Here is a 144,179-nt window from a genome sequence, read left to right as displayed (position 1 = left end):
TAGTTTGAGAATTACTACATTTTCACAGTCATTTCATCAGTTAATTTTCTGCGTACTATGTCCACCTTCGGACGTTGTCATACACCTAAAGAAGACAACGAAGCCAATATCAAGACATTCAGCTCTATAACTTAGTAAGTGGATATGCCCTTCGAGGCAACTCATTTCAGAAAATAAGTAACGTTCACTCTGAGCACAAGTCATAGAATATGCAGCATTGAAGGGACATATTACAACTCCCTCTTCATATTCGAGAGTGCGCCACGTCCGTGGAGCACCACATTGAACCCTCCTAGTTGTGAACATAACAGTTTCCCGCAAAGAAAATGGTACGCGATGTCATAATTACAACAGGGATTGACGACGGCGCTCTCCTATTAGTTTATGTGTGTTCCGTGAAGCGGGAGATTTGAAAGTGATCTGATCTTCAAACTTTCTTCATACCCAAACAATAAATTTGCAAACATGGGTCCCTTATCAAAACTTTATCTACGAAGCCACCTCTATAGCCCCTACAAGCCTGTAATAGGAATTCTGAAATATTTTCTGTATCTATACTCATGAATCTTCTGTGTGGTGCGCAGCAGTGGATACTGTTTGCTCTACCAAGTGTTAAATTTGCTTTATGTGCTACTGACGTAGAGATTGACGGACGAATGGTTCCTTGAATGCATCTGTAAGACCCGATAGAACTTTAATGCTATCTACACAGTCTGTATAGGAACCTATGCTGAAGATTAAATAACATTCGGAACATTGCCTGAAAACCAGTTAATGCAATTTTCTAAATACTGTTTCGGGCATCTAGTTTCTGCTAGTTCAGAATATATTAATATTGGTATGACATTTACTTCTCGAGCCTGACAAACTTCCGATCATTAGCTTTACATTTCTTTGTATGTAAAATCCACACAGATATAACGTCATAAATTCTAGCAGTGTTACAGTACATTTTGCACAAGCCATTTAAAAGGAAGTCTCTTTCGTAGATGCCTTGCGCTTTCTCATTATCCTTTCAATGAAACAAATCCTGCCGCCTTTTTCTTGACGAGAGAACCTTACATTCTTTTGTTCTGTTTTAGAGTTCCTCCGAATTTATTCACTTGTATTTGTTTCATGACTGGCTATAGCTGTGACTTACTTATCCCGTAGTCAAAGACTAACATAGATTTTTATTTTTCCTACGGTATCCAGTTATGGTAGTACAACCACTTAATACCTTTCTTTCATACCGTTTCTGTAATGTTTTAGCCATTACCTACTCTGTCAGAATAACAAATTGCTTCTTGCTGGCGCTCAACGACGGCCCTCCTTTCCTCAAAGCACCATTGATTTATTGAGACGGCGACTTGAATTTGCAAAGGCTCTGCGTCTAATGACCTTTTACTGTTGGCAGAGAAAGATGACGCCAGTTAGATCTTCACAACTGACAATTTGTTGCAACATGCATTTCTTTCCCATTATTCTGGTACATAACAAGTAACATCTCTTTCCTTTAAAAAGGGCCCTACGCTGGCTCAAGTTTTTCAGGGCAGGTCATACACCACCAAATGAAAACAACGATGACTATTTGACAGTTGATACATATCGAATTTGCTCACTTATTGGTGAAAAGTAATTTGTCCCATGACACAGCGGCGTATCTAATAGAGCTGGCCCCAGTATGATGCTTAATCTTGATTACGTCTTCACAGTGTGTTAGTGTGTTCCGACATACTGAACGAGGAAATTCTTTCCATTCTTCCTGAAGCATCAGTTGTTGTCGTGTTTCCATGTAAATTGATCTGGCACGTAAATGCCTCTCTAGTTCATCCGGAAAAAAGACAGGATGTTACAGGTCGGATCATTCAGCATGCCAGTGTGCAACACTCCCGTGATTACATGAAATCTCGATGCAATGACCCTTATCTTTGAACACTAGCTGTGTACTGTTGATGAAGAAAACTTCTGTCAAAATGCAAGAAAAATGATATTGTCTAAAATGTTTTCGTGAAGACTTGCATTCTTTTAACATTTACCAAAACTAATGGTCCGAGCTCAAATCAGATAAAATAGTACCACACCGTGAATCACCTCCATAAAAAAACACTGTCCCTTCAATACACTCACGTAAATACCATTCTGAAGGTATTTACTAGGTCTACACATACTTTTCGGAGTGTTACACTATATACAACGTTCTTTCACCGATCCATAAACTAATGATGGAGTTATTCGAACCACTAAAACCGTCAAAATGTATTTTTCTTGCAGTCAGGCACTTCTAGGAAACAGTACGTGGCAGACAAAGCTTCATACCAGTATTAGCAATTTTCTGTCCTATTACATAAATGATCTGTGAGCGGGAAAAATAATTTCTGTACGCCTCTGTACGCGCCCTAATATCTCATGCCTCATTCTTGTAACACACACGCGAGACATCCGATGGTTGCACCACAACTGTCGCACAGTCTTCCTTGAAAACCAATGCTGTTAATTTATCGAATACAGTTTCACGAGAAAAAGGCAATCTTCATTCAGAAGAGTCCTACTTGAGTTCCCCGACCATTTCTGTTAACCTTTCGAGTGAGTAATATCGACTAGCTACGATCCTAACAACGCGTTGCTGAATTCGTTCGTGGTCTGTAGTCATGCCTATTTGACAAGAATTCCAAATCCTTAAATAGTAGTCTAAAATTGATTGGACTATTGTTACGCATGTGAGTCTCTTTACAAATGTTCTCTACTTACACAGAATCTTTCCAACAAATCTAAGTCCCTATTCACCTTACCTAAAATTAGTTTTACGAATTTGTCCCGTTTTATATGACCATTACCTCTAAATATTTATGTTATGTGACACGCTCGAATTATGTTATGTGACACGCTCGAAATCTTCGCCACTAATCTGGTAACGGATTTTTTTTTATCCTCGTATAGAGCAACTAGGATCACGTAATGACTCCAGTTCTTCTTCTTGCTCTGTTGTTTCGTTTTCTTCCAGCACCCCTTCATCTTCTCCTCATCTTGTCTTTGCCTTACTTCTGTCTACATTGTTCCCGATTTCTTGTTTCTTTCGCCTTGAAAACCTTATAATTTTAGTATTCAATACTTAAAATGGTTTCTTTCCGTTATTTCTGATTCTTTTGATGTTGTTTCTTTCCAATTTTTTCTTATTTCTGTAATTCATTCTACTGTCGATTCCTTTTTTCAGAAATACGGGAGTATTTGTTTTGTTAGCCTGTTCTCATTCATTCGGTACATATGTTCAAGGAAGTTAGGTGTTTGCTTTGCCATTATTTCTGATTTTTTTCATATTTCCGTTTATCTTCTCGTTAATTCTCATTTTTAAACAATCTGTATTTTCTATTGCACCCATTAATTTCGTAACAGTCCATCTTTCAAGTACCAGTACATCTATTCTGTCCACGTTGCAGTTCATCGTTAGCATCCCATTGCATATAAACAGTCCGGTCTTACCACAGAGATGTTAGAGTTCTACATTTGTTTATTTGTTTTTCCATGTTTAAGTTTCTTCTCGTAGCTATTTTTGTCAAATGATATGCTCTTTTCATTTTATTAACTTTTACATGCATTGCAAATTTTTCTTGCCCATTCAGTTATAAGGAATCTCCAAGATGCTTAAATTCACTAACTTCTTCTATTTCATCTACTCCCGTTTCTATGTATTTCTCTGTATTTTTATATTTGTCATGTATTTTATTTTTTAACAGAAATCTGAAGAGCAGTTCTATTTGCTATTTTTTCAAGAAGATTTATTTGAATAACTGCTTCGGTCATATTTTCTGAAAGTATTGCAAAATCGCTTACAAAATTCGGGCATCTTACTTTACATTCATTTTATTTCCTACCTTATTAGTACCATTCTGTGACTTTCAGCTCCAACTTTCAAATCTTGACAGTTTGTTTCTAAAAAACCGTCCCACTGTGTAACATCAGTTTTTCCTCTTTTTCTTCTTCTTTTTCTTCTTCCTCTCTCTTCACATGTTTCTCATGTTTCGGCCCCTCGTGGTTTGTAGACAAGAATTAGGTTTGGAAGTCTACTTTCAGGCATTCTATCTACATGTTTCCACCACCTGTTTCTGTTTAGATCTGTAATCTTGTGCATTGAATCAACTTCTAATTTATTCCTAATGTCTTTATTTCTGAAGAGATCAGCTCTGTGGTATCCTTTAACGCTACGAAGAAATCTCATTTCCGCAGCCTGAATCCCCTTGTATGTGAGAACCCTAGTTTCAGAACCCTAGATCATAGCAATTTTTCCCTTGACTGCCATACCTTTTGTTTTATGAATGCACAAATTAAGATGGTAGAAGGCAGTTTGAAGATTATCTTCATTTCTTGGATTATTATTCGATCATCTGCATGTAGAAGAGTATTAAAACATTTCTTTATGTTGATCTTTATGCCGTAGGCGATATTTCGTTTCCATGCTCTTGACTAGGAAATCTATGTATATGCTGAAACGAATTGTAGGTAGCCCACATCCTTGTCTAATTCCCTGTATTGTTAACTGTTTAGGAAAGCTATCTTCATCTTCGATTATAATTTTAGTCTCCTTGTAAAAAGCTTTAACAGAGTTAATTACATGCGTTGGGAAGCCTGTTTTTTCCATAATCTGCAACAGTAGCTGTCTGTTGACTTTATGAAAAGGTTTTTCATAATCCACGAACCCTATGTGCGTCTCTAAGTTAAATTATTTCCTTTTCTCTGGAATTTGTTTTTTATTAAAAATAACATCAGTGCAGGATCGTTATTTTCTAAAACCCATTTTTCTTCTAATAAAATTGTATCAGAGATGGTGCGTAGTCTATTGTTTATGATAGTGCTATAGATTTTATACCCGTGTTAATGAGGCTAATTTCTCTGTTGTTGCTTGGGTCGCTTCTGTTGCCTTTCTGGAATGTGGAGAAATTTTTTGCCACATTCCATTCCTCAGATACCTTAACCGCAGTCCAACATAAGGAGATGTAGCGTTCCTTCAGTGAAATAGCTTAGCATTCAAACAATTCCGTGTTTATTCCGTCTGTCCCCGTTAATTTCCTGTTCTTCGATTTTTGCACTGCGAGATCTAACTGATTCATTTCGATGAGGTCTTTGTTTCTGTTAGTTGTAGAATTTTGAAAGTACTCTTCGGCGGCTGAATCATCTACCCAGAGATTTTTGTAATGCTGTTCACGTCGTTCTAAAGTTATTACATTTATTTTGACTCTATCCTTGTCTTCTGGTACATGTGTCCCATTAATTTGTATCCTATTGACTTTCGCCTATGAATGTCATTTTAAATTTCGTTAAAGAAACGTTCCCATTATTTCTGTTGCTTTTTCCTGGTTTTATTTATAGCTATGTATATTTATTTTCCTACGATATATCAGGAGATTTCTTGAGAGTGTTATTGTTGGTATATATTATTTGCTTGTCGCTTTTCTTTCACTGCTTGCTCTATCTCTTCGTCACAGATTTTGAAACCGTTTTTGCTAATAACTTCGCTAGCTGATTTCAAAATTGCATTTTTATGATTTTCCATTCTTCTTCAATCGAATCTCTTGCATTTACGATATCCAATTTGTCAGCTAGTCTTTTCTGAATCCAATACTCTCCATTTGCAAGAGATGAATATTATATTTTCTACACGTTATGGCTATTTTTCTGTCTCGTTTTCCTTCAGGTAGCCAAATTTGAATTTTTGAGCATACCACGAAGTGAACTGGACCAATGCCAAATCCGCTAAAAACATGTATGTCACTCACTTGTGAGACTATTCGGCAATTGCGTAATCAATAAGGGGTCTAGTTCCCTTTGCGCTCCATGTATACTTATTAATATCTTTCTTCAGAAAGAAGGTATTGGTTAACTTATGGGAGATAAAAGCGGAAAAGTCTCGAAGCTTTTGCCGATTTTTGATGGTGTTGGTTTCACCGTATATGGTAAGCACACAGGTCTTGCATTCGGACAGACGACGCCTCAAACCCGCGTCCAGCCATCCAGATTTAGGTTTTCCGTGATTTCCCTCAATCGCTCCAGACAAATGCCGGGGTGGTTCCTTTGAAAGGGCACGGCCAATTTCCTTCCATAGTCTTGACACAATACGAGCTTGTGCTCCGTCTCTAATGGTCTCGATGTAGACGGGACGTTAAACTCAATCTCCTACTCCGTACATTCCCACTATTTGTTGGGTTGGTGTTTTCCCAACTTTAGCATTTAGATCTCCAGCTATTAAAAGCTGGCCTCATTTATTGTGTTCATTGACGAGTTGTTGCAATTGTTCGAAGTTCTTCCCCCGTAGCCTCTTTCAGAGCATAAACACATATTACACACATACTTCCTGTGTCAATCTTAAAACGGACTAGTTTATGTGTAATAACCTATTTTATCCTTCCATTTATTATCAGTTATTAAAGCAACACCTGTAGTTGCTCGTTTCTCTCTTTTAAATTCGCTATATAACATGGTGAAAGGGCCTGGATCCTTGGTACCTTTCAATTTCTTTTTTGTTTCTGTAATGACACTGGTGTTGGCATGTTTTTTGGCAGTATACGGATGAGTTCTGTTTATTTAAAACATAGTCCTCATGTTATGTTCCGTGATATCATCTGAAGCGTGTCCCTTATTCCATTTCGATGTCCTTTTCGATTGCCTGTTCGTCGACATTTTGATCCATCCGCTTTTTCCTTATTTGAGTTGCAGTAATTTAAGCGTCCACTGGTCGTGTTAAGGAGCACTGCGAGCAGTAGGGGTGGTGACCATGTCTATCACCAGACTATTTCAGATGGCTGAGATATTTCTCCCATTGACTTAACTTCAGATATCGTATTTGTTAGAGTTGCATCAATTATGTTTGGTAATTTTGCTTTAACGCCAAATTCTTTAATGACTTTATTTATTGTATCTTTGTCCATAGAATCAAATGCTTTTGTGAAATCAATAAATGATACTGTTATAGTTTGTTAGTTAACGGTCCGTGCCGAGTTATTGATTTTAAGTTAAATGTCTGTTTTCTGCAGGAAACTAATCCTGCTATTCTCCTAGTTGTCAATATAAAGTTTCTTCAACTGGAATTTTTGATAATATTTTGTATTCCACTTCCAGAAGTCACACTAGTGTGTAACTGTTGCCAGTTCGTTCGTTTCTCTTTTTACGTAGTGGGTGGATTAATGTTATTTTCCACTATTGTGGAATCATTCCTGTTTTCGAAATGTTCTCTGAAAGTAAATATAAATCATTTATAATTTTTTTCAGACAGGTTTAATAATTGTATTGTCATGGGTTTTTCACCACTTATTTTGGTGTTTTTGAATGTTTTTAAAGCTTCATGAATTTCTAACTCTGTTGGTAGAAATTCTTCCTCAATATTTTCTGATATTGCTGAAACTTATAATTTAATTATTGGAACCGAACAGCTTAAGAGCCTGTCCAAAACTTTGCTAATATTTTACAATTTTCTTTTTTAAGTACGTGTTAAGAGTTGGGTAAAAATTAATGGTATTATTTTTGGTAAATTTTTCTTGTACTTCTATTAGGTGAGATTTTTCAAAAGTTCTTTTGGTTTCTGAGGTTCCTGTTCTTTGTTTCTGAGCTCTTTGTTCTAGATCTCTTTCACCCAGTCTTCTTTTTATTCTTGGCTAATCCTTATGTTATCTCTGTCGCTTAAGTAATTTGTACCTGGAGTTTATGCCAGTCATCTTTTATACTTGTTCCAGTTTATTCTCCAAATTTTAACTGTGTTTTCTTTTCCTTCTATTTATTGGGTCTACTGGAGTTTTGCCTGATTACTTTTTGGCTTTCATTTTTCTATTATATTGGAGAAATCTTATTTTAACCCTAGAGAGATAATGATCTGAATCAAATCCATCATTATTTATCACCGTAAGATTAAAAATTTCCAACATATTTCTTTTGTATATGGCTATGTCATACAATTTAAATTATTTTAGATTTGGAATTGCAGATTTTAAAGCTTTGGATTCCTTGGTAGTTTGCGAAAACTTATGGACATCAGTTTTACCTGGAACGTTTTACACACACTTATCAGTTGTTCCCTATTTCTGTGTGTTCCTAGTTGTGCTGTATATTGGCCCACATTATTCCTATATTTCTTTTCCTTTCCAAGTTGCGCACCGAAGTCGCCTATGAGTATTTTAACACTGCTTTTAGATATTTTTGAGGTTTCAAATTCTAGTAATTTCTTTCGTTTCTGCAGATTTCTTCTGCTGCCTTCACTTATACGTTATTGAAAATTTATTACTGTAGTTTTTTTCTTGCGACTTTTGGGAATGTCTTTCTTATTTTTATTTTTTATACAGTACTATCTATAATTTTTGTTTTCGTCCATTTTGCGATTTTAAGTTGTTTATTTTGACATTGTAGTAACAATGGACTTCCATTCGCGAGCAGCGTGACTCTAATTCCCGTCCGGTTCTCATACTGCGTGAACCTCAACGCAACCCACAAAATTGCGGAGGTTACTCAGGGATATTTTATGAATCTTTAGTCACAACGGCCCGTAGCCTCCGGTGAGTCATTACAGAGTAATTGCATTTCATTTATTTTCTTATCACATATATATTTTTATCTGTACTGTACTGGACATATCAGCATGTCGGCAGTGTGCGATTTGCGTCTTGTTGGAAAATAAAGATGTTCACTTCGCTCACGGTACTCGCTATTGACAACGGCAACGCTCACTTTATTCTTCGTCTTCTACTGCGCATACTGTGTCTCGGTATTCACCACTGTCTTAGTTGTACGTTAACAACGATGTTTGATGATGAATAGTTACAAAAGTTGCCGTTACAAAATTACTATGATTTTGTTGCCGTCGCTGCGGGAGCGGCTCAGCATTGCGTCGTTGTTGCGTTCTTCCATTGCTTTCAATCAACTGACACACGAGGTGTATATCGGTCTGCTCTTCGTCAGTAAAGCTATCCAGAGTAATATTGTGTATCATTGTCAACGAACAGCTAACACTGCGGGAAAGCAAACCCGAGACAGAACCGAACGACAGTGAATGCAAACTTCAGGGCGAAGAGGAAGGTGGGCATTAGTGTTGTCAACACCAAGTACCGCACAACATACCAAAAATCCTGAGCGGTGGGGAGGAGAGGGGGGGGTTTCAAAGCAACTTTTCCACGTTTCTCATAAACAACTAGAAAATCACAATCTCTAGCTAAAACGTACCCCAGCACAAAATTAAACCACATTAAATTTCCTACAAAAAACGTCAAATTCAATTTTGCTCTCGCAGCAATTGTTCGCGCGAAGAAAGCAAGAAAATACCGAAAATCTCGCAGTGACGTGCATATGTTGTAGCATAGATGGTTTTGTTAGGCTGTTTGAGGCTGTTTCCCGACTCGATAGACCACAAGTGCCCTGTATAAACATTATACCACTGTGGTAAGTAAACATTTATCATTTGTACTCTATATAGCGAGACATTGGTGGAAATATTTTATTTCTTGAGCCCACAACTCGCATTCCTGGTGAATGTGTAACGATTATGTTCCACTACGTTTGATGGAATATATGATGAAGGAAAGGAAGATGTCTTACCTAGGCACAATAACACTCATAACATCTAGGCCCAGTAATAATGGCTGCGATCATTTCTCTGAACCATTATACTGAGCATGGAAGTGTCATGGATACAGAAGAAGATAGTTCAGTTCACTCCTGAAAAGAAGGTAAGAACATAAAAAATAGCAAAAACGAAGCAATAGAAGAATTTTAACATCACCTACAAGAAGTGTCAGGTGAAAAAATGAACCTGTAATCTCACAGCAGGAAATCTTATTTGCAATCACGAAGAGATTCGAACAGCTCTGTTGCTCAAACAACAACAAATCTTCACGGCTCTGCATCACTCCCCCGGATGATGGCGGAAGGCTACGTTCAATAGCGGGCCAGTCGAGTGTCTCCCCGCTGCCAACGAGTGATCTTCCGTGGTATCCAGGAACATCGACGCAGAGTAAGTCATCTCAACAACAAAATCTACCAATACCTGCAATCTAACTGGTCTATGGCTCTTACTATGTGTATTTTGAAAGTAATTATAAGAATACTGGAAAACTACACCCTATGAGTCTTGGGAGAATTCTTTATACACGTATCCCAGGTCAGAGAAGCCATAACGTACAATTTTTGTCGGTAGGTAAGGATAGAATCATAAATGAAGTGGACAGCGAGTCACAGCAAAACTTATGTCATCCTCTGTGCTTGAAGAGCTTGAGTTAGAAACTTATACGCCTACATATATGGTAAGAAAACAAGGTGTACTTAGAGGAGTGGAAGCATCATTAGAAGAATGTGAAATAGCAACAACCGTCAAGTCACCAACTGACATAGTAGAAGTTAAACGCTGACTACAACGCCTAAGTCAGGACAACGGTACATCTGTTGTGAATTTGTAGATGTGTCCTTACATTCAACAGTCAGCCACTGCCTCTGTATGTTTATTTGTATGGATTAAGATGTGAGGTTGTCACTTGTGATCCAAATGTTAGACAATTCTACAACTGTCCAAGATATGGCCATTGTAGTAAGCAATGTAGGAGTGAATACCTATGGGAGAGGTGTGGAGGCGCCCAACCCTCATTATACTATCTGACAAATCAGTCTTTGCATACATTTTGGAAGAGTCCTTTTGGCTACAGACGGACAGTGGCAAACTGATATTTTTAAAAGCCAAGTCAATAAATTTGAAGCATACAATACTACATTGAGTAGCAGCGCGGTCTCAGACGCCTTGCCACGGTTCTGGCGGCTCCCTCGGTCTGAGGTTCGAGTCCTCCCTCGGGCATGGGCATCTGTGTTGTCCTTAGCGTAAGTTCGTTTAAGTTAGATTAAGTAATGTGTAAGCCTAGGGACCGATGACCTCAGCAGTTTGGTCCGATAGGAACTTACCACAAATTTCAAAATTCCAATTCATTGAGATGATAAAAGCCATGGGATAGTGATATGCACATATACAGATAGCGATAGCATCACGTACACAAGTTATAAAAGGGCAGTTCAGTGGCGGAACTGTTTTTGTACTCAAGTGAGTCATATGGAAACTTTTCAAATGTGATTATGGCCGCACGACGGGAATTAACACACTTTGAACAAGGAATGCTCGTTGAGCTAGACGCATGGGACATTCCGTTTCGGAAATCGTTACGGAATTCTGTATTTCGAGATCCACAGTGTCAAGAGTGTGCCGAGAATACCGAATTTCAGGCATTACCTCTCGCCACGGACAACGCAGTAGCCAATGGCCTTCGCTTAACGACCGAGAGCAGCGAAGTTCGCATAGAGTTGTCAGTGCTAACAGACCAACAACACTGCGTGAAATAACAGCACAAATCAATGTCGGACGTCCGACGGACGCATCTGTTAGGACAGTGTGGGGAAATTTGATGTTAATGGGTTATGGCAGCTGACGACCGACTTGAGTGCCTTTACTAACGGCACGTCGTCATCTGCAGCGCCTCTTCTAGGTTCGTGACCATATCGGTTGGACTCTAGACGTCTGGAAAATCGTGGCCTGCTCAGATGACTCCCAATTTCAGATGGTAAGAGCTGATGGAGCCAAGTCATCAACAAGCCACTGTGCAAGCTGTGGTGGTTCCAGAATGGTGTGGGCTGTGTTTACATGAAATAGACTGGGTCCTCTCGTCCAACGGAACCGATTATTAATTGAAAGTGGTTATGTTAGACTACTTGGAGACAATTTGCAGCCATTCGTGGACTTCATGATTCCAAACAACGATGGAATTTTTATGGATGACAATGTGGCATCTCATTTTCGCAATCATGGACGACTATAGAGGCAGCACGGCTCAATATCTCCGCAGGGGACTTCCAACGACTTGTTGAGCCCATGCTACGTCACGCTGCTGCACTACGCCGGGAAAAAGGATGTCCGACACGATGTTAAGTGGTATCCCATGTGTTTTGTCACCTCAGTCTAATACTTACACTACTGGCCATTAAAATTGCTACACCACGAAAATGACGTGCTACGGACGCGAAATTTAGCCGACGGGAAGAAGATGCTGTGGTATGCAAATGATAAGCTTTTTAAAGCATTCACACAAGGTTGGCGCCGGTAACGACACCTACAACGTGATGACATGAGGAAAGTTTCCAACCGATTTCTCATAAACAAACAGCAGTTGACCGGCGTTGCCTGGCGAAACGTAGTTGTGATGTCTCGTACAAGGAGGAGAAATGCGTACCATAACGTTTCCGACTTTGATAAGGGTCGGATTGTAGCCTATCGCGATTGCGGTTTATCGCATCGTGACATTGCTGCTCACGTTGGTCTAGATCCAATGACTGTTAGCAGAATATGGAATCGGTGGGTTCAGCAGGGTAATACGGAACGCCGTGCTAGATCCCAACGGCCTCGTATCACTAGCAGTCGAGATGACAGGCATCTTATCCGCATGGTTGTAACGGGTCGTGCAGCTACGTCTCGATCCCTGAGTCAACAGATGGGGACGTTTGCAAGACAACAACCATCTGCAAGAACAGTTCGACGACGTTTGCAGCAGCATGGACTATCAGCTCGGAGACCATGGCTGCGGTTACCCTTGACGCTGCATCACAGACAGGAGCGCCTGCGATGGTGTACTCAACGACGAACCTGGGAGCACGAATGGGAAAACGTCATTTTTTCGGATGAGTCCAGGTTCTGTTTACAGCATCATGATGGTCGCATCCGTGTTTGGCGACATCGCGGTGAACGCACATTGGAAGCGTGTATTTGTCATCGCCATACTGGCGTATCACCCGGCGTGATGGTTACATGTCTCGGTCGCCTCTTGTCCGCATTGACGGCACTTTGAACAGTGGACGTTACATTTCAGATGTGTTACGACCCGTGGCTCTACCCTTGCGAAACACTACATTTCAGCAGGATAATGGACGAGCGCATGTTGCAGGTCCTGTACAGGCCTTTCTGGATACAGAAAATGTTCGACTGCTGCCCTGGCCAGCACGTTCTCCAGATCTCTCACCAATTGAAAAGTCTGGTCAATGGTGGCCGAGCATCTGGCTCGTCACAATACGCCAGTCACTACTCTTGATGAACTGTGGTGTCGTGTTGAAGCTGCATGGGCATCTGTACCTATACATGTCATCCAAGCTCTGTTTGACAGGCGTATCAAGGCCGTTATTACGGCCAGAGGTGGTTGTTCTGGATAGTGATTTCTCAGGAGCTATGCACCCAAATTGCGTGAAAATGTAATCACATGTCAGTTCTAGTATAATAAATTTGTCCAATGAATACCCGTTTATCATCTGCATTTCTTCTTGGTGTAGCAGTTTTAATGGCCAGTAGTGTATTTTAAAAGATTTTGAAAAGTTCCTTAAGTGCAGGACGTACTCACTGAGTCGAGCCCTCTGTACGATTGCGTTGTTCTTCGGTTTTACAGTGTTTCATTGGTGTTGGATTATTTGCTATGGACTTTTACCTGCAGTGACACTCGCACCGTGCTTGTGTTCTTATTTTGTGCTACCGTATTCGCTTCTCCTCAGCCTGTGTTCGACTTTTACTTTGAAGTACAGTTTGGTACAACTCAAAACCCGCTACCCAAATTTGAGTACACCGTGTTTTCCCTATATATGGCCCAGCGCGAGTGCCGAGATGGTTCTTTTGAAAAGGACACGGCCGTTTTCCTTTTCTGTGTTTATCACCCGAGCTCGCGCTCTGTTCGTAACAACATCTCCGACGGGATGGTTATCCCCAAGCTCCTTTTATTCCTTCTTCTTGTGTTCACATTTCTGTGACAACTAGAAGTCTATGGTAGTAATTCTAGTGCTCCAATATATCTTACAAGAGGACCATACGGCATTTTTTTTAAATTTTTTGCACTTATGGTACGTGAAGTTCAGAAATGAAATATTAATCTCACAAAAAAGTTCGATACAACTCTCAAAAATTCTAGAGAAAATGGAAGTTTTTGCTAAAACTAGTTCGATTTTTCTTGACAAGCCGGGTGGCTGTGTAATCGAATGCTCTTCTGTCACGTAGAGTTTTTAGGTTCAATTCCCGGTTAATGGAAATTTTTAAGCTGTTATTGATGACTGCTATTTGAGTTCTGAACTTCACACGCCGTAAACATAAAAAAATACAAAAACCCGCGTGGCATGTGTTAGTAGTATTTTCCTTTGCTAGTTTCTTACAGCAAAATCAAGTTTATCCATACAATTTCCCTTACAAGGGACTAGATCCACAGTACACTATGTTTTCCAATAGAGCAATGGTGGTGTATTTCCTATATAAGCACATACATTCTTCAGATTAGTATAAAGTACGTGCCAAGGGGTACTTCCCAGTGCAACGAGTGTTAATGTTCCTTTCACCGAAGGATCGTTGTGAGAATGTTTACTTTTAGACTCTGCAAACTGCCGCTAGTCTTATTTTATCTTCACAATCATTTTCGTTAACTTGCAGCGTAGACAGAATCGTCTATGCCCATACTAGTTAGATGGTAATTATCTTCGTCTACTTGCAGCATATGGACTGTAGAATCCATAGATATCCTTGGTTTCGTATCAAATATTGCTGTTGCTTAGTTTCAGTGGCAAGAAGTCACCCTCTTCAGCAGAAGTGCTGCGGATAAGAGCACACCCTTCAAAAGATTCATTTTATTCAAAGAAAAGGAGTATCTTCATCACTGAAGAATTTTGGTTGTTACTATATTCACAATCTTTCCATATGCTTATAATTATTATCTTTAACGAGAGTGCTCAGCTCTACTGCCCTGGCGATGAGGGCAGCTCTGGGCCGTGCTGTGCTTCGCAATGAAAACGCTCGAGCTGGTCATGAATGCAGCGCAAGAGAACTATGTGACACCAAGTTTAGCCGTCCGCTGAAGCCGAGCGGTTGTAGGCGCTTTAGTCCGGAACCACGTGCTAGGTTCGAATCCTGCCTCGGACATGTGTGTGACGTCCTTAGGTTAGTTAGGATTAAGTAGTTCTAAGTCTAGGGGACTGATGACCTCAGATGTTTAGTCTCATAGTACTTAGAGCCTTTTCAACCATTTGACACTAAGTTTTACACGGCATGTTTGCACACAAAGAACACATAAGTATAAGGAACAAGGATGTGCAGATCACACTGCTTCTCAAATGCGGCAGCAGTGCATCATTGTTTTTCCAAATACACAATTGTGCAGAAAACGTTGTCAATAAGTGCACCATCGTCCTAATAATATCAGCAAGGCAACACAAGCTATTACTCGTGTAATCATAAATTGTTCTTCCAACAATATTTTTGCAGTGTTTTTGAAAATACTATAATAGAAATGACTCGCAGGAGGGTAAGTGTCGTTATAAATGCTGTGTCCCTGTGCGGTAGTCATTTTTCATTCTACAAATTCAACGCTTCCGTCTGGACTCAGGGTGACATCAGCTTTGAGGATATGAACAAAAACAATTGCACAATTCATTTAACAAATTACGAGGCCATGCTAAAAAGGAATTCCTTCGAATTTTTGTATGTGAAAGCTGTTAACACTTTTTACATAAAAGAAACGTTATTAACATTCTACATCTTTATTCTTCATGTCCACATATTTATTTCTCAACATAATCACCCTGGGGACGATCACATTTCTGCCAGCGAGAGACGAGTTTGTTGATGCCGTCATGTAGAATGTTTTGTAACGTCCCCTTAGAAAAATTAATGAATTACTGTACTGATAAACATCTTATTTTATTTTATTTTCAAACAACTGAGCAAAACTGAACGTACTCAGACATTCACTAAAGTGACACACAATATTTTTAGCGCAACGCAATCTCACTTTCAGTAATCCCTACAAAAGAATGGCCCTAACAATAACCTATACCTTTCATGAATTCTTACCTAACAAAAATCTTCGTTACTCGAACTACTGCAATACAGCGAGCGCCACTACTGCCAGCTAAATAAAAGATTCTAACTACTGAAGGCACTAACTCCTGATAGGCATAGTTAGCAAATGAAAGATTTTGATGGAGAACAAACAATGTATTTACCTTAATAGTGTTCAAAAGTCATAATATATATATATATATCAGTTCATGACATCCAGTCTTACAAATTTACTGTCTCTGTCTAGATCATCCGCTCTCTAAACTCCGCCATCTCACTCCCCACATCCACCACTGCTGGCGGCTCACCTCCAACTGCACAACGCTACGCGCTGTTAACATCCAGCTACCCAACACTACAATAGCAAACAACAATGCAAACCAGCCACAGACTGCACACAGCACAGCCAGTGATTTTCATACAGAGCGCTACGTGGCGTTGCCAATAAAATAAAACTAAACAGCCTACTTACAGTTTGACTTTCTTGACGGAGTCACAACCTCACCTCTGCTTGCACTGTATCGTCACTATCAAAGTAAAGTCCTCGTAGATGTTCTTTAAGTTTAGGATACAGGTGAAAATCGGATAGGGCCAAGTCGGGTTGTATAGAGGATGATCGATGACAGTGAACCCAAGACTTCGGATCATTGCAGATGTCTCAGAGGTTATCTGTGGGCTGGCATTGTCATGCTGAAGGTGAGGGTGCTAGATGTGTGTACGAATTCTTCGAATTCGAAACTAGATTACTGGGATATTGAATGGTGTATCCACCAAATAAACTCTGTATCATCAAAGAGACAATGAATGTGTGGCGGTCATCCATGCGAGCCACTCGCAGGGACTTTGCCGGCTCCGCATCGGCCATACTTGGCTAACACACGGTCACCTCCTCCGTCGCGAGGACCCACCTCGGTGTCGCTGTGGCTCACAAATGACTGTCGTCCGAATTTTGTTGGACTGCCCAATTTTAGCCGCTCTGCGACGAACTTTTAACCTTCCCAGCACCCTACGTACGGTGTTGAGCGCTGATGCCTCAACGGATGGTTTAGTTTTAAGTTTTATTCGTGAGGGAGTTTCTTTTATCACACTGTCTAAGGGTAGTCGTCTGGACTTATCTCCCAGGCCTCCAATGTCCCTCCATTTTATCTCTTCGTCACTCTTTCTGTGCATTTTGTTTGCCTGGCTCATCCTTTTTAATTGTGCGATCACTCAGTCCAGGCCATCTGCTATATTATTTTAATACCTACCACTACCTTTCTTTTAGTGTACATTTTCCCCTTTGTGTTAGCATCTGCCGTTTTGTCTTTCAGTGTATTTTGAAGTTAGTTTTATGCCTTTTACCTTCCGTGACTCCTTTCGGGATTGTTTTCAACTCGAGGCCTGTTTGAATGAGGAAAAGGGACTGTGACCCCGTAGACTGGTCCCTTTACTCCCAAAAACAACCAACCAAACTCGATTACAGCACCTTGTTTCTCATGCACTGACATAGTTACGTTACACACGCCATGTTATATGCTCTAATTCGGAGCCCTCTAGCGACAGAGGGCTGCAAATATGTAGACATGAAGAATAGAGATGTAGTACGTCAATAACGTTTGGTTTATTTAAAAAAGCTTTAAGAACTTTCACATAAAATATTCGGAGGCATTACTCTTCAGCACACCCTCGTATTTCGTAAACGATGCAGGTGGCCAACTATCATATGTACTTTTTATTTGAAGTAGTAAGTTTTATTGTGAGACTGGTAAAAGTATATGTCTGTTGGTGCCTTATTATTTATACTGGCATATTTCTGGCAGTTCGGTTTCAAGCTCCAGACCTATGGTCTCCCTATCAATTTCATCCATCTCGTTGCTTCCTTCTCCCGTCGTCCCACCTAAGTCACTGTCCACAATTCCAACTCCTGTACCTTCTATCCCTTTGCCAGTGTGCCCCAAGGCTCCGTCTTTTACCCTCTCCTCTATCTCCTGTACACTGCTGATATGCCCAAAGCTCCTCTGCATGTTCATCACCTGAATTTTCTGATGACACCGCCTTCCTAACCCTTTATCCAACCCTTCAACGGTCCCATTGTACCCTCCAAACCCATCTTGACCCGTTCACCACTTGGTGCAACCAGTGGTTCCTTCATATCAACCCTTCCAAGACCCAGGCGATTATCATAGGCCACACCACCTCCTCCTTCCCTCTCCATGATTCCTACCTAACCCTACCCTGAAATACCTTGGCCTCACCCTCGACCACCACCTCACCTGGACTCCTCATCTCCTTCCAATCCAATACAAAGCCCACAACAGACTTCGCCTCCTGAAGCACCTGTCTGGCTGGACATGGGGACTTCATCCACCCACCATTCTTCACACCTACAAATCCTTGATCAGCCCCATCCTTTGTTATGCCAGCGTCACTTGAATTTCCGCCCCTCCCAGGTTCTATAAGGCCCTCCAAATCCTAGAACGCCATGCACTCTGCCTCTCCTTCCGTATCCACCTTCCTTCCCCCACACGCATCCTCTATGACTTCATCCCCTTCCCCCATCTCCTCCTTTTCCTTGAACACTTCTACACCCTGTATATTGTCCACTGAGTTGACCCCCCCTGGTGTCCCCCTTTGTCCCCACCCCCAGCCCATTGCTGCACCTTTACTGTTGTTTCCCACCCTCTCTCCATCTCCACACCCTACACCACCTTTCCCAGTGCAACTTCCAGCACCTACCCCTCCCGGATGATGAGCTTTGCCCTGACATCTAGCCTTCCTACCAACTCTAATCCCACTTTCCTCCCCCCCCTCCCTTCCCCTGAGTGGCTTTGCCCCTCCTACACCCCTTTCCTCTCCCGTACTCCCCTTCTGTGTCTCTGCTGTCCTTCCTGCCTTGTCTTCCCTCTTCATCTCCATCCCTGCCCGTCTCCTGCCTCTTGGTGCATCCCCTGCCCCCCCCCCCCATTTTCCTCTTCCTCCTGCCCCCCATCCTCACTCCCCTCTCCTCTCTGACCTCCAGTCCCTCAGTAGGTCGCAGCCAGCGGTTTTTATTCCTTGTGAGTGTTCTGTTGTTTCCAGTGGTTTTGTTTTTTTAAGTATCTTGCTCTGTGTCATTTTTATACTGTGGCCAACTTTTAACTTGTGAGTCACTCCTGTGATTTTAAGTGCCCAACGAACTGCCAGCTGTGTTCTTTTAACTTCATGTCGACTTTTTAACTGTCCCTCTGTGCATGTCCTCGTATTAGTGTATATTTTAACCCACATTATCTCCATTTGCTATGTTTTTATGTCCCTCTTTTATCACCCCCTTTTTTTGTATGCATTCCCCTTTCATGTATGTTGTACAGCCGTTTGGCTGAAGAGTGGTGGACTGTGCCACTGCCAGCCCTCCTCTGCCCATGGGGCAGGGGAATGAAGTTACAATAAAGGAAAAAAATGGCAGTTCGGTGACTCAGACTCAAAATACCGATTTGGTGGCCCTACTGCAGCTCGTTATTCGTGTTTTTTTCCCCCGCTCACAATTCGTCCCCACTTCGGCCAACTCGGTCAGTGGCCATGTCGAGGTGGATACACCGGTTCCCGGCAGTTTATACGAAGTTAAGCATTGGGAGCGGTTGGCACTTGGATGGGTGACCCTCTGGATCGCCAGCGCTGTTGACCTGCCAGGGTGCACTCAGCCTAGTGATACCAATTGAAGAGTTACTTGACCGAGAAGTGGCAGTTCCAGGTCTCGGAAACTGACAACGGCCGGGAGTTTGATGTGCTGACCCCACGCCACTATACATCAGCATCCGATGACGCCACTCGGTTGAGAATGACATGGCGGGCGGTCGGTACGGTTGGGCCTTCCAAGCCCTGTTCAGACGGAGCTAATTTTAGTTTAGTTTCGCCAATTTTGTACTGCCACTCGTTACTGTAAGATACGCTTCCTTACGCTCTTTATGTGTTGGGTTTGGTGGTCTGTTGGCAAAGTGAGTGCATTTAAATAGAGAGATTGAGGAATGGAACCGCGGTAGGACCACGGAAATTTTCAGTTGTTTTTAAACTAGCTTTCATCTCTCAAAGATGTGAAGAGCCGCCAAGAAATATACATGGGACGGATTTCACGTTCAAGTGCAGGTCCCCTTTCCCAGTTGAATAACTGAGGTGGATTAAGGATATGGAAGTGGTGAAAGGGGCGTCCGATCGAAAGTCTTGCACCCAGCCACTGAGACACACGAAATCATTATTAGTCTTTTGAAGTACTCTGGGTACGCGAACTCAGCGACCGATCACAGAGGTCGTAATATACACTCCTGGAAATGGAAAAAAGAACACATTGACACCGGTCTGTCAGACCCACCATACTTGCTCCGGACACTGCGAGACGGCTGTACAAGCAATGATCACACGCATGGCACAGCGGACACACCAGGAACCGCGGTGTTGGCCGTCGAATGGCGCTAGCTGCGCAGCATTTGTGCACCGCCGCCGTCAGTGTCAGCCAGTTTGCCGTGGCATACGGAGCTCCATCGCAGTCTTTAACACTGGTAGCATGCCGCGACAGCGTGGACGTGAACCGTATGTGCAGTTGACGGACTTTGAGCGAGGGCGTATAGTGGGCATGCGGGAGGCTGGGTGGACGTACCGCCGAATTGCTCAACACGTGGGGCGTGAGGTCTCCACAGTACATCGATGTTGTCGCCAGTGGTCGGCGGAAGGTGCACATGCCCGTCGACCTGGGACCGGACCGCAGCGACACACGGATGCACGCCAAGACCGTAGGATCCTACGCAGTGCCGTAGGGGACCGCACCGCCACTTCCCAGCAAATTAGGGACACTGTTGCTCCTGGGGTATCGGCGAGGACCATTCGCAACCGTCTCCATGAAGCTGGGCTACGGTCCAGCACACCGTTAGGCCGTCTTCCGCTCACGCCCCAACATCGTGCAGCCCGCCTCCAGTGGTGTCGCGACAGGCGTGAATGGAGGGACGAATGGAGACGTGTCGTCTTCAGCGATGAGAGTCGCTTCTGCCTTGGTGCCAATGATGGTCGTATGCGTGTTTGGCGCCGTGCAGGTGAGCGCCACAATCAGGACTGCATACGACCGAGGCACACAGGGCCAACACCCGGCATCATGGTGTGGGGAGCGATCTCCTACACTGGCCGTACACCACTGGTGATCGTCGAGGGGACACTGAATAGTGCACGGTACATCCAAACCGTCATCGAACCCATCGTTCTACCATTCCTAGACCGGCAAGGGAACTTGCTGTTCCAACAGGACAATGCACGTCCGCATGTATCCCGTGCCACCCAACGTGCTCTAGAAGGTGTAAGTCAACTACCCTGGCCAGCAAGATCTCCGGATCTGTCCCCCATTGAGCATGTTTGGGACTGGATGAAGCGTCGTCTCACGCGGTCTGCACGTCCAGCACGAACGCTGGTCCAACTGAGGCGCCAGGTGGAAATGGCATGGCAAGCCGTTCCACAGGACTACATCCAGCATCTCTACGATCGTCTCCATGGGAGAATAGCAGCCTGCATTGCTGCGAAAGGTGGATATACACTGTACTAGTGCCGACATTGTGCATGCTCTGTTGCCTGTGTCTATGTGCCTGTGGTTCTGTCAGTGTGATCATGTGATGTATCTGACCCCAGGAATGTGTCAATAAAGTTTCCCCTTCCTGTGACAATGAATTCACGGTGTTCTTATTTCAATTTCCAGGAGTGTAGGTTAATGTCGGCATCTGTTATGGCAACAGTTGTTCGAGGCTTGTATACAATCTCTTACTTGCACTATGAGTAGCAAAATATTGATAAAGTTGTTGTAGTGGAGGTTTATTAGTGCGTTTAATTTATTTGTTTATTTTCTTCAAATAATAGTTACACCGTACACAAACAATGACAGGCGTGAATGGAGGGACGAATGGAGACGTGTCGTCTTCAGCGATGAGAGTCGCTTCTGCCTTGGTGCCAATGATGGTCGTATGCGTGTTTGGCGCCGTGCAGGTGAGCGCCACAATCAGGACTGCATACGACCGAGGCACACAGGGCCAACACCCGGCATCATGGTGTGGGGAGTGATCTCCTACACTGGCCGTACACCACTGGTGATCGTCGAGGGGACACTGAATAGTGCACGGTACATCCAAACCGTCATCGAACCCATCGTTCTACCATTCCTAGACCGGCAAGGGAACTTGCTGTTCCAACAGGACAATGCACGTCCGCATGTATCCCGCGCCACCCAACGTGCTCTAGAAGGTGTAAGTCAGTGCTCTAGAAGGTGTAAGTCAACTACCCTGGCCAGCAAGATCTCCGGATCTGTCCCCCATTGAGCATGTTTGGGACTGGATGAAGCGTCGTCTCACGCGGTCTGCACGTCCAGCACGAACGCTGGTTCCACACGACTACATCCAGCATCTCTACGATCGTCTCCATGGGAGAATAGCAGCCTGCATTGCTGCGAAAGGTGGATATACACTGTACTAGTGCCGACATTGTGCATGCTCTGTTGCCTGTGTCTATGTGCCTGTGGTTCTGTCAGTGTGATCATGTGATGTATCTGACCCCAGGAATGTGTCAATAAAGTTTCCCCTTCCTGGGACAATGAAATCACGGTGTTCTTATTTCAATTTCCAGGAGTGTAGGTTAATGTCGGCATCTGTTATGGCAACAGTTGTTCGAGGCTTGTATACAATCTCTTACTTGCACTATGAGTAGCAAAATATTGATAAAGTTGTTGTAGTGGAGGTTTATTAGTGCGTTTAATTTATTTGTTTATTTTCTTCAAATAATAGTTACACCGTACACAAACAATGACAGGTGTTTTATCTCAAATTTTTTACAAGTTTCCGGGGCCGTTTTAACGTTAGTGACAGTAGTAGTTAACAGCGGGGGTCTGTGAAAATCAAAAGACAATGGTCATGATGACAAGATGACCTCAAGATAGGAAGTGAAAAGCGTGAGTTGAAGAAAAGTCGAGTATACAAAAACATGACGTCAGAAAAAGACGACGAGCGTTTGTTTAGCTGTTGTACTAGACAATTCATGTATAATGACTACGAGTTTGAGTATTATTATTATTATTATTATTATTATTATTATTATTATTATTATATTCAATGTTCAGTTGAAAATCTGAACGTCTGTTGCAACACTCCTACAGTCAGGTAGAAATTGGTATTACATAAGCTGTACCATTAAATATTTTGCAATAAATTCTTTAAGGCCGTGCTAAAACATCTTATCCAGGAAGCCTTCATAGACTAGCAACGCTTTACAGGCAAGGACATAAAAAGAAGGCTTACGATCAGAAAAATTAGCTTGTGTTACACAAAAGGAGCTTCTCGAACTGATTCTCGGAAACGTTGCCCTTACTGCTCTGGGTCTGGGCTCAGCGTGATTGCTTTTCTCGGAACTGGCAGCTGGATTACTGGCTTACAAGGTGACCGCACCGACTTCGGGTAAGTTCCCAATCAATTCGAGTTCTTAAAACCTCCTGACGTACGCTGAGGTGGCAACCACACAGCTTCTCATGTTAGATAAGGCTTAGTTTGTACCCCCGACGCGAGCATCACTGTGCTTACTCATGACATCGATGTATCCTCCCTGATGCCACCTAAATATACAGCCTCATGTCATCTGCACGTGAACTTCTAGGAAAATACTGTAACGTTCCGCTTTGTGGTCGTCGGGTATTTTCAACATAAAGTGCCTAAAACTCCAATGAAGTGGAAGAAGATGAAGAGGGGATAAAATAGTGTCATCCCATGTCATCTGTTATTTAAATCCACATTTACGCTTTTCATTCTTAAAAGAGGAGTAACTTAGTTTTATTATATGTTAACATTTTCTGTATATTTACAAGTATAACAAAGCACAAGAAGACAAAGACAAGTAGATCATTTAATTTAATCTTTCAAAAAGAAAAACAAAATTAACAGAAGATATCGTTTACGAAGCAGGCGAAAGGGAATGCATACGTGTTAAATGTGCAAAATGTGGAAGTGGGAATAGTTAGAGGGAAAATGTAAGGCTGAGAAAGTATGCATGACTAGGGAAAAGATAGAGGCAGCCTACAGGAAAATTAAAGAGGCCTTTGGAGAAAAGTGAATTAGCTGTACGGGTATCAGGAGCTCAGATGGAAAACCAGTTCGAAGCAAAGAAGGGAGAGCTGAAAGGAGGAAGGAATATATAGAGGGTCTATACAATCGAAATGAGCTTGAAGGCAACATTACGGAAAGGGGAGAGGAAGTAGATGAATATGACATGGGAGATATGACACTGCAGGAAGAATTTTACAGAGCAGGGAGTGCAAAATGTATCATGCGGGAAAAATACCCTCAGACGACAAGATGAATGAATTTCTTGCAGTTCCAAAGAAAATAAGGGATCTGTTTAATAAGTAGTGGTTGCAAAATATTACCACTAATTATTTGTAGAAGACTGAAAAAACTCGAAAAGGCCATCACCGGACAATACTAACCCTATGACTTATCTTAGAGGATAGGCTGAAGAAAAGAAAATCTACGTTTATATAATTTGTAGATTTAAAAGAAGCTGTTGGCGGTCCCAACTGAACTACACTTTTCGAAATTCTGAAGGTAGCAGGAATAAAATACAGTAAGTGGTAAGTTAATCACAATCTGTACAGGAAACCGCTTGCAGTTATAATGGTCTAAGGACATGAAAGGGAAGCAGTAGTTGAGAAGAAAGTGAGACAGAGTCGTAGTCCATCCGCGATATTCTTCGATTTATACATTGAGCAAGCAGTAAAGGAAACCAAGGAGAAATTTCAGGAGGGCATTAAAATTCAGGAAGAAGAAATAAAGACTGATGTTCGCCGACAACATTTTAATTGTGTCAGAGACGGTAAGGATTCGGAAGAGCAGTTGAACCGAATGAATAGCGTCTTGAACAGGGGCTATAACATGAACATCAACGAATGTAAAATAAAGGTAATGGACTGCAGTCATACCAAATCAGGCGATGCTGAGGGAAATGGATTAGGAAAAGAGACACTTAAAGCAGTACATGATTTTTGTTATTCTGGCAGCAGAATAACTGAAGATGGCCGAACTAGAGATGATATGAAATGCAGGTTCGCAACAGTAAGAAAATTATCTGAAAACGGAGGAACTTATTAATATCGAACGTAAATTTGAGTGTCAGGAAATATCCGAAAGTATTTGCCTGAAACGTAGCCTTATATGGAAGTGAGACGTGGACTGTAAACAATTCAGACAAGAAGAGAATAGAAGATTTTGAAATGCGATGCTACAAAAGAATGTTGAAGATTACATGTGTATATCGAATAACCAATGAGAACCAAATTTAGGAGAAAAGAAGTTTTCGTCTAACGTAAGTTACTTTTTTTTTTAATTGAATGAAAACATTTGTAGTGTTTCAGCTCTACGTCCAAATGTATTTTATGTCATTATGGAAAGGTCTTTTTGCTACGTAATTTACTACCTTATTCTTCTTTACTAAACAAATCTAAAGGATATTTATAAATTCATAAGAGAGGCAATACGAATAAGGGAAAGTTTGGAATACATATCAACTTTCTCAACACTAAAGTAATGAAAACAGCGAGGAAACACGGCCCAGTCAGTTAACACCAGAGAGAAAGGAACTGGAGCAAGTGAGTTCTTTCCCTTGCTAGGGAAGCATGCTTACTACAAACGGAAGTTGTACTGAAGCTACAAAAAGTAATCACCTGCGAGAAAGAAGCTTCCAGAAGAATACTAGTTTACTAGCATGCGCGCCGACCGTGCGGGTGCACTGGGGCTCAAGTACCCATATAAACAATCTTGTGTGCGCACCACACCCACAAAATGTTTAGAGTGATAAAAACAAAATAAAATAAATATTTCTCACTTGCTTTTATCAAAAAGTAACGAACTATTGAAACAATGAGGTGTAAGTTAAAGTTTCTGACCTCTAAAATATATCTGTTTGTTTCAGAAGTCTTTATGCAAAGGCAGCCAAGAACAAACACCCCCGTTGTTTGCCTTTCTCTGGACAAGTCCAAGGCACTCCTCAAAATAACAGTCGCACAGTACTGTGAAAGGAATCCTATCTTTTCAGCTTGCGTTCATGTTTCCTTACAAGTAAAATGCTACAATATGCCCACTTCATTCGTCAACAATCGCTTTAAAATATCTGCTTGGCGATACTGAGCAGTAATAAAGAATAATCCGAGATACAAGGAAGCCGATTGTAACAGACTACCTCAAAGCTTCTTTTTAATAATAATTAAAAAAACATAACAGACGGTGTGGTTTAAGATTTCAATGAAACTGTTAACACGTAATCTGGATTGATATCGTTTTGTTTGTTGAGACAGTGTCTTTGAAGGACGCGGGAGCTTATGCTGAAGACTGAAGGGGAGCTGCGGCGGGGTGGGGTTTAATTTCTGTTTGTGCAGGCTGCAAATTAAAATTCACCTACCTCAGAACGGCGTCTGCTCGCTGTCCCTTCACTCGGCAACGTAGATACTTAAAAGATGATGTAAAAGCAGTGTCGATAAAAAACAGCACCTAATATCTATAATTACTGAGGCCGCGCAATTTCAGTTATGAGAGAAAGTTCTGTAGAAAAACTGTCATTCAATTTTATCGGGCAGTAAGAAAATGGATTGGCTTCTGGAAAATAATGTCCGAAATTTCCACACAAAAATGTTTATTTTGTCCTTATAGCCAAAGAAACGGTACTATTCAGTCCACATTTAAACTGTTGGCTATTTTCTTCAAGTTCACGATTCATACAAACATTTTACATGCACAACAGCCAGAAATTTGTCCAAACTCAACCCGAATTAAACAACGTTTTCACACTAATTTGAATTATTACATTTGGTCATTCTTGTGGATTTCTAAAAAAGAAACTGCTCGCCAAAAATGCTCAGAGGTTGAATACTGAAACATGCTCAGCTATGCGGATACTATGAAGGCCAAATTTTCACACGCGAATATCTTTCCAACAAAACAATTCCAAAACTTCCAAACTTCACAGAACTGTCCGTAACGACATCGGCGTTAGTTACGACACGTATCAAACGCGAGGAACTCAATATTCCTTCATTTTAGACATAATGAGAAACATCACATTTAACATGTCCATCCGCGAACGAAGATGGCGAGCGACTCCCTTCTTGCAGCCTCACTCCCAGTATAACTATTAGGTAATGAGCGGGAACTGTCTCAATTCTGATTGGCTGATCATACTCGCTGCCAATCAGAATGCTCACTCATGATCATCCTCGCGCCAAACTTGCCTGCACCAATTCTTATAGACAGACGCGTTTACGTCATTCTGACATACAAATATTAAAGTAATGTTTAATAAACGAAATCGAAAAGGCAATAATTCTGTAAATATTCTTTAGATACTGATTTTACTCCAGCTGACTTTCTGGCTACTCTGTTACAATAGCAGTAACACCTAGACATACATCATCAGCAAAGTAGGTAAATCCCCTAGGATCATTTTCCCACGACAGGTTTGTGTAACTCTTGCAGGTTACTTAAGACGGTATATCATGCAACATTTAAATCTGATGAATGTCCCACGTACACACTCTCATTTACTCACATTTATTCCCACAACAATGTTAGACACAAATAATAATTTTGTCTAATTTTTATATTACGAAAACGAAAAATAATGAAAGTTATAATATGAAAATCTCAGCTAAATAATTCTACACACTGAGAGTTCTGTTTATGTTTTCCAATTATACCAAAAGATAAACTATTATATTTCCTAACTGAATTTAGTTCCCTAAGTGTCTGGTTTTGACGTTTTTAGCAATCTCCGAAACTGTTATAGTTACAATGTTGAAATTTTTATACAATCTTCACCTGAATAACGAAAGGTAGTGTGTCGATTATGAAAATGATTGAATAACATTTAATATCATTTATTTAGATTCATGGGTGGCATGAATATACAGTCGTTCAAAGTGACACAGGAGCCGTTCTCACGCTGCAGTAGCAGCAGGTGTATATGACTCATAGGTAGGACACAACTTGCGGTCTCCTTCACAGCCTCCGGCTCCAATACTACTGGCTGTGCTGCAATGTAGCTTACTGAAATAATTTTTATCGCGCATTAACTCGTGACGTCACAGTACTATCGCATTAACTACAAAGAAGAAGCTCTACTGATGGGATCCGTGGATCAAAAGCTCTTCGGCGTGCAAAAATTTTCGCAGTTTTCAAACGCTGTGCGTTTACTGGACGCGTGTGGAAAGCTGGAAAACAAGATTGAGTACTACACACGCAAAGTTGACATCCGGCGCGGTGACTGATGGCACCGACCTCAAAGGCATTTCCCATTTACTGTCGCTCCCATCAGCCACCGCGCCGAGTCTTAATTTTCTTTGCGTGAATATTATTGCTTCGATACAAACTTTCGAATTCTAACAGTTACCTAGTCGCTATGGATAAATTCGTCATACGTTCGTCGCCATCATCACAGGTGGATATTACTAACACCGACAATAGTGAAAAGCATGTCCAACCCAAATAAGGAACCCGAGAATGTGTCTTCTGAGCTAGGGTAGTATTAACGTATGCTTATAGTAGTGGTACATCACAGTACATAGATTTATGGCACAGGAAGTGTTCATAAAAGATTATAAAAGAAAGGAATGGAAATGAAGTCCCATGCTTCTTTACAGAGCGTAGGACAACGATGCGGAGACCCGCACCGCCGTACTAGGCAATGTCCTAATGGAGGTGGTTTGCCGTTGCCTTCCTCCGACCGTAATGGGGATGTGCTAAATGGAGGTGGTTTGCCGTTGCCTTCCCTCAACCCTAATGGGGATGAATGATGATTACGAAGACGACACAACAACACCCAGTCATTTCGGGGCAAGTGAAAATCCGTGACCCCGCCAGGAATCGACCCCGGCCCACTTGCTCGGGACGCAAGAACGCTACCGCAAGACCACGAACGGCGGACATTAAGGATAGGTAATCTTTTCGAAAATGTCGAGACTCGCCAGCGAACGTACTACATTCCGCCACTGATTTGCAACCACAGAAATTTTGGAAAGTTGGTGCTCTTGGTTACTAGAGCAGTAGGAATTTCATCTAAGAAAATTATGCAGTTGTACTCTGAAGAGCCAAAGAAACTGTTACACCTGCCTAATATCGTGTAGAGCCCCCGCGAGCACACAGAAGTGCCGCAACACGATATGGCATGGACTCGACTAATGTCTGAAGTAGAGCTGGAGGGAACTGACACCATCAATCCTCCAGGGCTGTCCATAAATCCGAAAGAGTACGAGTGGTTGGGGATCTCTTCTGACCAGCACGTTGCAAGGCATCCCTGATTTGCTCAATAATGTCCATGTCTGGGGAGTTTGGAGACCAGCGGAAGTGTTTAAACTCAGAATAGAGTTCCTGGAGCCACTCTGTAACAATTATGGATATGTGGGGTGTCGCATTATCCTGCCGGAATTTCCCAAGTCCGTCGGAATGAACAATGGACATGAATGGATGCAGGTGATAAGATAGGATGCTTATGTGCGTGTCATCTGTCAGAGTCGTATCTAGTCGTATCAAGGGCCCATATCACTCCAACTACACACGCCCCACGCCATTGTAGAGCCTCCAACAGCTTGAACAGTCCCCTGCTGACATGCAGGGTCCATTGATTATGAGGTTGTGTCCATACCCGTACACGCCCCTCCGCTCGGTGTGAAATGAGACTCGTCCGACTAGGCAACATGTTTCCAGTCATCAACAGTCCAACGTCGGTGTTGACGGGTCCAAGCGAGGCATAAAGCTATGTGTCGTTCAGTTGTCAAGGGCAGACGAGTGGGCCTTCAGTTACGAAAGCCCATATCGATGATATTTCGTTGACTGCTTCGCACTCTGACACTTTTTGATGGCCCAGCATTGAAATCTGCAGCAATTTGCGGAAGGATGGCACTTCTGTCACTTTGAACGTTTCTCTTCTTTCATCTTTGGTCCCGTTCTTGCAGGATCGTTTTCCGGCCACAGCGATGTCGCGGATTTGATGTTTTACCGGATTTCTGATATTCACGGTGCACTCGTGAAATTGTGGTACGGGAAAATCCCCACTTCATCGCTGTCTCGGAGATGACGTGCCCCATCACTCTTGCGCCGACTATAACACCACGTTCAGACTCACTTAAATCTTGATAACCTGCCATTGTAGCAGCAGTAACAGATGTAACAACTGCCCCGACTGGTCCTTCTACAGCCAGACACGGAACCTAACCTTACTTAATCTTAGACAGAGTGAGAGAGGATATGTGATGCCAGAAAGAGAGAAAGAAACAAGAACTACCACGAAGTATATAACAAAGAAAAGATTAAACTAGAATAAACACAGTCCAAACTATATCCAGAAAACTGTCAGTGAAGAAAAACTAGGGAAGGTAGAACGACATATGGCACGGTAACAGATTTGAGAGACGTAGTGTCTTACTAAGAACTGAAAGACACAGCAACGAATAGGACATCCCGGAGAACAAATTTCAGCTGAGATTTTTCTTTGGGTATAGGAATGATTTTCGCTGTCGAGGCAATCGACATAGAGGTACATAAATGCTAAGACGAGAAGTAAAATGCCACTTGGTAACAAAATTCTGTAGAAATCACGGCACCAAATAAAAGCGATGCCAGGAAAGAGTATTTCAAAAGCTTTCAACGCATTTAAATTTGTAAAAGTGAGACAATGTACCAAACTTTTGTTGAATTTGAACTACTTGGTAGAATTCATATCATCTAATCCATATACAACTAACACCTGCGATAAATTTCGAAACTACGCACGTGTAATAGCAGTTCCTGCCCATAATGTAGGATTCAGCAGTTGTATGACGTGTCCTGGTTTCATAATCGTAGCACCGAACTCGTAAGCCCTTAATATACCTCCACTTCCGGAAATTTCCGAACAGAGGAAGACATCTACTAAGCAAATGTTTTGCTCCTTAATGCGCATTAGCGGCTTACAGAATGTCAGGGAAGTCTGCTTTTGTTTCTTCGAGGTGTGGAACAATTCAGCGGGATGAACAATTGAGAGAACGCAGTGGAAGGAATAAAAATAGCGAGTCTGCATTTCTCAAGCTGCGCTGCTTCCCACGGTATCTTGGATTACAGAGGATTTGCACCCCACCACAGCTGTATAAGCGACAAACTTTTACAGATTTTTCGGGAATGGGTGCTAACTAGGAGGGGAGACGGATGAGAATCTGTCTTCATCACAGGCAGACTGAGCAAACTGAGTTGCTGGTCCACGCGAAACAGTCGCATTGCACGACGTACGGTGTTACAGATAAGCAGTATCTTTACTTAAATGATGTTACTGACAAGCCCTGCAGTTCGCTGTTATGCCAAAAGTGCCTTATACAGTGAAGTGAGACAGCCTTTAGATAAAACGCTTAGCTCCTAAGCTCTGAAACTGATCCGGCATCCTAATTTAGGTTTCTACAACTTTCACTAAACTGCACTCACTTTTTAGGAAGCCCGTCTCCGAAGTTCCTTTTGTCAAGCTGATTCTGAGGAAGAACTCCGTCTGAAATAAATTCGTCGTCACTGAAAAATTAATTTTTCTGCAAACAAAATTAATGTACTTGTGTGTGTTTTTTATCATAACTGACACACAGGCACACGTTGCTAAACCGAGTTTCATCTACTAAATTGCTATAGAACACAAAATATAACTTAGTCTGCCGTAAAAGGTAAGACGTGGACTGAGAATAATATGCTAAACTGAAATAAAAGTTAATGATATGAAACGGAACATCATTAGAATGTGAGACGCACAAAGAGAAAAAACAAAACCAGAGTTGCTATCAATACACGTGTTTAAGGAGTACATTTTATAATTAACTATATAATTAAAAATTCATGTTGTGTCACTGAAGGAATTACAGATAAAATAGCAAAATAATACTAACAACGAGGCGAAGATACTCGAAAGTAAACTCACTGTACAAAATATTAGTCTACATTTATAGTCACATACATACTCCGAAAGCCACCGTACGGTGCGTGGCGGAGGGTAACCTGTACCACTACAAGCCACTTTCTCTTTTGTTCCATTGGCAAATACAGCGAGGAAAAAATGACTGACTATGTGCCTCCTTCATGGCCCTTAGGCGAAATGTACGGTGGTGGCAGTAGAATCGTTCTACAGTCAACCTCAAAGGTCGGTTCTCTAAATTTTATCAATAATGCTCCTCGAAAAGAGCGTCCCCCATTTCAGTTCCCTAAGCGTCTCCGTAATACTTGCGTGGTGTTCGAACCTACCTGTCAGAAACCTAACAGCCCGCCTTTGAATTGCTACGACGTTTCCCTTTAAACCGACCAGGTGCCGATCACAAACACTCGTTCAGCACTAAAGAATGTGACGCACTAGTGTCCTGTATGCGGTATCATTTACAGATGAACAACACTTTCTTAAAATTCTCCCAATAAACCGAAGTCGATTATTTGCCTTACCTGTTACAGTCCTTACATGACCATTTCATTTCATATTGCTTTCCAGCGTTATGCCCATGTATTTAATTTACATGACTGTGAAAAGCAGCACATTACTGATACTGTATTCGAATATTACAGGTTTGCTTTTACTATTCATCTACACTGGAAATGGAAATGAGCGTTTGGCGTCATTGGCCGGGAGGCCCCTCGCGGGGCAGGGCCGGCCGCCTTGGCGCAGGTCTTATTACATTCGGCGCCACATTGGGCGACCTGCACGCCGGATGGGGATGAAATGATGATGAACACAACACAACACCCAGTCCCTGAGCGGAGAAAATCTCCGACCCAGCCGGGAATCGAACCCGGGCCCGGAGGACGGCAATCCGTCACGCTGACCACTCAGCTACTGGGGCGGACTTCATCTACACTACTGGCCATTAAAATTGCTACACCAAGAAGAAATGCAGATGATAAACGGGTATTCATTGGACAAATTTATTATACTAGAACTGACATGTGATTACATTTTCACGCAATTTGGGTGCATAGATCCTGAGAAATCAGTACCCAGAACAACCACCTCTGGCCATAATAACGGCCTTGATACGCCTGGGCATTGAGTCAAACAGAGCTTGGATGGTGGTACAGGTACAGCTGCCCATGCAGCTTCAACACGATACCACAGTTCATCAAGAGTAGTGACTGGCTTATTGTGACGAGCCAGTTGCTCGGCCACCATTGACCAGACGTTTTTAGTTGGTGAGAGATCTGGAGAATGTGCTGTCCAGGGCAGCAGTCGAACATTTTCTGTATCCAGAAAGGCCCGTACAGGACCTGCAACATGCGGTCGTGCATTATCCTGCTGAAATTTAGGGTTTCGCAGGGATCGAATGAAGGGTAGAGCGACGGGTCGTAACGCATATGAAATGTAACGTCCACTGTTCAAAGTGCCGTCAATGCGAACAAGAGGCGACCGAGACGTGTAACCAATGGCACCCAATACCATCACGCCTGGTGATAGGCCAGTATCACGCTTCCAATGTGCGTTCACCGCGACCGTCATGATGCTGTAAACAGAACCTGGATTCATCAGAAAAAAATGACGTTTTGCCATTCGTGCACCCAGGTTCTTCGTTGAGTACACCATCACAGGCGCTCCTGTCTGTGATGCAGCGTCAAGGATAACCGCAGCCATGGTCTCCGAGCTGATAATCCATGGTGCTGCAGACGTCGTCGAACTGTTCGTGCAGATGGTTGTTGTCTTGTAAACGTCCCCATCTGTTAACTCAGGGATCGAGACGTGGTTGCACGATCCGTTACAGTCATGCGGATAAGATTCCTCTCATCTCGACTGCTAGTCATACGAGGCCGTTGGGATCCAGCACGGCGTTCCGTGTTACGCTTCAGAACCCACCGATTCCATATTTTTCTAACAGTCATTGGATCTCGACCAACGCGAGCAGCAATGTCACGATACAATAAACCGCAATCGCGATAGGCTACAATCCGACCTTTATCAAAGTCGGAAACGTGATGGTACGCATTTCTCCTCCTTACACGAGGCATCACAACAACGTTTCACCAGGCAACGCCGGTCAAAAGCTGTTTGTGTATGTGAAATCGGTTGGAAAGTTTCCTGATGTCAGCACGTTGTAGGTGCCGCCACCGGCGCCACCGGCCGGCCGCGGTGGTCTAGCGGTTCTGGCGCTGCAGTCCGGAACCGCGGGACTGCTACGGTCGCAGGTTCGAATCCTGCCTCGGGCATGGGTGTGTGTGATGTCCTTAGGTTAGTTAGGTTTAAGTAGTTCTAAGTTCTAGGGGACTTATGACCTAAGATGTTGAGTCCCATAGTGCTCAGAGCCATTTGAACCATTTTGAACCGGCGCCACCCTAGTGTGAATGCTCTGAAAAGCTAATCAGTTTCATATCACAGCATCTTCTTCCTGTCGGTTAAATTTCGCGTCTGTAGCACGTCATCTTCGTGGTGTAGCAATTTTAATGGCCAGTAGTGTATTTTAACTTACATTTTTCTAGATTTACAGCTGGCTGCCGTTCGTCACACCCCCCTTAGACGAAAACACTTGTCGCTTTGGAGCGATGTTGAACAGATACTGGCCTGTCATGTGAAATTCCAAGACTGACGTAAGTCGTGTCACTGTAGTGGCGTGTATAAGCCAGTCGGTTGTATGCAAAGAGTGGGATTTTGTAGGGAATGACAGATTGACAGAAGGAAGCTATCGTGTTTTTGCGTGTCCAAGACAGCACCGTAAATGAAGTTGGCGAGGTTTTTGATGTGACAACGTGGACAGTGCAGAGTGTGCACAAGGAATAATATACCAGTCGCACCCATATAGCGCGGTGTGAGAACAGTGGTCGTAAAAAAATATTAACCATCTTGACCGAAGACAAGTATCACGCCTTGTCAAGACAGTCGGCATCACACCCACAAAAAAAGCTGTTTTCAGAGAATTTAGGTTCATCTGTATCGGTTTCCGAACGAATGCAATAAACATGTCGAGTGGGATACCTCGCAAAGGGACACTGGTCACAGAAGTACATAAAGCAGCACTTTTTTAATGGGACAAAGTTTACAGAAACTACACAGTAGCTTACTTGAAGCGTCTAGTGTAGTCCGACGAGTCGCGATTTAGTCTCTTTTCAAGTATTGAAAGGAGTCAAGTGCGTCGGCGACCCAGTGAGGTATTTGACGCGCAGTACAGGATGGTTATGACGAAACTTCTGCTACTTGTGAGAGCCCACATGAAACACGAGTAAACTTAGGACAATGAAACTTTTTGAAAATGTTTTGTGAGGACATGCAGAAGAGAGTTAACGAATACCATTGAAAGAAACACTTCTCATTTTCCACATGAGTGAGTAACATTTGTTAACTGCTTATTGTGTTTACGTTCCAAATTAGAAACGCTGCTCAATGTGACGACCATCTGCATCCACGACAGCATGGGAGTTCGTACAGATAGCATTCCACAACTGTTCGCAGCACTTTACAAACGGTGGACCATGGAATGTTCAGCTAACGTGACACAGCTCATGCACTGCCTGAAGACAGCACATTGCGTCCAGCATCTCAGCCATGGCTAAAGTAGCTTCTTCAACAATTTATTGCACAACTGGGGGTTCACCTCTCCCTAGAGCAATTTACAAATCGCCAGTTAATTCGAACTTCCGAATCATGTTCTTCAACTCTGTTACGGAAAAGAAGACCTCTCCGTATCCCTTTAATGAATCGATACTCACGAAGAACAGAATCACAATTGCTGCTGTTTTGATAAAAAAGCTTTGGGAGTAAAGCCCTGTTCACCATGTCCAGAGCCATGTTAACTGTCTGCAACTGTAATGCACACTAATGCTTGCCCTACCTCGCCGTACGAGTACCGGCGCCTAAAGGCAAGTCATGAGACTAACACTACAGGAATATCATTCCTGTACAGTTGGGTACTCGTAGGGTAAATAGTTTTCCGTCCACACTGGCTCAAGTAAGGAGAGTGTATATATAACCTCCCTTTATTTGGAGGATCTACACTGAAGAGCCAAAGAAACTGGTACACCCGCCTAATATCGTGTATGGGTGGCGCGAGCACGCAGAACTGCTGCAACACGACGTGGCATAGACTCAACTAACGTCTGAAGTAGTGCTGGAGGGAATTGACACCATAAGAGGGGATGGAGATCCCTTCTGAAGAGCACGTTTGCAAGGCATCCCAGATATGCTCAAAAAGGTTCATGTCTGCGGAGACTGGTGGCCAGCGGAAGTGTTTAAACTCAGAAGAGTGTTCCTGGAGCCACTCTGTAGCAATTCTAGACCTGTGGGGTGTCACATTGTCATGCTGGAATTGCCCAAGTCAGTCGGAATGCACAGTGGACATGAATGGATGCAGATGATCAGACAGGATGCTTATGTACGTGTCACCTATCAAGAGTCGTATCTAGTCGCATCAAGGGTCCCATATCACTCCAACTACACGTGCCTCGCACCATTGCAGAGCCTCCACCAGCTTGAACAGCCCCCTAATGACATGCAGGGTCTACGAATTCATGAGGTTGTCTCCATACCCGTACACGTCCATCCGCTCGATACGATGTGAAATGAGACTCGTCCGACCAGGCATCGTGTTTCCAGTCATCAACAGTCCAATGTCGGTGTTGACGGGCAAAGGCGACGCGTATAGCTTTGTGTAGTGCAGTCATCAAGGCTACACGATTGGGCCTTCGGCTCTGAAAGCCCATGTCGATGATGTTTCGTTGAATGGTTCGCACAATGACATTGATGGCCCAGCACTGAAATCTGCGGCAATTTGCGGAAAGGTTGCACTTGTCACGTTGAACGATTCTCCTCACTTGTCGTTGGTCCCGTTCTTGCAGGATCTTTCTCCAGTAGCAGCGATGTCGGAGACGATGTTTTACCGTATTTCTGATATACACAGTACTCGTGAAATGGTCGTACGGAAAAATCCTCACTTCATCGTTACCTCGGAGATGCTGTGACCTATCGCTCGTGCACACCATGTTCAAACTCACTTAAATCTTGATAACCTACCATTGTAGCAGCAGTAACCGATCTAACAACTGCACCAGACACTTGTTGTCTTATTTAGGCGTTGCCAACCGCAGCGCCGTATTCTGCTTGTTTACATATCTCTGTATTTGAATACGCAGGCCTGTATCGGTTTCTATGGCGCTTCAGTGTATTTCTGGCAAGAGGTGGTACTGTGACTTTTTGGGAGTGTTTTCCGTACGAGGCCTTCATTCTATTCATTCAGGTTACCATGAACGGGATCTAGGTTGTTCAGTTAAATATTCTCGGTTACCAAATGTTGCCTTTACTTCCGCATCTTCACGATGAGTATGGTTTGTACACTTCCGCCTTCCAAGCTGACAACACTCATGTTCATAGAGCTACACGCGTATGTCCCTACCACACCACGACTGGCCCGCTAAATCACTGCCCTGGCAAAAACATGTGGGGCCGTTTTCATCAGTAGTGAAACGCAGCGTTCAACATCCCCGAAGTATGGTAGCTCTACGAGATATAATCATCAATGAATGGCTTCAGCTGGATATCTCATACATGAAGAAAGTGGCGAGCTTTCTTCCTTGCCGAACCGAGGTCATTACCAAGGCTAGAGGCGGTATTACACGGTGTTAGCCAGATATCTCTCGAAGGCGACTAATTTTTTGTCCAGTGTGCTTATTATACACTCTGAGACAAAAAAAGACGCACCACGAAAGTATTGTGCGGATGGGACGGAAATCGGTAGATGTGGTGTACATGTACAGAAAACAAATGATCACATTTTGAAAAAGATTGGATGATTTATTGAACAGAAAGAGCTTCACGAGCTGAGCAAGTCAATAGCACGTTGTTCCACCTCTGATCCTTATGCAAGCAGTTATTCGGCTTGACACAAATTGATAGACCTGTTGGATGTCCTCCTGAGGGATATACATAGTGCGTTCCATAAGTAATGCGGCCAATTTTTTTCTGACGCAACTGTACAGCGTGTTGTAACCCGCTGGGCTAGGTGGAGGGGGGTGTTAGCTTCAAAACGCTCTTTGTCTCATTCGGCTGCGAGCTGCCGGAGAGTCAGGACGTGCGTTTCCGTCAACCCTGTTTTGAGTTTATGTAACACGGCACAATTGATCATTCTGTAAGAGCAACGGTACGCTATCAAATTTTGCGTTAAACTTGGGAAGTCCGCCACCGAAAAGTTTCCATTACTTCAGCATGCCTTTGGGACTCATTGCTTGTCCAAATCACAAGTTTTCTGATGGCACAAGTCGTTCATGGAGGGCTGAGAGGAGATCACCGACGAACCTGGCAGTGGATTGTCATCAACTGCACGAGTCGATGAAAATGTGACGCGTGTGCGCGATTGTTTGAGCTCTGACACACGGCTGAGTCTTCAATTGATAGCACAAACTTTAAACATGTAAAAAAACAACCGTTTTTCTCATTGTGACCGAAGATTTGAACATGAGAAAGGTGTGTGCCAAACTCGTCCCAAAAGTGTTGACCGACGAACACAAGTATATGCGAGTGCTTCGGTGCCGAGAAATGTTGGAAATGTATGAAAATGATCCTCATTTTTTAAATTCAATTATCACTGGTGATGAGTTGTGGATTTTTGAGTACGACCCTCAGACAGAAAGGCAGAGTTCAGAGTGGCACAAGCCATCGTCGCCCCATCCCAAGAAGGCACGCATGAGCAAGTCCAGGATCAAAACCATGCTCATTGTCTTCTTTGACGTCAGAAGCATTGTCCACCACGAATTCGTACCTACCGAGACTACAGTGAACTCAGCTTTCTACTTGGAAGCGCTCAAAAGACTGAAAAGGAGGGTCGCGCGCTGCCGAAGCGACATCAAGGACACGTGGAAAGTTCACCACGACAACGTGCCGAGTCACAGCGCCTTCACTGTCAACGACTTCCTAGCCAGGACCAAGACCACATTGGTTCCCCAGCCTCCCTACAGTCCTGCCCTGGCTCCTGCTGACTTTTCTTTGTTTCCTCAGCCAGCCGCGGTGGTCTCGCGGTTCTAGGCGCTCAGTCCGGAACCGCGCGACTGCTACGGTCGCAGGTTCGAATCCTGCCTCGAGCATGGATGTTAGTGATGTCCTTATGTTAGTTAGGTTTAAGTAGTTCTAAGTTCTAGGGGACTGATGACCACAGATGTTAAGTCCCATAGCGCTCAGAGCCATTTGTTTCCTCGGTTAAAAGGAGTCGTGAAAGGAAAACATTGGGACACGATTGAAAGCATCCAGGCGCATTTTACATCAGCTCTAAAGGACATTCCGGAAAAGGCATTCCAGGATGCCTTCCAGGCATGGGAACACAGCCTCCAGAAGTGTATCGACAAAAGAGGGTGCTGATTTGAAAATTTTTGATTATTTGTACGAATATATTCAATAAACGATTGTTTATGAATTTGCTCGCCTTGTTTATGGAACGCACCTTGAGTGCCAAGTTCTGTCTAATCGATGCGTTACACCGTCAAAATCCTGGTCGAGTTCGACGACCCAGACCGATGATGTCAACCTGTCTGTCGCTCGCCATCCGGCCTGACAACAATGAGTGTTGACTTGGGGTGCCATTTCTTTTCATACCAGCACGACTTTGGTTGTCAATTGCGGCACCCTTACAGCATAGCTGTTCGTCGACGGCCGGCCGGAGTGGCCGAGCGGTTCCACGCGCTACAGTTTGGAACCGCGCGATCGCTACGGTCGCAGGTTCGAATCCTGCCTCGGGCATGGATGTGTGATGTCCTTAGGTTACTTAGGTTTAAGTAGTTCTAAGTTCTAGGGGACTGATGACCACAGCAGTTAAGTCCCATAGTGCTCAGAGCCATTTCTTTTGTTCGTAGACGATATTCTGCGCCCCGTTTTGTTGCCCAGAATGGCAAGCCATCCTGAGCTTATTTTTCAGAAAGACAATGCTCGTCCGCACCCGTGGAGTGTTCCTACTGCTTGTCTTCGTGCTTGCCTATACCGTGGACTCTACCCAACTGAGACCGTTTGGAGCATTATAGGCAGGGCCCTCAAACCAGGTGGGGATTTTGACGATCTAATGTGCAAGTTCTACATAAAGCACTCCGTATTCTGGCCACAAGTTGAAGTGGCCCATCGGGACCATCCGACCGCCTATCATCCTCAGATGAGGATGCGGATAGGAGGGGCGTGTGGTCAGCACACCGCTCTCGCGGTCGTTATGATGGTTTTCTTTGACCGGAGCCGTTACTATTCGGTCGAGTAGCTCCTCAATTGGCATCACGAGGCTGAGTGCACCCCGAAAAATGGCAACAGCACATGGCGGCCCGGATGGTCACCCATCCAAATGGCGGCCACGCCCGACAGCGCTTAACTTCGGTGATCTGACGGGAACCGGTGTATCCACTGCGGCAAGGCCGTTGCCCCTAGTTCTACATAACGTGTCACAATATTCCTCAGGAGGTCATCCAACAACTGTACCAATCAATATCAAGCGCAATAACTGGTTGCATAACGTCCAGCGGTTGACTTGCTAAATTGTAAAGCTCTTTCCCATCTATAAACCATCCAACTTTTCTGAAATTTTACCGTCCCATTCGGATAATTCATTAGTGGTGTGACGTTTGATTTTTCGTCTTAGAGTGTAAATGAGTACTGAAATATTATTTCGTCTATATGAAGTTAAGTCTTCTGTAACAAGCCGGGACTTTACATTAAAAATGACAGAGGAAATACACCACTGGATTTCTCAAGCAGGAAGAGATTATGAACATAACATTCAACAAAAAGTTAAACATACAATGGACAAGGGAAGAGATTAAAAATTGAATTCATTGTATTCTGCGGAATAATACGAAAATTATGCAAAATTTGCCACTTTAGAATCTCCAGTGAAAACAAGTTAGTAAAATTCTCTCTAAAACTAGAAATTAACTTAGAACGTTTCATACCTGCTAAGAACACGTACAGATTTACTCGTTCAGAGAATTTTACGATATACCAGGAACAATAATTAACAGACTTAAGGGTCCGATGAACAAAGAAACATTAGGCTTCAGTTTAAGAAACGACAGCAGAGTGAAATATTGTTTTCCGGCCGCTAGACATATCACAGATACCTAGAAAAACTAACGATATATAATTTAGGAAGGACCCTGGCGACTGGTATAGAAGGAAAAAGAGTGTGGTGTGCGTACTGTAAGACCTTCGGTACACACACCATCAGATTATTTGACTTGTCGCTCTAACGAAGTAGGCGAGCGTCAGCAATATGTCTCGTGGTCTTATCGTGGCGTGTTTATCTTCTGCCGTTCGTACGAATCGTTCGGCGAGTCCATTAGCCTCAGGGTGAAATGGTGCCGTCCTGTAATGAGCAATTCCGTTCATCTGACAGAATAACTGGAATTCTTGCGACGTAAATTGTGTGCCGTTATCGGTCACTATGGTTTCTACATCTACATGACTACTCTGCAATTCACATTTAAGTGCTTGGCAGAGGGTTCATCGAACCACAATCATACTATCTCTCTACTATTCCACTCCCGAAGAGCCCGCGGGAAAAACGAACACCTAAACCTTTCTGTTCGAACTCTGATTTCTCTTATTTTATTTTGATGATCATTTCTACCTATGTAGGTTGGACTCAACAAAATATTTTCGCATTCGGAAGAGAAAATTGGTGACTGAAATTTCGTAAATAGATCTCGCCGCGACGAAAAACATCTTTGCTTTAATGACTTCCATCCCAACTCGAGTATCATATCTGCCACACTCTCTCCCCTATTACGCGATAATACAAAACGAGCTGCCCTTTTTTGCACCCTTTCGATGTCCTCCGTCAATCCCACCTGGTAACGATCCCACACCGCGCAGCAATATTCTAACAGAGGACGAACGAGTGTAGTGTAAGCTGTCTCTTTAGTGGACTTGTTGCATCTTCTAAGTGTCCTGCCTATGAAACGCAACCTTTGGCTCGCCTTCCCCACAATATTATCTATGTGGTCTTTCCAACTGAAGTTGTCAAAAATGGTTCAAATGGCTCTGAGCACTATGAGACTCAACTGCTGTGGTCATCAGTCCCCTAGAACTTAGAACTACTTAAACCTATCTAACCTAAGGGCATCACACATACCCATGCCCGAGGCAGGATTCGAACCTGCGACCGTAGCAGCAGCGCGGCTCCGGACTGGAGCGCCTAGAACCGCACGGCCAGCGCGGCCGGCACTAAAGTTGTCCCTGATTTTAACAGCCAGGTACTTAGTTGAATTGACAGCCTTGAGAATTGTTCTATTTATCAAGTAATCGAATTCCAACGGATTTCTTTTGGAACTCATGTGGATCACCTCACACTTTTCGTTATTTAGCGTCAACTACCACCTGTCACACCATACAGCAATCTTTTCTAAATCGCTTTGCAACTGATACTGGCCTTCGGATGACCTTACTAGACGGTAAATACAGCATCATCTGCGAACAACCTAAGAGAACTGCTCAGATTGTCACACAGGTCATTTATATAGATCAGGAACAGCGGAGGTCCCAAGACGCTTCCCTGGGGAACGCCTGATATCACTTCAGTTTTACTCGATGATTTGCCGTCTATTACTACGAACTGCGACCTTCCTGACAGGAAATCACGAATCCAGTCGCGCAACTGATACGATACCCCATACGCCCGCAGCTTGATTAGAAGTCGCTTGTGAGGAACGGTGTCAAAAGCTTTCCGGAAATCCAGAAATACGGAATCAACCTAAGATCCCCTGTCGATAGCGGCCATTACTTCGTGCGAATAAAGAGCTAGCTGCGTTGCACAAGAACGATGTTTTCTGAAACCATGCTGATTACGTATCAATAGATCGTTCCCTTCGAGGTGATTCATAATGTTTGAATACAGTACATGTTCCAAAACCCTACTGCAAACCGACGTCAGTGATATAGGTCTGTAGTTCGATGGATTACTCCTACTACCCGTCTTAAACACTGGTGCGACCTGCGCAATTTTCCAATCTGTAGCTACAGATCTATCGGTGAGCGAGCGGTTGTATATGATTGCTAAGTAGGGAGCTATTGTATCAGCGTAATATGAAAGGAACCCAATCGGTATACAATCTGAACCTGAAGACTTGCCCGTATCAAGCGATTTGAGTTGCTTCGCAACCCCTAAGGTATCTACTTCTAAGAAACTCATGCTAGCAGCTGTTCGTGTTTCAAATTCTGGAATATTCCATTCGTCTTCCCTGGTGAAGGCATTTCGGAAAACTGCGTTCAATAACTCCGCTTTAGCGGCACAGTCGTCGGTAACAGTAGCATCGGCACTGCGCAGCAAAGGTATTGACTGCGTCTTGCCGCTTGTGTACTTTACATACGACCGGAATTTCTTCGGATTTTCTACCAAATTTCGAGACAATGTTCCGTTGTGGAACCTATTAAAGGCATCTCGCATTGAAGTCCGTGCCAAATTTCGCGCGTCTGTAAATTTGAGCCAATCTTCGGGATTTCGCGTTCTTCTGAACTTCGCATGCTTTTTCCGTTGTCTGTGCAACAGCGTTCGGACCTGTACCATGGGGGATCAGTTCAATCTCTTACCAATTTATGAGGTATGAATCTCTCAATTGCTGTTGCTACTATAGCTTTGAATTTGAGCCACATCTCGTCTACATTTGCATAGTCAGTTCGGAAGGAATGGGGATTGTCTCTTAGGAAGGCTTCAAGTGACACTTTATCCGCTTTTTTAAATAAAATTATTTTGCGTTTCTTTCTGGTGGATTTGGAAGAAATGGTATTGAGCCTAGCTACAACGACCTTGTGATCACTAATCCCTGTATCAGTCATGATGCTCTCTATTACCTCTGGATTGTTTGTGGCTAAGAGGTCAAGTGTGTTTTCGCAACCATTTACAGTTCGCATGGGTTCGTGGACTAACTGCTCGAAATAATTTTCGGAGAAAGCATTTAGGACAATCTCGGAAGATGTTTTCTGCCTACCACCGGTTTTGAACAAGTATTTTTGCCAACATATCCAGGGAAGGTTGAAGTCCCCACCAACTATAACCGTATGAGTGGGGTATTTATTTGTTACGAGACTCAAATTTTCTCTGAACTGTTTAGCAACTATATCATCGGTGTCTGAGGGTCGGTAGAAGGAGCCAATTATTAACTTAGTTCGGCTCTTAAGTATAACCTCCACCCACACCAATTCGCACGGAGTATCTACTTCGGCTTCAGTACAAGATAAACCACTATTGACAGACACAAACGCTCCACCACCAATTCTGCCTAATCTACCTTTCCTGAACACCGTCTGAGACTTCGTAAAAATTTCTGCAGAACTTATTTCAGGCTTTAGCCAACTTTCTGTACCTATAAAGATTTCAGCTTCTGTGCTTTCTATTAGCGCTTGTAGCTCAGGGACTTTCCCAGCACAACTACAACAATTTACAACAACAATTCCGACTGTTCCTTGATCCAAGCACATCCTGTATTTGCCATGCACACTTTGAGATTGCAGCCCACCCCGTACTTTCCCGAGGCCTTCTAACCTAAAAAACCGCCCAGTCCACGCCACACAGCCTCCGCTACCCGTGTAGCCGCCAGCCATTTGACGCAATCCTTCAATGGAAACGATCTTTGACAACGCTTGAATCGTCGTCGCGGAAGAAGTTGTACGCATTTGTAGTACAAAAGGGAATTTTGAAAATGCATCAATGACAATTAACCAAGAAGTTCCAAGAAAAGGACCTGCATAGTGATTCAATCTTGACCAAGGTTCTGTTGCCTGTGGCCACGGAAAATATTGTCTTGGCGGAGCTGATTTATGCGTCTGACATAATTTACAGTTAGAACGCATTGTTTCAATATCTTTATCAATGTTGTTCCAGTAGCAATGTTCTCTGGCCATGCGTTTCGTGCGTACTATGCCCCAATGGCATTGGTGTAACATTTTTAACACTTTATTCCTGAGAGCTTTGGGTATAACTACTCTTGTTTTTCCCGTTTCACTGTGGACTAATATGACGCCTTTGTGCACTGTGAGAGCATGTCTCATGTTCCAATAAGATTTCACTTCTATCTGAGTTATGGGACTTAACATCTGAGGTCATCAGTCCCCTAGAACTTAGGGCAACTTAAACCTAACTAACCTAAGGACATCACACACATCCATGCCCGAGGCAGGATTCGAACCTGCGACCGGAACCGCGCGACTGCTACGGTCGCAGGTTCGAAGCCTGCCTCGGGCATGGATGTGTGTGATGTCCTTAGGTTAGTTAGGTTTAAGTAGTTCTAAGTTCTAGGGGACTGATGACCTCAGATGTTAAGTCCCATAGTGCTCAGAGCCATTTGAACCATAGAACCGTAGCAGTCGCGCGGTTCTGGACTAAAGCGCCTAGAACCGCTCGGCCACAAAGGACGGCCCGATAGCACTTGCTTGTATACAAACGGTGTAACGTCATCTCCATCACTTCCTGCTGTGCAACCGTTTGTCGTTAATCATTGTGTAGGGCAGTCTCCCTCTGCTGAAAGTTTTGCTATTTGGACGGTACTGAACTTGCTGTGTGCAGCTGCCTCAATAAAAACATCCATTTGCAAATGTTTAGAATGCCGAAACAACCGCATATGTCAGAGGAGGAATTGTTGGCTTAGTTTCTTGTGGATTGTGTTTTGAGCCTGACTCGAACTATACCATACAAAACAAAATTTTTAAACTGTTCAGAATCATCAATGTAGAATTATAAAACGTAATCCAGTCAATCAGAGATTTTATTCCTTCCTTCTTTCGTGTCCTCGTTTTCTGAACGTCTGTTCTGAGTGAAATAACATAAAAACAGACCTTACTTGAAACGATCAGTTACGATCATAAAAAACTCCGTCCTAACAAGCCTTGAAGGCACGACGGGACCGACCGACCGCCGTGTCATCCTCAGACCACGGGCGTCACTGGATGCGGATATGGAGGGGCATGTGGTTAGCACACTGCTCACCAGGCCGTTGTCAGCTTTGCTGGCAGGCGCCGCTACCTTCCTACCAAGTAGCTCGTCAATTGTTCTCACAAGGGCTGAGTGCACCCCGTTTGCCAAGAGCACTCGGTGGACCGGACTGTCACCTATGGAAGTGCTACCCAAGCCCGACAGAGCTTAACTTCGGTAATGTAACGGGAACCATTGTTACCACTGCGGCTAGGCCGTTGGCCAGCTATTTTTTTCTTCTGGCTCTAGACTGACGATCGATAATGAAAACAAGTAATGCAATTGTAACTACAACAGGTCAAAGAATAGCGTGATTGCATACACAGGTTGGAGAAAAATTGTGTCACGAAATTTTAACTCTGGATAGCTGATGCCAGTAGGGACAAAAATTACTAATTTTGTGTAGGTCGCCAACGCACCATTTTTAAACTACGGAAACTTGGCGCCACGCGCTCCGATTGGCCGTGGTATTATCCTGTTGCCGTTCGTCGGTTGACGGGCAGCGCTATAGTTGTCGGTTCACACATACAAACGTCCCTCGCGCCGTCACTGCCAGAGTGTGATGACGCACACGTGTCGAATAGGTTTTGCTGTTTGTCTCCACCTCACGTCAGAGGCATTCAAATGTAAGCTTCGCTTCGGAGCACACACACGTCACTAACGATTTGGTCATACAGTAAGCATGGCGGCACAGTAATCGTTTGAAGAACAATGAGATATGGTTTTCGTTTATGGACTAGCCGACGGTGGTACGCATGAAGCTCGACAGTTGTATGAGAAACGGTACCCAGCAAGACGCCACCCGCACCCGCAAACGTTTACAGCAATTCACAGACGACTTGGCGAAACAGGATCGTTATCGGGATATCATGGAGATGCTGGAAGACCTCGAACACGACAGGATGCTGCATTTGAAGAGACTGTTCGCGAGCGCTTCGAGTGAGCACCTACGACAAGTACTCGAGCGGTTGGACACGACATGGGGAACACTCATCGGTTAGTCTGGGAGGTTCTGAGGGAGGACAGCCACCATCCATTTATTTTCCATCCTGCCCAAGACCTAAATCCTGTGGCGCACTATAAACAGAGGCTATGGTTTTGCCGGTGGTTTCTGCGACGTATTGCACGAGATCCTGACTTCCCCACCATTGTGTTGTTGACCGACGAGTGCACCTTCCATCGGGATGTTATTTACAACACTCGAAACGTTCATTACTGGGTAAGGGGAAATCCTCTCGTCACGTGCGTCCACGAACACCAGGAACGATTTTCGGTCAACATTTGAGCAGGCATTGTGGATGGCCATCTGATTTGGCCGGCCCGTCTACCTCCTGGACTTACCGGGGCAAATTACTTTCAATTTTTGCAAGATACTCTACCCATCCTGTTACAAGTTCTTCCCCTAGACATATGGCTACGCATATGATTGCAGCATGATGGGGTGCCCGCACATAACAGTCGTACTGTGCGCGGATACTTAAATGAGCTCTTCGTCGGCCGAGTAATTTGCAAAGGTGTTCGTAAGACATGGCCCCCGCAATCACCAGACCTCACGCCACCGGACTTTTTCTGTGGGGATTCTTCAAGGTTCTAGTTCACCCATCCGGACGCGAACCATCTAGAAACGAAGAGGAATTAATGGATAGCATTCAACATGCCGCCAATCACATCAGCGAAATGTCAGGAATCTTGGAAAGAATTCGACAAAACACCGTTCGACGTTACCAAGGTTGTGTCGCGTCAGAGGGTCGCCAGTTGGAGCACCTGCTTTAAGTAAACAATGTCCTAGCTACAAAAAAGGGCCGACATCATGAAACTACAGTGGATGTGACGGGACCCCGACGGATTCGCCCCCAGAGTGGAAGGCTGGCGCTCTACCACCGAGAGTGCGGGCCGTCTTGGATACATCGTGATCTCCGGCAGGCAAAGCATTCGCGGTCATGCGTTGTCCAGAGCATCCGGCAACAGGGCAGTCCCGCGACCAATCTGAGAGCGTGTCGCCAAGCTTCCATAGTTTAAAAATTTTGCGTTGTCGACCTACACAATATCGGTAATTTTGGTTCCTACTGGAATTAGCTATCCAGAGTTAAAATTTTGTGGCACAGTTTTTCTTCACCCTGTATAAAATAAATCTCAATATCAATAATTACTCATGAAAAGTAGTGACAAGACTACCCAGCGTATAATATGGAAAATCATTTTTTTATTGTTGAGCACAGCTCAAAATTCCTTTGCAGAATCTAGATATATCAACAAGTATTCTCCTTTTTGAGTAAAATAAGTCTAACTTTCATATGAAAAGTAATAATATACAACTATTTTTAAGTCAACATACACTAATAAAGAGAAATATATATTTTTGATTCCGCCAGCGCCACTCCAAAGCCCAGGTCCAAAGGAAGAATCACAAATATGTACAGTCTTTGGCAGAAAATTTGGCCACCGACGGATGGCAGCAGAAACTAACTTCAAGTCATTCACTTTGAAAGTTGTCTGTCACAATGACATCTTTCAGAACTGTTCATTCTTTCCTATATTCTAAATCGCAGATAAACCTCAAAGATGTTTCTGTACGAAGCAATCGATCACTGCAAGTGTCACAGTCTTTGGTGGACTTAGAAGGAATGTCTCAAGTGGAACACTTTGGCGAGCTCTTCGGTTAGCCATTCTGAGCATTTAAACAGCACAATCGTAATCTAGCCTAGTCTTGTCTCGATCTTTCTGTAGGCGTTTTCCGTGTGCAGCGGCACTTATGGATAAGTAATGTATTAAGCTGCTTTGAAGTCGCTTCTGTTTGATCTGTCTCAGATTACGTGTAACAAATATATGTTGAGATGATAACTCACTTCGCACAGCTCGGCGTAACTTTATCTGCAGTGTGCATTTCTCCATATTCAAACCTATCGTTTGTTGTTCTATAAAGTTATCAGTTTTCGAGGCATAGTACAGAATCTAGTTTCCATTAGTCCATCCGCATACTAGGGCACTTCAATTCATCACACCCTCGTCTAGTAAAATGTATTCAGCATTTTCTAATGCGTATGAAACTCTTTTTGTTCAATTCTTCCTTTATAGTGATCCATTATACCACGTGCTTAATGCATGCACAATTTTATGCCTAATTTTAGCAATGACTATGCTTTAGATGAAATAATAACCACTAGAATCAAGGTTTACGAGGTTCATTCATGATACTGTGCTACTGTTAAATATATGTTTAAAGACTGTATTATGTTCAAAATACTGTGTGCTCTTTGCAACCCGAATCGAGCAACAACACGTAATTCCATAATTTTTCGGGCGTCCATCCAGGATATTTTTAATTTATGTTCCGATATAGCGGCTGGCAACTTTTCAGCCATTCTCAGGGTGAGTCGCTTGTAAGTTATTAAATTACTTTGAACACTGTGAATTAAATACCACTGTTGGTAACAAAAGCGTCAATCACACATTAAACTTCCTGCTTCTAAGAATAAAACAAAGCAAACAACTCACCTTGAAAATGCCTGAACGATTGTCAGCAGAAATATCGGAACACGAATTAAAAATGTCCCGAATGCACCCCCTAAAAATGATGGAATATTCGTTCCGCCGAGAAAACTTCAAGGAATACACCACGCAACTTTACAGACGATCTGGCTTCAGCAGCCATACCAGTCATAGTGAGCCACTATTATAAGCAATATATACGTTTCTCCAAAACTACAATCAGCAGAATGTTTCTACCATTTGTTTGCATGCATTTCAGGTCAGAAGGTGAATTATCTTCCAGACATCCAGAGGGATCTGCCGGTACATCACCTCATGTACAAAGTTGTTATTGGGTCTTTAGATTTCAGATTTCTAAATAGAAAAGGATAGATTAACAGACTGAGCAATGCATGATAATTATAAGTAATTTGCCTACAAGGTGGGTTACATACGCGTACTTAAAATCAGATTATGAACTTATTATAAATGAATATGATCACAGAATTTATGTAGACGTTCAGTTAGGCCAGCTATACTTTCGTTGTTCAAATTAAGTTGTATCTACTCTTCAATATGTTCCTTTTATTTTAAAATTGCAGTCAGATAGCATAACAAATTTCTTACTTTCAAACTTCATGTAGAAGAGAGCTTTCATTCAGGGCATGTTTTAGGATTACATTTTTCATCGTAATCCGAAGAAATTTGGAAGAGAGGTGGCTTAAAACTTAAGAAGGCAATTAAACTGGCCATCTCTCAGAATCACACGTCCAGATATTTGCCTCAGCTGTTAACAGTGTAGGATGCAGAAGTACCTGGAAACCCTTTAATAGTACACAACAGCCTGTTTGTGCTACCAATTACGGGTTCATCAATTAATATCTTTTTATGTAGTTTACATAAAGACATATATATCGTCTGCATTAGAGACAATGGATATGAATGTTCGGTGAGCGACTGAAGACGTTAAAGCAAAATTGCAGATCTAACCACCACTTTCATTTTTGTTGCTTTGAATTCGAGCATGTAGTATCTCTAACCACAGTAGATCCTAGAATATAAATGACTACTTACAAATACATTTATGGCAACCAAAGAAAAACCCCATGAACTTATGCACCAATCTACATTTTCAAGTGCATTTTTCCCGCAAAACTAGATTTCATAATTCAACATGAATCACCCCATTTGCTGCATGAGCAATGATCATAATTATGTTGTTACTGCAGGGCGTTCAGACGATTTATCGAATATATTTCACAATACTATAATAAGTAATTTTATACTTGTCAATGAGAGTACAGAAACGTTCGCTACAGATCATAGGCGCAAGACAGGAAGCGTCGCTATCACTTGGACAGCCACAGTGGCAGAAATTGTTCTGGTCTGGACAGAAAGCCATGAGCTCTTTCGCGGAAATGTTTATGGCAGTTTCCTTATCACTTGTGATTTAGAGAAGTAATTTATCTTTGAGAGTCCGGCAGACATACTTTTAGCGGGAAGAAAAGGAAAAGAATGAGTGGTTTCGAACTCTCCGTTTTACGTTTACACTGATAACTGTTTACCACTTGACCGTGAGCAGATAAATCAGTAGAGCAGCTCGAGCTCGAAACAACTCTTCCTGTAGAAACTTCAATTCCTACAGTTTCTCCAGTTCGTCTAGATAGTCGTAATTAATATTCTGAGGGACAGCCCGTCTTATCATTGCATTCAGTGAATGATTCGGACTTGGTCTCTTGGGCTGCACGCCGGCTACTAGGTTTTATGTCAAAAATTGTTCTGCGAGTTCATTAGAGACAAGGCACTGAAGGCACTGGTTTGGATTCGGAAAGGACATGGAAGAAAATCAGTCCTGTTCATTCCAAGAAACAACTTATAAACGATCAGATCAACTTGGCAAACCACACACTCTTTAAACTGATTGACCACTTAATATAACATTAAAAGTCCGCCTGATCAGATGGGTGGTAACGTGCTCGCCTTCCATGCAAGCTGGCCCGGGTTCGATTCCCGGCCGGGTTGGAGATTTTCTCCGCTCGGGGACTGGGTGTTGTCTTGTCCTCATCATCAGTACATCCTCATAACCGGCGCGCAAGTCGCCCAATATGGGTGGCGTCGACTGAAATAAGACATGCACTTGGCGGCCGAACTTTCCCGGATGGGGCCTCCCGGCCAATGATGCCATACGGTCATTTCTATTTCTTATAACATTAAAGGTACAAACATAACCATAGGCTCCATTTACCACTACCATTTCCCCCCAGATCTGTCCCATAATCACTGTCCAGGCCATCACTGTCGTTCCTCCCCCCCCCCCCCTTGGAGAAAAAAAACACCACCCCTCGCACGTCTCTACCTACATACAAGACAATTTCACCAACTCTCTCTCTCTCTCTCTCTCTCTCACACACACACACACACACACACACACACACACACACACACACACAATAGTTTCATAGGTTGTCAACACTCACAACATGAACGAAAACAAACGAATAGGCATAAACACTGTTGCAGTGATGAGTGATAAACAGTTAAGGAAGTCAATTATAAATAGTGCAGCGCAGGAAATAACGCAAAATGCCAAAAACAGCAGATGTGAAATGAAGGCTGTTGGCATCAACCACTGCTATCACGAGGGGAAGGTGCAGCCTATGTAAAGAAACACCGTAAGTAGCTTACAGACCAACTTCATAAAGAAAACGCTGTTTTCAACCTAAAAGAATCAAAATAAGTAAAGAAATATACAAACGTGTGTATCCAATTTACAGAATACCACGGAAGATGCTTTGTAAATAAAAGCGAAACGCGTCTGGTGTAATTCTTTTTAATTACATTGCAGTCAGCTCAAGACAGATAACCTATACTAACAGATATAAAGGTATTTTCAGCCCATAAATCCTTCTTTATGGTACAATTTTCGCAAAAGAGGGTGAGTATCCGAAGTAAGACCCTTCAGCTGCAGGTATAATGGAAACGGTGATGCTTCACTGTCAAAAAAGTGCCTTACAGATTTTTCATAGACACAAATAAAGCCTTTCTGTATCCAAATATAATAATGCGACACGCCACGGTCTTCGAACATGGTTTGGAGTAGTGTCAATGTTTCTCATTTTATTGCGAGCTCTCTGTAAATGAACTGTCATGTCCGACGACCAGTATCATGTACGGGGTGATTCAGATGCCCCTACATATGTCGTTTTATGCAACCCGCAATGTCCATCTGGCCTTCAAAAACCACGCGCGAGATTTTCACTTTTTCTCGCTCGCTACGCGCAAATTAATAGTCCTACAGAAAAAATTAAGACGATCTTTTTGTAGGAAAGATAATGTTGTTAAAGTTTGCACTGGGTTACGATTTCCCTGGAGACTACTGTTTTCGATTCACTCAAGAAAAACATACAAAAGTGACATTCAAACACCCCCCCCCCCCCCGCATTCTCCATCAGTCAAGATTTGTAGTGTGTTTTTCATGGAACTCTCTCCTACCACTGTTCAAAAATTTACGAATTATTCCCGATATATGACCTTTTATGCTCCCTATTGATTGGACTATTACGCCACCAGCATAGTCGGCTATTTTGTTAACGTTATTAACTTAAACGTACCCGTGAGGATAATTAAAGCAAATCGGCTTTTGTAAACGTACAGCTATAACTAAATACTTTGACACATCGATTAAAACTTAACCCTTACAAGCACAGTAGTCCATTTTATGCTGCTAAAGTCACAAAACCGTTAGGTAAAATTTAAATTTACACAAACATCAGTTTTCCAATTTATAAGTACACCACTAAGCTGGTGGCGTAGTAAGGCCAGTCAATGAAAACCAAAAAGATCGAATGTGGGAAATAATTTGTGCTGTCACAAATTTTTATTCAGTGGATGGAAGGTGTGCCATGAACAATGTACTAGACCGGTGAAGGCTGAGAGTGTAAGTGGGAGTGTGTCTGAAGCTCACTTTTGTAAGTTTTTCTTGAATAAATCGAAAACTAAGGCCTGTGGCGAAAACATGTACCAGTGTAATATTTAACTATATTAGATTTCATACAAAAACGTCTTGTTCACTGCCGGTTCCATAATAGATCACTAGGGACAGCTGAATCATCCTCTACGTAGACGGTGGTGCAACTGCCCTACTTATACCTACTCTCAGGCACACTACACAACTAATCAAGCATCTCGCGTCTTGGTGACACACGGAAATAATCAGCTTCCTGATGGTATGCCATTACATTGCTGTAGCTCACAATAAATGAACACAAAATTCTTTTCTTGGTGGTATACAGGACTTTCACTAAAAATTTCACTTCCAACTTATCATTATTACCCTGTTATTATTCTTACATTAATTGAACTAAGTATCTTGGCAGATTTCATACATTACATATGCAACGCTCGGACTAAGCTATGCAGTAATGGCTCAAGACTCAACTAAAAGTTTCAGGTTGCTAGAACATCCTTTCTGTTTCCCATATTACATAATACCATGTGATCATACGTTGTGTGATGCCCAATGTTGACAGAGGACATCTTTGGAAATTTCCCTACGCCTCACTTTGAGTGAACATCTTGACAACTGCTGCCTGAATTAATAGCTGCTATTATATCGGTGAAATTATGCGTTTTATCTAAACAAGATAAAGCATCTCTTATATTTATAATACAAGGAGAGGCCAATGGCAGAGAAAGTAACACTTTTCTCGTAAAATGGAACTGCTGATGCTCCAAGAGCATGAAAGTCGCTCAGCATATACGAATATGTTGAAGAACCGTATGCTCTTACCTACCGTCAGACTACTGGAGAAAATAAAGTTTCACGTCCAGACACGCAACGACGTCGAAATTTTAAGGATTTTGTGAGCTTAATTTACGATGCAGATTAAAACACACTTGTTACTGTGCTGACAAAGGAGCTCCAGACAGCAGCTCACCGCCTTCTGATAAATGAGTATTTTAGCGTAGATTTGGAGCTGTCTCGGTGGAAGAAAGGACCTGACGGCTGGGAAATAATTGCGAGACCTGGAACCTGTTGAAAAATTGACTGAGGGCAGCCTTTAAAATAGAACGTAAAGAATGCCGCGACAGAGAGCAGGGAGAAAGTAAGCGGTAAGTGGTTTTTGAAAAAGATGTGCGGCGGTGAGAAAGAGGGTGTAAGGGAGAGTGGCGGGAGGAAGTTGTCCGGGCGCCTTGGGCGTCCGTTATTGAATTCTTGCGGTCGCCTGACGAGGATAAACGAGCCGCCCGCAATTAACGTGACGGCTATCGACAGCCGACGGCTCCCCACTTCTCAACTTGGCCGGCTGCAAATTGCAATCTCTGCAATTCCCTGTCTGCACTCCCGAGAAAAGCGTTCTCATTCTCCGTGTATCTTCGTTAAGACTTTCAGTACAATACATTCTCCTAGTGTTCGAAGCACATTATGCTACGTCGTTACCAAAAGTATGCAGTGAACTGATATTCTTCCAAAAATAAGAAATACCTATTCTGATGATTGTTATTGTCACTTTATCCATTTCTTAAATTACTCACGCCGGCCGGAGTGGCCGAGCGGTTGAAGGCGCTACAGTCTGGAACCGCACGACCGCTACGGTCGCAGGTTCGAATCCTGCCTCGGGCATGGATGTGTGTGATGTCCTTAGGTTAGTTAGGTTTAAGTAGTTCTAAGTTCTGGGGGACTTATGACCACAGCAGTTGAGTCCCATAGTGCTCAGAGCCATTTTTTGAAATTACTCACCAATATTTAAAACAACATATAACCTCACAACTTGCCCGAATTTTGTCATTTCAAAGCATTAAGTTGAAAAAAACACCGCCAGTCACACACGCGTAAAGGCACTCAGGAATCACATTCATGCACGTACACAGAGAATCATTTAAATAACACATCCCATGATTATGACAAGACTTGGATCCACCCAAAGGCAGTGCACTGCGTCTTTTCAGTCAGACATAGGAAACCAAGTAAGCTAAACCGCTTCATTACAATGCAACATAGAAACAACTCAAGTTAACTGAATATGGTAAGAAGCGCTGATACTTTTAAAATTGCGAAGTTTGTACGAACTAGTTATGCCAATAGATTAGTATCAGTACTGTATTTTTCCAAGGATCACCTTATAATGATTAAGGATCTGTGAGCACGATACAAGCAAAACTTAACTTAAGCACAGTGAATTTTCCTAGATGGTACCTTTGTGCGGGGTACACACAAGGTCACGACGTAACCAGCACCGGTCACGTGGTCGTCGGGCACTTGTGCGAGTAAATATTAGCGGGAAACCCCTCCCACCAACCTGTGTATCTCATCCAACTGCAGCACATTAAAATGGCGGGAAAATTCTCGTCTACCCCAATCTCTCTCGACCAAAGGGAGCACATTAAAATGGCGAGTAACATCTCGTCATCCTCTCTGTAACTAGGGGCAATGCATGGGTGCATCACTTGATTTCTGTGCACCATATGGAGAGGATCAGTTTTATTATAAACAAATTATTATTAACAAAAATGATTTCTCTATAGATTAGTTGTTCTGTAGCAGGTGACGACATAAAAACAAAGATATAACAAATCAATTTATATGATTTGTTGTTGTTTATCAACAGTTTTTTCAGTCTTTTCTTGTGGTTTTATTCAAAAATGTTGAATCCTGCCTAGTCGTCTAATATGGAGAGGTTAGGAAATCTGTTTTCTCGGATCGCTAGACAACATTCAAACAAATCGTATTAATGAGTTTTATTATGAAAAAGAAATGACATACTTAACTTTGAGAATTACATAGATGTGTCCCAAGAAAAAGGTAACAGACAAAATAATCGAGTTTCTTCTGTGGTGTCACCGCCAGACACCACACTTGCTAGGTGGTAGCTTTTAAATCGGCCGCGGTCCGCTAGTATACGACGGACCAGCGTGTCGCCACTGTCAGTAATTGCAGACCGACCGCCACCACACGGCAGGTCTAGAGAGACGTACTAGCACTCGCCCCAGTTGTACAGCCGACGTTGCTAGCCATGGTTCACTGACAACTACGCTCTCATTTGCCGAGACGATAGTTAGCATAGCCTTCAGCTACTTTTGCTACGACCTAGCAAGGCGCCATTACCAATTGATATTGTGATTATAAAGCCTGTACAGTAACGAGAGATGTTCTACAAATGTGGATTAAAGTTAAGTATTCCAGAAGCTACGTACTTTTCTTTATAGCATTCATTACGTATCCTGTTTCAGACCTCACGCCAGCCTGCGTGAGCTTATAGCGTGCATTTCGGTCTCCTCCAACAAAACGGTGTTGGCACGTCTGCCGACACTTCATCTTCAGTATATCAGTTCCAAGTTTGAGCTACATAGAATGTACGAGCAAAGTAATGAGCTTTGACGCTTCTCGTAGAACTGGGCGCCACCAGTCTGGCGCGGCGCTTATGTCCTCTTCGCATAGAGGCCGCTGCTGTCGCGTTGTCGGTCAGCGACGGTCAGGGGACGGTCAGCGTGCGATTGGCTGACGTCTTCCTCACAGCCCTCTCTGCTCTCTCGTTCCCGACTGACATGCCGGCGCTTGATTTTACGCCGTAACATTCCTCCTCCCCCAAAGCGAGGAACTGTCGTCGTATAGGGAGCAGGACAACGGCGGGGGACGCAGGAGCGTGGATGCTGCGATGGACTAGAAGCTGCGGCTGCTGGGTACGGCAGACCTCCAGTCGTACCCCGCCATCTGGCCTTCGCTCTGGCTGAAACGTCCCCCAGGAAACGACCAAAAGGGTACGCGTCCACCTCCTGAGGCCCAAAACAAAGGCCTTCTAAGGCGTCGGCTGCTGCGGCGTGGGCGGTTCCAGCTCCATCGGTGGGACGAGAGGAGGCGAAGGCTTCGTCACCATGGCGTCGTCTCACGGTGTCGTGATGACACCGTCTGGCGGCTGCTGTGGCCGCGCTGTCCTCGGGATCCGTAAATCTGGGTAAGGAGGTACAGAAGGATCACCGTGCGCATGACAGTGGCGAATTTGATTGCGATGTCGGCGCTGCAATACGTCGGAGCCTGAAATGTGATACATGCATGCGCCAAGTCGATGAAGGATCTCGCCTCGCGCCCACCGTCTGCTGCCGCTAAAAACCCTGTAAAATACAACACCATACGGCGGGAAGCGATACTTGCGGCCTTCCTTCAGCGCCGGATGCTAAGGAGGTGAAGCAATTCCGCCTGCGATGGTCCATCTCGTGGATACGAGAAACAATTGCAATGCTTGATCCCTGATGTGTGCGGTGCGAAGTTTGGCCATCTACTGCTTGAAGGTTGTGGCAAAATGTTCCGCTTCACCGTTTGACTATGGATGGAACGGTGCACTAGTTAAATGATGTATGCCACTGCATTCACAGAATGTTTCAAATTCATTTGACGTGAACTGAGAGCCGTTATCCGACACTGTGACTTCAGGCGAATCTGCGAGGCAAAAAGTAGAGGACAACGCCTGGACTGTGCTACGTGACGCTGTCGAGTTCATTGGCACAGCAAAAGGAAACTTGCTATAAGAGTCAACCACAACTAACCAACGAGTGTTCCAAAAACGCCCCGCAATGTCTATGTGCACACGTTGCCATGGTGATTGCGATTTAGGCCAAGCAGAGTATTTTTGTGGCGGAGGGGACTGATTTTCCGCACATGCATGACACTGTGACGTCATCTGTTCTATGTGGGTGTCCATACCTTGCCAAATATAATGTCGACGGGCTAACTGTTTCGTACGAACAATCTTCCAGTGTCCTTGGTGAAGTAAGAGCAACACTTCTTTTTGCAAAGTGTTGGGAATCAACACGACTGTCAACTGTCATTTTGAACAAGAATCACACCTTTCTGTAGAGCGAGGCTTTGCCGACGTGCAAAGTATCGGTGCACTACAGAGTTCTTTATGCTATGCAATGAGTGAGGCCAAGATGTGCGAATGCATTTTAACAAAATGTTCAAATCTAAATCAGCTTCCGTGGCCTAATTTTCCTGCAGTTCAGAGGAAAGGATTGAAGCAATTGAGAATCCAGAACACCGATGTGATAAAAAGATGCTGCAGAAGCGTCAAAGTCTGTAACAGGGCCAATTGGAAGACGTGAAAATGCGTCCGCATTACCATGTTGAGCTGTCGGACGATACACAATCGCGTGCAACAAAACCCATCTTTGCAATATTTGGGCAGTTCGTAACGAAACCGGCTTCATCGGTTGAAACAAGGACTGCAATGGCTTGTGATCCGTTACTAAATAGAATTTTCTGCCATACAAATAGTGGTGGACTTTGGTGACACCATAAACAATAGCCAATGCCTCTTTCTCTATTTGCAAATAGTTACACCGAGTTTTGGACAACACGTTTGATGCGAAAGTGATAGGCCTGTCTTTATCATCAAATCTGTGTGAAAGCACTGCACTTATTCCTTAAGAGGAAGCATCAACGTGCAACACAGCTAGTTTGTATGGATCAAAGTGAACCAAGCATCGATCACTGAGCAACGTATCTTTAAGTTTTTGAAAAGCTGCTTGGCACTCATCTGTCCAGACAAAAAGGACATTCTTGCGATGGAGCTGCAGTTTGTGCAGCATTCGGTATGAACCGAATATAATAGTTCATTTTCCCTAAAACTGACTGCAGTTCTGTGATATTGCGAGGAACTGGCAAGTCTCGTATGGCTAACGAATGTGACTGAAGAGGATGTATACCTTGAGTGTTTATTACATGACCAAGGTACTGCAACTCAGGTTTTAAAAAGTCACACTTTTCCGGTCTATACCTTATTCCTGCATCAGATAACACACGAAACAAAGCACGCACATTTGCAGTATCGTCAAAATAGTTTGAACAGTTTGGTACCTGCACAGGCAGCTGTTCCAAATCTCGTTGAAAAATGGCGGGTGCAGAAGCACTGCCAAAAGGCAAACGCAAATATTTGAAAAAGCCCAAATGAGTGTTCACAACATGTTATGAAATTCTTCATCTAGTGGTATTGGAAGACATGCATCGCGCAAATCAATTTCTGAAAAATAACGACCAGCGCCTAATCTGTCCATAAGATCCTTTGTGTGTGTCAATGGATAAGTTTCAATCACAGTTTGTGGGCTGAGTGTAGACTTAAAGTCAACACAGAGGCGAATACGACCTGAAGGTTTGGGGAGCAAAACCAGTGGACTTGCCCATGGACTAGCTTGTATGTGCGCAATAGCTCCGCTATCTTGCAATTCTTTAAGTTCAGCAGCGACTTTGTCCCATAATGCAATGGGAACAGTTCTGGCACAGCAAAATTTCGGGTGAGCATTGCCTTTCAAAGTAATATGTGCAACAAAATTTTTAGTCTTGCCCTAAGCTTCAGAAAAGAGTTCAGGGAATTCTTTCAGCACGTTAGCTACACTGTCTTTAGCATTGAAAGCAGTCACTGACAACACATTGTCCTGAACTTGAAAGCCAATCTAACGAATCAAGGCCAAATATGATTTCACGTGATTGTAGCACAGTGAAAGTTATAGTTCACACATGCGAGTGATACATGGCAGGCAGCCGCGCGGGATTAGCCGAGCGGTCTATGGCGCTGCAGTCATTGACTGGACGGCTGGTCCCGGTGGAGGTTCGAGTCCTCCCTCGGGCATGGGTGTGTGTGTTTGTCCTTAGGATAAATTAGGTTAAGTAGTGTGTCAAATTAGGTACTGATGACCTTAGCAGTTAAGTTCCATAAGATTTCACGCACACTTGAACATGGCAGGCAAAGTACATTTTCTGGGAACGGGAATGTCTTGTCCATTATAAGCCATCAGGTGTGTGCTAGTTTTATACAGGCGTAAGGGGGCCTAATAGTTCATATGTACTACGATTCAGCACTGTAACAGAGACACCAGTGACCAACTGAAATTTAACTAATATCCAAATGAACAAAACGTTTGTTGTAGTGGCATAACACTGAAGAAACAGTTTGTTTGGTAGTTTTGCTAATGTCTGCAGCAATCCTTGAATACACTGCATTAATTACATGGGCCTTCAGACTAGATTTTTGTGAGTGGGCAGAATTCATACGTTTGTTCTCTTACAAACATACGGATTGTACGTGACCTTTCTTTGCACAAGCGTGTGCCACCTAGAGGTATTGATTAGCCACTGCCTTTATTTGGATAACCACTGGTCTCAGAAGCAGAACCTTTGGACTCGAACAGAGTCCAACCGTGTGCGGGCGCTTTCCTGCACAACCAAGAGCAAGCAATTTAGCGGTCACACATCGATTCAGCAGCCTTCGTGCCGAAAGAGAACAATCATTCCCTGTTAGATCGAACAATAATGTGTCTAGAATCAACTTTCACACAAAAACCCAAGTTTGCACCTTTCATCTACGTTCCAGATTCCATACAAAGGGAAGCTGTTACAGCATTGCCCTTACTTCAAATACGTAACTGTGTAACGTCTCAAATATAGACAACCGTGACCGATGCCCAGCAACCAGGCTGCAGTTACAGATCACGATACCCTGCCAGCTCAGCAGCAACAGCAGACACGGTTTCAGCAACTTGCGCTTCCGCGTTAGGAATGTCACGCGGACTCCCGTCGCACGAGCGATCGACCTACCTATTACGCCACACCAGGCCATCGACCACGCTCCAGATGTTTCGATGCGGCCTCGATGCAGGCGGACTTTCGCAACTGTCAGAACGCGGAAGCATTATTTAAACCAGCAGGAACAGTCCATCAGCAAGTTGTTACATCTGGGCCGTCCGATGACGCAGAGACTGTGTCAATCGGTCGCCGACGTATGACACTGCATCTGCCGGGCGGCGAACCAACGACCCCTGCCTGAGTATCCAGCCCCAGCACAGGGACGTCGCCTCGCTGCTACACCGCCAACACAGAGACGTGAGCCGCCGTCCGCCAGGATGATGTGGTAGCCGGACCGCCGCTGTCATCCACGTGAAAAGCCTGCGTCGGCACGCCAGAACCAGAGAGCTGGAACACCTCCCTTCGTCTGCATTCTGTCTGTTTAAGATTTGGTGAACCATGTCTGTTCGTGTTTATCATAAAAGCTGACTTCGCCCGCTCCATCGCCAACTTTCGGCAGAGAACCACTGGCCGACTCCTGTCCTGCAGTAAATCTCTATTACAAATGTTATCTTCGGTTGGGCTTGTACGAGGGTTATTCGATCGGTCACGACATGGAAACCACAGTGAAAATCCGAAGAATCTTTGCGGAGTTGTGTTGGTTAGTGGCTCTACCACGCCCGTCGACTGCATCACGTCGCTCTATTCAGTTACTAGTGCAAAGTGAGCATGTAAAGATGTCTAGAACAAATGGCTTGGTTCAAATGGCTCTGAGCACTATGGGACTCAACATCTGAGGTCATCAGTCCCCTAGAACTTAGAACTACTTAAACCTAACTAACCTAAGGACATCACACACATCCATGCCCGAGGCAGGATTCGAACCTGCGACCGTAGCAGTCACGCGGTTCCGGACTGAAGTGCCTAGAACCGCACGGCCACCGCGGCCGGCTCTAGAACAATAGTGTCTCCCGCCAAGTATGGGTGCCTGCTGAGAGATTGTCATGCATTTCCTTCTTCGTGGCAATATTCCCGGCCGCACACTGGAGGGGCAATGGAGACGCTCCTGCAGCGTTTCCGATGGGAAATGTTTGATCACCCACCATACAGCCCGGGCTCGGCTCCTTCTGATCTCATGCTGTCTGCTCTCATGAACAGCTGGCTGTAAAGACAACATTTGGTACAGACAAAGATCTGCAGAATAGCGTAGAGAATTGGCTAGGGTACTAGAAAGTTGGTACAACGCTACGACAAATGTCTAAATCGGAGCGGTAAAAATGTAGAGAAGTAGTTGGAAGTTGTAGCTAACTATTGCAAATAAATCATATTTGATTTTTCACTGTGGTTTCCATTTCACGACCGATCGGACCTTACTTCCCTAATAACGCTCGTATACAGGATGAAAAGTATTTAAACAGACAAACTCTGGGAGGTTGTAGGGGACATCAAAATAAATATTTTTTCCTAATGTCATTTTTTCCTATGAGGATTATTTAAACCGGTGGAGGCCGTATTACGCTCTTCAGTTGTTAGAGGCCGTATTATGATCTTCAGTTGTTAGAGGGCGTATTACGCTCTTCAGTTGTAGGCAACTGCTGTCCACCACGGTAGTAGTGCATTGTCTCTGTTTACTAATGGAGCTACACACCTGGAGTGAGTACACTGATATGGTTTGTGCGTACTACGTAGCGCACCACAACGGACGAGCTGCAATTTGAGGAAGCTGTCTTGCAGCATGTGGAGCGGGATCCTTCAATCAGCACTCGTACAATTGCACGTAACATGGGGACGAATCAGACGAATGTAAGAACAGTCCTTCGAGAGCAATTGTTACGTCCATTTCACTTACAGCGTGTCGACAACCTGGAACCAGTTGATTATCCACCCAGAGCACAGTTTTCTCAGTGATACCTGGAACAGTGTGAAATGCATCCTACATTTCTATCCTCTGTGTTGTTCACCGATGAAGCAACGTTCGGGCGTGATGGAGTCTTCAACATGCACAATTCGCATGTTTGGAGTGAGGATAACCCTCATGCCAGAGTTACTTGCGCTCATCAAGTGGGGTTCATCGTTAATGTGTGGGTCGGTATTGTTGGGGACTGTTTAATTGGGCCGTATCTGCTACCTAGGCCATTAAATGGCAGGCACTATTACAATTTTCTCGCCAGAGCATTGCCAGAATTGCTGGAAGACGTCCCGCTCCCTACAAGACAACGCATGTGGTTCCAACATGACGGGGCACATTTCAGTCGTCGTGGGCGTCGATTCCTGGACCGACAGTTCCCACAAACGTGGATTGGCACTGGTGGTCCTGTACCATGGCCTACTCGATCCCCAGATATGTCCCCCCCCCCCCCCCCCGGACTTTTTTGTGTGGGGAGAGATGCGCAACCTTGTTTACGCAACCCCTGTTGCATCAGAAGAGGATCTAGCTGCCCGGATAGTAGCAGCAGCAGGAACAATTCAACATACTCCTGGGGTTTTTGCCCGTGTCAGGCAGAACGTGATCCGACGGTGTAACCTTTGTTTACGTGTCAATGGAGGCATTTTTGAAAATCTACTGTAATTGAAATTGGATTGTGTTAATGTGTTGTCTCTTGGTCATAAAAAATGGAAAAGTGTTTGTTGGTTTAATTAATTTGCCGCCAGATAAATCTTCCTCTACCGGTTTAAATACTCCTCATAGGAAAAAATGACGTTAGGGAAAAATATTTGTTTTGATGTCCCCTTGTCGGTTTAAATACTTTTCACCCTGTATAAGCAGCACTATTCAACACCAAAATGAATATCACTGGCAGAAACAATGTTGTTGTTGAGGTCTTCAGTCCTAAGACTTGCTTGATGCAGCTCCTCACTCTAGTCTATCCTGTGCAAGCCTCTTTATCTCTGTGTAACTACTGCATCCTACATCCATTTACTGTATTCGAGCCTTGGTCTCTTTCTAAAAATTTTCCCTCCAACACTTCCCACCATTACAAATTGACGATTCCTTGATGCGTCAGGATGTGTCCTATCAGCCGATCCCGTCTTTAAGTCAAATTTTGCCATAAACTTCTTCCCCCCTCTCCCATTTAGATACAGTATCTCCTCATTAGTAGTTCAGTATACCCATCTAATGTTCAGCATTCTTCTGTGGTACTACATTTCAAAATCATTTATTCTCTTCTTGTCTGAACTGTTTATCGTCCACGTTTCACTTCCGTACAGGGATACATTCCTGACAAAAGCCTTCAGAAAAGATATCCTAACACTTAACAAATTCCTCTTTTTCAGAAATATTTTCTTGTAGTTTCCAGACTGTATTTTCTATATCTCTATTTCGGCCATAATCAGTACGTCTACCGTTTTTAGTATCTCATTTCGTCGTCTGATTCCCTCAGCATCCAGTTATTCGATTTTTTTCGTTCCATTACCCTTGTATTACTTTTTATATTCATCTTATAACCTTTGCTCAATACATTATCCATTCTGTTCAACTGCTCTTCCAAGTCCTTTGCGTCTCCGACAGAATTACAGTGTCGCCGGCAAACGTAGTAGTAGTAGTAGTAGTAGTAGTAGTAGTAGACGTTTTTATTTCTGCTACCTGAACTTTAACCCCTTTCGAAATTTCTCCTTGACTTGCTTTAGTACTTGCTCAAATTATAAATTGAATAATGTCGGGAATAGACAGCAACCCTATCTGACTCCCCTCGCAACTACAGCTTCCTTTTCACGTCCTTTGACTAGTATAACTTCAGTACGGTTTCTGTACAAGTCGTGAATAACCTTTCACTTCCTGTATATGGTTCTGTTACCTTAAGAATTTCAGAGAGTAACACTGCCAATACCTTTCTCTAGGTGTGCAAATGAAATAAACATAGATTTACCTTACTTCAGCCTACCTTCTAAAATAATCGTAGGGTTAGCATTATCTCACGTATTCCTACATTTCTCTGGAAACCAGACTGATCTTCTGCGAGGTGGCCTCCACCAGTTATTCCATTCTTCTGCATGTTGTGTCAGTATTTCATACCCATGAGTTATTAAACTGATAGTTTCGTAACAATCACACCTGTTAGTATCTTCCTTTTTTTTGGAATTAGAATTATTTCATTCTTCTTGAAGAATGAATGTACACTAGAAGTCAAAAAATAACGACTTACCATGAAGGAGTAATGCAAATTGGTCTCAAACTGATATTCATACAGCTGTCGATGGAACATAGGAAACTGCAAACTCTGGTGGCCAGTTATCGAAAAGGCTGTGTATGTAAGGTTAATTGATCATTTTATATCACACGATTTGCTATCAAATGTACAGTTCGGCTTTAGAAGTCATTTGACAACTGAAAATGCTATATTCTCTTTTCTCTGTGAGGTACTGGATGGGCTAAACAAAAAGTTTCGAACGCTTGGCGTATTTTTTGATTTAACAAAGCCATTGACTGTGTTGATCACACAATATTGCTCCAGAAGTTGGACCATTACGGAATAAGGGGAGTAGTTCACAATTGGTTCACCTCTTACTTTAGCAACAGGCAGCGAAAGGTCATTATTCACAATGTTGATAACGGCTGTGATGTGGGATCTGAGTGGGGTACTGTCAAGTGGGGGGTGCCCCAGGGATCAGTGTTGGGGCCGCTACTGCTCCTTATTTATATAAATGATATGCCCTCTAGTATTATGGGTAACTCTAAAATATTTCTGTTTGCTGATGACACTAGCTTGGTAGTAAAGGATGCTGTGTGCAACATTGACTCGGTTTCAAGTAGAGCGGTACATGACCTCAGTACATGGCTTGTAGAAAATAAACTAACGTTAAATCACAGTAAGACTCAGTTTTTACAGTTCCTAACTCACAATTCAACAAAACCTGACGTTTTAATCTCACAGAACGGGCATATGATTAGTGAAACTGAACAGTTCAAATTCCTAGGTGTTGAGATAGATAGTAAGCTGTCGTGGAAAGCCCACGTTCAGGATCTTGTTCAAAGACTTAATACTGCCATTTCCACTATTCGAACGGTATCGAAAGTGAGTGATATTTCGACACGTAAATTAGTCTACTTAGCTTATTTTCATTCACTTATGTCGTATGGTATTATGTTTTGGGGTAACTCTTCCCATTCTAGGAGGATATTTTTGGCTCAGAAACGAGCGGTTCGGGCAATAAGTGGTGTGAGTTCACGAACCTCTTGTCGACCTCTTTTCACGAGTCTGGGTATTTTGACATTGGCCTCTCAATATTTATATTCCTTATTGTCGTTTCTTGTTACCAATATTAGTTTATTTCCAACAATAAGCAGCTTTCACTCGGTTAATACTCGTAAGAAATCAAACCTCCATTTGGATCGGACTTCCTTAACTCTTGTGCAAAAAGGTGTGCAGTATACTGCTGCATCCATTTTCAATAAGCTGCCACTCGAATTCAAAAATCTTAGCAGTAATCCACGCGCTTTCAAATCGAAACTGAAGAGTTTCCTCATGGGTCACTCCTTATATTCTGTCGAGGAGTTCCTTGAAAAATTAAGATGATTCTCATTGTATTGCTGATAGCGTTTGCTTAAACTTATGGACTGATTTTCTTTCAGTTCATGAACATTTATTTTTATCTGTTATTACTTTTTATTTTGTAAGTTCATGTACTGACACGTTCCAAGACCTTGGAGATTTGCTCCTCAATTTGGTCCTACGGAACTTGACATTTAAATAAATAAATAAATAAATAAATGTATGACGCTGCAGCGCAGCTTCACTCAGCAGCAGGTGACGATAGTAAACAGGGGGATGTCGATACCAGGGCATAAAATTTTTCGAATTTCATCCCGTGTACTGAATTGGACAGTAACTATGACTCGCAGACAGCGTAAACAATATACGCAGATCTCAGCATCTAACAGAGGACGTGCAGTTGAAGTCAAATAAGCAGGTTGGAGTAATCGATAAATCGTTCGAAATTTGAGTAGGGGCGTTGCCATTATCCAACGATGCTGGCAGGGAATGGGTGAACCATGGCCGAACACAGTGTGAAGAAGGCGGTGTTGTAGAATCGTATCATAGGTTTTACAGACGGAGAGGATTTTTAAGGGATTTTCCCCAGGTTTAAAATCTTAATAACCTTGGTTTCCCTCCCAATGCTAAGGAGCTGACCTGTTGTTCAGCAATGGCTGAAGAGTTCAGTAAAGTGGTTATGGACATTCCAACCCACCCCTCAGCCGTGGGTTTCGATCTAGAGGTCCCAGCCCCATGACAGGGCAAGGCTATGGTGTCACAATCCAAGATGGTGGTATGCGAGATGGTGGTAAATTCAAAAATGTAAGGTGGCTCTGGCGGAAATTATAAAAATCTTACTAGCTACTAAAATGAAAACGCAAATCATGTCCACTATTTCACAGGGTATTAAAACGAAAGAGTCAACCAGTATTGCACCATATTCAAAAGTATCCGAACAAGCTGAAATATTTATCAAAAATATGTTAAAAGTGTAACTTATAGTATTCCCACGATCTGAGTTTTCCATCACGTTCAAAAGTACGCGAAAGATCCGAATTTCAGTAAACTGGTGGATTATTAAGATGTTAATGCCCAGACACGAGAGCCACTGTTATAACATATGTTTTTGGGTGGGGTCCGCCTTTAGCAAAACACAATTTTGTTTGTGTTACGTTTTTACACTGTCAGCTTTTCTTTACAGTTTGTCATCTGCAACTATATATATAACTTAATGTAGGCAAAATATTTAAGCAAAAATTGTGATTTCTAAACTGTTATGGCTATGCCTGAAACTAATACGGTTGTGTGTGTGTGTGTGTGTGTGTGTGTGTGTGTGTGTGTGTGTGTGTGTGTGTATGAAAAAAAAACAGAGAGAGGGGGAGAAAGAGAGATGGGGGGGAGGGAGAGAGGGAGAGAGAGAGAGGGAGAGAGAGAGTAGGTTTGAGGATTTATCATTATTATTATAATTATGTATGTTTATTTATTTATTTTTAGTTTTATGTGTATGTATGTGTCTGTGCGTGTGTGTGGGGGGGGGGGGGGGGGGTTGGTGTTATCCATGTTATCCACAAGGTGTACAAGCTTGCTTCCGCCGTTTTTTCCCCAACATTTGAGACTTTAATGAAACAAATTGGTTACACATGTATCATTCAAAGTATTTTCCCACACTGGCCACTACTTTCTCGCATCTTTCGGGAAGTGTACGAATCCCGCGTCGAAAAAATTGTTCATCTTTTAAAACGATCCACGAATTGATCCAATTTGTGACTTGTTCTTGAGATCGGAAATGTTGGACAGCCTGGCATTCCGCCATTGATCTAAACAGGTGTTAATCAGAGGGAGAATACGGCGTTTGGGGTAGAACTTGCCATTTTAAGGTTTTCAAATACGTTTTAACCTCTTTTGCAACGTGAGGTCGAGCGTTGTCGCGTTGCAAAATCACTTTATCGTGCCTCTCGCCGTATTGCGGCCGTTTGTCTTTTAATGCTCTGCTCAAACGCATTAATTGCGTTCGATAACGAGCACCTGTGATTGTTTAACTTGGTTTTAGCACTTCATAGTACACGACACCTAGCTGGTCCCACCAAATGCAGAGCATGATCTTGGAGCCGTGGATATTCGGTTTGGCCGTCGACGTGGAAGCATGGTCGGGATATCTCCATGATTTTTTGCGTTTACGGTTATCGTAATGAACCCATTTTTCGTCTCCGCTCACAATGAGATGAAGAAATCCCTTCCGTTTTTGCCTTTGAAGCAACTGTTCACAAACACACAAACGCCGTTCAACGTCTCTTGGTTTCAGCTCACACGGGACCCAAGTTCCGTTTTTCTGAATCATGCCCATAGCCTTGAGACGTTTTGAAATGGCTTGCTGTGTCACTCCCACTAATAGCGCCAATTCTTCTTGAGTTTGACGTGAGTCTTCACTCAGCAATGTCTCCAATTCTGTATCTTCGAAAACATTCTCTCTTCCATCACTATGCCGGTCTACGACGTTAAAATCACCGTTCTTGAAGCGTTGAAACCACTCGCGACACGTTCTTTCAGTAATAGCGTCCTTACCATAGATACTTGAGAGCATTCGATGAGACTCAACCGCTGTTTTCTTCATACTGAAACAAAACAGTAACACCTCCCACAAATGACGAGAATTGGGCTTGTAAACTGACATTTTCAATCAAGAACAACTTTATGATGCAGACAAAAATCGACTAATGTTTGAATGAGGTTATGCTGACCGAGGTCCAAGCTAACTGCCTGACGTCTGCGATCTGTTTCTTTCGGCCGCTACTTACCGTTGTCGCCACCTATCGGCAAACGACGGAAGCAAAGTTGTACACCTTGCAATAATTCTTTGAGGGTAGAGAACAGAGTTCTATTGCAAAGAGCTGTGCTTTCATTTATTACTTGCTTTCCTTCAACCATGGCTTTTTGTATTTGATAATTTTCTTCAGTTATTAGTTTTGGTGAGGGGCAGTTGCTGCATTTGAGAATTTTCAAATCAGTGTCGATGTCTGTTGGGCTATGTTTATTGTCCATAAGGTCTTCAGCAAATGTGGAATAACAGCTGTTACTTTTTAATGCTCTTCCGTGTTCTGTTTACCTGTCATAAACGTTCCTATATAAACTGACTTACAGTCCTGACACGGTAGTTGGTGAATACCAGATGTGTTGTGTTTGTCTGTGCTTGTGTTGGTTGTCCTTAGTATCCTCTGTGTTGAGTCATCTGTCCTGTAGGCTACTTTTAGCTCTTGTTGAGTATGTTGTCAATTCTGTGGGCTGCTTTGTTTTTGTAGGTGAGAGTGAACCACTTGTTTGTTGTTGTGGGTGTTTCTTGTTCATGTGTGCTCGTTTGTTTTTTCTGTGTGTTTGTAAGTTGGTGTGAAGGCTTTTGTTTTTGTGTGTTAGGTGTTTTTTTAATTTTGTTTAAATTTTGTGGTTCAGTTTATCTATAGTGTTTGTATCATATCCATTCTCTACAGTTATTTGTCTGATTGTCTGTAATTCATTGTTATAGTGAGTGGAGTTTTGTTCAGTCTGTGTAGCATATATTGGAAACCGGCTAGTTTCTGTACAATTGCATGATTAGAATGTTTGTGAATGGCTGTGCTGGTGGTGGTTACTTTTCTGAATATGGAGAATTGTTGTTGGTTGTTGTGACTGTATATTGTGAAGTCAAGGAAATTTAACATTTTGTTGTTTTCTGTTTCTATGGTGAATATTATTTTTGGGTGGACTTTGCAAATATCGCTATGGAATTGTTGGATGCGACTGGGTGTTTCACCTAGAAGGCATATGATGTCATATACAAAACGATACCAGTATTGTATTGTTTGGGTCATACTATTGTCTCAAATATTTTATTTTCAATGTGTTTAAGAAATGTTGGCTATAAACCCACTGACAGGTGACCTCATTGGAAGCCCATCTTCTTGTGAGTAGAACTGATTGTCAAATGAGAAATAGTTTTGCTCTGGGATTTGCTCTAGAATTTCTGCCTGTTCCTCTAATTGTTGTTTGATGTTGATGGTTTCTGTGGTGGGAATATTGGTGTACATGGATGTGATGTCAAATGATGTGAGTGTGGCTGTTTTGGGTACATTGATGTCTTTGTTTTTTTTTTTTTTGTATCAGCTCTTCGGTGTTGCGTATGCTTCTGTTATTTGTGTATATGTAGTGTTTCTGTAAGTATGTGTGCATTTCTCTGGCTAAGTGATATGTGGGTGCACTTCTGAAACTGACAACGGGACGTATCGGAATGCCCTCGTGGAGCTTTAGTAGGCTGTTCAGTGTGGGAGCTTGGGGATTGTTTTGTTTCAGCCATTTCGCTTTCTGTTTTGTGAATATGTGTGAGATATTTTTTTAGAAGCGTTTGTGTGTTTTTCTGATATCTTTGTGTTGGGTCGCTCGTTAGCTTTGTTATGTTGTTGTCTTCCAGGTATTTTAAGGTTTTATCTTTGTATTCATCCTGTTTTATTATTATCATGGTGTTGTCGTTGTCTGATCTCGTAATGAGTGCCTCCCCAAGCACCCACACTGAGCAGCCTACTAAAGCTCCACATTGAGGACATTCCGATACGCCCCGTTAATCACATCTGGTATTTACCAACTAACGTGTCAGTACTGCAGATCAGTTTAGATAGGACAGACAAGCAGAAACTTGTATCAGGTACACAGAACACAGAAGAGCATTAAAAATTAACAGCTGTCATTCCACAATTGCTGAACACCTTATGGACAATAAACATAGCCCAACAGACATCAACACCGAATTGAAAATTCTCAAATGCAGGAACAGCCCTCCACAAAATCTAATAATTGAAGAAAATTATCAAATATAAAAAGGCATAGTTGAAGGAAAGCAAGTAATAAATGAATACACAGCTCTCTGCAATGGAACTCTGTTCTCTGCCCTCAAAGAATTATTAGATAACACCAACCTAAAGAACACCCGCTCCCCCTCCTCCCCCCCACCACCCACACACACACTGACACATACATACATACACAAACATAAAACTAAAAATAAATAAATAAACAAACATATATAATTATAATAATAATGACTAATCCCCAAACCTACTCTCTTTCTCTCCCTCTCTCTCTCTCTCTCTCTCTCTCTCTCTCTCTCTCTCTCTCTCTCTCTCTCTCTCCCGCTCTCTCTTTTTCACACACACACAATCTTATTAGCTTCAGGCATAGCCATAACAGTTTAAAAATCGTAATTTTTGCGTAAATATTTAGCCTACATCAAGTTGTATATAGTTTCAGATGACAAACTGTAAAGAAAAACTGACACTGTAAAAACGTAACACAAACAAAATTGTGTTCTGCTAAAAGTGGATCCCACCAAAAACATATGTTATTGTTAAAGCAAGCGCAGACAAAAGAGCTTCAACCTCAAGATGAGTCACAGATATATTTGACTGACTTGATATCGGCTTTAAGTGAACTAAGACTAGTTTTTGACAGATAATGCAGACAATTTAGATGTGGGAATAACATTGTTTACTTCGGTACAAAGATCTAACTATTCTTATTGACATATTATGTGTTATATATCAGTGTCGGTTAGGTAGTCATAAAGGCGGGACCTTCCGTTGCTGCTGCAGATAAGGCGAATACGTCGTTTGTTTTAGAATTATATTTATGAGCTTCAAACAGAAGCGACTTACTTTCAGTAATGGTTCAAATGGCTCTGAGCACTATGGGACTTAACATCTGATGTCATCAGTCCCCTAGAACTTAGAACTACTTAAACCTAACTAACCTAAGGACATTACACACTTCCATGCCCGAGGCAGGATTCGAACATGCGACCGTAGCGGACGCTCGGTACCAGACTGAAGCGCCTAGAACCGCTCGGCCACACCGGCCGGCTACTTTCACTAATCTGCGTGGATACTAGTTCAGTTTTTTTTTAATTTCTTGCATGTTTTAGTACTCACTAGGCATAATCTAGTGTTCTAATAACTGAGTAGCATACAGCTTTTCCGTCTTTGCTATGGATAGAGACTGTGATTGCTGTGTTCAGATGCGAGCTGCGTTGGTGACCCTTCGGACACAGGTCGCTCGGTACCAGACTGAAGCGCCTAGAACCGCTCGGCCACACCGGCCGGCTACTTTCACTAATCTGCGTGGATACTAGTTCAGTTTTTTTTTTTAATTTCTTGCATGTTTTAGTACTCACTAGGCATAATCTAGTGTTCTAATAACTGAGTAGTATACAGCTTTTCCGTCTTTGCTATGGATAGAGACTGTGATTGCTGTGTTCAGATGCGAGCTGCGTTGGTGACCCTTCGGACACAGGTCCAGGCGGTTTTTGTATTCGTCACACAGCTTGAGGATGTTGCCAATTGGTGTCACTGTGTGGGCCCAGACGTGGGGATCCGGGGAACGTGTACCTGATGCACCTGATCGGTGCACTGCTGTGGCCATCCCCAGCACCGGCCAACCCTAACCTGTCACCCGTAGTCGAGTCGTACGTCGCTCCAAGGAGTGGCAGAAAGCGAATGACTTTCTGGGGGGCCAATCAGAGGGCTTCCCCAGTTCGTCTGACGAACAGGATTCGGGCCCTATCTGTAGCTGACGACGTCAACGAGCCAAATGCAGACGCTCACCTTGTTCCAGAGGAAGCCCCTCGGCTCGCAAGGTCTGGGTGTTCACAGAGGATGAGTTTACTGGTAGGTGGGAGCTCCAGGGTTAGGCACGTAATGGGCCCCCCTAGGTTTACGGCTGCCAAAGGAGAGAAGGAATCCAGTTTGCACTCTGTGTGCATGCTAGGACAACCCATTCCAGACGTGGAATGGCTGCTTCATGATACCATGAAGAGCACATGGTGCCTCATGTCGGAACTAATGACATGTGTCACTTCGGATCTGAAGAGATTCTCTCTGGTTTCGGGCAGCTAGCTGAAGTGGTAAAGACTGCCAGTCTAGCTTGTGATATGAAAGCGGAGCTCACTATTTGTATCATCGTCGATGGAACCGACTGTGGTCCTTTAGCACAGAGCCGAGTGGAGGCTCCGAATCAGAGGCTCAGATGGTTCTGCGGTCGTGTAGGCTGCATATTCCTCGACTTGCGCAATAGTGTGATGGGTTTCAGGATTCAACTTAATAGGCCAGGGGTCCAGTAGACACAGAATGCGGATACGTGGGTAGCGGTGGCTGTGTGGAGGGAACTGGATGATTTTTTAGGTTAGAGGGTCTCAGGAAACTACAGAAAGAGCGTCAGTCTAAAAGGGTGCAGAACAAACACAGGAAAGAAGACCTAGTAACAGTCAGTATTGTAGTTGTAAAGTGTTGTAGATGTGCTGAAAAAAATGCCAGAGCTCCAAGCTCTAATAGACAACACTTAAGCTCAAATCGTTATGGACATGGAAAGATGGCTAAAGCCGGAAATAAGTTCATCTGAAATTTTTACAAAAGGTATTCAGAAAGCCTAGATTAAAAACAGGCGGTCGTGGAGTGCTTATTGCTGTCAGAAGTAGTTTGTAGTGTATAGTTCCTGTGAGTTAATATTGGTAGAGGTTATATTTTACAACCATAATAAATTAATAATTGGTTCCTTTTACCGATCCCCGTCTCAGGTGATACAGTTTCTGAACAGTTCATAGAAAACTTGAATCTCATTTCAAATAGGTACCACACTCAGAGAATTATAGTAGGTGGTGACAAATCTACCCGCGATATGTTAGCGAAAATACATGTTTGAAGTCGGTGGAAGAAAACGTCTTCCGAAATCGTTCTGAATGCAAGAAAATTATTTGTAACAATTACTTCAGAATCCCATTCGAAGTGGAAATGATTGCGAAACATACTTGACCTCTTAGCAACAAATAAGCCTCAGCAAATCATGATGGATACAGGGATTAGTGATCACAGGGTTGTTGTAGCGAGACTGAATACCGTAACATCCAAACCCACCAAAAGTAAACGCAGAATACATCTACTTAAACAAGCAGGTAAAAATTCGCTTGATACGTTCCTAAGACATAGTCTCCACTCCTTCCATTTTGATTGTGTAAGTTTAGATCAGATGTGGTTTAAATTAAGAGAAATAGTATCTAATGCAATTGAGATACATACTACAAATAAACTAATATGAAATGGTTCTAATCCCACAATGTACGCAAAACAGGAGAGAACACTGTTGCAGAACAACGAAAGAAGTATGCCAAATTTAAAAGAACCCAAAACTCCAAGACTGGCAAATTTTTACAGAACCTCGAAATTTCAATGCGAGATGCTTCTAATACTTTCCAAAACAACATTCTGTTTCGAAATCTAGCAGATGTTCATATGTAAATTACACTAGCGGAATGACTCAGTCAGTACCTTCACTGTGCGACATTGTGATGTTTCTGATGACAGCGCCACAAAAGCAGCATTGCCAAATACGGTTTTCCGAAATTCTTTCACCAAGGAAGACGAAGTAGATATTCCAGAATTCGAATCGAGAACAACTGCCAACATGAGTAACTCAGAAGTAGATATCCTTGTGGTGGCAAAGTAGCGTAAATCCCTTAATAAAGGCAAGGCCTCTGTCCAGATTGTATACCAGTCAATTTCCTTTCAGAGTATGCTAAAATAATAGCTCCATATTTAGCAATCATATACACCTGCTTGCTCGTCGTAATATACGTACCTAAAGACTGGAAAGTAGAAGACGGGAAATACAAGGAATCCATTGAGTTACAGACCCACAACGTCGATTTGCAGTTGGATTTGGGAACATATACTGTGTTCTAATTTTATGAGTCATCTCAAAGGAAACGATTCTTTGACACAGCCAACACGGATTTAGAAAACGTCTTTCTTGTGAAACACAACCAGCTCTTTATTCTCACATAGTAATGAGTGCTGCTGACAGCGGATGTCAAATTGAGTCCATGTTTTTACATTTCCAGAAATATTTTGATACCGTTCCTCACGAGAGACTTCCAGTCAAATTGCATGTCTATGGAGTATCGTCTCCCTGTGCGACTGGAATGTCATCGAGTAAAACAGAAGTAATAACCGGCGTTCCCCAATGAAGTGTTACAGGCTCTCTGCTGTTCCTGATCTACATAAACGATTTAGGAGACAATCTGAGCAGTTCTCTTAGACTGTTTGCGGATGATGCTCTCATTGACCGTTTCATAAAGTCATCAGACTATCAAAACAAATTTCGAAACTATTTAGACAATATATCTGTATGGTGCGAAAAGTGGCAATTGATAATACATATGTTTTTGGATGGAGTCCGCCTTGAGGAAAACACAGTTTTGTTCTTTATCCCAAATATGTTTCACTGCAGTTGCAGCATCATCAATGGGTTTCTGTTTTATGGTTGCTAAACATAAGGAATCTTCTTCACTGTTTGTACATATGTAAATATTAATTTTTAATATCGTAATTACAATTTTTCGAAGAACGCATAAAATCATGTGTTCATATCCGTTTACCACATCATGTGGTATGTATTCATATTTTTTTACCAATTCACGTGGTAGAACACATAAAATTACGTAATGTGTTCTTCGAAAATTTGTAATTACGATATTAAGAACAAATATTTACATGTGTACAAACAGTAAAGAACATTCTTTATGTTTAACAGCCATAAAATAAAATCTCACTGATGATACTGCAACTGCGGTGAAACATGTTTGGGATCTAAAGGCGGACCCCACCCAAAAACATATCTATTGTTAAAGGAAACACGGACAAAAGAGCTTCAACCACAAGAGCATTATAGTGGCAATTGGCTCTACGTAATGAAAAGTGTGAAGTCATCTGGGTACTCCACGCGGTTCTAGGCGCTGCAGTCCGGAACCACGCGACTGCTACGGTCGCAGGTTCGAATCCTGCCTCGGGCATTGATGTGTGTGATATCCTTAGGTTAGTTAGGTTTAAGTAGTTCTAAGTTCTAGGGGACTGATGACCTCAGATGTTAAATCCCATAGTGCTCAGAGCCATTTGAACCATTTTTTCATCTGGAATCTGCTAAATCTCGGTTACACGACAAATCACCCAAGTCTAAAGGCTGTAAATTGAACTAAATACTGAGGGATTACAGTTAGAGATAACTTTAGTTCTAATGATCACATAGATAATGTTGTGGGTAAGGCAAACCAAAAATTGCAATTCATTGGCAGAACACTTACAAAATGCAAAAGGACTACTTAAAAAGACTGCTTACCCTCTTCTGGAGTACTGCTGGGTGATGTGAGATTCGCTTCAGATAGGGGACATCGATAAAGTTCAGAGAAGGGCAGCTCGTTTTGTACTAACGCGAAATAGGGGAGAGAGTCCCACGGGTATGATCCGCAATTTTGGGTGGCAGTCATTCAGACAAAGGCTTTTTTTCCGATGGGGCGGGATCGATCACTAACTTTCTCCTCAGAGTGTGACAATATTTCGTTGGCGCCTACCTATGTAACGAGGAATGGCCATCATAATGAAATAAGAGAAATTGGAGCTCGCATTGAAAGATTGAAGTATTCGTTTTTCCCGTGCGCTGTTCGAGAATTAGCTTGAATGTTGTTCGATGACTCTCTGCCAAGCATTTAACTGTGAACTGCTGACTAATCATGTAGATGCAGATGTAGATATCTCAGTGTTTTTCTTGTGATCTGTAACTGTCGAGCCCCGTTTGAACTTGTATAACAGACAGAATATTCAGTCTCCTTCACGCATTGCCTATATTATATCACATAACAGCTTTCAGAGTCAGGACTGACCTGAATGCAGACAAACACGTGCAGACATTACGCTAGGTTTCTGTGAAGTCAGATAAGCCCAGACTTGACAAAGCTGCTGACTAAGCATCACGTTGCTCTCCTTGCCTCCACCCAACAGAGTTAGCTGGCTGTTTCGTATACACAATTCAGCTTTTGAGCAAGATGGCAAAACAGCAGCTTTGGGATGGCTGTTTTTATTGCTCAATTCAGGCCATTCGGGTGCTTTTGAACATCACGCCAATTTAAGCAAAAGTCAGATCATTCAGATACTTTCTAACATGGCGCCAATTTACGCTGATTTCAGGTCGTTCGTATACTTTTGCACATGGCGCTAATTTACGCAAAACTCAGATCATTTATACTTCTGAATATGACTTCAATTTACGCAGGTCAGATCGTTCGAATACTTTTGAACATGGCAGTTACGTACTGAGTCACTGTTTGGTTTTAATGGCCAGTAAAATGCTACGCTCTGATTTGCTGTTCCGTTTTAATAGCTGGTAAAATACTCCGTAGTGATCAGGAAATCAAAATATGTGCATATGTGTGTGTGTGTGTGTGTGTGTGTGTGTGTGTGTGTGTGTGTGTGTGTGCGCGCTTCCTTGTATGTTTTTGGTAAATAATTAAGGTTCTTCAGATACTTTTGAACATAGCAAAGAAATTCATATTATTCGGGTACTTGTGAACAGTACACAAAATCAGACTGACGATATACTGTATATATTTTTGATAAATAATTCAGATCATTCAGATATTTTTGAACACGGTGCAGTACTGATTACCTGTTTTGTGTTATTGCCCCGTAAAGAAATGGGCTGTGATTAGCTCTTTCATTTATATCACTGGTAAAAATTTTCTATTTCCTGCCAGCGCCATCTTGTGTACTTTAAATTTAGCGTAACGCCTTCTTGTATTGTGACACCATTGCCCTGCACCTAAATCTTATCAATCTGCAGATACTGGTAGAACTGCCATATCGGGTACTGAGGCTGGGACCTTTAGATCTGAACTGAGGGCTGAGGGGTCGGCTGGAATGTACTGAGTTTTAATAGCCGTTATTTTGTTTTATCTTCCAAATGATTAATTTTTTCTACTAGGATATCTTGTAACCCTGTAGCCTTCCTTCATTTTCCCTTGGTAGTTACCCTGCGTAGGTTATCTATTCTGATAGGGTGAGAAGTATTAGCAGCTTAACAGTACATTGTCCTTCGTTCCCAGTTAAAAGGAAGTTTGGTTTGTATCCTTTTAGTGATCTCCTGATATTAAAGGACAAAGTTAGTTTATATTCGTAGATTAGCTCTAAATTGTTCGTTTGAATACACTGAATTGCACCCTCCTCAGCTCTATTGCCATCAGAGCATGCTCACAGGCTCCCGTGACCGTTGAAGTCTCCGAAGATGAAGTTGACTTCGTCTTTGTTGAAGCTAATGACTTTGTCACTGAAGAATTCTGCATTCGGTGTTCTGTATTTTCAAGCGATCGTGCAGTCCCATTCGTCAACTGAGCCTAGCACGTTTGTCGACTGGAACTGCAGGTATGGTTTGGCAAACACTACATACGCGTATTGACTGTGTGACCATCCTGCCATTAGTTTCATGCAATTTGTTTTCGTTTTTTGTGAGTTGTCTCTGTGGGTATCCTATAAGGTCAGGACATACCATTTGTATTTCTGGCATAGGTGTTGTAATACAGTCTTCAATAACGAGCGAAATTGTACAGTATTTCACTCGGTTTAGTCACATACACTGAATTTGCCGCTAGCCGCGAAAACGCACACTCATACAGAAATCTCTTATTGATAGACCGTATCTGCATAAGAAATAGATGTCTTACATCCCCGTAGGAAATTTGAAGGAGCTGAATGTCTAATGAAGTCCAGTGACATGCACACAACTATACTACCGAAAAAATCGTACGATAATAGAAAATCAGTAATACTTTTTATTACTATTATCGTATGCATCATAAGTATAAATGAGGATTAACTATGGTACTGGGTTGGCGCATACTGGTAGCGTTTTTCCTTAAGTTTAATAAGCACAACAGATACACATTATAGAGAGTTTAGTCATCAATATTATATTCTCCTTCACACTTTCAACAATGAGGTAGCTTTTCGATTTCGCGGGAGTAGAAATCATCCGAAGAGGAAGTTCCCTGAAGGCCGATCATTAGAGAAAGAAAAAAGTGAAAATCTCAGGTTGCAAAATCAGGTGAATAAAAAAAATTCAAATGGCTCTGAGCACTATGGGACTTAACTGCTGTGGTCATCAGTCCCCTAGAACTTAGAACTACTTAAACCTAACTAACCTAAGGACATCACACACATCCATGCCCGAGGCAGGATTCGAACCTGCGACCGTAGCGGTCACGCGGTTCCAGACTGTAGCGCCTAGAAACGCACGGCCACTCCGGCCGGCCATCAGGTGAATAACGTGGGTGCTGAATGTCTTCCCAAATCAACTTTTACTTACTTTTTTTTTCAGTGTAGCAGAATGCGGGCGGGCGTTGCAAAGTAGCGTCATTTCACGCAGTCTCCCTGGTCGTTGTTTTTGGACTGATTCTGCAAGACATTTCGGGAAATCAAATTGTAGTACGCCAACCGTCTCTGTTCCACTAGAAGCATAGCATTATCTTTTGTGGATGCGAGCAAGTCTTTGTACGGGGAATTGCTGCTTTTTTTGGGCTCAGCCATTCATTTCTTTCCCTTGTGTTAGCATAAAGACACAATTTCTCGTCACTAGTAACGATACAGGACAGCAATTGTCAGTGTTGTTTACGAGCAAATCGACGACTAGCAAGCAAAGTGCACATATGGCCACCCATTGATTTTTGTGGTTTTGACTTAGAGCATGCGATACCAATACATCCGATTTTTGAACCTTCCCAATTGCTTTCAAATGTCTGGGGTATGGTGGAATAATCACAGTTCATCACATATGCCAATTCTCGAGTATACTGACGTGGATCATTGTGGATTAATGCGTTTAAATGATCATCATCAAACCCTGCAGGTCATCCTGAACGTGGACAGTCACTAATGTCAAAACAATCTTCCTTGAAACGAGAAAACCAGTTTCCTGCCGTGCTCTGTATAATGACATTATCCCCACACACGGCGCAAATCTTTCTGGCTACCTCTCCTGCTTTCACTCCTCTATAGGACTCGAAAAGAAGAGTATGTCAGAAATCTTCAGATTTCTCCAATTGGCACTCCATTTCCTAACGTCCAAAGCCTCAAATGAAAACTGTGAACTACAAATAGACAACGACAGTCGATAAATAAACCCATAGTAGCCAAAACACCAACATGCAAAACAAAAACGCTACGTAGTTATGCTCAAACCTTATACAAACAGATCAGATGTTGGATTTGGGTCAAGTCGATGATTACGACATTTAACCACTTTACATTCTCACACCTAGTACATCCTCTCTTCAAATATATCTTGCAGTAACAATATGCCTTTTTTCATTTGCTAGTCTCCTCAACTTCACTCTCTTTGGTAGCAGAGAATGAAGGTCTGCACATATGGGACTGTCTTTATTCTTCATAATCCTCCCACCCCACTCGTTACGGTTCAGAATTTCCTGGCAGAAGAATGTTGTGCAAATATTTTGGAGTACTGAAAGCCAACTGATAGGAGTTTATCGAATTCTTTCACTGATTGTCCTTATAGCCTCGATTAGCTGCATATCATTTTTGTGAATGTTAGCAGTTTGCATCTCTTCAGAGTACAGATATTTCCACTCCATGAGGTTCTCGTAAGCTTCTTGACGAGGTTATGTTTTATCTGAAGTTACCCAGCGGAACTGTTCAACTTAATGTGAAAACTTAATGTTTTAACTACACTATCTCCAAGATATTTTTATGTTTTTGGTTCTCATTGTATGTCATTGCCACGACCAGCTCAAAATCTTATCTTGTCCAGTGATGTAGTTGATTCGATAGGTAGGCACGTGGCCACAAATATGTACAGGGAAAAGTGTGATATAGCTGTAAAACATCCTGGATTATCAGATCATTTCTGCCAAACAGTACCAGTAAAATCGGATATGTAAAAATTCACTAAACTGTAAACTTACAAAAGACATCTGTCAGAAATCAAATTATAAGATTTTTCAACAAAACTAGCAAAGCAAAGCTGGGATGAAGTGTATAGAGAAACAAATGTAAATGTGATATTTTCTAAATTCTCAACATTATTTAAATTGAACTTTGGAAAGACATTTCCAACAGTAAGCACAATGGTATCAATGTCTCACAAAAAATAAATGGATAACAGCAGATAATCCTCTCAAACCTTGAAGTACGTCAGTTCCATGAAAAAGTGTAACAATGAGCCAGAGTTCTTGAATAGCTACAAAAAGAATAATAGTAAGGTGATGAATGCTAAGAAAAAGTCATTTACTGACAAAAAACAAACAATCCAGAGAATAAAAGCGAAGTAGTGTGGTGTGTCATAAAAAAGGAAACAGGCAGGTACAAATAAAAGTATAACAGCATACTGATAAGGGCGGAGGGAATTAAGGAATAAATAATACACACAACCTAGCAAACAATGTGAATGAGCATTTTTCAAGTATTGCTGAGAAATTAAAGTGAAAATTCCCTGTAAATAATTATGCTCTAAATACAATGATGTTGCTACCAACCACATATCAGGAAGTCAGTGACGCTGTACAAAAACTAAAAAATAAAAAATCTATAGGCTTAGATGAAAAACCAATGTGTGTACTCAGGGCCGGTCTTAGCTGGCACGGGGCCATGTGCCGAAACTCCCACGCGGGGTTCTCCCACATACTCCCCCTTCCCGCCCCTCCCCCAACACAGGCTATATACCTACGTCACGTCATTGACATACTACCAATACATCAAAATACTGTTACTCTAGCAGACTTACTGTTGTGATAGTAAGATAATTAATCGGAGAACGAATCTTAATACGTATGCTAATAACTAAAATGGTAATAATAAAAACTAACTTAGTTATGGGAATCCTTCCAATTTAATGAAATTCGAAATCAAATAAAGTTCACAAATATTGTTCAAAGTACACACTTAAATGTTTTCATCACTTGGCTGTGCTCTATATTTACAAGAAATCTGCTTTGTTTTCTGCTTGAAGTGCCTTACTTGGTAAAGAGGTCATAGCATATGACAACGCCTACAATAAACTCGAAGCTTTCTAATTCATTCACAGTAAACGATTGTGCTTCGCTATTTGTTTTCGATCGAACAGTGCTAATTCTCACCTCAAGAAGAGCATATCTGACTCCTCTTGTCTGGTACCTTCTAGGTTTGACACTCTCCGCCCTACCTTCCCATCTAGTATCTGATAGCTTCTTCACTGTTGAAGTTGGTACCCTGTTCAATCAAATTCCCCATCTCTGAGTGGATGCACTGAAAACAATGTATATTCTTTGAACTGAGTGGTTTTGCTGTAGATTTTGCCGCATCTGGAAACACAAGATTAAGACTGTGGCTGGCACATGACCTATAAAATAATCTTGGATTGCGCTTTAAGAGACTGGCTTGAACACCATTTAGATAACCTTTCATATTGGCACCATTATCGTAATTTTGGCTTCTACAGTCATGGATGTCGAGTCCTAGTTGATCTAGTTCCGACAGAAGGGTTTCAGTCAAACTTTCTCCTGTTGTTCAAGTGGCGTTCAGGAAGTCGAGGAAGTGTTCTTCTAGAGTCACTGCGTCTTCTGATAAATTTACAAATCTAACAATCAATGTCATTTGTTCATTGTGGCTTGTACCAGGAGTACAATCAAGTATGACAGAAGAATATTTACTTCCTATTACAAAATTAACAATGCTGATTTTCACTTTGTTGGCAAGCAAATTTATGAGTTCATTTTTAATGTTTTTCCCCAAATAACGGTCACGAATTTCTAGAGTTTTGCGCGCCTTAAATGTTCCTGCAAAATAGGGTCAAATTCTGCTATCGTTTGGATCAAACCAAGAAAATTACTAATTTTTTCTTGATAGAGCTTGTCGCTGGCTCCCCTTAAGGCTATATTATGTTGAACTAGGTACCTGACGGTGAGTATAGCTCCTTTTAGAAACTGACGTCGATGTTTCTTTCTCTTTTTCCAGTAGCTCAAGGTCAATTTAATCAAGACCACTTTTTTGTTTCAAACGTATCTCAGAATCTATCGTTTTATGTTCAGTTTATGTGGTAAATAATAATAGTGTCGTGTGACGAGGGCCTCCCGTCGGGTAGACCGTTCGCCTGGTGCAAGTCTTTTGATTTGACGCCACTTCGACGACTTGCGCGTCGATGGGGATGAAATGATGATGATGATTAGGACAACACAACACCCAGTCTCTGAGCGGAGAAAATCTCCGACCCAGCCGGGAATCGAACCCGGGCCCTTAGGATTGACAGTCTGTCGCGCTGACCACTCAGCTACCGGGTTTATGTGGTTAAATGGTTGTTCATGCTCTTCAAGCCAAATTCTTAAATGAAGCCCATCACAGAGTCCCTCGCTTGACACTTTGTTTGAAGAAGATCCAAAAACAACAAAAAAATTTTGGTGGTAGATTTCGAATACACAAGCCATTTACGATCCCGTTTTCCTCCATTTGGTATAGTTCTTAAGCAAAAATGAAAATTTTCTTCTGTTCTCATTTCAGGGATACTCAGAATTAAGAATTTTAGTGGAGCCTTTCTGTAAAGATTTATTTACAATGCACGACGTTAACGCATTAGGCCAAGTGCCTGGGTCCGAATTTGTGATTACTGCACAATTGCTACAACTACGCCAACCTGAACCTGGGATAGCAGGAGGACCACATTCCAGTGCTTCATGTTCACTTGTATCTAAAGCACCACATGATGAGAGGCAACTGCTAATGTCATCGTCCTTTAAGCACACTGTAATCTCACAGTCTGAAGTCGTTGGTCGAAGAGATTTTTCGAAAGCGCCTTTTTGTGAGTTCGGAAACTGTTCATACTGTAGCTTTTTCTTGATCTTTTGAGCACTTGAATCGTATTTTCTAAATCTTTCCTTTTCACGAGACATTTCCCTGTTGGCACTTGAACTTCACAGGACAGGCAAAGGCACTGTATCTCCACACAGAGAGCACACGCAACATGTGAAATGGCGTGAACTGGAAAAGTAACGTGCGTTTAAACTGATGAAAATGAACAAATCATTCTTTCGGAAACATCTGCTGACGGAAGATTGTAATGCTTCATCGTTAGCCACAACAATGAGCAGAACGGGCGCGGAGAGGCGCTGAGAAACAATGAATCTCGTATCTCTTAATTTACGTATGAGCAATAGTCATGTGTTGACAACAGGCATTACTATAGCGCATGGGTATCATAGTCTCTGGTTCCCTCGATCCCGATGCAGGCATAATTTTCTGAGAAATACTCCAGTGGCCTTAGTCGTGTCACAATGGGTATATAATTGAATTGAAATACATTACATTAAAAGTGGTGTCAGAGACACCTTACTTTATTTTTTCAATTTATCTGTAATAACAAAATTACGGGTGATGGTTTTCAAATTACCTTCTAACGTTTGCACGGGGGTCCTAGAAGTGCGGGGCGCCTAGAAGCGTGGTGCCCTGTGATGTTGCACCATTTTCACATGCCTAAGGCCAGCCCTGTGTGTGCTGAAACCATGCATTGAATGTGTACAAACACCCTTAACAAAAATAATTAACGAATCCTTCACATCAGGTAAATTTCCTGAGTATTTAAAATTGGCAAGAGTTGAACTTTTGCGTAAGAAAGGTAATGCTGAAGACACAGAAAATTACTGGCCCATTTTCCTGGTGTCACCATTCTCAAAAATAATAGAGTCAATTATGAAAGACAGTTTGATGATTTACTTGAATAAATACAATCTTTCAGGCGAACCACAGTTTGGTTACCGAAGTGGTAGAAGTGCGGAATCAGCCAGAGTTGAGTTCACAAAAGCAGCAGTTGATGCTCTTCACAAAGATGAGCGTGGTACAGGCATACTTTTAGCGCTCTCTGAGGCTTTTGGTGCAGTTCCAATCATACTTAGAGGGTAGAGTACAAAGAGTAGAGATAATACACACTCAAATAAGTCGATGGTTTTAGCTAAACCATTGCCAGAGCTAAAATGCGTTAACGTAGGAGCTCTTCAGTATAGCATTTTAGGACCAACACTGCTCCTGATATTCGTCAATGACTATCCCCCTATTGTTAGTGGTGCAGAAAAAAATTTTTTTTGCTGACAACAATATTATAGTCAAACAATTGAAAGTCCAGGTTGAAATATCAACAATATTATGAAAAGGATAGATTGCTACTCACCGCGAAGGTGACAACGAAAGGATTGTTACACACTGAGCATTTCGCCAAAGCCTTCATCAGAAAGGAAAACACACATACATTCACACAAGCATGCACGCCTCGTTCACACATGACTGTTGCCTCCGGTTACTAAGGCCAGTATCCTGTCATCAGTGTGCAACAGTCGGTATCTTCAGTTACATAATATTTATATGTACAATCTTAGCTGTGACATTCTTTTCTGGGGACCAAATTCACAAAGTATGAAGACAATTTTCAAACTGATTGTGGTCGGAAAAGCTGGAGATAGCGTCATGAGTGCGTGAGGTGTGCTTGCTTGTGTGAATGTGTGTTGTTTTCCATTCTGAAAAAGATTTTTCTCTAAAGCTCAATGTGTAACAGTCTTTTTCGTTGTGCCTATCAGCAACTCAGCATGTCATCTTCACAGTAAGTAGCAATGTATCCCTTTCATAATATTCTCAATACAATAGTCACTAAAGAAACAAGAGAACTCCTTGCAGAAAAGCAAATGAAACAGTCATAGAAGTTTGCAAATGGCCAAGAACCAATAAAGTGACATTGAGCATAAATAAAACAAATGCAATGAATTGCAGTTTGAAAGGGGACAATAACACTACTAAATTATATGTAAAGGGTATCTTTATAGACAGTGTAACAAATCCAAAAATTCTAGGTATGAATTCTTAGTTGAAGTGGTGTGAACACAGAAAGATACTTGAAGCCAGAATGTCATCAGCATCTTATACCCGTAGAGTCCTGCCATCAGTGTGTAACAGCAAGTGTCTTCTGCTACATACTATACACATATACACTACTGGCCATTAAAATTGCTACACCACGACGATGATGTGCTACAGACGCCAAATTTAACCGACAGGAAGAAGATGCTGTGATATGCAAATGATTAGCTTTTCAGGGCATTCACACAAGGTTGGTGCCGTTGGCGACACCTACAACGTGCTGACATGAGGAAAGTTTCCAACCGATTTCTCATACACAAACAGCAGTTGACCGGCGTTGCCTGGTGGAACGTTGTTGTGATGCCTCGTGTAAGGAGAAGGAATGCGTACCATCACGTTTCCGACTTTGATAAAAGTCGTATTGTAGCCTATCGCGATTGCGGTGTATCGTATCACGACATTGCTGCTCATGTTGGTCGAGATCCAATGACTGTTAGCAGAATATGGAATCGGTGGGTTCAGGACGGTAATACGGAACGCCGTGCTGGATCCCAACGGCCTCGTATCATTAGCAGTCGAGATGACAGGCATCTTATCCCCATGGCTGTAACGGATCGTGCAGCCACGTCTCGATCCCTGAGGCAACAAATGGGGACGTTTGCAAGACAACAACCATCTGCACGAACAGTTCGACGTCGTTTGCAGCAGCATGGACTATCAGCTTGGAGACCATGGCTGCGGTTACCCTTGACGCTGCATCACAGACAGGAGCGCCTGCGATGGTGTACTCACCGACGAACCTGGGTGCACGAATGGCAAAACGTCATTTTTTCGGATGAATCCAGGTTCTGTTTACACCATCATGACGATCGCATTCGTGTTTGGCGACATCGCGGTGAACGCACATTTGAAAGCGTGTATTCGTCATCACCATACTGACGCATCACCCGGGGTGAAGGTATGTGGTGCCATTGGTTACACGTCTCGGTCACCTCTTCTCCGGATTGACGGCACTTTGAACATTGGACGTTACATTTCAGATGTGTTACGACCCATGGCTCTACCCTTCATTCGATCCCTGCAAAACCCTACATTTCAGCAGGATAATGCACGACCGCATGTTGCAGGTCTTGTACGGGCCTTTCTGGATACAGAAAATGTTCGAATGCTGCCCTGGCCAGCACATTCTCCAGATCTCTCGCCAATTGAACACGTCTGGTTAATGGTGGCCGAGCAACTGACTCGTCGCAATACGCCAGTCGCTACTCTTGATGAACTGTGGTATATAGTTGAAGCTGCAGGGGCAGCTGTGCCTGTACAAGCCATCCAAGCTCTGTTTGACTCAATGCTCAGGCGTATCAAGGCCGTTATTACGGCCAGAGGAGGTTGTTCTGGGTACTGATTTCTCAGGATCTATGCACCCAAATTACATGAAAATGTAATCACATGTCAGTTCTAGTATAATATATTTGTCCAATGAATACCCGTTTATCATCTGCATTTCTTCTTGGTGTAGCAATTTTTATGGCCAGTAGTGTACCTTTCGCATCCCTGCCATTTTTGACCTGCAACTCTGTAAATATCTGTATACGTGAATTTATTCCTTGTAAAAGAGATTTACGGACAAAAAAAACCTACTACTGCTACTACTATAAACAGAACACTTTTGCTGTAGCAGTGTTGGGCAAGCGACTGTTGAGGGGGCGACGTCTGAGACGAGCTGGAGCAGGTCTCGATTAGCGACAGTGCAGGAGTGCTGGGTCTCGGCGGCTACAGCTTTGCTCCCTCCCTCCCAGAGGCATTACAGCAAGGAGCAGGTGGGCGCGCCTCCATTAATGGAAATTAATACAGCGCTCTAAGAGCAGCGCCCCGCTTAAAAGCCGCCTAATATGTTTCGGCGTTTCTAATTTGTAGCCTGCATATAAATCGAGCCGAGATTCAACTTTGCAGTAAAAGAACAAATGAAGCTTAACGTTTTTCCGAAGAACGTCAGGTGCAAATAGAAAACTTCCTCCTTCTTGCCTCTATCTTCTCACTTCCTCTCCTTCCTCTTCTTCTGCAAAGTTAATGAGTTGGGCACGTTCTTGCATATCTCGGCTTACGCGTAATCGATGTCGATTACTTACACATTAGAAAATTCTTAGGCAGAATAGCGTCCGAAGAAACATTTGACAACCTGTGAGTGCCGCGTAACATTATATTTTATTCTGAGAAGGCTTTTTATTAAATGCTAGTATCTTTCAATAAGTACTGGGCCTTTCATAGCTCAAGAATCGAATTTTAGGTCTCCTTATAGATAGTAGAGTGGTTTAATATCGACACGGAAACTAGTGATGGCACCATCCTAGTGATGTAACTTCTCAACTTCAGGAATTAAAAACGTTTATAACGGAAGATTATTTTTAATATTAGAATTTTCTTCGAATGGTAGCGTCTAGTTTGTTATGAAAACACAACTGGTATCGATAATTTCTTGGCTATTTTCTGAAGGCTATACATAAAAATATAATTTTATGCAAATGGGGCACAATTTAGATGCTGTGTGCACTATGTCCGAAAAAGTAGACTTCGATAGACCACCGGAATATTAAGGAGAAATATTCTAAAATGGTGTCCGCTAAGTGGTCAGCATAGAAGAGTGCTATGTGGAGGACCAAGGTTCGATTCCCGATATTACCAGGGGTATTTCCTCGGTGGGAGGACTGGTACGGGGAGCACTCAGCCTCTTGATGGCCATTAAGGAGCCACTTGACTGAGAAGTAGCTGCTCCAAACTCTGGAAAGTCAGCAAAAATGGCCGGGAAAACAGTGTACTGAGCACATGCTTCTCCATGGCGCCGCATAGCGCAGGATGACACGGTGGCCGGTCGACATCCTTTGGGCCTTCACGTCCTCAACAAGAGACTCTTCTTTTATTATGATTTGAAACAGGTGAAGATAACGCAAATTTCCGCGGAAAAGGGGAATTTTCGTTGTCAGTCTAAGAGACTGCTGATTTTAATAATGTCGTGGCATTCCGTCGTCATCTAAGGTCAAAATGTAATAATGAAACTTCTGCGTCTTACGTCAGCTAAAATCGATCCGTGGGTATCGGTTACTGAAGCTACGACCCTGCATTCCAGAGACGATTGGCTAGGCTTACAACTTTACTGAACAACCTTAATTAACATTTAAAACTCTCCGCGACCAGGCACAGAGTACTGCGTGATGCAACCGGCCGCCGTGTCATCCCCTGCCGTATGGCGTCATTCGGATGCGGTAAGGGGGGTCATGGGTTTAGCACACCGCTCTCCCGGTTGTTGTCGTCTTTCCATTCTCATTCATGTAGCTCTGTAGTTGGTATTACGAGGCTGAGTAGACCCCTTCCACTCCTCCTACCAAGGAAAATTCGCTGACAGTACCGGGAATTGACCCTGGTCCTTACATGGCAGTCAAATGTGCCGACCATCAACTAGGGAGGTAGAATTAATTACCATTTCAGAAAGGAATATTCGAGTCTAACATCTCGTTGACGGTGAGGTAAGCAAAGGCGAAGCTAGGATTGAGCAAAGAGGTGAAAAACTCAGCTGCATCCTCTTGAAACGAACTATGTCTTAATTGAGTGAAACTACGGAAAACCAAGATCAGAATGGGTGGACGGCATTTGAGCCGGTGGTCTGCGTGTATGTGATCAGCGTTTTAGCCACTACGCCATCTCTCTCGCTGACAGCCAGCTGCCAGTCCCCGCACCAAACGTCTATCGTCTGCAAGCCTTCTTGAACTCTTGAATTCCACTACAGTTGTCTGGACTTACAAATTTTCTATATACGACAATATCGCTAGCGAAAACCCTAACAAAGTTTCCGGTATCCACTAGTTCAATAATATATACCATGAACAATAAGGGACCTGTACTGTTTCACTGGGGTATTCTTAATGTTTCTGTCACATATGATGAATTCGGTCCGTTAAGAGAGACGCGCTGAGTTCTGCCAACTAGGAAGTTCTAAACCGAGTTGCAAAGCAGGTCTGATATTTCGCTAACTCTTATGTCGTTCAATAAGAAAAACTGCGGGACTGTATTAAATGCATTTCGCAAGTCGTGAAACACAGTATCAATCTAAGACGCCGTTAGTCGCAAATATCTGGTTCTCATAGACGAACAGAGAGAGCTGAGTTTCACAAAATCTCTGTTTGCGGATCCATGTTTATTATTTATTAGGAGATTATCATTCTCCAGAAAAGTTGTACAAGTTATAACATGCGAGCATAAAAGTTTTCCCATAATTCTGCAGTAGACTGACGTCACGGATGACAACATTTAATAGAGTACACCTGTCCGACGACACTTCTTGACAGCGCGAATGACTTGCTCCTGTTCCATTCGCTCGGAACCCTTCGTTACTCCAGCGATATAAGATATACTTCTGCTATATAAGGAGCAAGATCTTTCACATCATATCTGTAAAATCTCACAAGTATCTCATGCGGTTAAGGTATCTTTCTAATGTTGAGCGATTTTAGTTGATTTTCTGTTCCCTGCTGACTTATCTCACTGCCTGCCATTTCTGAGTTGGTGCGATGACTGAAAGGAGCAACAGTGTTACAACCTTCCACAGTGAAACAATTAAGCAAGACCGGATTCAGAATTTCGACCTGCTCTCTTTCATCTTCCGTTTCGGCGCCAGTATGATCACTGAGAAACTGTATAGGGTAGTTTGATCTCTTTACTTACTTTATGCACGCCCAAAACTTCTTAGGATTTCTGGTCACATCTGTCGGCAACATTTTACTACTTAATTCAAAGAACGCTTTTCGCACTGCTGTTCTTGCGCTCTTTTTGTCTTCTTTCAGCTTTTTTGTCAACGAAGCTTTGGTTTTGCTTAAATCTGTGATGAAGTTCTTTTTACCTTCGTAATAACTTTCTAACAACCCCATTAAAGCACGGCGAGTCTCTGCCATCCCTTACAACTTTTCTCGGCACTGACATGTCGAAACCGTATTGTATATTACGTTTGAATTTTACCTGTTTATACTCCACATCTTCGTAAATAGCGTTGAATTTTTTATGTTGACTGTATATATATAAGTACTAGTCAACTAGATAGGAGACAGATGGAAAATACGCAATTAAACTGTTTAGTATTTCAATAGCAATCGTCATGACTGATAACACATTTATCCCACTGTGAGACAAGACAGTCAGTGTCTCCGTGAAAAAATGTTTGCGATTGCATAGGGAACAATGCTTGTACCCAGGCGTGCACCTATTCGTCCGAAGCAAATCGACGACTACGAATGTCTCTCTTCAGAGCTCCAAAAATGAGGAAATCGCTTGGAGAAAAATAGGGACTGTATGGAGGAAGTGTAAGAATTCCCCATGAAAATTTCACCAGCGTAGGCGAAACGGGTACACATTTTGCAGAGGTTGTACCGACTGCGTTACAGAGATTTCGTTGGGAAGCCCTTACACATCCTCAGTATAGTTCCGATCTCTCCCCATGCGATTCCCATATTTTTGGAGTGCTGAAGAGAGACATTCGTAGCCGTCGATTTGCTTCTGACGAAGAGGGCACAACCTGCTACAATCAGTGTTCCTTACGCAACCACAAACATTTTTCCATGAATGCACTGACCGTCTTGTCTCACAGTGGGATAAATATATTAATTGTTGTGGTGAATACTTTTTAAATAATAAACAGCTTACTTACATTTTTTTCCATCCTCCCTTCTTCATTTACTGCCGCCTATAATAGAGAGCGTGTTTCCCGTCACACTTCCTAATCAAAAATATTTTCCTACCACTCTTAACATTTTTTTAACACCTGTAGTCACTGATGCTATAACAGATTTATGTATCTAAGAAGTTGTCCTCACGAATCGATTTCAACTGATCTAAGAACTTTTCAAAACGAATCTCACTCAAAATCCTATCTTTGGTACTTGTTTTAATCATGTGAATCTTCTATTCTATAGCTGCCAAATTGAAATTTCTCGGTACTATGATAGCATGATCAGAATATTATGCAAAATATTCTTCAGGTTTCCTCTGTAGCGTTCTGCCATTACAGCTCCTGAAGCAGCTAATCTACGAAGGGGTCCTTTTACGATGTTTGACACAGCATTGACCTCTAGCCACAGTATTTCATATTCGGAATCTATAATAACCATACTACACTGTGCAAAAGAATTAAACGTACAGTTCTATGTAACCATGTCATTTTCTCCATTTTTTCTCCATTTTGAGGCAGAAATTTGAAATTTAGCTTACCTCTGTAGTGGTGCAAAAGCGTAGCGTCCTATAACATCACAATCGGGCTCGGCGGCGCTCCAAAAAGCAGAGCGTCGATACATACGAGAAAAGGCCAGAGGTCAGAAGTTCGTGTGAGGTTTAGGGTGGGTTAATGACGTCTCTTCGGCACCAAACTTCACCACAATTCTGGCGCTCCAAAAAGCAGAGCGTCGATACATACGAGAAAAGGCCAGAGGTCAGAAGTTCGTGTGAGGTTTAGGGTGGGTTAATGACGTCTCTTCGGCACCAAACTTCACCACAATTCTATCCAACGCCACCGCGGCCTTGTCACATTATGAGGAGGGCATCACATCTCCATCTTACCAGCATCTCATCCCTTCTCTTGACGCCTCTGCGATGGAAGTCAGAACCGCGACGCCCAGCGTTTAAATCACGCGGTTTTCTTATGGGTGGCCAGTGAAAACATTTCAGACACACCACCTCTCAGAAACGACGCGTGAAATCCTCAGGAGGTGGCACAAAAGCCGTCAATGAAACCACCTATTCACTTTGGATGTTCATTTACACACACCGCGCTGTCAAAAATTACAATTAACCGTTCCATGTGCAACAGAACGACGTTCTTGACAATCTTTGATACGGCTGTTACGTCCTCCCCCCCCCCCCCCCATGATGATGATACAAACCTTCTCTAAGGACATCGTGGCGCTCCAACACCATTCAATATGACTTGATACCAGCCACTAGGGACCATTCAGAACCATGTGAAGCAATTTGAATGTGATGCAAAGTAGCAAATGGTGCTTATTACTTTTTCAACCCTCCTCTTTTTCACGCCTTCTTGTGGTGTGATGGTAGAGGGGGGGGGGGAGGGGGCAGGAGCGTCGCTCTAAGACCCCCCCCCCCCATTTTGGTAAGGTACTCAATCCGGCCGCTGTAATATCTAAATTAATTTTACTTCAGACATTTGCTTTAACGATATCACATGTACTATATTTTTCTTTGTGCCTTCTTAAGAGTTTCTGAATTTAATGCTGGTATGACAGTGCGAAGTGGAGAAAAATTGCGTTTATAATCGGATATCACTCAGTAGTGACTTGAATCATCCGGCTTCGAAAGAACGACCTAAGGATAAAAGATAATACCACAACAAAAAAGAATAGGTGAATAAAAAACTGATTTAAATTTAACCCATAGCGATACCACTGTGTGGTCCGCAAGGAATATGGCAAAATTCACACAGGTTTTTCACACTAATGCCAGGGTAGATACTCTGAGTGTGGCGTCTGTACTGGGGAATTACAATCAAGCACTACGTATCTGAAAAACTTCAGCTGCATGTACAAGACAGATCTGCGTAAGATAGAAACTACCCGCAGTAATTCAGGATGAATTTCTGAACCCTTTCATACCGATTTAATATGTAAGGGTGACACTACGAAGTGATATAACATGGAAGGGACGCGTGAAAGCAGTGGCAGGGAAAGTAAATGGAATAGTTAGATAGACTACATGAATCAAAACATTATGACCACTGCCCACCCCGAGACAATGAATGCCTCTTGGTAGCGTTGCGGCAACGTGAGGCAGTAAGGAAAATATACAAGCAGAGCAGAGACGAATGGGTAATCATTCGAAACCTAAGTCTGGAAGATCGGACGTGGATTTGAACCATCATACTCTAAAATACGAATGCAGTGTGTTAGTCACTGAGGCCCTCGACTCAGTTTTTGCGAAGGACAAATTTTTATGGTCGAGTGCCTGGGAACGAGCATCTCGGAAACAGTGAAGCTGGATGCTGCTCACGTGCTACTGTCGTGGGCAAGTGTGGAAACTGGTTGAAGGACGATGCAACCACGCAGGCGTTTCAGCTGTGTGAAGTAGGATAGGCTTTGATCTGTGACAGATCTGACGGCAGAGCACAATGTTGGTTCATGCACAAGTGTTTCGGAGCTCACCACTCAGCGCACGCCCCGCAGTAGACCACCCTTACGTATGAGGGTTGGAACTTAAATAAGAGCAACTATTTATTCACAACCGATACAAAAGAGTTACATGTTTGCACCTGTTACTGTCCTTCAAAGTACTCACCAGCGTTGTATAGAACCCGTTGCCAGTGATGTGGAAGGCGTAGTATACCGTTAGCAGAGCCTGTTCTGTTGGTGGTGCGAATGGAGCGGTCTACTGCCTGTCGAATCTCTGGAATAGTTCTGAAGCGAATACCACGAAGTGGTTCCTCCATCTTCGGAATCAAATCAAAGTCACAAGGACTTAAGTCCGGGGACTATGGTGGAGGGTACAGTACTTTCCCATCGACCGAACAGAGCAGCCACAGCTTGCGCTGTATGCTCCCGCGCATTGTCGTGCAAAATGATGGGTTGGTTGCGCAGAAAGTGTCGCCGCTTCTTTCGCAAAGCTGGTCGTAGGTGATGCTCCAAAAACGAACAATAATACTGTGCACTGACGGTCTGCCGTGGAGATACGTAATGCGTTAGGATAACACCATCACAGTCGTACACGACAATCACCATAACTTTAGACCGCTCAATTCGCACCATCAACAGAACAGGCTCTGCTTACGGTATACTACACCTTCCACATCGCTGGCAACGGGTTCTACATAACGCTGGTGACTGCTTTGAAGGACAGTAACAGGTGCAAACCAGTTACTCTGCCGGCCGTTGAGGCCGAGTGGTTCTAGGCGCTTCAGTCTGGAACCGCGCGACCGCTACGGTCGCAGGTTCGAATCCTGCCTCGGGCATGGATGTGTGTGATGTCCTTAGGTTAGTTAGGTTTAAGTAGTTCTAAGTACTAGGGGACTGATGACCTCTGATGTTAAGTCCCATATTGCCCAGAGCCATTTGAATCATTTGAACCATATAACTCCTCTGCATCGGCTGTGAATAAATATTTGCCACTATTTAAGTTCCAACCCTCGTATTTCCATGTTGACCCAACGACATCGCCAATTGTGCACGTAACCATCGAGATTGGACAGGGGACGAATAGTAACGTGTCCCCTGCCAGATGAATCACGTTTATTGCCATACCAAGTCGAAGGTTATATCGAGACACGCCGTCATCCAGGCGAATGACTGCTCAAAACAAGTATCGCGCAACGGACACAGGCCGACGTTACCCACTACATCATTTATATGCAGGGTAGTGAAAATAAAACTTTTCCAAAAAATATTTACTGTAAGACTGACGTGAGATTGACTCTTGTTAATAAGCATCAAAAAATATGCCCGAAATAACTACTGTTGATGTTCGCTTCATCAGTCTATTATCGGACTTAGCTGGAGGTTTTGCATAATACACTATGTGATAAAAAGTATCCGACACCCCCAAAAACATACTTTTTCTATTAGGTGCATTGTGCTGCCACCTACTCCCAGGTACTCCATATCAGCGATCTCAGTGGTCATTAGACATCGTGAGAGAGCAGAATGGGGCCCTCCGCGGAACTCACGGACTTCGAACGTGGTCAGGTGACTGAGTGTGACTTGTGTCACACGTCTGTACACTAGATTTCCACACTCCTAAACATTCCTAGGTCCACTGTTTCCGATGTGACAGTGAAGTGGAAACGTGAAGGGACACGCACGGCACAAAAGCGTACAGGCCGACCTCGTCTGTTGAGTGACACACTTGAAGAGGGTCGTAATGTGTAATAGGCAGGCATCTATCCAGATCTTCACACAGGAATTACAAACTGCATCAGGATCCACTACAAGTACTACGACAGTTAGGCGGGAGATGGGAAAACTTGGATTTTATGGTCGAGCGACTGCTCATAAGCCACACATCACGCCGTAAATGAAAAATGACGCCTCGCTTGGTGTAAGGAGCGTAAACATTGGACGATTAAATAGTGGAAAAACGTTGTATGGAGTGACGAATCACGGTACACAATGTACGATCTGATGGCAGGGTGTGGGTATGGCGAATGCCCTGTGAACGCCATCTGCCAGCGCGTGTAGTGCCAACAGTAAAATTCGGAAGCGGTGGTGTTATGGTGTGGTCGTGTTTTTCATGGAGAGGGATTGGCACCCCTTGTTGTTTTGCGTGGCACTATCTCAGCACAGGCCTACATTGATGTTTTAAGCACTTTCTTGCTTCCCACTGTTGAAGAGCAATAAGGGGATGATGATTGCATCTTTCAACACGATCGAGCACCTGTTCATAATACCCGACCTATGGCGAAGTGGTTACACGAAAACAATATCCCCGACATCGATACCTCTCCTCAGTGCAGCACACCATGAAGAATGAGCTGCCATTCGCCAAGAAACCTTCCAGCACCTGACTGAACGTATGCCTGCGAGAGTGGGAGCTGTCATCAAGGCTAAGAGTGGGCCAACATCATACTGAATTCCAGCGTTACCGATGGAGGGCGTCACGAACTTGTAAGTCATTTTCAGCCAGCTGTCCGGATACTTTTGATCACATGGTGTACTTCCACTCTAAAACTCTTGCGCAAAGAGTTCCGCACACATTTTACACTAATTTTTATTCGCATAATTGTCAACAATGAACACACGCTGTTTTATCGTGAGCACCATTTTGTACTGCATTCAATCGGTCACTAAACAAGTGTGCTCCTCTCACTCACGCAAACGTAGTGACGCAACGAAGCACTGGGGGCAGACCGTGCTGGAGATGCGAATGCGTAGACGTGAGACGACATCCAGCTGGTGCATGGAAGTCAAGATTTTCACCATTTCGGTGATGGACAGTTCTCTTTTTCATTAACAAGGTTCAGTTCCACGTCAGAATCATAAATATTTCACGGACCAGATTAGTACGCCCACCCTGTATACAGGGTGTATCATAATTGTGGTGCAAACGGATACAGCTTAAAACTCCATACTAGAAGGAAAAAGTCTGAGTCAACATGGGCTCTAAAATGCAAACCTTCAAGAGCTATGAGCACTTCTTCACCTTCAGTAATGTGGAACAAAACTGTTCTAGTGCATACTCTTTGCTTTCCATGTTCTGGAAGGCAACAGTATGGACCAAAACACGAAAACAGTTCCAGTAAACATGGGCTCTGAAGTGCGTAACTGAAGAGCTATGAGCACTTGTTCAGTAGAAAAGATGTGTTTCACAGTAACGAAGATGGGCAATTTTTCATAGCTCTTACAGTATTCACTTTAGACAACATGTTTACTGGACATTTTTTCTTGTTTTGGTCCCTACTGCGTTCTCCAAAAATATACACTCCTGGAAATGGAAAAAAGAACACATTGACACCGGTGTGTCAGACCCACCATACTTGCTCCGGACACTGCGAGAGGGCTGTACAAGCAATGATCACACGCACGGCACAGCGGACACACCAGGAACCGCGGTGTTGGCCGTCGAATGGCGCTAGCTGCGCAGCATTTGTGCACCGCCGCCGTCAGTGTCAGCCAGTTTGCCGTGGCATACGGAGCTCCATCGCAGTCTTTAACACTGGTAGCATGCCGCGACAGCGTGGACGTGAACCGTATGTGCAGTTGACGGACTTTGAGCGAGGGCGTATAGTGGGCATGCGGGAGGCCGGGTGGACGTACCGCCGAATTGCTCAACACGTGGGGCGTGAGGTCTCCACAGTACTTCGATGTTGTCGCCAGTGGTCGGCGGAAGGTGCACGTGCCCGTCGACCTGGGACCGGACTGCAGCGACGCACGGATGCACGCCAAGACCGTAGGATCCTACGCAGTGCCGTAGGGGACCGCACCGCCACTTCCCAGCAAATTAGGGACACTGTTGCTCCTGGGGTATCGGCGAGAACCATTCGCAACCGTCTCCATGAAGCTGGGCTACGGTCCCGCACACCGTTAGGCCGTCTTCCGCTCACGCCCCAACATCGTGCAGCCCGCCTCCAGTGGTGTCGCGACAGGCGTGAATGGAGGGACGAATGGAGACGTGTCGTCTTCAGCGATGAGAGTCGCTTCTGCCTTGGTGCCAATGATGGTCGTATGCGTGTTTGGCGCCGTGCAGGTGAGCGCCACAATCAGGACTGCATACGACCGAGGCACACAGGGCCAACACCCGGCATCATGGTGTGGGGAGCGTTCTCCTACACTGGCCGTACACCACTGGTGATCGTCGAGGGAACACTGAATAGTGCACGGTACATCCAAACCGTCATCGAACCCATCGTTCTACCATCCCTAGACCGGCAAGGGAACTTGCTGTTCCAACAGGACAATGCACGTCCGCATGTATCCCGTGCCACCCAACGTGCTCTAGAAGGTGTAAGTCAACTACCCTGGCCAGCAAGATCTCCGGATCTGTCCCCCATTGAGCATGTTTGGGACTGGATGAAGCGTCGTCTCACGCGGTCTGCACGTCCAACACGAACGCTGGTCCAACTGAGGCGCCAGGTGGAAATGGCATGGCAAGCCGTTCCACAGGACTACATCCAGCATCTCTACGATCGTCTCCATGGGAGAATAGCAGCCTGCATTGCTGCGAAAGGTGGATATACACTGTACTAGTGCCGACATTGTGCATGCTCTGTTGCCTGTGTCTATGTGCCTGTGGTTCTGTCAGTGTGATCATGTGATGTATCTGACCCCAGGAATGTGTCAATAAAGTTTCCCCTTCCTGGGACAATGAATTCACGGTGTTCTTATTTCAATTTCCAGGAGTGTAGAAAGCAAAGAACCAGCCGTAGAAAAGATTTGTTTCACAGTATCGAAGATGAAGAATTCCTCATAACTCTTAAGGTATGCATTTTGAAGCAATTGTTTAGTGAGACTTTTTTGCTTCTGCTATAGTGTATCCGTTTACTCCAATAATTATGATTTACCCTGTATAGTTAATAGTAATGTTCCTATGACACTTTTTTGGGGAACGTCCAAAGTTACTTTTACGTCTAAAGATTTTTCTCCATTAAGAATATCGTGCTGTATTCTATTTACCATGAACTCTTCAATCCAGCCACCAAGTTGGTCTGATATTCCATGCGCTCGTATATCGTACAGATCCGGTGTCACTCGTGTTAGTATCGTTGAAAGTAGATTGACCTGTTTATCAAACGTCCAGCAGAACATTTCTCAGTTGTGCTTCACACCTCACATTCGTAAGTGGAATGTGAAAGAATACCTGGCAGTTATGATATAACGATATAACGATAGTCCAGTCCCATCATCCAGTTAACAGTGATTTACAAAACGCAAACGTAGTTGTGGGTGTGGTAGCAATCGTCTGTCTCGGGAGAGGTAACCTGCGGAATGCCTTCACTGATTGCGTTAGGGAGGACGGAATTCGTTAGTTAAATACGCGGGCAACAGCTGCCTGCCTTCCTCCCCTGCACAGTCGGGAATGCAAGGAATAACAAATGAGTCGACTCTCCCAGTCTAAGATTTCCTTAAGCGACCTGTGGAATTATATTAATGGCGCTGGTCTCTGCTTCCCCTTCTCGACAAGTTATTGTGAATGACATTCAGTGTGTTGTATATATCACATTCGAGCTATAAACCGCACCCAAACACTTAACATTTTTTGATTACGTGAGTTTTCATTTTGTTGACTGCGGTTCGTTATTTCTGTTCACTCTGTGTGTTAACTGTCCGTACTTACTCAACTCAACTTATTCAGCTTTCCATAACCAATTCAGTGAATCCCAGATATATCACACTGTACCGAATCACCTTGTTCTACCTTCCCATAACTCTCCTATTAAGGCTCGTTCATTTTCCGTAACGTCAATCTACTTGGTTCCCGAAATTCATTCCAAACATCTCACTTTGAACAACTTTGGCGTCACGTTTTCTAATTTACCATGGATTCTCTTTGCCTAGCCTCAGATTCAGTGCTACACAAGCAGAAATCGAAAGATATTTTAATTGACTGCAGACCAAATTATATCAAAAAAAGACGACTGGTGTTTACACGAATTTGTAGAGTTTATCAAAGAGCAACATTGCCTTCTTTTATTGAGCATCGGATTTTCCGCTTTTGCTTTCGCTTCAAGATATATGACTGGCATCTGCAGTCGAAAGGAGCGGGGCTTAAATATTCGTCCTGCGATAGTGATTTACGATCTCCGTAGTTTCCTGAAATCACTTCAGATAAATTCTGGGGTGATTCTTGAACAAAGCCTATCATATCCTTCCATATCCTTGCCCAACTGAAGTAGTGCTCCTCCTGTAATGTCACTGACATCACAAAGTGTTAAACAGAAACTTCTTCCACAAAATGCAAAAGATATTACATTCACATACTTTTCTCGAACGTATATGTATTCAGTTCCCCATGTTGTGTGAAGGTATACGCGTCTTCACGAAAACTACTATCGTAAGGAATATCCTGTCGTCCTCTCCACACTTTGATGCACAAGACGTGCAAATGTGGCAACGCAACCAATTCATATTGGAATGGATAATGGTACTGTTTATCTAGACGCCAAGCATAAACGGTATCTCTTCGAGGAAGCAGAATTTTTACCTTGAAAAGTACAGGGTAAGTATTCGAAATTACGTCTATTTGATTACACAAAACTGTAGGGAAGCTACACGGAGTGGAAGGTGAACTCTATGAGTTACAAGCTTGTTTCCTGTGGCACAAAGTAAGCTACGGGAACAGAACAATTGGATCGAAGTCGCCGTGCTTTCTGTGTTGCAACTCCCTGGTTTATCGACACATCACACTACCACGCGTACGGAACTGAGTGTTAGTGTGCCATATGGTCAGCTGAGAGTGAACTACTTCGATTATACGCCACCGAAGCTCGCAATCGTACACCCGCCGCTTAACAGCTCACCAGCTTGAAGCTAACACAGCACATTGCACTACTATGGAATATCTCGATGCAAATTTGTTTCTTATGGGAAACTATTACGTTATATTTACACAAATCATCACTACATGAACACAAGATAGTTACCATATAAACACTAGTTGCTCTAAAAGTGTTCTGGCAGTCAAATATGTTATAGACTAACAGAAATGCTTCGTTTAGTTTCCACTTGCGTGACATACGATATAGAAATACAATATTATGTTGCATATTTTGCCTAACGTCCTTGATTATGCGGTAATATATGTACAGGTATGTTTAAGATAAGGGGTATTGATTTCATGTTGGTATTATTTCTAACAAAATAATGAACACTAGATTACGTATGTAGAATATAGGTAACTATTCTGGCATAAACAAGAATATTGCAAGAAAGTGTTAGTGTACTCGGTAGTTATTATATGATCAGGTAGTTTATTTTTCTCAGAAACTTGTTGCTCTTAAATTCTGTATCTTCTTTCAGCATTTTACTCCCAGCCTTGATAACATTTTTATGCAGATAATTGTTAATGAAGAACTGATTCTGAAGTTAGTTTTCTTCTTGAAAGTTAGTTGAGGTCGACATCGTCTCCAAGCGAAATGCTTGGCAGTCCGCAATCGAGGTGGTTACCTTTAACAGTGGCCCATCGGCACAGCCGGCTGCTGGGAAGCTACGGACAGCCACCAGCTTCAACTTGTGGACTACGGTTTTCTCATACATGTTCAGTGAATTTATACTGTTGCGATGATATCGAAAAGTCATAATGTAGTCGTGTTTTGGTGTGCTACTGAAACGCACTAGCCGTACCTCCTGATGCAAATTCGTTTATTTCTCACACTCAACGAAACAAATACGGTATTTGTACAAAGTTAACACCCGTCCAGCATTTCAATTCTGGTGCTATATTCTAGCAAGATAACGGCCGTCTCTCTGTCGCTCTGATTTTCCAAGAAATAAACGTAGTAAAGCGCTTCTGACTAGGTCTCTACCACGATTGCCTGATATGTCGCGAGTGAACATTCTGCAGCTTGCTCGTCCAGAGATTGATATACCCAAATGCATCTGCCAGCCAATGTAATGAACTACTGCTACGTAATTTGGCAGTTCCTGAACGAGGAGAATATCTAAAAGCTTTTAAAGCCACTTATGCTTCCTGAGGAAGCTTTCCTCGACGTAGAGTAAGTACACTAGCCATCAGTGAAAATGTGACTGGAATTAAATAAATGTTAGTTAATTATATCGACCACGCTGATAACGTAAACGACAATGAAAAACTTGAATTAGTCTCGTTTCCAAGTTAGAGGCGGGTGCACTTAATTATATTTTATTAGCATTCATTGTCAGTCCCTTCCCATATGGGCTTAGAAATCCCGCTGATAGTAGACAGAGTGATGAAGTTTCAGGCAACAATAGCTATATGTACGGTATTTTGTCGCTATTTTAGCCCGAGCTCGTAGCAACAAGTGGAAGGGGAAGAGGAAGGCAAGAGCGGAGCATTGTCATTTAAGCGTAGTTTCAGGTAGGGCTGCTGATGGAAAAAATGATCGTATGTCGTCAGTGGCCTAGAGTTCCCAGACTGGAAGTTCGGCCACCAAGTGCAGGTCTTATAGAGTGCGACGCCACATTGGGCGACGTGCGCGTCGACAATGGGGGTGAAGTGATGATGAGGACAGCACGACACCTAGTCCCTGAGGAGAGAAAATCTCCCTCCCCAGCCGGGGAGGGAGATTTTTTTTTTTTTTCAAAAAAATATCGAGATAAATCGGCGGTTTTTTCTCCCCGATATATTGATAACAAAATCACAATATCGAGCGCCTATATTTTTATTTTATATTATATTCTTTCACATTTTTCGGTGCACATTTAAAGTGTTCTTTTGAAACTGTAGTAGAACATGGTTTTACTTTCACAGTGTGAAGGAGTCTTACTACTTTTTGACCTTTCATCACTTCCAAACGTTCTCTTTGACTGTGTGAAGCAAGTACATCTGGCATAAAAGAATAACTCCGACTGCACTGTGTCCGGGGCGGGGAAGGGGTGAATAGAATAACAAGTTTTCCGATGTGAAGAAATAGCACACCAGATGCGTTAAAAAAAAATTTTAACGCAACTAGTGTGCTATTTCTTGACATCGGCATTCTTCAGAAACAGTTGCTGAAAATCACGAACAAAAATCTAAATGGCAAGACTTGTCTTTGCGGTGGGCGGATACGTGTGAGGGAGAATGCTGGCGTAATCGGCACTTGGCGCTACCAACACAAACTGCAACGCTTAGCTTCACCACGCAATTTTGACAATACAACTGCTAGGTCGCTGGCGTTGGCAGAAATTAAAAAAGCAGGGAAGTCGACTCGAAGTGTTCTGGACAAATCCGATATGTGACGAAACCGAGCGATAGACCCATCGGACACCTTTTATTGTGCCACTTACGTGCAGTTATCATTGTTAGCAAAGTGGTTATCGCCAAGTCTGAACGTGCATAGTTTTCCTTTCAGTTCTTGCTCTAAGGGGAATGGGCAGGCTACTAGTTTATTGATGTACAAAATATCTAATAATAAATCTGTACTTAAATCTACAGCTCTAAAACCGCAGTATATTTACAATGTGAAGCCGATATTTTTATGAGGCTGTTACCTCGATATTTTTCCCGTCGATATATCGTCACTTATTCTCGATGTATCGAAGGCCGTAAACGACTTTTTTAATATCGATATATCGGATTCCCGGTATTTTTAGAAATATCAACCGTCATTGTTTCAGTCTGTTACAAGCTGTGTTCTGTTCGTGTGCTGGAAGAACGTGTTACTGTGACTCAATATGCCTCGCAGATGCGTAAGCAGTGCTGACAGTTTTTTCTAAATTTGCATACAGGCTACATAGAAATCGCAAAGAAGGCGTGTAGACTGTACTTTGGCTGTTAAATCGGGGACCAGGTCAAGCCTTGGGCTCCTCATGTGTGTTGTCTATGTTGTGTGTCCAGCCTTCATTCGTGGTTAAATCGTGAAAGATCTTCCATGTGCTTTGCTTTGCCCATGATCTGGCGAGAAACTTTGTAAAGGATTTGTTACTTTTGTATGACAACTCCATTAATAAATGATATTTCCTAGAAGGGAAAAAGTCTCCCTTGACATATACCGTCGGCCATTTGACCAGGGCCTCACGGACACGAACTGTCTGTTCCAGTTGAAGCTGATTGTGAACGGTAGTGAAACTAGTGTTACACCATTACTTTCAAAACCTATTTCATCGAAAGATCCTGATTGTGTGTATAACGATAATTGTGCAAAGGTTCACGAAATAACACAGTGTGAACTTCATGGCCTAATGAGAGATCTGGGATTGCCGAAAGATAAAGCTGAACTGTTGGCGTCAAGAATACAACAGTGGAATTTTCTTGATAAGACGGTAAATGTGATTGGGTTCCGTAACCGCCAATTGTCGTGCCTTCCATTTTTCGAAAGTGAAAATAACTTAGTATTTTGAAGTGATATACAGGGACAATGACAGCTATAGGCATTGACTATAAAAGTAGTCAGTGGACGTTGTTCATAAACTCCTCCAAAGTTAGTATCACGTGCGTACTACTGCATAATGGCAATTTGTTATCAGCCATTCCGACTGGGTGTGCACCTTATATGAAAAAAAACGTATGATAACATGAAATAATTATTACTGCGAATGAACAATGATAACTTTAAATGGCAGATTTTCAGGGATCTGCAACTCATAGACATATTTCTTGATCTACAACCCGGCCTTACCAAATTCTGTTGTTTCCTATGCCTCTGGGACAGCCGCACCAAAGCACTTCATAATAAAAAGAAAGATTGGTCTAAGCGTCATCTCATGAGATGGAGTGCTTGTCGAAACTTCTTCTTTTCCTTCAGCGTTTGTGCCCCGTATCTGCGAGGTCCGCTACATGGGGCCGTTGTCTCCATTTTGCTCTATCACTGGCTGCATCTGGGTGAATGTTCACGCATTTAAAGTCTTTATGAACCGTATCAGCCCAACGTTGCTCAGGTCGTCCTTTGGGTCGTCTGCTGACGACTTTGTGTATAACGTGCCTTCGCAATGACTCATCACCGGCCCGTAAAACATGCCAAAACCATCGAAGACGACTCTCACGCATCTTGTCTTGGATTGGTGCAACACCAAACTGTTTCCTAATGCTGTCATTGGAAACGTACTTAATGAGGCCCGCTGTCAACCTTAGCATCTTCGTTTCCATTACACATATACGGCGTTCTGTCTCAACTGTAGTCGGCCAGCACTCACAACCATACAAGGCGACTGGTCGGATGACAGTGCGATAGAGTTTTTATTTTGAATTATCTTTCATCCTGCGGTCGCAAGTGACTCCGGTTGTTGTTCGCCACTTCATCCAGGCTGCCTGAGTTCTGATGTTGACCTCTACGGTGAGTCGACCATCAACAGTGATCGTGGAACCAAGATAACTTAATCACACGAGTCAGATCTTCACCATTAATCGTGATGGTTCCCATTTCGTGTCTGTCTGATGTCATGTACTCGGTTTCTTCAAATTAAGGCGCAAACCGTGTTGCGCCAACCGGCCACTCCATTTTTTAGTTTGGCTCTGCAGATAAAGCTTGTTTTCTGCTGCCAGCATCACGTCGTCAGCATAAAGTAGGGCCTATAGTAATGGCCGGTGCAGGTCAGCTGTTATGGTGCCCATTACAAGAATGGACAGAAGTGGTGATAATGCAGAACCCTGATGGGCGCCAACTGCGATGGGAAAGTCCTTGGGTAGTCCTGAGGTTCATAACTTCTTGTCTGTGCATAAAGTAACTGCACCTAGTTAATAAGCTGCTCTGGCACAACATGCTGTCGAAGTGCTAGCCAGTTGAGACTGTGTGTCACCCGATCGAAGGCTTCTTCGAGATCCAAGAATGCTAGATGCAGCGGCTCGGCTTTCTCAAAAAAATGGTTCAAATGGCTCTAAGCACTATGGGACTTAACATCTGAGGTCATCAGTCCCCTATAACTTAGAACTACTTAAACCTAACTAACCTAAGGACATCACACACATCCATGCCCGGCTCAGCTTTCTCATGATGTTTCTCGACTAAGAGTGTTGCAGCACGAATCGCATCAGTTGTGCCGCACTTCTTCACAAATACAGCTTGGTTTCTGTAAATCTGTGTGATCTCAAGGATCCTTTGGTCCAGAATACGCTTAAAGATTTTCATGGCGCGGCAGAGAAGTCGAATTGGTCGTTAGCTGGTGCACTCAGCGGGATTTCCCTTCTTCTTAAAGATAGGCATGGCGGTGCTCTGTTGCCAATCAGTTGGTGTTTGTCCCTCATCAATGATCTTGTTGAAGAGTTTGGTTAACGATTCGGCTGCCTTCCAATGATGGAAAAACCATAACTCTGCTGGAAGATCATCTGGACCAGCAGCTTTCCAGGCTTCATTTTCCTCAAAGCAGTCTTCACCTCTTCGACTGTAATTTCTCTTGTGGGCCCTTCAACAGGATGGCTGGTGGGTACTGGTGGAAGGGGGGAATCTTTTGTTGAGATCTTCTTGAAGTAGCTGCGCCATCGTTCTTTGGCCTTCTTCCAGCCAACTAGCAGATTACCGATCTCATCATTGACTCTGTAGAACCGATGAACATCTTCCGAATTGTGATGTCTTGCTTTAGCGAGTCGATATAAGTCCCGCTCTCCATCACATGTGTCGAGTTTTGCATATAGATCAGCTGAAAGGTAACTCTGGTGGAACTATTTAATTGATTGAGAACGTTGGCAAAAATTTTGTGTACTAACAACATTTATTTTTTCAAACAAGACATAAATTATGCTAAAAAAGCTATAGATTGAATACCCTAAACAACTAACAGGTTATTTACTACTCTATTGCGTGGATCCTGGTTTGAAAAGACGGTTTAACTAGGTGATTAGTAAGTCAAGTACTCTGGCCATAGAAATGTGAATAACGCAAGCTGAATTGATCTGGCGCTGAGTAGACTTTGAGTGATCAAATCTACGGACGTTTCTCTACAGAGCAGCAAATAATTTAGTTAACTGGAGAAACAAATTCCCCACTAATCCGAAATTTGCGCTATGATGTAAAGTACAATATGACTTCGGCAACATAGGGGACAGAAACCGACGTCTACCAGCGACCGCCAAGGCTGTGACGGCTATGCCTCTATGCAAGCCGTTGCAGCCAGTATTCGAGTATACTGTTACATTTTCCTCCCGCTAGACGTAACTTGATATGTCGTTGGACAACGAGTTCAGTGCCCGGTCAGTGATACAATTTCACGTTGTCAATAGACACCACTAGAGGGAATAAAGATCGCAAGGGGAACTCACTCAGGCGAATATGTCGGCAAAGCAATACCAATAAATTTACGGTACCGAAAGGAAGAAGATATGAGGGATGGATGAAATATGCAGTTGATGATGGTTCGAGCAACCTACTGCTCAAATAACAATCATGAATTTTCAGAATTTTGAATGCCTTGCAAACTCAACAGATTCCAGCCCTATTTACGAATTTGCAAATCCAGACGTAAATTATCTGTCTTACTTTCGTAGTGATACAGAAAGGTTCTTTACACACAGCGTAATTAAGTATAGGCAAAAGCTTCTGTTGATATCTCATTACAACTTCGCGATGTCTGGTAAGTTGTGCACCTAAGATGTAAGGAACACCAATATAGTATTAAATAGGTGATAAAAGATCTTCGATGGCACGGTTAATACAAAATTTTTGTGGATGAATTATAAGCATTTCAGCTATCCAGAGGAAATCTTGATGTTATTATTCCTGTACACTTCAGTTTCCACCCATCTTCTCAGATAGAACCAGAAACCAAAGAATGTAGCCAATACGGCTGCTGCATCAGTAAGGGTATATACAATTTAGATTATTTATTACTTGATGGCTGAACGCGTAGGAGATCCATCACGGTGAAATAACGTGTGCAAATTGTTAGCCCAAGTATCTGTATCTAACTGTTGTTCAACTCATTTCCCAATAAATCTCTAAATGGGAGTTCCGTCGTGTGAAACTAAAAGAAAATCGGCCCAATTACCCTGCTGTCGCTCACACCCTACCACACATTAACAGAAAAGCTTTAATGAAAGTGCGTCTCTAGAATGGTATGTGGGTTTTGTCGCAAAGCTGATGTAAGTTACACGTGACGCCCAAGCCGCCATGCCTGATGGAAGATTCATCACAGGAATTAGTCACAGTCATCATATATTAGGAGTAACACAAGGAGCTATCGAAGGTCGAACGATCAAATAATCAAGTAGTTGGTGAAGGCAGGTGCCACATGGTGCTTCACTGGAATAGTATTTAAGAATCGTAACTCAGCTACTTACTTGCTAAATACTCGTACAAACGATTGTGAGTCTTGCTATTCACTGTGGAATACACAGGAGGGGAGGACGGATAGCAGAGGAGGGAGGGAGGAAGAGAGGGAGAGAGAGGGAGCGAAAAGCCAAAGCCGTTAGACCTTCTGCTTCGTAGCTCATCTTCGGACGCGATATGGCAGCGGTTACGCGTGCCATGGATTCAATAAGTCCTTGGTAGGTTTCCGGAGATATACGGTAGCAGATGTCTATGTACAGGTCACAATCCTCGTAAATCACAGACTGATGGTTTTGGGGCGCCGAGCTATTGCACGATACTATCCTAGATATGTTCCATTGGGTTCATATCAGAAGAATTTGGAGGAGGATACATCAACGAGACTTAACTAATATACTCCTCAAATCACTGAACAACGATTCTGATCTTTTGACATGTACAGTTATTCTGCTGGAATATTCCGTTTCTATCGGGGAAGGCATCAAACATGAAGGACTGCAGGTAATCTTCAGTAATGTTCGCGTAGTACAGAGCTGTCGTGGTGCCTCCGATTAATACATCTTCCTTGGATGTCCGGTTGAATATCCCCATAGCACAATAGTGCATCCGCTGGCCTGCGTCTGTTTTGTGGCATGTTTCGAACAGCCGTTCGCGCGAATAACGACAAATCTGGACACGACCATCCGTCTGACGTAACAAGAAATGTGATTCATCCGCCCAGATGAAACGTTTCCCTGTGCCCAAGATCTTCTATCGATGATCCCTTGCTCACAACAGTTGTAACTGACGATGTCGTTGTGTCAAATGGGAATACGCATTGGTCGTCTGCTGCAGAGCCCCAGCTACATCTAAATGCCCTGCATGCTGTGCTTAGAAACGCTTGTGCCTGAACTACACTACTGGCCATTAAAATTGCTACACCAAGAAGAAATGCAGACGATAAACAAGTATTCATTGGACAAATATATTATACTAGAACTGACTTGTGATTACATTTTCACGCAATTTGAGTGCATAGATCTTGAGAAATCAGTACTCAGAACAACCACCTGTGGCCATAATAACGGCCTTGATACGCCTGGGCACTGAGTCAAACAGAGCTTGGATGGCGTGTACAGGTACAGCTGCCCAAGCAGCTTCAACACGATACCACAGTTCATAAAAAGTAGTGACTGGAGTATTGTGACGAGCCAGTTGCTCGGACACCATTGACCAGACGTTTTCAGTTGGTGAGAGATCTGGAGAATGTGTTGGCCAAGGCAGCAGTCGAACATTTTCTGTATCCAGAAAGGCCCGTACAGGACATGCAACATGCGGTCGTGCAATATCCAGCTGAAATGTAGGGTTTCACAGGGATCGAATGAAGGGTAGAGCCATGGGTCGTAACACATCTGAAATGCAACGTCCAATGTTCAAAGTGCCGTCAATGCGAACAAGAGGTGACCGAGACGTGTAACCAATGGCACCCCAGACCATCACCCCGGATTATACGCCAGTATGGCGATGACGAATACACGTTTCCAATATACGTTCACCGCGATGTCGCCCAACACGGATGCGACCATCAGGATGCTGTAAACAGAACCTGGATTCATCCGATAAAATTACGTTTTGCCGTTCGTGCAACCAGGTTCGTCGGTGAGTACACCACCGTAGGCACTCCTGTCTGTGATGCAGCGTCAAGGGTAACCGCAGCCACGGTCTCCGAGCTGATAGTCCATGCTGCTGCAAACGTCGTCGAACTGTTCGTGCAGATGGTTGTTGTCTTGCAAACGTCCCCATCTGTTGACTCAGGGATCGAGACGTGGCTGCACGATCCGTTACAGCCATGCGGATAAGATGCCTCTCATCTCGACTGCTAGTGATTCGAGGCCGTTGGGATCCAGCGCGGCGTTCCGTATTATCCTCCTGAACCCACCGATTCCATATTCTGCTAACAGTCATTGGATCTCGACCAACGCGAGCAGCATTGTCGCGATACAATAAACCACAGTCGCGATAGGCTACAATCCGACCTTTATCAAAGTCGGAAACGTGATGGTACGCATTTCTCCTCCTTACACGAGGCATCACAACGTTTCACCAGGCAACGCCGATCAACTGCTGTTTGTGTATGAGAAATCGATTGGAAACTTTCCTCGTGTCAGCACGTTGTAGGTGTCGCCACCGGCGCCAACCTTGTGTGAATGCTCTGAAAAGCTAGTCATCTGCATATTACAGCATCTTCTTCCTGTCGGTTAAATTTCGCGTCTGCAGCACGTCATCTTCGTGGTGTAGCAATGTTAATGGCCAGTAGTGTAATTGATTTAAAACGTCTAGCGACATGTTTGTCCATTTCCTACGATTGTCCCACAAAAACAAAACAAAAAAAACATTTCATCTTGGAATGATGTTTTTGGACAAGTAGACACTGGACAGTGCACCCGGGTTAGACGTGTCTTGTGTAAACATTACGCACAGTAGACTGGGATAATTCATTAAACAGGATCAAAACACTAGGGGGTTCCTGCTCCGCCCCCTCTCTGAACACAGGAGCACTTACGTAAGCAATCGGTTCGTGTTACTTACAGCTGCGCGTATTGACATCGCGAGCGTGAGTCGCAGACAATAGGCTTAAGCGATTGAATCATTATAATACGCCGCTCGTCGAATTACCCGTGCATATGTTATTACAACTCTGTTAAACGTTAGTTTGGAACGGATATTTACTATCGCTGAACTGTGTGATATTAATGTAATTTGTGGCGAGACAAATGGTGTTGCGAGGGCGTTTATACGAATTTATCGAGAACGCTTGCCACAACGAAGACTTCCTGCACGATCGACATCTTTACTGTCCGCCAAATGTCTGTATCATCATAATTCTACTTTCACTCGATTATTTTGCGATTCATTCGTAACAAATTACAGTAGTTATCTTTACCTTTTTACATTTAATTTTGTATCCGAAACATATTGTCTGTTCGGATATGCTTTCATTTTATTTTTAAATAAATCACGACAGAATACAAATTACGAGTACGTACTTAATTTGCATAGTTTGAGAGATACTGGCTCTTTACTGCCCCGCGCGGAAGGCAGAGACCCCCAACGCGAATACCGTACATTGGGACCTGAGGAACAACTTCTGGACCACATCTCCGAAGATTCTACTCAGAATACTAGAAGCATCGCCCGCCAAGTTGGCGTATCACACACTGTCGTTCACTCCACTTTGAAAGAGGAGCATCTGTGGCCTTATTATATTCAACGCGTACAAGAGCAAGTTTTCCCTCCTCGAAGAGAATTCTCAGAGTGGATTTTGTTACAAAGTGCGCAACATGATTTTGTAAACGAAATACCCGTCATAGATGAAGCGTGTTTCACTCGCGACGGAATAACTAATTTCCGTAACATGCACACGTGGAGTGTACACAATCCGCTCCAAGTAGTAGGAACACAGTTTTCCGTAAATGCATGGGCGGGTATAATCAATGATTACATTATTGAGCCTTATGTTTTACCTGCACGATTGACTGTGAACAATTACTGAACCATTCGAGAGCAAACATTTTTACCCACTTTATTGGAAGTTATTCCGTTAACAGTACGTCTTAAAATGCGGTTCTTCCACTATGGTACTCCACCCTACACTGGAATATTTTTGAATAAACGATTTCCAGTACTATGGATAGGACGTTTTGGTTCACGTAGATGGTCCGCATGCAGTCTTGATTTAAATTCACTGGATTTTTACTTTTGGGGCCATATGAAGGAACTTACTTATGCTCAGCAAGTAAATAACGTGGACGAACTTACGTAAAAGATTTTCAATGCTACAAATAGTATAAACACAAAGGTGTATGTGTGTGAACGAGAGCGACGGAATGGGGTCGCGGTAATGAAGCTTGTGTCGAATCGAATGGTGGGCATTTTTAACACTTATTCTAGTACTGGTGTAAGAGGAAACAAAGTAATGTGAATTTCATTTTCGTTACGGTATCGTTGTACAAAAGGAAAATAATATGAATTTAATTTTCGTTGCGGTATTGTTGTAAAAAGAGGAAACAGTTTATTGTAATTAATGCACAACGAATTACGTGGTAATTGGTTGATTTTGCACTAAGGAAAACACATTTTATTTGATGCTAGCTTTTCTTCACTACCGCGACCCTCTTATGGTAATATTGTAAAAGGGAAAAGTCTGGATGTACTTAATTCACTGTTTACGTGCAACGACTTACACGTTCTTGGCAACCCAGCGACTGTTGACATTGCTTGTTTTGGCAGCACCTGACCGCCGCGCAGTGTCGTTGAGCACGTCCAATGTTTACATTGCTCTGGTTCGTCTGTTACCTTTCTCTGACTGCCGCGTCGTTGACTGTAATACACAAGCAAGGTCGTGTACCGTCAGTTGACAATGTAAACAAAAATGCGTCTACTATCAATCCTGTAAGTATCTGCCTTTTAGGAATACAAAAATGTAGAACATGATAAAATGATATTTCATTAGACTTTTTTGTCAAGCAAACCGATATGTATCGTCTGTGTAGTTTTGGCAGCTTATACCATTTACACCCCGTATTTGCAACATAACTTAACAACGGGGAACCCTATCAACACAAGCAATACACGCATACTGTAAATGTGTGGGAGGCGAAGAACAGAGCGAAAAATGAATTAGACTACTTTCGAAGGTATTTTATTGGCTTGTTGAATCACTCTTCTAAATACTGTAAAAACATTGAACAACGTAGGCCGACGAAAAGAGTACTACGAAAACAGTCTTCCTTCGCCAGTAAGAGAATTTATCGCTATTTCCTTGCACCTGATCGTAGCATGTCGATGTCACAGTAAAACAATAGTTTTTGCAGGGTGTACCAGAACTGCATCGAAAAAATCTGGACGAGTACAGGGTGTTTATAATTAAACTTTCGCTACTTGAGAGGGTCCTCATGAAAAAACTATTGATCGTAGGACACTGAAACTTTGTGGAAACATTTGTAAGGACATGCGGAAGAGAAATAACGAATACGCCATTGAAATAAACACATTTTAATTTCCACATGAGAGGATAACATTTATTGATTGTCTACCATATTTATGTTCCTGGTTACAAACGTTGCTCAATATGACAACCATCTGCATCCAAGACAGCCTGGAACCGCACTAGAGATAGCTATACTGCCGCCGGAAACATCTCACGTGGGATGTTAGTGGCCTCTCTCGCTACGCCCATCTTCAGCCTCTCGACATGTGTTGGTGAGCCGTTGATAAACTCTGTCTTTCAGGTAACCCCACAGTCAGAAACCACATGGGTTCAAATCTGGTGATCTTGGTGGCCACGCGGTTTGGAAAGACCGGCCAACAATTCGATTTTCTTTAATGGGGTTGCGGTGTAACCGAGTGATACCAATAGCAATGTGAGATGGAGCACCATCGTGCATCAAAACTTTTAGTACAAAGCACCTCTCTCCCGTGGAGCAGGGATGTTGACGAAGCAGGTCACACTAACGTGTGTCATTCACGCTGCATGTCCTTGGTCCATGGAGTCCGAGTTCATCAAAGAAAAATGACGCGTTTACTATGCAGGGGAAAGTCACGAACGGTCATTGACGGTGACGACCCCCAACTGCGACAATTGTGAGTGTTCACTCCCCCACAGAGCGCAAAGTGTGCTTCATTACTTCACAAAATTTTCCACGGCCACATGTCGTTAACTTCAACTCTTGCAAGATACTTAAGATCGAAGTCTACTCGAATGTCTTCGTCACGTAGAAGAAGTTTGTGAGTAATGTGAACTTTGTACGGATACCAGTTCAAACCTGTTCCCAGCACTTTTAGAAAAGTGGACGAGGGAATGTTCAGCTGTCTTGACACAGCTCGTCCACAGCTTAAAGATCGCATATTGCTTCCAGCATTTTCAGCCATGGTAACAATAACTTATCCAACAAATTGTGGCGCAACTGACCGCCGGTCTTTCCCAGAAGCATTCCCAAATCGCCATTTAATTCGAAATTCCGAATCATGTTCTAGAAACCTGGTGCCGAAAGAGAACCCCTCGATGTTCCTTTAGTGCACCGAGACTCGGGAAGAACAGTAGCAAAAGCCCTGCTCCTCACCTCTTCCAAACCCATGTTAACTTTCTGCAACTCTAATGCACACAGATGTATATGTTTTAACCCTACATAGCCGTACCAGTACCGGCCCCTAACGGCAAATCATGACATTTACATTCTAAAAACGCAAATCCTGTAGCTCATAGGCTGAACACCATTCCTATAAAGCTACGTACCAACACGGTAAATAGTTTTCCGTCTACACTGGCTCAAGTAGCGAAAGTTTAATTGTCAACAAAATTCATATTTTTTTAGTATTTTGGCAGAAGTGATCTATGATCTTCGTGCTTCCTTACCTCAGTTATCTTTGTTTCTGCGAAAATATCTTTACAACTGTCAAAAAGGCTGTATTATGCAATCAGCAAAACGTGCAACACGAAACACAGTGTAATTAACGACCCCCAGTAGCAAAAGTATTGTGATGTGGTTGTCGTCCAAGCGGGATCAGCTCAGCGTATAGCCGTTGCATCTCTTCCATGGCATTCAGTGAACTCATACGCGAGTTGCATATTGGGCGACTCTTCATCAGTAAACCTATCCATACTGCTGTGGATTACAGTTAACGTACAACAAAGACTGCCGGGAAAACAAACGCAAGACTGATGTTCAAATGTTCAAATGTGTGTGGATTCCTAATGGACCAAACTGCTTAGGTCATCGGTCCCAAGACTTACACACTACTTAAACTAACATATGCTAAGAACAACACACACACCCATGCCCGAGGGAGGACTCGAACCTTCGGTGGGACGGGCCGCGCAGTCCGTGGCATGACGCCTCAAACCTCGTGGCCACTCCGCGCGGCCGCAAGACTGAACCGAGCAGAATCCAAGATTGAGGGCTAAGAATAAAATGGGCATTATTACTGTCAGCAGCAAGTACTATAAGTGTACGGAAATTTTGCTTCGAAACAAGACGCAGTCCATACCGTCAGTATATGCACAATTGTGCAGAAATTTTCAGCACACTATAGATAAAAGTTTAATGCGGATAAGAAAGCAGATGAAACACACTCACTCTACAGGGTGATTCAAAAGGAACTGTACACACTTCGTGGGTGTGTATGCATCAAATTAAGAGTGAAATGTTAAATAAAGTTTTGTCTGAAATTGTTCTATTTCCAAGACATGCAGTGAAGTAGGGATCACAAGTGCAACACAGACAACACAAAATTAATTCTTCTCAGAAAGCAGCGACACGAAGGGACCTGAAATGCTACACACCTACTTATTGTACACTTACCCCATAACATGTTCAAAATTATGTCCATGTAGACGAAGACACTGACGTGGTCGACGTCTTACTGCTCTCGGAATGTTGCAGGCTCCGGTCATCTCATTCTGCACAGTTGCACAGCAATTTCCATTTCGCTGCCACATTCTCAATTGCAACACCATATATGAGCTCCTTGAGACGGATGCAAAGGTAGAAGTCCAAGGGGTCTTCTGGAGATCTGGCGGCCCAATGGATGGTCCCTCTTGACCTATCCAACTATCGGGATAGGCAACATTGAGATACTCTCTTGCCTCCCGACTGCTATTTGCAGGGCCACCGTCGTGCATAAACCATAAGTTGGTTCGTGTAGCGAGTGGGACATTATGAAGCAGACCACCAAATTCATGTTCCAAAACCTGTCAATATGCTCTACCTGTCAAGCGCTGTGGAATAACATCTGGTGCGAGTAACTGAATGTCCACTATACCACATCAAATGTTCACCGTAAAACGATGTTGATATCCTTACACCACAGTTACACGGTATATTTCATGCGCTACACCTTGCATGTTATGAGTGTTGACGAACCCCGCAGGGGTAAAGAGGCTCTCATCTGTAAACAGTACCCAACGACCGGTCACTGGACCAGCAGCATGGTACTCTAGTAACCAGACAGAAATTCAGAAATTTACGGTAAGCTATAGGTCTGAGCTCTGTACCTTCTGTGGGTGAAATCAGTGGAACTGCTTCCTCCGAAGCAGGCGCCATGCAGTTGATAGAGGAACACCTGCAATGGCACTTATACAGCGGGTACTTACGACCGGATCTTCATCTCCCTTTCCCAGGATATTCTCTACGCTCATTCATACAGTTGAGGCCGACTTAAATGTGGCGCACCATGGATGCCATAGTCCCTTAAGCGTGAGTCCACGCCTGTGAAAATCTGGTAGTGTGATACTCGTCGGTTTGGAAACGTTTCCATATACTGTCGTCTTACTGCTCTTGCGTTGCCTTCTGCTGCGCCGCAAAGGAGGTACGTATCCGCTATTCAGCGTTTGAGTACGGCACTGCACCGTACACGAGTGCACTGTATGAACTACCACCAAAATGAACGTATGTAGTACGTCAGGTGCCGTTACGCTACAAAAGTGTATATAACATAACGAACCACGCCTAAGTCAAGTAAACAACGGTGTTTCATACCAGAATCAACCGAGCAGTGTAAAGAGTTGTAGAAAGCAGCATAAGTCGACGTGCAGATGAACACAGCACGCCAAAAGCCTGTACTAGCTCGTGATGTAATATCTACCACAAATGACATTATGCATCACAACTCGGAAATAAAGTAATTTCAGAAAAACTTTATTTGACATTTCTGTTATTTTGGTGCATACATTACACCCACAAAGTGTGCGCAGTTACTTTTGAATCACCCAGTATAATGAACCACTGGTGATCACGGGTTTCTTACCCAAAATTACTAAGAAAAAATCCCGAATAACTTCCGAAATTTTGATGGTGGAGATCGGATTCACCTTTATGGAAGTCACTCGTAAACAACGGATGCCATACTCCTCTTTTAAGCGTAGTGCGGTGCAATTTACGCAAGAAGCACGAAAGCTGACATTAGCTAATAACAGTGTGTGCGCAACAGGATCGGACCGTGTCTCTGTGTTCGAACTGAGAGTCCACTCAAGAGCTGAAAGCAATTTCAGTAAACAGGGAGCGAGACACGGTTATGCGAAAATACCTGCAAAGTCGGTGCGTAGCGTAATGGAAATACATTGGGCGGAGAAAGGGAGCAGCCGAGTGGGGTGGCTAATGCAGGGCCCAGGTGCCCGCTGCTGCTACTTTAGCCGCTGCCACGCGCCGCCTCCGCCTCGTAGCATTCTTTCAGCAAAACTGCTGATTTAAGTACACCAGCCTTTCAGACGTTTCACTGGCGTACAGTCCTGGACACGTGTCATGAAGCTACAATAACGGCAACTATCCATTCACATGATTATACATCACGAAACCACTTACGAGTTGCCGCCGTAACTTCAAGATATAAGAACTTCATACTTCCCAGGGGAACAGACCTCAGAAGACAAGGAAAAAAGTAGCCGATGTAACAACAAAAGTAGCCTCTGTCGCAAACACACGCCCCTACGATGACACTGGACTTGGAGCTAGCCGTCTCTAATCCTCGTGGCGCAAGATATTTTTGCCAGCAATATTTGGCCAAGAAGAGGAAGGGAATTAGTGACTTAAAGTGCCTTATCACGAGGCTTTGTGCCAATGGCCTCTTCGCAGCGCCTCATGGTATGAAATGAAATGATCGTATAGCATTATTAGCGGGGACACTCCGTCGGGGTTGGTCGGCTGTCTAGAGCAATTCTTTCTTTTTGAGATAACTTCGGCGACTTTCGTGGCGGTGAAGGTGAGATGAAATGAAATGCTTAGGACAACACAAATAAAAGTCTCCGGGCGAAGAAAATTTCCAACCCGGCAGCGAATCGAGCCCGAGACCCCGCGACCTAGGGACAAGGACACTAACCACTTTTTATTTTTTTTAGTAGTGGCGAGGTTCGAACACCGGACCGACGACACGTGTTGATTATTAATTTAAGATGCTACCCTGCTTTTTTTAATTAAGTTTTATTAAGACGGTACTCTTTTTTTGCGGACCTATCTCCTTATTTAACAACTGAGTTGTTTAATCTAAAAAAAAAAACTAATCCACACCTACTTGACCACCACCTTAACCCAACTGCAAAAAAAAAAAAAAAAAAAAAGCAACTTGCCCCTAACTATTCGCAAAAATTCTTCCAAGGTCTATATTTTTTTTAATTTCTTTATTTATTATTTTTATTATAGATTATAATTAGTGAATGCGTACAAATGAAAATTGTATAAAACAGATTGTTACAAAAATGTGATTCAAAGCATTAACTCACCCTGTACATTACTTCCGCTACTTCAGCTAAAAGAATCTTTGTTCAAGAAATGGTGCAGCGGGAGGTTTCTTGTCCACTGCCACTGGCGTTTTTCTATCTCCAATAATGCCGTCTAAAATATCTACAAAAGACTCATGCTGCATTGCTAATGCCTTAATGAATGCAACGTTCCATGAATCAGCCAAACTCTTTCCTTCTTCACTGCTTGCAGTTCAGGTCATTCTGTCTTGCACGAGTTGCTGTACAGAACTTCACACTGAGCCTGGCACTGCCCAACTAGTTGGGGGGGGGGAGGAGGAAGGGGGGGGGGGTTACGATAGCACTGCGTAAATAACTTGCAAAGAGCTTACGGTACCTGGACGTGCATTCAAGAGCGTTGACCACTACACCAGGCGTGGATAACCTTTGGTGACTTGTGGGCCTGATTATTATACTTTCTGAAGCTCGTGGACGACCTCGTCACGTAACGCAACAGCAGCGCGCCTAGCGCATAACATCGAAACTATAACGTCCTTGATGTTAATGTTTATGGGATAGCGCACTGATATGAATGGCAACCCTTTCCTGTCATTCAACGTGAACAAATTACGCCGCAAAACACGCTATTTTGATAGTCAATTTAAGTACACCCCATTGTAAGATATTTACATTTATTTGACTGTCGTGAAATTGTTTCTTTACTTACCACGTTTTCCAACAGCTGTCTAAAAATTTCCGTTGTAAGGTTTAGCAACTCCGTTAGTGAAGGAACAATACTCACGACACGTAAATAAATTTAAACATTTGAAGATGGGATAGCAGGCACCTTGAAATGCCATCGCTGAAAAATAAACGCCTAAACAGCAACTGGTTGCAACTAATTCGTTATAAATTTCAATCAGTCTCAACGGCTGCAGTGCTCTAGTACATCCACTGCGAGTAAGAATGACTTATTAACATTAATACGACAAAGGATAGAACAAAAAAAATGTGGCAATGAGGTAGGAAATTTCGATCGACAAGAATTAGGAATGACTTTGCTATTTTTGGCTACAGGTAGCTTAATCTAATGTTTAAAATGTAGTGTGTAAATATCCACCATCACTGTAAGAAAGCAATTTTTTTTCAAATATTTGAGCAAACATATTAATGACGACTGATAGCATAGGCCGGTGTTGTTTCTGTGCAGCCGCCCACTGTGAACGAGCGGTTCTAGGCGCTTCAGTCCGGAACCGCGCTGCTGCTACGCTCGCAGGTTCGAATCCTGCCTCGGGCATGGATGTGTGTGATGTCCCTAGGTTAGTTAGGTTTAAGTAGTTCTGAGTCTAGGGGACTGATGACCTCAGATGTTAATTCCTATAGTGCTTAGAGCCATTTGAACCATTTGTTTCTGTGCAATACGACTGTCTCTCTCTCTCTCTCTCCCTCTCCCTCGCTCTCTCGCTCTCTCCCTCTCCCTCGCTCTCTCGCTCTCCCACGACGTTCATCCGCAGGCCGGATTGAAACCAATCGCGGTCCAGGTCCGGCCTGCCAGTTGCCCACCCGTGCCCTAGACCATAAGCTGCGGCTACCACATGAAATGACAACAGGAGACACTGTTGATGGTGATACATCCGTCGGATGCGAACGTTAAGCTCGACAGCCCACTGTTGGTATTTGAAACGAGTACGCTACGTCACGACATTGGTTCGAAACAGGGACCCTATGGCGTGCGTCGCAGTGGTAGGTGACACCCCAAATATTAAGAGTTCTAGCGACCGTCTACGGCAGGGAGCGAGTTAAACTACTATTTCAGACCATGCGATTTTAGATACACTTATGAGCCGAAACATTATGACCACTGCCCACCTGCTGGTATTGTGGGCATATGACACAGCAAGCAATCAACGTAAGCGGAAGAAAGACGAACGGACAGTCCTTATAGCGAAGATACTGGCCGAAATGGCGGAAATCTACCGATATAAGCGGTTTTGACAAAGGGCACGTTTTTGTGATGGTGCGGCTGGAGAAGAGAATCTATGAAATGGCGAATCTGGTCGCCTGCTGGCGTACTACTGTCGTGAACATCAATGGAAAGTGGTTCAAGGATGGTGTCGAATTGGACGACTACGCTTCTTCACAAAATCTAGAGATCGGAGGATCCTCCACTGTGTAATCCAGGGTAGGCAGCGTTCTGTGGCAGATCTGACGACAGAGTACAATGCTGGCGCAGGCCCAAGTGTTTCGGAGCACACCGTTCAAAGGCCATTGTTGAACATGGAGCTCCACATCACACGACCCGTATGTGTTCCTGTGTTGAGTCAGCGACATTGTCAGTTATGATTGCATTGGGCACAGCGTTACTGAGTTTTCGCCGTGGATCAGCAGAAACGTGTCGCCTGTCGAATGAATCTCATTTCTTGTTACCTCAAGTCGATGGTTAGGTCCTTACACGCCGTCATCCAGGCGAATGGGTGCACGAAACATGCACCGTTCCACAGATGCAGGCCGGTGAGGGCAGAATTAGACTGTGGCGTACATTGAGTTGGGCTTCTATGAGATCTGTGGTGGTAATCGAAGGCATCGTGACAGCCGTGGACTGTGTGAACATTACTGCGGGCCACCTGCATCGCTTTACGCTTGAAGTTTCCGCGTGTGGTGATGAGACCTTCCAGCATAATAACTGTCGGTGTTGCACGGCCAGAATCGTGCCACAGTGGTTTGAGGAGCATAATAGTGAACTCAAATTAATGTCTTGGCCAGCGAATGTGTCTCATCCGTACCCACTGGAACACATATCGGACGCCCGTAAACCAACATCCCATAATTGCTTGACCTGTGCGTGGACAACTAGTGTCACATACTTCTGCAATCCTGTCAAGGACTTTTAGAATCCATGCCAAGCAGACTCTCTGTTGTACTGTATATGAAAATTGAAGCAACACGCCACTACACAGGTGTTCATAATGTTGTGGCTCATCGGTATATCGCATTCGGGAGGACGACGGTTCAATCCCGCGTCCGGCCATCATGATTTAGGTTTTCCGTGATTTCCCTAAATCGCTCCAGGCAAATGCCGGGATGGTTCCTTTGAAAGGGCACGGCCGACTTCCTTACCCATCCTTCCCTAATCCAATGAGACCTATGACCTAACTGTTTCGTCTCTTCCCCCAACCAACACAACCCAGCCTATCCAACATCATCCGTATACATATAAGCTTTCGACAACATAGGAGAAAGTTAAGACCTTTAGTGGGTTCCTTAATTTTCATTGACTCATTCATTTAGCATCGTGGTACGCCTTCTAATAATACAAACTGCATTACAATGCCTAATCGCCTCAGTAGCAGAGGTTGTTAGCGCACAAGTGTACGGTGCCGCTGGGCACGGAAGTAAGACGCTGAGGAAAATTTTCCTGCCGATATAGAACTGCGTGCGGGATAAACAAAAACTTAAATCCCACCGTGCAAGCTCTGATTTCTCTTATTTTGTTAAGATAATCATTTCTCCTAATGTAGGTGGGTGTCAACAGAATATTTTCGCATTCGGAGGAGAAAGTTACTTATTGAAATTTCGTGAAAAGATCTCGCCGCAACGAAAAACGCCTTTGTTTTAGTGATTGCCACCCCAATTTGCGCATAATACCCTCGATATTCTCTCCCCTATCTCGCGATAGTACAAACGCGCTGCCCATTCGAACTTTGTTTTGATGTCCTCCATTAATCCTTTCTGGTAAAGATACCATATACTCCAGCAGTTGGCGGACAAGCATACTGTGGGCAGCCTCTTTAGTAAATTTGTAGCATCTTCTAAGGGTTCTGCTAAAAAGCACTGTTTTTGGTTCCCCTTACGCACAACATGATCCATGTGATCGATATTTGAAGTTGTATTTCCCAGAAATTTCGTTGCATTGATAGCCTTTAGATTTCTGCATTTTATCGTGAATCGAAATTTAGCGGATTGATTTTAGTACTCATGTTGATGATCTTACACTTTTCATTATTTAAGGTCAACTGCCACTTTTTGCACCATAAGGATATATTGTCTAGATAATTTTGCATTTGGTTTTGATCATCTGATGGATTTACTAGACGGTAAATGACAGTAAATCTGCAAATAATCTAAGAGGGCTGCTCAGATTTTCTCCTAAATTATATATATATATATATATATATATATATATATATATATATATACACGGAAGAGTAGAAGGTCCATAACATGTCCTTGGGAACGCAAGATATGACTTCTGTTTTACTCGATGACTTTCCATAAATTACTACGAACAGTGTGGCGTTTCTGAGAGGAAATAAGGAATATAGTCGTACAGTTGAGACGATACTTCACAGGCACGCAGTTTGATTAGAACTCGCTTGTGAAAAACGGTATCAAAAGCCTTCTGGGAGTCTAGAAATATGGAATATTTGAGATCCCCTGTCGATAGCATTCCTTACTTCATGAGAATAATGAGCTAGTTGTGTTGCACAAGAGCGATTTTTTCTGAATCCATGTTGGCTATTTGTCAATAAATCGTTTCCTTCGAGGTAATTCATAAAGTTAGAACAGAGTATATGTTCCAAAATCCTACTGCAAATCGACTTTAATGATACGGTCCTTTAATTCAGCGGATTAGTCTTATTTCCTTTCTTCAATATTGGCGTGACCTGTTCTTCCTCCTCTTTGGTGATGGAATTTCGGGAAACCCTATTTAATAATTCCACGTTTCTGGCACTGCCATCGGTAATATCACCATTGCTATCGTCCAGCAAAGATATTGACTGTGCCTTGCCGCTGCTGTACTTTACATACGACCTAAATTTATTTGTATTATGTACCAGTTTTTTCAGATAAAGTTTCCTTTTAGAAATTCTTAAATGTATCTCGCACTGAATTCGACGCTAAATTTCGAGCTTCTATAAAACTTAGACAATCTTCGGGATTTTTCTTTCTTTTAAATTTGCATGCTCTTTTCGTTGCTTCTGCAACAGTGTTCTGACCACTTACGTGTACTGTAGGAGACCAGCTCCGTCTCATTAATTTATTTGGCATTATTTCCTTAAATTCAAGCCACATCTGGTCCACGTTTACATATTTAAATCGGAAGGAATGGAGACTGTCTGTTAGAAGAGGATCAAGCGAAATTTCATATGCTTGTTTATTTTTGATGGGTTGGGATGTTACGGTATTCAACCTCGCTACAACGACTTTGTGGTCACTAATCCCTGTATCCGTCATGATGCTACATTTTTGCTCAGGATTATTTTTTGCTAAGAGACGTCGTATGTTTTCGCAGCCATTTACACATTGAGTGAGCTCCTGATCTAAGTGCTCAAAATAATTTTCGGAAAAAGAATTTAATACAATTTCGGACGAAGTTTTATGCGTACTACCATTTTGAACATGTATTGTCGCTAACATATGGAGGGTAGATTGAAGTCACCACTAACTATAGCTTTATGAGTACAGTATTTGAGATGATACACAAGTCTTGTTTGAATCTTTGAGCAACATATCATCTGAGTTAGAGGGGAGTACAAGAACCAATTATTAATTTAAACCGGTTGTCAAGAATAACCTCTACCCACTAACCCATAGTAACTCTCTGCTTCAATTTCACTGCAAGACAAACTAACAACAACAGCAAAAAATACGCTACCCACACATGTATTTAATTTATCCTTTCTGAACACCATTAGGTCCTTTGTAAAAATTTGGGCTGAACTTATCTCCGGCTTTAGCCATCTTTCCGTATCTATAACGATTTGAGCATCAGTGATTCCTATTAGCGCTTTGAGCTCGGTTTATTTCCCAACAGAGCTATGACATTTTACGCCTATAATGCCTATGGATTGTACGTCTATCCTCGACCTGCGTTTGTCTGAAGCTGTTTTGTTCTTTTCTGTGGCCCTCTAACCTAAAAAGCCCTCAGTCCAGTCCACACAGCCCCCGCAACCCGTGTGGCGCTTCGTGTGTAATGGACCCCTGATCTATTAAGCGGAACCCGATACTCTAACGCCCCATGGCGGAAGTCGAGGAATCTGCAGCCTAAATGGTCACAAAACCGCCTAATCCTCTGATTTATACCCTCCCTTGGTGCTATTCGAAATTAGTAGCCTATGTGTCGTCCCTGGGTTTCACCCTCTCCCTTTTATTCATACATAACTACACAAATCCAACACTGTATTGCTCAAGTACCAGTCACAGTCATCCACACAATTCAGATACATCGCTTGACACTATAGAATAGCTCGGACGAGGGCACCGCCAAACCAGTTCCAGTAGGAACTTGTCTGGAACGGCGATGCAAGATCTCTGCATCTGCTAGCCTACTCTCGTGTCCTGGGTATGGGACTACTTTGGTTACAATACTTCCTCTTGCAGATTTTCTGCAAACAGTAAAAACGATCAAAAGCATAAACTTTCAAACTGATTCACGGTAGAATATATTTCTGCTTCCAGTCATTCGTTCAAACTGTATGCAGTTCATTATGTATAACTGTTCCCTTTTGAAACGAAAGTTATGGACAATAGGTACAAAACTTAATAAAAGGAAAGAGTACGAGCCAACTAAGTTGCAAACGTCTCTCCTTTTCGCTTCTCAATATAGGAATAACAAAAGAACTGTGTACAAGGTGAAAAATTGTAAGAGAAGGAGGTGAAAGTACAAAACATTGGTCTCCAAAATCTAAAAAACTCCAAGCTCCGTCAGCGACAAATTTCCTACTGGGCATACATTAATCACCTATAGAGAAAATAAGTAAGTCACAGTGCAGTAAATGATCTGTCGATAGAAGCCGCAAGCTGATACATGTCCGTTGTGCTGTAACATTTCACGTCGTTTTTGACTGATCTGTTGAGCTGCAGCGTTTTTCTTTGGCGCGCTAGTGTAAAATGGGGCACAAAATCAGTTAAGTGGCAAAATATGTGCAGTTCGCACGTTTATTTACTTATATATACAAGCCAATTCCCGACATTTCCTTTGTGTTAGAGTAAAATCACGTGCGGCACATGAATTCACTTCAAAAACTTAGGTACAAAAACTTGACCTCAGATTTAAACGTGTTTTTCACGCTGACTTTGTCAAAACTCGTGCGCGTAGCCAGATATATTGTGTAGTATTACGTTTTCAATTGTAAACATAACCTGTACTTTCGAGGGACGTGTCATATTGTGTAGTGTTATATCGTCAGCTGTAACGTTTCAAAAACCATGGCCACGGAATTCACATTCACAACTAACAGTTCCAAAATTTCGTTATATACTTACGGAAAAAAGTATAGTTTGGGAAGTCTCGGCCGCTTGGAAAAATTTTCGCAATTTACGAATGTTTGTATCATCTATTTCGTAATAAATCGGTGTTTGTGATTTATAGTTACTTTCAATAAGTAAAATATCGTATCATACTAGTTCTTTATTTTAATACGAGTGTATATTGTCTACATATTTCGTAAAATAACCCTGCTACCGAAGTTTCTTAGTAACCGTAACGTGAAAAACGCTTTAGAGAAGTAGTAAAACTTGTACCAAGTTTTCTGTTGACGCAATATGTATCTCGTTTCTGCCTATAAGTTACTTAAATGCCTAGACTGTTCATAATATTTGTAGCAAACCAAACTCATAAATTAAGAGAATCAGCAAGCTTCGTATAAAGTTATTTGTTTATTATTCTGCAGAACATTACACCAGGAATAAATTGTTTACTGTTCTGTAAAATACTGCACGAAACATAATCCAGTACCACTGTGTTTGCTGTTCTCAGGCGTGGGATAAATGTGCTATTGTAAGTAAGCAGCTAGAAATAGCTCTGACTACTGTCAAGCGATTGGAAGCTGCTGCGAATGGGTGTGATGGGAGGGCTATTGGGAGTTGTGAACCAGAGGTACCAAAGATACCTCAGGTACTATCCTCTCTTGTGGACACTGTCTCTCCGGCAGGAAATACAAGCCCCATAATTATCGGCCCACTTGATTGTGAGTGGTGTGTCAATGTCAGTCTAGGCGTCATGTGCGGGGTATGCAGGGACCATGAAGGACCAACTATAGGCTGTGACACACGTTGGAATGAATTATGCCTGTCGTCTGTGCTCCGAGGTCATACTTGGATCATTCCAGCGACTAACAGAGAGGGCTGAGAATATCAGCCTTGCACATGAAGTTTCAACGAAGCTCACAATCTGCAGCATTGTCCCCAGAACAGATTGGGGCTCCCTAGTTCTTAGTCGAGTGGAAGGCTTGAAACAGAGACTCCGAGAGTTGTATGACAAGCTAAGCTGTGACTTCGTAGAGTTGCACCATAGGGTTCAGAGTTGTAGGGTCCCCCTAAATAGGTCAGGTGTGCACTAAACATCAAAGGAAGCTATCAAGTAGCTGACTGTGTGTGGAGTACACAAGTGTTTTTTAGATTAGTGACTCTCCATCCAACTCAGATAACGATAGCTGTGGGAAACCCAGAAGTATCAGCTTAAGATCCAAAGAAATGCCTCCCGCAGATTAGAGTATCAAAATCCTAGTGGTTAACTACCGAATCATTCGCAACAAAGTGGCAGAGTTTGAAGCTCTCCTAAAAACCACTGAAGCTCACATAATATTAGGCACACAAAGCTGGTTAAAATCTGAACTTGACAGTAGTGAGATCTTTGAGGAAAATTTAAGCATATACCGAAAGGACAGAGAAACGGAAAATGGAGGTGGTGTATTTGTTGCAGTTGACAAGAAACTCAAATCCATCGAGATAGAAGTTCAAGCTGCATGTGAGATTGTTTGGACAAGACTGAGTATCTGTTCGCTTGTATATAAGTTCCCTAATGATACTGTAATAATTGGAGAAGACTTCAATGATCCAACAGTCAGTTGGTATAATTGTAGTTTCGTTAATGGTGGGCGTGGCAAGGTTCCTGTGAAACGTTACTAAATGCCTTCTCTGAAAACTACCTGGACAGTACAGTTCAGAACCCCACTCCTGAGCCCGCATCTCGTGGTCGTGCGGTAGCGTTCTCGCTTCCCACGCCCGGGTTCCCGGGTTCGATTCCCGGCGGGGTCAGGGATTTTCTCTGCCTCGTGATGGCTGGGTGTTGTGTGCTGTCCTTAGGTTAGTTAGGTTTAAGTAGTTCTAAGTTCTAGGGGACTGATGACCATAGATGTTAAGTCCCATAGTGCTCAGAGCCATTTGAACCATTTGAACCCACTCGTGATGAAAATATATTACATCTAATTAAAACAAAAAGACCTGATCTCCTTAAGAAAGCCTACACTGAAACTGGTATCAGTGACCATGAGACAATCATAGCAACAATGAATACCAAAACACAAAGGTCACCTACAATAAGCAGAAAGATTTATATGTTCAGCAAACTACAACAGAGAAACAATAGTCTCATACCTCAAAGACGAACTTGAAACTTTTGTCTCAGGACCGGAGCATTTAGAGGAACTAAGACCCAAGTTAAAAGAATAGTTCACCATGCACTGGATAGACATGTCCCCAGTAGGACAGTTCATAATGATAGAGATCCTCCATGGTATACAGTCACTGCACAGAAACTTCTAAATAAACAGAGACCACTGCATAATAGGTATAAAACAAAGCATAGTGCTACAGATAGAGAGATGCTCAATGAAACGCGTTTGGCAGTCAAGAAAGCAGTGCGTGAAGCCTTCAATGACTACAGCAACAAAATATTGTCAAATGATCTTTCACAAACTCAAAGAAATTCTGGTCATATGTAAAGGCTGTTAGTGGCACCAAAGTTAGTGTCCAATCACTCGCGCACGAGAATGGAATTGAAGTTGATAGTAGCAAAGCAAAAGCAGAAATGCCTAACTCCATTTTCAAATGTTCTTTTACAACAGAAAACTCAGGAGTTCTGAACCAATTTAAATATCTGAAAGGAGCAAATTATTCCCTGTTGGCGTAATTAGGAGGAAACGACACGTTTAGGATTAAGTTTTCTTTGTCCTCCTAAGCGGTGTCGTACGGACTGCCTGCCCGTAGGCGCTAGAGCACCCGCGGGGCTCCAGTTAGCTGAAATGGGTCGAAACATCTTTCGGCTACCTGTGTGGCTCTGGGAGTGTTGTCGAACTGGGGGAGGGGGATCTCAAAGAGACCATTTGTCGTTTTACTCATTCACATATCAACGCTGTACCTCTCGGTGATCACAACATACAAGAGCGGGAAACAGGAGGACTGATATAGCATAAACACCCTTTGCTGTTGTGGAAAACGTTCAAATTTCGTCGAGTGGTTTTTAACGCTACCTAGTAGTTCCACCCCGTATATCAGAGCAAGAACTGCGGTCGCACTACATTACAGATGGGTCAGATCACGTTCAATGGGGTTCCAGCCACACAATGTCCTTAAAGTAAGATTTAATCGTCTGGAGAGGGGGCGATGGCATTCGACAGTGTCGAACGTTGTCAAGGACGTCGTCCTGTCACTCACAGAACTGCGAACTGTCGTTTTTGACCGCTAAATTTCTGGGAATCAACGCCTCAAGGGAATGGATAATTTCACTCTTCGTGTCGCAGTCCTGACCTCCCCCGCAGAAACGTCAAAAAAAGAAGTGAAATGTGGGTAGGACGACCTTCCCATCGTGTGACACGACCACGTGGCTTTGGACAGAATTCTGTTGAAATTTTGTGCCAATGATATATCATTTACCCACCTTATAGCTCACATGAACTCGTGAGCTGTGGCTTTTTTTTCCGACACCTTGCTGTTTGAAGCGTCGTCGAGCCAGAGGGTAACGTCGCAGAGCGTCACGCTTTTGCTTCATTGCAGAGGAAGGTTATAGGCGACATTCAGACAAATTTCAAACTTATTCGACTAAATGGAACACAATTACGGGTTTCGAAAAAGTAATGGTTTAATTTTGTTGCACAGTGTTTCCCCCTCGCTAAATCGCCGTGTAATAACACTCGTTGAATTGGTGTCACTTCAGTTTCCTGCACATACTACGGCTAGCAAGTGTTCACAAGGGCTCTCTCGTCGATGTAATTGTGTGAAAGGTTTTTTGGGTACTCTGTGGTGAGCTCAGAGAATCCGATACTTACAGCCAAGTGAGAGTTAGCAAATTTTCGATGCCTTTTAGCAAAATGCAGTCGCCAAATTAGCTCCCTCACAAATGGACCACTTCTCCAGTGGTGTGTGTTCGTTTACGTAACAAAACCAAAGTAGAACAAGGTTTTTATGACAATATTGCTTTTTTTAGAAACATAGGATAATTATGAGCGTTACGTATCAACAGTCTCTCTCATAATACTTTCCCGTAATAATTTTAATATTCCTTGAATAATGTTGACTTTTTTCAATACCTTGCCTTAACATCGCTGGTATTTCCTTGATTCCTGGTGTTGTATTTCTTTTCGGTATTTACATGGCTACAATTTCCCTTTTGTGAAGCTGTAAATTCGCTTGTAAATTATCTTTTTACAATGCATTAGTTTGTATAATAGAATTCCTATATCCTTACAAACAAAAATCTTCCTCTTGCGCCATATGTGCAATTCGCTATAAATAGTGTCTCAATAGTTGAGTGAACCTTTCTTCTTCCTCTATAATGAAATAAAGCCTAAGTGCGCTAAGAAAATTAATTCACTGATTTTGTTTCCGAAGACTCGAGTAAATACATACAGGGTCTATAAAAAATAACGTTTCAAATTCTACTTGTAGATGCATTTTTTTATACCAAAACAAAAAAGTCCGCATAACAAACAGGTCCAAACTTAGTTTGTTTTTTCGGTTATCAACAAACATTTCACGAAGTTCGTAACTCAGAACCACATGACAAAAGCTCAAAGTATCCACCGCTTGACGAAATAAATCTCGGGTGAACAGCCTGTTATGAGTGTGCATAGGACACAATATTTCGGCAATCGACCACGTTGCCATCATCAGGTGCGCTGATGTACTGACCAGCGGTGGGCCGGCGCCAAGTATATATAGGACAATCCCCCTCCCGCTCCTCCCTCAGGCGCTTCCTATGAGTCGGTGCGGTCCTCGCCCCGCGCGCGGTCCACGTACAGCGTCCGTTCTTCCGCCGTCTGGGCGCTGCGTCCTCGGTCTTCTCGTTCAGGAGGGTCTGCCGGCACCGCTCTCGTTATTCTTCCCTCCTCCCCCGAAGTCGGCACACTCTGGGAAATATCCTTTTTCTTCTTAATCCGGGTGATCGCGGGTTCCCACGCCTTGCTAAGGATGTAACAGCTGTCACGATTTATCTGTGGTTCTCTTACTCTGTTCTCTATGGCTTCTTCGATGACAGAGTCCCAGTATTTGGAAGTCTGTGTAAAGACTTTGGTTTGGTCATAACCCCTGCTGTGGAGTTCCGACAGGCAATGCTCAGCGATTGCCGACTTACTGGGCTGTTACAGTTGATGTTCTCGGCATCGGTCCTCAGTGGTACGAATGGTCTGCCCTACGTAGACCTGTATATATACATGGCGCTGCCCCACCGCCGGCCAGCACATCAGCGCACCTGATAATGGCAACGTGGTCGATTGCCAAAATATTGTGTCCTATGCACACTCATACCATGCTGTTTACCCGAGATTTATTTCGTCATAAAATACGCCTGGAGAAGTTGAAGAATTATATCCACCGCTTGCTTCTAGAAAGTAGTCTTCAGCCGTTTCATCTGATGTAACTGTTACGAAGAAATATTATATTTAAAGCTAAGCGCCTTGGTGGGAATAGATTAAAATCGGATTTAATTTTTCCGTGGCCTAGCCATATCATTCTGGGTCACTTCGCGGTAACATTTTTAATGTAATAATTCATTTACCTTGACAGGATTAGGTTCATTACGTCTTCTCTTGCACCTAAAAGGGATTCTAATTATTTCAGACCACAATCATTAGAACATAAAATGCTCAACAAAAATCTGTGAAGCACCCAGAGGACATGGTTCGATATCAATGTAACTTCGTACATACACACACACACAAACACACACACACACACACACCATCGGCTGATACATAAATGGTTAGAGAAGCAATTCACAGTGCCAGATATACCAGCCACCAGAGTGCTTTAGTTTTTCTCGTGTTTGGTGTTGTTACCGGGCCTGGTTCGTATAAGGGGCGTGAACAGCGTCAGATCTTGAGTTATCACTGAGAAGGAGACGGAGATGCCGCGTACTAGTATGAGACAGCGTTATCAACACCTGAAAGAGTTTGAAGGGGGCCTCATTCCGAGTCTCCGTTTGGCCAGCAGGTTGAAGGGTGCAATATCCAGATTTGTGCAGCATTCGAGCATTCGGATGTGGTAATGGTCTGATACTGGCCTTCATGGCATAGTCGTCGTCAAGGTTGCTGTCGACCGATCTCTTTTCCAGGATTGCACCAGTCGTTCATGTTGTAAGCAGTCTCGTGGAACGCAAAAGCTTGCGTCACTACACATTGACCCGATCGTGCTGGTGGAAATTTTGAACAGGTGTTACGTACAATTAGTTCAGCACAGTAGGACGGCAGGAACCGACAAAGCTGAATGTTGTTGCACTTATTTTGTAACTGTTTATTTGGTCCCGACGAAATTATATTACAGTCGTCAAGTGGTGCTGTAGCGTGGTTTTGTAGCGAGATCAGACTCGATTTAAGTTTCAGGGATGGACAGCACAGCACAGAACCTCTGAAATGGACGAGTTCGTGGATTTTCGGCCACATTCAAGGCAGTAGTTGCGATGCCCGTCCTGGAGTGGAGAGTACAGCGGTCCTCGAGTTACGGGGTTTCAGGTTCGAAAAATGGAGACCTTTAAGTAATCCTAGACTGAAGTCCAGAGCACGGTTATTCTAAAAGTGTAGAGCCCGACTGCTACTTCTCGAAAATGTAGACCAGGCAAACGGCGGCGGCCTCTAGGGAGCCATGAAGAATATCGACCGCACCTGCTCAGCTGCGCCCTAGTTATTCCAAGTGTGCTGTATTGTGTTGCAGCTGTCAGTACCTGATGGAGCAGCCGGCCCTGCCGGCCAGAGTGGCCGAGCGGTTCTAGGCGCTTCAGTCTGGAACCGCGCGACCGCTACGGTCGCAGGTTCGAATCCTGTCTCGGGCATGGATGTGTGTGATGTCCTTAGGTTAGTTAGGTTTAAGTAGTTCTAAGTTCTATGGGACTGATGATCTCAGTTGTTAAGTCCCATAGTGCTCAGAGCCATTTGAACCATTTTTGAGCAGCCGGCCCGTTTCATGGCGTCGAGTCAACCATCAGTTCACTCCTGGCTGACCAAGACCTACGCGGTGCAAGGGCCCATATTCCACGTCATTACAGCCGTTACTTTAATTTTCATGTCAAAGTTGATACAACACTGTCCTAGAGATATTAAATCTGTAGAGTGTTAACATCAAATTAAATCGTATCGAGACGCACTGGAAGTTTTTTTTTTTTCATATCCATCCTTCATAAAATTCGCCCCTTACAAGAAAGCCTTGGCACATTTGATATTAGTGCACTTCACATACACTTCCATTCACATGAATGTGACCACCTGTCAAAAACCTGAATAGCCACCTTTAACAGCGTCGACCTATGCAAGACGTACGGGAAGAGAGTCAGTGAGGTTCTGGAAGGTACCGACAGGGAATTGGAGCCATGACGACTGCAGTGCCGTGGCCAGCTGAGCGAGGTTATTCGGTTGAGGATGCAAGACTCGAGCAGCCCGATCGAGGCGGTCCCACACATTCTTGATTGTGTTTAAGTCCGGTGAGTTTGGTGGCCATGTGGTGACGGTAAACTCATCCTAGGGCTCTTCTAACCACGCACGTAAACTGCAAGCTGTGTGACACGTTCCTCCATCCTGTTGACAGATACCATCGTGCCGAGAAAAACCAAACTGCATGTAGGGATGGACATGGTCTCCAAGGATAGATACATACTTGTGTTGATCCATTGTGGCCTCCAGAATGACGAGATCATCCAGGGAATGCCACGAAAAGATTCCTCACACCATAACGCTCCTTCCTCGTCCTGGGCGCCTGGACGCCAACTGCCATCTGTCCAATCGAGGATCAATCGTGATTCATCTGTAAAGGTCATCTGTAGCCACGCAGTGGACGTACTGCTGCGGTACTGGCGGGCAGATTCCAGCCTTCATCTCCGATGAACAGCAGTCAGCGCTGGTGCATGAACCAAACGCCTGCTGCGGGAGCCCATATACAACAAGATTCGCTCAACAGTCGTTGAGGATACACTATTGGTAGTCCCTTGGTTCACCTGGACTGTCAGTTGTTCAACAGTTGCTCGTCTGTTAGCCCGTACTCATCTCCGCAGCCGTCGTACAACAGCCGCGTTGCACAACAGTTGCCTCGACGCCGATTTTGGATACCGCCACTTTGCCATCCACGGTACTCTTCAACCATAGCGGCACGCGAATAGTTTACAACCTTAGTGGTATCGGAAATGCTTCCACCCGGAAAGCCAGTGACCATACCCTTTCGGGCGTCAGATAAATCACTTCGTTCTCGCATTACGACAACGACAGCCATGTTTTCCCGCTTTCCTCCGACACACTTTATATACCTTCTATTGCTAGTCCTGCCACCTGCCGTCTGTGAATGGTTATTGCTCATTGACGGTGAACATAGTCGGTGGTCACATTAATGTGACTGGGCCGTGTAGAATGATACACGTAACAGATGTACGAGAGGAATCGAAAAAGGAAAGCAGTGACTATGAAACGTGGGGACTGTGTTAAGCCGGCCGGAGTGGCCTAGCGATTCTAGGCGCTACAGTCTGGAACCGCTCGACTGCTACGGTCGCAGGTTCGAATCCTGCCTCGGGCATGGATGTGTGTGATGTCCTTAGGTTAGTTAGGTTTAAGTAGTTCTAAGTTCTAGGGGACTGATGACCTCAGAAATTAAGTCCCATAGTGCTCAGAGTCATTTGAACCATTTTTGACTGTGTTAATCTTTCTGCCCATATTCACCCTTCTCTGCGACATATTTTTTCCCAGCGATGAATGACTTGAGGGGGAGACAATGGTTCTAGAAATCCACCTTTTGGGTTGCCCAGTAAACATTCCACCTCAAAACTCACTGTGTTAATCCTTCTCCCCTTATTCACCATTCTTTGCGACATATTTTTTCGAGCGATGAATGACTTGACGGGGAGACAATGGTTCTAGAAATCCGCCTTTTGGGTTGTTCAGTAAAAGTTCCACCTCAAAACTCACCAGTTCGTCATTCTGGAAATAACTTTGACTCAATGGTTTCTTCGCCCGAGGAAAGGGACGTCACTAGGTACTATATCAGGGCAATACGAGAGGTGAGGTAAAATATGACAGCCCCAAGAAGCTGTGTAATAAGAGAGTGTGTTCTGTGCAGACTGGGCTGGGGCGTGTAACCAGTAGCGGGTCGCAGCGGGTGGCCACATATGTCATAGAATGAATTTTTCACTTTGCAGTGGAGTGTGCGCTGATATGAAGTAGAGCTGTGAAGAGTGGTTGGGGAGTGTGCTTGGGTAGCTCGGTGGTAGATCATTTATGTGGAAGACAAAGGTCTTGAGTTCGAATCTCGGTCTGGCATACGATTTTAATATATCAGGACGTTTCGACATTTGTCATGTTCAAAATGCTATTCAAGATGTGGAAAACAGATACATAACTGATTTTCACTTTTTCTACTATCGCCCTGATTGTGATACGCCTGTCTTCGAGTATCAGGGCATCCACTCTCTTTGCAACTCCCCGTCCTTCACAGTCAGATGGTCTGCCCCTTACGGTCATGTGAAATCCAGCTGGCGCTATTCGTCCACGAGACTCAGAGGGCCATAGACACGGGTCCACAGGTAGATGCCGTGTTTCTTGACTTCCGCAAGGCGTTCGATACAGTTCCCCACAGTCGTTTAATGAACAAAGTAAGAGCATATGGACTATTAGACCAATTGTGTGATTGGACTGAGGAGTTCCTAGATAACAGGGCGCAGCATGTCATTCTCAATGGAGAGAAGTCTTCCGAAGTAAGAGTGATTTCAGGTGTGCCGCAGGGGAGTGTCATAGGACCGTTGCTATTCACAATATACATAAATGACCTGGTGGATGACATCGGAAGTTCACTGAGGCTTTTTGCAGATGATGCTGTAGTGTATAGAGAGGTTGTAACAATGGAAAATTGTACTGAAATGCAGGAGGATCTGCAGCGAATTGACGCATGGTGCAGGGAATGGCAATTGAATCTCAATGTAGACAAGTGTAATGTGCTGTGAATACACAGAAAGATAGATCCTTTATCATTTAGCTACAAAATAGCAGGGCAGCAACTGGAAGCAGTTAATTCCATAAATTATCTGGGAGTACGCATTAGGAGTGATTTAAAATGGAATGATCATATAATGTTGATCGTCGGTAAAGCAGATGCCAGACTGAGATTCATTGGAAGAATCCTAAGGAAATGCAATCCGCAAACAAAGGAAATAGGTTACAGTACGCTTGTTTGCCCACTGCTTGAATACTGCTCAGCAGTGCGGGATCCGTACCAGATAGGGTTGATAGAAGATACAGAGAAGATCCAACGGAGAGCAGCGCGCTTCGTTACAGGATCATTTAGTAATCGCGAAAGCGTTATGGAGATGATAGATAAACTCCAGTGGAAGACTCTGCTGGAGAGACGCTCAGTAGCTCGGTACGGGCTTTTGTTAAAGTTTCGAGAACATACCTTCACCGAAGAGTCAAGCAGTACATTGCTCCCTCCTACGTATATCTCGCGAAGAGACCATGAGGATGAAATCAGAGAGATTAGAGCCCACACAGAGGCATACCGACAATCCTTCTTTCCACGAACAATACGAGACTGGAATAGAAGGGAGAACCGATAAAGGTACTCAAGGTACCCTCCGCCACACACCGTCAGGTGGCTTGCGGAGTATGGATGTAGATGTAGATACGGGGGATTGTGGCTATACCCGAAGATTATGATGACCCATTGGGGCTCGGACCTGTCACGAACTGAGTCACGTATTTGGTGTCTTGAATTTCGATGCGCGGGTGAGGTGCTATTAAGCTTCGGTGCAAGTTCATTTTTTTTTTTTTTTTTTAATTCGCGGGAGAGGAAAGGTGCAGCGAGATTGCAGGGCAACGAAACAGGAAAAACTCTTCGTGAATCGTTTCCCGAAAAATTCTTCTCTCTATACCAAAACCAATCACTTGCGACTGGTCGAACGAATTACCTTCGGCCGGCCGGTGTGGCCGAACGGTTCTAGGCGCTACAGTCTGGTACCGTGCGATCGCTATGGTCGCGGGTTAGAATCCTGCCTCGGGCATGGATGTGTGTGATGCCCTTAGGTTTGTTAGCTTTAAGTAGTTCTAAGTTCTAGGGGATTGATGACCTCAGATGTTAAGTCCCATAGGGCTCAGAGCTATTTGAACCATTTTAAGTTAACATTACTTTAAAATTTCAACCTTAAACTGACCTGTTGTCGGGATAGCCATCGGTATCGTACTTTGCGTCATATCCTTCACTTTCCGTCAAAGAAGTGACTGTGCAACATTTTAAACGGGAGAGCAAGACCTTAATAGTCTCCTGTCTCCTTTCGTAGCGTCCGCCTGCTTAGCTGGGTGGTAACGTGCTCGCCTCCCATGCAAGCACCCCCGGGTTCGATTCCCGGCCGGGTTGGAGATTTTCTCCGCTCGGGGACTGGGTGTTGGGTTGTCCTTGTCATTATTTCATCCTCATTACCGGCGCGCAAGTCGCCAAATGTGGCGTCGACTGAAATAAGACTTGCGCTTGGCGGCCGAACTTTCCCGCATGGGGCCTCCCGGCCAACGATGCCATACGCTCGTTTCCATTTTTTTGCTTTCATAGCTTCGTAAAGAAAAATCAACAATTCACCCCTTAACTCACCGGAAATGCATTATATTTCCATTAGAAGGTAGTGACTGGAACCTGCATGACTATTTCTTGCAGAACAGAAACCACACTAAACAATTTCTGAACCATATCAAAAGTTCTGTACGTAGCAACAATCTTCCTTTCATTCATTTTGAAACACCCAAGTCAACTAAATTAATAAAATAACATCCCTGAGACAACTTCGGAGTGTATCCTATGAAAAAACGGGCGCTCTCCAGAGCAGCGACAGCTTTCGACTCGCCCTCAGCAGCGGCCAGATAACTGCGTCCCTCGTCGCTCCAGTGATGCGCCACGCCATGTCCCGCACTCACTTGACGTATAACAAAAATGTTAACACTCTTAAGCAGTGTGATACAAAAAAATAACAATAAACATACACAACACCAAAGTCAGTAACAAACAACAGCATACCGGCGCTTATCCTCGTTTGTCCTGCCAACAGCTCGCACAGCACATTAATCCGGTGGAAAACAATAGGGTGGAGCTCCACAGTCTTGTTTGTTTCACTACAAGATGAGACAATTATCTTGAAATAGACTGCACATAAATCAGATAAACATCAAAATAAAGTAAAAAATACAAATGTAAGGAAATTGACTTTCGTTGGGATAAATAAATAACAACTGAAATTCCTATGGATAAGAAAATAAGTGTGTCCCAGGAGGAGCGTGGACTCACCCATATCTGAAGATGAGACAATATTGTCTTGAAATCGCTAGTACTCTAATCAGCCAGAACATTATGGCCACCTACTTGATAGCCAGTATGTCCACATGTTGACATCGGCGACGCGTGGTGCCATGGAAAAAATGAAGCCTTGGTAGGTCGCTGGAGGGAGTTGTCGCAACATCTGGACACACATATCTTCTAATTCCCATAAATTCCCGGGAGGGGGGCGATGAGCTCTGACGTCGAGTTCAATCACGTTCCAGATGCGTTCGATCAGGTTCAGATCTGGTGAGTTGGGAGGCCAGCACATCAATTGGAACTAGCCACTGTGTTCCTCGAATCACTCCATCGCACTCCTGGCTTTGTGACATGGCACATTATCTTGTTGAAAAATGCAACTGCCATCTGCAAACAAGATCGTTATGAATCAGTGCACGTGGTATGCGACCAGTCTACGATACTCCTTGGCCTTCATGATGTCTTGCCAAGAGCCCCACTGGACCCACGGATGCCCACGTGTATGTTCCACAGAGCACAACTGACCCGGCGCCAGTTTTTCTCCGTCCCGCAATACAGGTGTCGTGGAGTTGTTCGCCTGGAAGACAACGAATTCGCGCCCTTCCTTCGGCATGCCGAAAAAGGTATCGTGATTCATCAGACCATGCAAAGCTCTGCCACCACGCCAACGCCCAGTGCCGATGGTCACGTGCCCAGTTCAGCCGTAGTTGCCGATGTCGTGGTTTTAACATTGGCAGATTCAAGGATCGTCGACTGTGGAAGCCCATCGTTAGGAGTGTTCGGTGCTCTGTGTGTTCAGACACAGTCGTACTCTGCCCAGCATTAGTCTGATGTTAATTCCGGCACAGTTCGCCGACTGTCCAGTTTTACCAGTCTGTACAAACTACGACGTGCGACATCTGTAGTACAGGATTGCCGCCCATTTCCACGACGTCTGGACGTGGTTTCACCACGCGTTGAAGAAACTCACCACAGCACTCCTCGAAGACCCGACAAGTGGTGCAGTTTCCGAAATATTTGTGCCGAGCCTCCGGGTCATCACAATCTGTCGTCGGTCAAACTCAGGTTGCACGCCTTCCCAATCTACACACAGACAGCACACTCACTGATACTATATGCACCATGTATGTGTCTGACTAGCAGTCATTCCTCGCCAGATGTCGCTGCTGTCACCTGGATGGATTAATATCGATAGCAGGTTCTGGATGATCGGTGTATATACATGAGATAAACATCGAGATTAAGTAAAAGGTACATTTGTATGGCAATTGATTTTCATTGAAATACATATCATGTCTGAAATTTGTGTAAGATTTTAAGTATTAAGGAAGTAGATACAAAGCAATTGGAGGCGTAGAACAAACATTAAACTGAGTATAGTAGAAGAGTATAATCAAACTAGGCCTGCCCTAGTACAGGAGGACTTTCTACAGGTGTGTGGAAATGGAATTCAGGAAAGTCTTGATGAAATGTGTTGTCTGGAGTGTTCTATTAGCCGACATGAAATTTTGGCGATGGACAGATAAGACGGGAGAGAGCTGGAGGCGTTTGAAATGTGGACATGACAGAGGATAAGAAAAATGGCACAACAGAGTGACAACTGAAGAATTGCGGAGGAGGCTCGCATAAGAAAGAAGCGGACTCAGACCCTGGACAATTTGCTCACAGGGTACAAATACAACAACAAGGAAACGAAGTGAATTCAACAAGGATCTGCTCACAGAGCAGAAAACTGTTGGTGTTGTTGATGATGAGAAGGCAGTAATCTGATATCTCTTCCACACTTAGCGATTCTTTCCTTTGATCCCATAAAGAATAGTTGAACGTTGCATCATAACCGGCTTATTTTGATAACGACTGAACTGTATATCACCATCATTTCAATTCATGAAGTAACATAAAACTTCACTAACAGTTAATATGCATGGTCTATATGCACTCTGAATTGACGAAACGTCAATTAACCAATTAACATAAAGACGTACGTAACTCGTATAATCTCTAAAACGTGTTGGTGAAAAAATTAGATTTTAATCTCTCTCAGGTGACACTCAACTACAAGTAAACCGAATCCGAAATGGTACCAAGTGTACCTCTAGTTGTTGCAGAAACGGAGAAATTGGATTGTAATTGTGCTGGTCGATTTAATTTGCGGGCTTGGCGCGTACAAAACTTCTTCCCAACGCCAGAGGAGGAGCCCGCTCCCAATGGGGCCAGCCTTGTTCCATATCGAACGTGACATAAATTTCGTGCCGGTAAAATGATAACTTATATCCCTGGGCAGCTAGGAGGCGGGATGACGTTAAAAGTAGGCGCTCCGCAGAATCCTTGTGGGACGTCGCCCGTGCAATCCGCCGCGCAGCTGCGGCGCGGCCACGTGGCCCGCATCCACAAGTCCTTCATTATTGCCCAGTCCCCACTGTACGGTACAACGTCTCGTCGGAAATTATACGGCAATCTGAAGAACAGAAGTTGCGACTCAAAGAATGTAACATCTTAAAGCCCCAGGAGACAGGTTCTTTCTCCCACATGGATCACATCACAGTGGTAATTGAAGACACCACAGACCAAGGAGTTCGAAAGTTTTCTTCTTTTCTTTTTAAGAAAAAGTAACACCATGGCTAAGCAGAAAAGTATAACTAAAGTTGAATAAACTCAAGTTCTTCCATGAGGTCGTTCAACCTAAGAGAGTCGACAAGCCGGCCGTTGTGACCGAGCGGTTCTAGGCGCGTCAGTCCGGAACCGCGCTGCTACTGCAGTCGCAGCTTCGAATCCTGCCTTGGGCATGGATGTGTGAACTGTCCTTAGGTTAGTTACGTTTAAGTAGTTCTAAGTCTATGGGACTGATGACCTCAGATATTAAGTCCAGTAGTGATCAGAGCCATTTGAATTTGAAGAGTCGACAAACCAACAACCGCGAGAGGGCTCGACTTGGAACTTAATTAGATTATGTACTATCAGATACTTTGTTCCTTCCGTATCCCCACAGTGAAGAAAAAAAGGAAGGACGATCAGGTTATTTCATAGCTTCGGATTTATTGTGTATGTGTAATGTTTTTTGTAAGGAAGTATGCATTTGTCTTGTTAGGTGGTATGTTGGTATAATAAATTAAGATGTTTTGTAGGTTCGAATTTTTTAATATGTGTAATGTTTCTAGTAATGAAGTATGCATTTGTTTTCTTAGGTGCTATGTTGTTGTACTTCTAAAATTTGTTACTGGTCTTGTTGGAACAACAGATTAGATGATTTTAATCAAGTTGAGTGTGGGTTTTATGGAGTTCGTTTACATTTTTCTTTTTCTTTGGTTATATGTCGGACTAAAATTGGTGTTTCTAGCATTTTTGTGTGTTTTTATGGAGTCTCTAGGCTAGGTGCTGTTCTAGATCTGTTACATTGTCTCCTCTTAGGAACTTCCTTGTGTTTTTTCGTAAAAACTTTTCTCATTCGTGACGGCCAGAGTGTTCTCTTTGTCTGCTTATTATATCCTCCAAGTATTGCAAATTTTCTCAGCTGTGTCCTCCTCTGCAGTTTGCTTTTTACTGCTAGTGGCATTTCTCTTCTTTTTAGCAACCTGCGTCTCTTCTTCCACTATCAACTCTAGTCAGTGCTGCTTTGAAGTTCGTTGTGTCTTTTTCTTCTATTTTTTACTATAAATATTACCATTTAAGTTAAGAAAAACGTTAAATATTGCAAATAACTTAGACTATGTGAAATCATGAGTAACAAACTAAGATTGTGACAGATGTAACACCAATGACAATACATGTATAAATAACAAATGGCTCAAATGGCTCTGAACACTATTGGACTTAACATCTGTGGTCATTAGTCCCCTAGAACTTAGAACTACTTAAACCTAACTAACCTAAGGACATCACACACATCCATGCCCGAGGCAGGATTCGAACCTGCGACCGTAGTGTCCGCAGCTCGAGGTCGTGCGGAAGCGTTCTCGCTCTCGATTCCCGGCGGGGTCAGGGATTTTCTCTGCCTCGTGATGACTGGGTGTTGTGTGATGTCCTTAGGTTAGTTAGGTTTAAGTAGTTCTAAGTTCTAGGGGACCGATGACCATAGATGTTAAGTCCCATAGTGCTCAGAGCCATTTGAACCATTTTTTGCGACCGTAGCCTTCACTGGTTCCAGACTGAAGCGCCTAGAACCGCCGGCTATAAATAACACACTTGCTTTCATCAGTCTCTTATTTACTACCCTACTAAGCGTTTCATTATACAAACAAGATACTCGCATATCCTTTTCAATAATCCATAAAGATCTTAAAATTCCACTTAGCTGTAGCGACACGGAATCCGGCTAGGGTCTGTTCTCGAAATCCAGGCTCTCGCCGACACTGCAAGCTCAGCACTTCCGTCATGCAGTTGCCCTACAACTATGTGAAGGCGATGGGGCATGGTTCCTCGAGACATTCCGACGGCGGTTGGCGAGCCGCGTGAGTGAGTTCAGTTGCAACAAATTCTGCCCGGTCGTGTACAAAAGCCGTCCGTCCTGCCAGGCTGGCATGTCCGTACAAAATGGTTCAAATGGCTCTGAGCACTGTGGGACTTAACTGCTACGGTCATCAGTCCCCTAGAACTTAGAACTACTTAAACCTAACTAACCTAAGGACAGCACACAACACCCAGCCATCACGAGGCAGAGAAAATCCCTGACCCCGCCGGGAATCGAACCCGGGAACCCGGGCGTGGGAAGCGAGAACGCTACCGCACGACCACGAGATGCGGGCTGGCATGCCCGTACAGCTGGGCTTCGAATCGGTGTCCGCTGTGTGCTGTATTCCGCCGTGATGGCCGGCCATTGTGGCCGAGCGGTTCTAGGCGCTTCAGCCCGGAACCGAGCTGCTGCTATGGTCGCAGATGCGAATCCTGCCTCGGGCATCGATGTTTGTGCTGTTGTTAGGTTTAAGTAGTTCTAAGTCTAAGGGACTGATGACTTCAGATGTTGAGTCCCATAGTGCTCAGAGCCATTTTTAAACTGCCGTGATGCCGCTAACGTCTTTCCTGCTGCAAACAGCAGCCACCCTAGGTCGAACCAGTTCCCTCTAGTCACAAAAGCCACGGGCGGGACACTGTCGCCACGCCAGTAGCCTAACAATAACGTACAGCCGCTGCATCCGTCGCAACATTGCCGAGGTAATGCGACCAGACAAGACATTTGTACTTTTAGGCAACAGCTACCGCCGTTCTTGTGCCACGGCTTCTCGCCACCGGGGGCCGGGAATCGACATTTCATCACGATAGTGGAACATGGACGGAAAATCAACATCAAGCCACACCACCAAACGATGGCGCGCACCTGTAACTGCTGTAGCTTTTTGGAGTAATATACTGAAGCGCCAAAGAAACTTGTATAGCCATGCGTATTCAAATACAGAAATACGTAAACAGGCAGAATACGGCGCTGCGGTCGGCAACGCCTATATAAGAAAACAAGTGTCTGGCGCAGTCGTTCGATAGATCGATCACTGCTGCTACAGTGGATGGTTATCAAGATTTAAGTGAGTTTGAACGTGGTGTTAAAGTCGGCGCCCGAGCGATGGGACGCAGCATCTCCGATGTAGCGATGAAGTGGAGATTTTCCCGTACGACCATTTCACGAGTGTACCGTGAATATCAGCATCCGGTAAAATATCAAATCTCCGACATCGCTGTGGCCAGAAAAAGATCCTGCAAGAACGGGAAAAATAGTAAATTTGTGGTAACGTCTTATGGGACCAAACTACTGAGGTCATCGGTCCCTAAGCCTACACACTACTTAATCTAACTTAAAATAACTTACGCTATGGACAACACACACACCCATGCCCGAGGAAGGTCTCGAACCTCCGACGTGGGGAGATGCACGGACCCTTACAAGGCCCCTTAGACCGCACGGCTACCCAGCGTGGTGAGAACGGGACCAACGAGGACTGAAGAGAATCGTTTAACGCCGCAGAAGTGCAGCCCTTCCGCAAATTGCTGCAGATTTCAATCCTGGGCCATCAACAACTATCAGCGTGCGAAACATCATCGATATAGGCTTTCGGAGACGAAGCCCCACTCGCGTACCCTTGATGACTGCACGACACAAAGCTTTACGTCTCGCCTGGGCCTGTCAACACTGACATTGGACTGTTGATAAATAGAAACATGTTACCTGGTCG

At 43.3% G+C, this 144,179-nt stretch overlaps 1 pseudogene; it reads right to left on the bottom strand.

The window, feature by feature from the left end:
• Nucleotides 1-40,084: 40,084 nt before the first annotated feature.
• LOC126185615 (5S ribosomal RNA) lies at nt 40,085-40,202 on the bottom strand (annotated as a pseudogene).
• Nucleotides 40,203-144,179: the final 103,977 nt, after the last annotated feature.

The sequence above is a fragment of the Schistocerca cancellata genome, chromosome 4 (assembly GCF_023864275.1).
Source record: "Schistocerca cancellata isolate TAMUIC-IGC-003103 chromosome 4, iqSchCanc2.1, whole genome shotgun sequence".
NCBI classification, from domain to species: Eukaryota; Metazoa; Arthropoda; class Insecta; order Orthoptera; family Acrididae; genus Schistocerca; species Schistocerca cancellata.
The sequence above is the reverse complement of the archived record's forward strand: the minus strand, read 5'-3'. Positions and strand labels throughout refer to the sequence as shown.